This window comes from Ascaphus truei, chromosome 7 (genome assembly GCF_040206685.1).
Source record: "Ascaphus truei isolate aAscTru1 chromosome 7, aAscTru1.hap1, whole genome shotgun sequence".
Taxonomy (NCBI): domain Eukaryota; kingdom Metazoa; phylum Chordata; class Amphibia; order Anura; family Ascaphidae; genus Ascaphus; species Ascaphus truei.
Window position 1 is genome coordinate 91,084,141 of NC_134489.1, and position 144,179 is coordinate 91,228,319.

At 40.8% G+C, this 144,179-nt stretch overlaps 1 long non-coding RNA gene across 1 annotated transcript; it reads left to right on the forward strand.

Moving 5' to 3' along the window:
* The first annotated feature begins 19,100 nt into the window (after nt 1-19,100).
* On the forward strand, nt 19,101-89,371 carry LOC142498570 (uncharacterized). Its single transcript, XR_012802483.1, has 5 exons — nt 19,101-19,525; nt 68,212-68,349; nt 75,854-76,011; nt 85,695-86,275; nt 88,001-89,371. It is a non-coding gene; the product is annotated as an uncharacterized LOC142498570 (long non-coding RNA).
* The last annotated feature ends 54,808 nt before the right edge of the window (nt 89,372-144,179 follow it).

Genomic DNA, 144,179 nt, shown 5'->3' on the forward strand with positions numbered 1-144,179 from the left:
AGTGCCCCTGAAGTGCAACAGCCCACACTTAGTGCTACTGAAGTGCCACAGCCCACACCCAGTGCCACAGAACTGCCACAGGCCAGTACAGGCCAGTACAAGTCGTACAGTTAAGGCCAGAGTACTTGGAAGAGGGAAAAGGCAAACACAACAGCCATCAAGCAGGCCTGTGACTCGCTCTCAAAAGGATAAACAAAAATAAATAATCACATTCACTAAATTTGTTGGTGTCCTGGTTTTGTTTACTGCAGACTATTTCATGCATAGTGTATGTATGATCATGTACAGATGCTTGATAACATTCAAGTATGTCCTTATACACATGAATGTTTAGAAATGCTCACTGACTGAATGAAGGCATATTTGATAACATATGAATATGTATTAATAATCAGTTGATTAATGGTACAACATTATTACACACTTGGCATGTTAATGGAAGATGACATTCACTTAGCTCTTGTTCAAGATGAGATGTATGAGGGTTATTTTGGTAATGTAGATAGTCATTTCATGCTAATATTATTGACATACAACTTTAAGTATGTACCCATATAACAGCATACATTTTTATGTAATGTTTTCTGGTGTCTTAACTCTGTAAGACATTACTTACCTTAATCTTCTTTCATAGTTCATAATGTTGGCATGTGATCATGTAGGATTTTTGGTTACAATAACAGATCTGTAAGTGTGTATGAATATATATGTAGTCTCTCTGTATCTCTATCTATATATGTATATACACACACACACACACACACACACAGTGTGTGTGTGTGTGTGTGTGTGTGTGTGTGTGTGTGTGTGTGTGTGTGTGTGTGTGTGTGTGTGTGTGTGTGTGTGTGTGTGTGTGTGTGTGTGTGTGTGTGTGCGTGTGTGTGTGTGTGTGTGTGTGTATATATCTGCCACTGTTGTCAGCAAACAGGCCTTGTGTTAATGAGATATAAAGGTTAGGACACTTGCTAACATTATGGTATCAGTATGATTGATCCCCTAATTCACTCAGCTGTATTTAACTTTGAATATGATTACAAGGCCTACTTACACACATCAATGCCTTTAGTTTAATACTCTATATATAATATATATATAATCAGAATGAACAGTACAGGCCTTCATGGCTGCAAAGAGGCCTTGTTTGCTGTTAAATACAACTTCTACACAGCTGACTCAATTAGGCCCTCAAACATACTCACCCAGTAATGTTATAAACTGTAATGAACTGTTAAGATAATTACAACAAGGCCTGTTTGCACACAAGGCCTTCAATGTAGCAAGATATATATATATATATATATATATATATATATATATATATATAAACAAAAAAGTGTGGCGCCAAAAAATAATAATATAACTGTGATGTAAAAAATTAGATATAACTATAATTAATGAATAAAGAATTGTGTAAAGTGAATAATGTTTGAAAATATTAATATATCTCTTAAACTAATGTGACCTTAGTGCATACTATTATAACACAACCAGTAAAAGTAAACAAAACAGTGCATAAACGTGCTAGCAAAAAGAAAAAAAGAAAAACACAAAAATCAAAAAACTCCAACCAGTCCTTCCATAATTAGTCCATGATGATAAGGTTTCTGATGTTGAAAGGGGTCTTTAGGCTGCTCTCACACGGGGTAAACCAACTCCACAGATATCTATAGATAGAAAAAGAGAGAGAGCGCACGCCCCATAGCATAATACTGTATAAAATTTATTAAAACAAGGAAAGGGGATGGGGGGTGGGGGGGGGGTAGGAATCGCACTCACAAGATGCAAGTAGTTAAAAGGCAATTTGTGATTATATCACCACCATCCGGTTCTGGATACTGCAACACGTCTCCGTGGACTCCTTCAGGGCTGCCAGACACGATCACCAGGGACCAGATGTTAAAAGGCTCCGTTCGCTGTCTGTATAGAGTCCAAAACTCCAGCTCGCATTTCCAATGGCCGCCAATCGCATTCCCGCGCTTGGTGTAGGCTGCTGCGCGTGCGCGGCGTCGTCGTGATGACGTAATCGCGCTCTCAGTACCTTGTTTTAATAAATTTTATACATTATTATGCTATGGGGCGTGCGCTCTCTCTCTTTTTCTGTCTATATATATATATATATATATATATATATATATATTATATATATATATATATATATATATATATTATATATATATATATATATATATATATATATATATATATATATATATATATATATATATATATATATATATATATATATAGCAACGGTAAATATTACTGTATGTTCATTTGCATGTCTTATATATACACACACACAGAAATATATATATATATATATATATATATATATATATATATATATACACACACATTATATATATATATATATATATATATATATATATATATATATATATATATATATATATATATATATATATATATATATATATATATATATATATATATATATATATATATACACACACAATATATAGTTATTTATATATAAATATATATAAATATATATCAACATATATATTTATCTAATTATATATATATATTTATTTATATATATATCTATATCTATGTATATATCAAGAGAGACAAACAGAGAGAGTCAAAGAGATTGAGAAACAGAGAGAGAGAAAAACAGAAAAAGAGACAAAGAGAGAGATGTTTGTGTATGGTTAAATCTAGCTAAGTGTAAGCAGAAATCTGTTCATCATAGCACTGTAGATGATTTCACACACATTGTTATTGTAATTAAAAGAGTCAAGTTGTTTTGCACATGTTGATTGCCTAAGCCGAAAGTAAAGTTTCGATTCCTGTGAAAAGAGTGTATCTTAGACAAAGAATTTCAGCCAATTATTGTAACAAATTTCTTATGGGAGAAAACCTAGGCGTATAACTGTTAGGTTGTATTATAACCTTGGAACAAACCGCAAAGATAACATGTAACTATTCACACATTCAGCAGACATCCGTATGCGTTCAACTTAGACACTGTACACTTGAAGAGAGAAGAAATGGCAGAAGCTTCCACATTGCCCAGCCATCCACGTAAATCAAACAAATTTTTGATTTATGAAGCAATCGAATCAACGCCAGAGAAAAGGGCAACCGTGGGGCAAATCTATGACTTGATCCAAAAGAAATATCCATACTACCAAGAACCTGACAAACAACAAAATTTTAAAACTTCTGTATGATTCACTTTATCTGCAAATGAATGTTTTGAGCGTGTCCATGATCGGCTAGATCAATATATGGATGCTGGCATGTTGCGCCCTCATTTAAACTTACCATGGAACATGGAACATATCTTCTGTTAAATAGCATATTATTGCCTAATACCAGTTACACTGAAGCCGCACCGACTGTCGCGTCTGCTGATATACCTGCACCCTCGATTCATCAAGACCAGATGCAAGATGGACATAACTACTATGATATGTATCAAAACGTATATGGGCAATACCAATGTGGATGTGAAAACAACCAACAACTGTACGTACCTCCGGACGTCTTGTTTGAAGAAGCCACTGCAGATCCATATGACACCCTCATGGAGATGTGTGTGATTCAGGAGTCAACGGTTGCCTCAACCATGGATGATACTGTTGTGCCTTCCTGGAGTGAATTGTTGCAGCCAAATCAGTTTTGACTTCTACAAGAATGGTAAATACAAATTTCGTTATGCCTTTACTCAAATTATATATGTGTACATTAATAATATACACCATTTGTTAGCCAAATGAGTGGATACAGCTTAACATTGCAGACAGCCTTACATGTAGCGTGCACAAAGACATTATTTCCTATAACAATATACTACATGACAAACCATTAGTACACATTGGTGACGGAGTCCTAAATCATAGATTATTATCGCTTTTAAAGTATCATTTCAACATGTTACACTAACTGTAACACACACACACTGTTTAGCATTCAACATATAAAAACAAAGTGTCGCCCACATATGACGTGGAAACGTGGTCATGTCCCAAGGCGTCCTTAAAAATGTTACCGATGCAAGCCCCACCCCCAACCGACATGCACGCGTGAAACAGTATTGGCTGTACCCGTAGCTTATTGTTACGGTCAGTGCAGTGTGTCATGTGCGCGCGTTGGTGGGGCGGTGCTTGCACAGCGCTGGAGGCCAATGTTCATTCAGTGGGAGGGGTGTTTGCGTGCATTTCACGGTGCCTTAACATGACGTCACACGTATTTTATTCGCTCATTGGCTGATCGTCCGTTTTTGCCGTGGGCACACGTCCGTTTACAAAGTTTAGATATGTACGTGTGTAGAAGTGAATTTGTTTCGCTTCCATATCATAATTTTCAGCCATGATATGCGTAATGCTAGCAGCGCCATGGACGGACATGTATTGAATGCCCAGCGTACACATAATTTTGCGTATGCGCTAAGACTTAGTCCACACATTTGTGACGTGCGCGCGCAACAGACGTTGTGCACGCACATTATTATGTATACAAGCACCGGAACAAACATATCAGTAGTAATGCCAGTAACGCCATTTGAAAAATGAGACAGTTCTGCATCTGTAGTTTTATCCTTGCAGTTTAAACATATACGTAACTTATGCGTGAATATCCATAATCATACAGAGATGTGTTAAGCGTTGTCATGCTGAGACATAGATAAATGTGCCATCTTTGAACATCATGTGTTTGCTGTATTTCACAGATGTCGATGATGAATACATGGGACCAATGTATGATTTCAGATGGCCAATCGTTATATTAGGTGATTGTGACGACTAGCGAACAACTATTATAATAAATATGTAACAATGCTTTCAATGATTGGTGCGCAGATTAACAATCACTACATAATGTTATCCTATTGTGCAAATATTTACTATGCACTTAATTATCATAATGATGTTGCTAAGCACTGAAGTTAGAACTTATTTTGATTTTTTTTCTTTTCTACTAACATTATATGTATTGCCATGTGATATATGCAACCAACATTATCACTCAGCAAACACATTAATCTACTATATATTATGTTTTGATTAATTGTTTAATTGTTTTATGTGTTAATTGTTTTAATAAATTTGCTCCATTATATTTATCCATTTTTGTCCCTGGGTAATGCACTATTGCAGTGTTTTTTGTATGTTTTTTTTTTTCTTGAGGTAACTGTCTAAGAAAAGAACTTCATCCACGACCACATCCATATCCTTACCTCAGCACCACAGGAGGTTCTTTCCATCCATATATCTACTTCTGGTTGGGAGAGACCAGAACAACCTTTGGGCAGCTCCAGGACAATCTTTTGTACATTCGTATCACAGGTTTTTAATTGTCACATGTATTAATTTGATTTCTTTTGTCAGACGAGCGCTATATTGAACTCAATATATCACCTACTATATATTATAATCTCACGTGTGACTTATCAAAGAATGTAAATGCTACATAACTCATAGATATTGTATCTGAACGTACACAATAACAACAGGGAGGTGATAGAAACTGTTTAGCCGTGTGAATGTTATATTATCACCTAAGTTGTAGTGATAACTTAACATGCATGAGCTAATGAATGTTAGGTACAGATCAGTAAACCATTAACATTTGTGTGTACATTTAATTCACACGAGTAACTATAGTTTAGTGTTATTAGTAAACGTTCTACACATATATAGCCGATGATAAAAGCAACATTATTATGTTGGTTTATATTATTTCTGGTCGAAATACATGCATCACACAAAAACTTCAACACACACACACTATGTTGCTGAAATGTGTGCGTATGCAAATGTCCACTTCATTTATGTTCATATGTTGACAGTAGTTATAAAGGATCATGATCATTATGAATAACTAACGTGAATTAAATAAAAAATGTATTAACTACATTGTCATTGTGTTGAATGATTTAGGAAAAGTTGAGAATCCAAAGAACTATACTTTGGAATGGTGTTAACATTTTGACAAATGTTAGATGAACGTCAAATCAACACACATCTTTGACTTATACATACACATGTGACAATGTAGTTATCAAAATGAAGATGAAGTGAGAGAAGAACTAATCACATGCATTGCAATGTTAATGATGTTTAACACATTTGGGTCTTTTTATACAAACATGCATTGAGTGTTAACATCGCTCATGTGCATGAATGGATGTTGTTACGTTGCCAAAATTACATGTTATGTAATGTACGTAATGATTTGAAAAAAACTGCACAATAACCACCAAATGTAGATAAACGCACGGACACAATACAGAAACGACATGTTTCAATTGTCACATCTTCTTCATTACGTTCTGTTTATACATCCTGTAACTATAACTGTATCGAGGTTTGCACATCATATGACAGATGTGAATTCAAATACATACCATGAGCAGTCCTTGGAGTGATATACCTTGAAAAAGAAAACATGAATGAATATAAATCATTGTCATGACATGTTCATTAAGGTAAGCAACATACAGAAGTGACAATTTTGTATGTGATATGAAACAAAATCTAGAATACGTCAAATATGATCTTAAATACACAATAGTCTACACATCATTGTGACACACATGTCACACTCCAAAAGAAAAATTGTATGTAACCATACTGCACTAGCTATTGGCTATCAACATAGTAGGTTTATTGTGTATGCATAACCAAAAGGAGCATGTACAGAAAATATAGATTTAGTACACATTATTTCCTCACGTACACACAACACCTTTCAGTGGTAAGAAGTATAATACAACCTGTTGATGAATGACATACCGGTGCCACATGCACACAGCAGAGAAGAGAAAGGTGTGAGAACCATATTCATCTGTTTCCTAAGTGAATGGTATTTGGACACATGTGTTTATCATTACAATGAATTAATACATCTATGTAGTACTATGAACATATATGTATTTGCTTACATGAAAAATATGTGTTTATGACATTCCAACGTGTCTCCACACCACTGGCTGTTTGCTCAGTGTCAGCTGGTAAATTTACGGGATGCTCCTCCTCCAAGCCCTGACGTATGTCGGTTTCTAAATTATTGCGGAGTGCCAGATTGTGCAAAATGCAACATGCAATTATAATATCTGACATTTTAACAGGCTTATATTGAAGTGCCCCTCCAGTTCTATCTAAACACCTGAATCTTGTCTTCAGAAGCCCAAATGTCCTCTCTATGACAGATCGTGTAGATATATGGGCAACATTGTACCTCTCCTCTGCTTCACATTGAGGGTTTGTCACAGGGGTCAACAGCCACGGCCTAATTCCGTATCCTGAGTCACCTATAATCCATCGTGCACAAATATGATACAATTAGTGTTAACATTATTGCATTCAACAGTTCATAGAAAAAATAGAGTTGTTTGTTAACACATCATAATATGTACTCAGCCATCAGCCAACCAGGTCTAAAATAGCCTTCTTCGAAAACATGGAAGACTGATGAGTTTCTCAGGATAGAGGAATCGTGACTGGAACCAGGGAATTTGGCTACCACATGCATAATCTTCATCGTGGCATCGCATACCACCTGTACATTCAGGGAATGGTAGTGCTTACGGTTGTGGTAAGCATGCTCACTCTGACTAGGCGGATCAAAGCAACATGGGTGCAATCTATTGCACCCATCACACATAGTATCCCGGCTATGGTATAAAAGCCATTCCTCACTTCCAGCCACTCTGTGTGCTCTGTAGGAAAATGAATATAATTCCAAGCGCGTCTATTCAGTGCACATAGAAACTGGGTAAAGGCACGTGAGAATGTAGATTGCGAGACCCTGCCCACTATGCCCACAGTTGTCTGGAATGACGCGAAGCAAGATAATGTAATGAGCACAGCATTTTAACAAGCCCAGGCACTGCACAACCTCTGGCTGTCACAAAATCTAAACCTCCCCGTATCTCTTCAAAAGAGCTAAGATTGCTGCTGAACTCAAACGATAGCGACTTATAATCTCCTCCTCACTCATCCCATATAACATGTTTCTCTCCCTGTACAAACGAGGACTAGGCACAACTTCTCTCCTCTCTCTTCTCCTCTCATCTCCTTGCCCTCTCCCTCATCCTCTCCCTCTCCGCATCCCTGTCCCTGTCCCTGTCTCTGTCCCTTTCTTGGCCTGTGACATCCTGACCCTCAGCTAGCCTCTCCTCCAATAGAATCTTCCTCCGTCTCATAAACATTTGCATCATTTTCAGGTTTGTAGCTGTCAATGCGCAGGTAATTAGCCTCCTTTAAATAGCTATGTGATGATGTCAAGTGACTTGATGAAGTGCATGGTGTTACATTAACATACCCAAGTAGTTAACTCCAAACGGGTATCCAGTACGAATTAAACGGATTATTTATGTGTGTTCACCAGGCAATCATGATATTTGACAATGATGTAACGTTAAGCTTTGTACAACCATTTATTCGCAAGTATTTATGGAATGTGTAATGCATGTTCCACTTCTGAATGCAACACTCAGTCATCTCATTAGGATACAACCATGACATTGACGTGGAAAAAGTATGTTGCAACATGTCTAATTTGGCATGTTATTGTCACATGTTCACATGAACTAATTGTAAAGTGCATATGCATAATTTAATGCCATCAGGATACTTGCTATTGATTATGTTTCAATCGTGTAAAAATGAGTAACTATTATAGATGTGTGTATAACTTAGCATGAAGTGATTCTAATGCATCGTGTACAATGTAAACATGCAATGTTATTGAGTGTCCAATTGCGGACGTCATCAAAAGAGGGAGGTCACAAAGTACATGTAAACATGAAAACAAACAGCTACATTTACATTTGATCATGCGTTACACATTCAAAGCATTCTCTAATGTATACCAACATTACTATACGCTGGATCTGTTAGATGTGTGAAATCTGTTACATCATATAATAAATTGAAGCACACTAAGTAACATGTTTCATATTATGTGACCTGTTCCTTTAAGAGTTTACTATAGGAGTTTCCCTTGACACATCATAACATTAAGACTAATGTGCCACGCAAATCATCATAACATTGAAATGTACAATGTTCTGCCAATAATAAACGTAAGCGCTGACACGATGAAGTGAATGACATCGACACTGTAATGCCAATCACATTTTTATTATGAGCAATAGAACGTAAACACTCTTATAATGCTATAAGTCCCCGCTCCATTGACTCCATTGATGTAGAGATGAGCTTTTTTTTCTAAGTGCCGTCCCGGCAACCTTGCCGATACTTCTTCCCTCCAACTTGCCAACTTTAGTTGGCGGGACAAATTACCGATGAAATCTCCATTTTTGAGTGCCGATCAGCAACGATAAGCTGATCTGGGCTACTTGAATACAGCCGATTTCAAAAAGTGCCAAAAAGTGCCGATAAGTGGGTTATCGGCAGCCGCATGCCGATAAATTTTTATCGGTAAGAAAAAATGCCGATTTTGACCACTTATCGGCGCTTACTGAATCTCAAATCCAATTTTGGCGGGAAAATGCCAATAAAAGCCGTATCGGCGCTTACTGCATGAGGCCCAGAGACCCTAAATGTGAAGATAATTCAGAAGCTTTAGTCAACGCAAAGAAATATAGAATAGAGAGTAGTATGCTGGGTATTATTACCCAAAGAGACAGACATTTAAAAAAAAAAAGGGACCCGTGTGTTTTTCACCTTGGACGATTCTAAGTTGGAGTGTTTTAGCATTTTCAAATAGCGCTACAGAAAATAAGTGGACATGAAAGCCCCTATAGTACTTAATAAATGGTGCCATTCCAAAAGAAACCTTCCAGCGCTGGACGATATCTGTTGGCCCATTCACTGGAAGGTGTTTTATGGAGTTCTGTTCTATTTTGGAATTCTGGGCTCTCACATACACAATTTTATTAATTTCAACTCTTGTTATTATTAGAGATGGACGAACCAGTCCAAATACGTTTCCCAAAATTTCCCATATTTTATTTTTATGAAATCCGTCCCTCCACCCAAATCCGTCAGCGGATTGAGCATTAAAAAAAATCTGTGTGAATTAATACACATCTCTCAATCCAGGTGGATTTGAAAGAATTAATCCATGGATTCCAAAACCCATGTCAGATTGTTAAAAATTCCCACATACTGTAAATTAATTGACAGAGAGAGATATCCCCCGTGGATTAATCCACGTCTGGATTTTTAACAATCCGACCACAGATTTTCAGATTTCTCTCTAAAATAAAAGCCAAAACTGCGGATTTGCCTTTTTGAGACAAATTCGAAGAAATTCTTAGACCAAAGAACCGGCCAATCCGAGGTGGATCAAAATTCGCAATAAAAATCATCCCTTCAGGCGCATGCGCGACGGCAACGGAGATGGCAGCATACTGCACCGACACACTTTATTCGAGCAAATACCCAGTATGTACCTGGCAGATACCTGGAATGCGCCGCTCCTCACCTCTGACAAGCCCCGTTGTGTTTGCCTTCCCAGCCTGGGTTCATGCCTGGCTGACGGGCGGCTGATCTGTTAAATGATAATGATTAGGATTTAATAGGCTGCAATGCTTCGCGTGTCTACCAGATGGCATAAATTCATGAATTGTAATGCAGTATATATATATATACTGTGCAGTATTGCAGCCAGCGGGAATAAAATGCTTCAATCCCTGCCTGGAAAATACCTCAATGCACTCGGGCAGAAAACAGTCACAAACCTCAATACACCCGGGTATACCCGAATTTGTGGGACTAGCCGAGCTCGAATAAAGTGTGTCGCCAGTGTAGGAATCTAGCTCCGTGCCGCGCGACACATAAAACAACTTAAAAACACCCAAATAATAAAGATCTTTACAATAATCAGTGCCAGCAGCCTGTCTGAGCATCCCAGGATGGCACCGAAGAAACCGGGGGCGCAGAAAAAAACGAAAACGGTTGATGTAAGGAATTACTTTGGCGGCGCTAGCACAAGCGGGAGCAGGGAGGAAATGGCGCCAACTTCAAACCCCGGCACAGATAATGAAATGGAAGGTGAGGACGACTCCCCCAGCGACCAAGCACTATTACCAGTCAGAAGGTGCGATTTTGAGAGGTTATATAATGACCTTAAATCGCTCCTGCAAGCGGACATAAAAGAAATTAAACGGGATGTGGGGAAACTGGGCACCAGAACTGATGACTTGGAACGGAAGGTGGACCAGACCATAAAGGCAGTACAAAGGACTGACAAAAAATAGGGGGACTTACAGAAACAAATCGACGAGCTGCGGGAGAGACAGGAAGATGCTGAGAACCGGGATAGAAGGAACAATCTACGGATCCGGGGAGTCTCAGAGGGGATAGAGGATTGCAATGACTATGTCACCCGCTGGATTGAGACCCTTCTCCCCGACCTAAACAAGGAGGCCCGGGCAATGGACAGATGCCACAGAGCCCTCCGGGCTCGTCCAGTACATAACGAGCAGCCCAGAGACATTATAATTAGGTTACACTACTTCACCACGAAGGAAGCTATCCTACGACTGACGAGGCCCCTGCCATCTGTGGACTTTGAGGGGAACAGGATGCTGATCTTCCAAGATCTATCCCCAGCCACGCTTCTCAGGCGCCGCGGCCTGTTCCCCATTACAAGGGCCCTCAGAGAGCAGAATGTGCGGTACAGGTGGACCTTTCCGTTCGGGTTGCAGGTAACCAGGAACGGGAGGGCACTCCACATAAAAGACCCCGCAGACGGTCCGGAATTCTTAAGCAAACTGGGCCTCAAAGGTGCTCCGGCACCCCCAACGGAGGAGGCAGAAGTGCTGGAGCCGGAGTGGAGTGGAGGGCCTGGATCCCCTCGGACAAAAGGGAAGCGCTGAAATATGGCACCGGTCCTCCCACACTAGCTCACAGTTGCGCAGTTTTAAAGTTATCATGCTGTTACAAACTATCTAGCCCCACTGCTTGTTATCTACCTGCCCACTGGGCACACTAACCGGAGGGGTGGGTAAACCGGCCATTCATCAGCCTAATGTCGCCCAGTTTTGCCTCTGACCCGGACGGGTCATACAGACGCGCCCTCACCAAATGGCATGGCCAGGGGGGAAGCAAGAAGATCACATCCGCCCTGGAATGGGGGGTGACCGACCCAGGGTAAACGGATGGGCAGCTCAATCCCTGCAAAAAGTAAACGGACTTACCTCCATTCAGCAAAAGATGGCGCTGAGGCCGGAGCATGGTGAGTTCCAGCGTGAGACGCAGACGGCAGCGGCTCTCCTAAGGCGGGAAGAAGCAGCGCGCCACACCTCCTCCTCATGGCGGAGCACTCCTCAAAATGGCGTCCGGTCAAAGGAAACAGGAAACCAGCTGACAGCCGAGGGCGGATGCACAGCGACGGGCGCCATCTTGGAGGTGGCAAAGGAATCAGATGACGTCATCAGACAGAGACGCACCGCACCGGAAGGCGCGAAAGATCTGCAGAATGCCGCGGAAGTCTCCCACTCGGAACAGGAGGGAAGATACGATATATGGGACTTGAAGGCCTTGGGAAAGGGGGTACATTAAGTGGAGAGCCAACTAGATTGTAGAAGAAGGGAGCTTCAGATATAGTAATAACAGGAGGTAGCCGAGAGGGGCTCAGGGAAGTAGGTTTTAGACTAGATATGGGAGCAAGGAAGGCTAAAATAATAGGAAGGAGAAAAAAGAGGGCGTACGTAAGTAAGCGAGGGGGAAAGGCAGAGTGAGGGAATATAAGAGTGAGAATTAAAAATAAAGGTATCAGAGATAGAGAAGAGAGCAAGAGTTGGGGGGCGGAGAGGTCGCAGGGGAGGAGAATGAGGATGTGCAGGCTAGGGAAAGTTGGAAGCAGGTGGGGGGAAGTAAGCAGATAGGAGAGAGGTAGCATGGGTAGAGCGAAGCAGGGTTAAGTATAGTAAGCTGGGAATCTGAAGAACATGGTTGGTGACTCGGAGAGAGAGGCAAGGGGCAACAGGATAGAGAATTGATTCTTAAAAGTTGGATTGGCAAACACAGTCACATTAGGCCAAGTTGTGCAGTTAACAAGTTAGGGGATATATCCCCATTTACCATTTAGGGTGTATGAGATGCGCGGACACGGGGTGGGAACCGGCTGGTCTACCCCGAAGTCGGCATAAGCCTCAAGCAGGGGGTGATGGGGGGGGGTCTCCCAGAACCACCTAAAGACCTTCGGAGAGAGGGAGGGGGGCAGGGTCCGGGACTCGCCAGGTCCTCAATCCGAAAGGCAGTGATGCGGGAAGTAGGTCAGGGAAGGCCTGGTTCCGGTATCAGTTACATGTGTATAACCGTTTATATGTTTGAGTGTTTTGATTTGTATGTATCCTCTCCTAATGTTTTTTCCCTTTGTACCACTCTCCCTTTTCGCGTACCCTACCCACCCATCAAGAGGCAGATGAGGAGACGCTCCGCAAAGAGAGTTGCTGAAACTGAAATCCATGCACCTCCCAGAGGGCCCCGAAGGGCGCAAGAAGTCAACGACAGAATCAGGTCATCAATAAAACACTATGAGTAATGAGGTCAGATGCATATCTCACAATGTGAAGGGGTTCAACGGCCCAGCAAAACGCAAGCTGGCCTTGCGGGACTACAAACGTCTCAGGGCCGATATACTGTTTCTCCAGGAAACGCATTTCTCTAGAGATAGTTACCCCAAATTCTGGGACAAAGATTTCAGAGTAGTACACATGGCATCCGCACAAGTTAAAAAAAGAGGGGTTGCAATAGCTATACATAACAGGTTAGATTTTCTAGTTGAGAAGAAGGTTGTAGATAGAGAGGGCAGATTCTTAATCTTAGTGGGGTCACTACAAGGAAACCCGCTTACGTTAGCATCGGTCTATGCACCTTGCGAAGCCTCGGCGGATTTCTTCTCCCTCTTCTTTAGAAAGCTCCACAGGGAGGCTAAGGGAAAGATGATAATAGCAGGTGACCTAAACAGGACCCTAAATCCCAAATTAGACAGATACACGTCTACGGATGCCCCCCCTAAGATGGACATTCGGCAAATCACACAGGGGTTAAAAGATTGCCAATTAGTAGACATATGGCGGGAACAACACCCCAGAAGTAGAGACTACACCTTTTTCTCTCACCCCCACAACCGATACAGCCGGCTGGACTACTTCCTTGTATCCAATAGATTGGTTCCGGTGGTCTCCCACTCAGGGATCCACGATATTTCGTGGTCCGACCACGCACCCATTGAGCTGCGGTGCTCACTAGATCTGCGGGCCAGACCTGGAGCAAATTGGAGGCTTAATGAATTATTTCTCAAAATCCCAGACATACAGAGAGAGATAGGAGACAGAATCACAGACTTCTTTGCTGAGAACGTAGGGAGTGTCTCGTCCAACACTACCCTGTGGGAGGCCCATAAGGCAACGCTCAGAGGATCCCTCATGTGCCTGGCTGCTAGGCGCAGCAGGGATCAAGAGAAGCAAATCAAGGTCCTACAGGACAAGCTGGCGTCCCTATCAAAGGCGCATAAACTATATAGAAACGCGGACACGCTGCGAGCATTAGCAGATATCAAAAAGCAATTGAACATCAAACTAGCCTCCCAGGCAGAAAAGGAGATGAGCTGGTCCAGGCGTAGGTACTTTGAAAAGGCGAACAGACCAGACACCCTATTGGCAAACAAACTGAGAAACAAAATCCCTAATTACCATATACAAACTATACGCACACAAGGGGGAGACCTCACTTCCAATCCTGAGCGGATCGTGGCGGAATTCAAAAACTACTACGAGACACTGTACGATGGAGGTAAGGTCATACACAATCAAAAGACGAGGGATAATCTAGGGGAATTCTTAAAAGAAGCCAAATTGCCGACACTGAGCAGGGTGGAGAAAGAAGCGTTACAGTCGGACTTCTCTTTAGAAGAGTTAACGGAAGTTGTAAAGTCACTTAAACCGGCCAAGGCGCCCGGGCCAGATGGCTTCTCCAACTTATACTATAAAAAATATTTGAAAAAATTAGCCCCACACCTATTGAAGCTCTTTAACTCTATACTACATGGGGCCTCATTCCCAGCCCAGATGCTGCAGGCGTCAATCTCCCTGATCCATAAACCTGGCAAGGACCCGGCAGACTGCAAGAGCTACCGGCCCATCTCATTGATTAACACGGATATCAAAATTTTCTCCAAATTACTAGCCAATAGAGTGGGTACCGTCCTGCCCAGGTTAGTTCATCCGGATCAGGTCGGGTTTATCGGAGGAAGGCAAGCGGCAGACAATACCAGACGGATAATAGATCTGATAGATTTGGCACAGAAACAAAACATCCAGTCAATGGTATTAAGTCTGGACGCTGAAAAAGCCTTCGATAGAATAGATTGGCCCTATCTGAGGAAGACGCTTGGAGCATTCGGCTTTGAGGGACGCCTCTTGGAGGCCATTATGGCACTCTACGAGGGGCCAGCGGCAAGGGTACGGCATCAGGGTTTCTCCTCCGAGCAATTCCTAATTAAGAGCGGCACGCGCCAGGGATGCCCGTTGTCCCCCTTGTTGTTCGCCCTATGCGTGGAACCCTTGGCAGCACATATCAGAAACAACCCGGATATTACGGGACTAACTGTAAAAGGGCAACCACGCAAAGTGGCGCTCTACGCAGATGATGTGATCCTGACATTGTCACAACCTCTCACCTCCCTGCCCAACGTCTTCTCAATTCTGGGGACCTTTAGACAAATTTCAGGGTTCAAAATTAATCAGGCCAAATCGGAAGCCCTCAATATAAATTTACCCAAACAAGTAGAAAAATTAATCGCTCTAAATTTCAATTTTAAGTGGCAACCCTCTATGATCAAATATTTAGGGGTATACATCACAAAAGAATATAAGGCTTTGTACAAAGCTAACTATCCCAGGTTGTTTCGGACTCTTCGTGAGGATATCGGGAAATGGGCGGAGTGCAGTATCTCGTGGATAGGCCGCATACACAGTGTTAAGATGAATCTCCTGCCACGGGTGCTGTACCTTTTCCAGGCCCTCCCGATCCCCCTGGTAAGAGAAGATATCCTCTCGCTACAGTCCCTGATAACAAAATTTATCTGGAATAGGTAAAACCCGAGAATTAATAGAGCAATCTTGAGGAGGCCGACCTTGAGAGGAGGGTTGGGGGTGCCGTGTCTGTTCGCCTACTACAAAGCAGCGCAACTGAGCCAGATTGTGCAGTGGCACACAGACCCGAATCTTCGCCGGTGGGTAGCATTAGAAAAAGAATGTTGCTCACCAATAGATATTAAGAATCTAATTTGGCTGCCCTGTAAGAGTCGGGCCGTAATGCAGACACCTCTGCAGACCATGGCTAGCTCCTTGAAGGTCTGGGACGCAGTTAAGCTCAAATGCCATCTCACGTCCCTACACTCTCTAATGACCCCTATCTGGGGGAACCCAAACTTTGCTCCAGGGATGGATAGTACGATCTTTTCAAAATGGATCCAAGCAGGATATCTCCGTCTGAAAGATCTGGAGGGCAGACTACACATAAAAACATTTGATCATATTAGAGAAGAGAAAAATTTGCCTAACACGGAATTTTTTAGATACCTCCAGATCAGGGCCTTCTACAATGAAGCCCCTATTCAGCCTCGGAGAACAAATTTTGAGCAGCTCTGTTCAAGAGATACGGACACAAGGGGACTAACGTCTAGAATGTACAGGGAAGTGGTATGCCCGGAGACGGACGATCAACCCAGACTTTCATACATGAGACAGTGGGAGGCAGACCTAGGTGGGACTTTAGAGGACGAAGACTGGGACAGGATCCTGCAGGTGGCGGCCAAAAGCTCCATCTGTACCACATTAAAGGAGAATGCATATAAGGACCTGATGAGGTGGTATTATACGCCCGCTAAATTATCTAAATTTGTCAAAGGCTACTCCCCGCTCTGCCCCAAACAGTGCGGGGAGAGAGCGGACCTGTTTCATATGCTGTGGTCTTGCGCAAAGATAACCCCCATTTGGGAGGAAATTAAGGATTGGCTCCAAAGACTATTGGATGTGGAGATCCCCTTAGACCCGTGGCTATTCCTATTAGGCAGACGAGTCGAGGGGCTTTCAAATGCCACACATAAATTAATAGCACATCTGGCCACTGCCACCAGATGCGAGATCGCAGCAGTATGGAAACAAACAGAGATTCCAATTCTCCCGAAGATTAGAAACAGAATTTGGTTTGTGTGCCGGATGGAACAGTTGACGAGTCTGGTCAACGACACCGGCTCAAATTTTCTAAAAGTCTGGGAGCCTTGGTTGGCACAGACAGACATCCCGGGAATAGATATCACCACAATTCTGCAATGATTACCGGTAAATGCATTCTCCGGTAATGAACGGGATCCTTGACAGCTTAGTGACCGTAGGCCCAGAGCAGGTGCGAGACCCAGGCCATGGGAGATATATGGAGGTGAGGGCGACCGGGGGGGTCTCAGGGGGCGCAAAAGAAGCATAGTACGCGGAAGCCCACCTGACAGCGGCAGTTTGGATCGTTCACGGAGCATCCCCCCCTCCTCCTCTCCCTTCCCCAGCCCTCCCTTCCCCCCCCTCCCTGCCCCAGTATCCATTGGGCATGTCTTCCCCCCCTGTTCGTCTTGTGAGTCTAGTTCGTCAAAATTTTGGAAGGTTTGTATAAAACAAAAATGAAAGCTTTTATTATGGTGATATATTTGGAGATAATGGAGAGTGTTACCATGTAAGATGTATTTCACCCAATAAAACCAAAGTTATAAAAAAAAAAAAATCATCCCTTCTCTAGTTGTTATTACTTCACTATAGTGCAGAAAGTGATAATTGAACTCTGTTTCCAAAACTACCAATACAAAGGGCATAACTATATTTGTACATAAATTTATGATACAGCAGGAGCACACATAATTATTGGAAAGATAACATTAATGTTGACAACTGCTTACAGACGATCGTCTGAAATGAAAACTCTTGCATGTTAAATCAACACAACATTGTGATTGTATTGTATGTTCAGTGAATATAGCACAACAATGGCAGAGTTATTGCAATATTTGCATTCTGCATGTTATACTGCATGAAGCAAAACAATGTACATACAGTACACCAAATCCTATCCCCAAACATTTGGTTCTCACTGTGAAGAAGATAATTTAACTTTCCCAAGGTCAAATGGGGCATGTGTTAGTCGTGGTCCATGATCTTCCATTACAAAGGCCTCCATTCTCAGATCTGTTTTGTTCATTGTGTGTAGCTAGTTGCTGTTGTACAGGAAATCTCTCTTGTATGTGTCATTTAATCATCCATATTGATTGGATTTCAAATGGATGTAGGGCTTTGGTAGAGCCTTAGATTATACAGTAAGTATTCTTTGCAGTTTTTTGTTAACCAATCCCATATCAATGCACCTTTGTGCAATATCACTTTCGCAATCAATACCTGCACAAATGACCTCAGGAAAAAAAGATTTTGCTTTTAAGGCTCCTTTCTAACATAGATTAAACATCTCTATTAGAAAAATGTTGATTTCCTGTTTACTGTGATCTGCACAATATATGAATGTCTACAAATGACTAAACACTTTCATTATATAGTTTGTATATTTTATCTAGTCTGTTTCAGGGGTTTCCTATACATGCATATACTGTAAGTCAGGGGGTTCTCAACTCCAGTCCTCAAGACCGCCTAACAGGTCAGGTTTTCAGGATATGCCTGCTTCAGCACAGGTGGCGCAATATATCAAAGACAGACACTGATTGACCCAACTGTGCTGACGCAGGGATATCCTGAAAACCTTATTGGTTAGGGGTATTGAGGACTTGAGTTGAGAACCTCTGCTGTAAGGGTTTAAATAAAAGGCATAAACTAAAGGCTTGTATATTTGTTAAGGGCAAAAATACTCTGGTACAGTATTATACTTGTATAGGCCCCGTATCCCTCAGGGGATTGTCACATGCTGCGGCTTAGTCAATAGGGTGGCTGCATTTGCAATTAAGGCCTTTTCAGTGCAAGGGAGCCTGCGCTGGCAGTTTTGAATAGTTCTGAATAGAGACAGTTAAGGCTGCAGTTACATGTTGCTAGGCAACCAGTGAAGCTGTGAGAGATGACAGTTTAGACAGCTTTTAAAAAAGAGTTCGGAGTTGGAGCTGGGAGCTGGGGGAGTTAGGGTGTGTGTGCAGGGAGCAGTAGCCCCTAGCACTAGGCCTAGTTACCCCCAGAGGTCCCAGATAAGTTACCATTCCCCAGTTTGTGGTTGCTTCAGGGACAGGCCCTACGTAAGGAGATCTGCCCCTTTAGCTATTTGGTTAAGTTAGAAGCCACTCAGTAGTGCGCAGCCTGATTACTGGGTCTGGGCTCAGACCCCCCAGAGTTATATAGAGACTATCTTCTCGGAGGCCCTGCAAAGCAGTGACTGCGGCCGGTTGCAGATGGATCCCCATCAAAGTACAGACGGTGCGGAGCTGCAGTGATATTATCCACGCTGGAAGTCACCCCACGCGTAGGAGGACATCACGTCGGATCAGGCGGATCCACTTCAGTGTATAGCGGTACCCGTGGCTGGAGCCCAGGCAGGTATCTATAAAGAGTGCACCAACACGTCCAGGGATAGCGCTATCTCCATCACATGTGGGTGGGGTTTGGACATAAGGTACTTTGGGGAATACATATGTTGATGTGTGCACCCAGTGCACGTCCATGTGTGTGTATACACATTATTCTGTGTGGTACAGGTACCGAAGTTATTATTAGTAGTTACAATAGTAAACAGTTATTAGCATGCACTGTGTGCATGTTTTATTATTGTGGTTCCTGTAAGAGGACCATCCCACTCAGGTGGGAACCCTTACAGGTGGAGGCGCTGTGTACGACGAATCAGGTAACCCCAGGCTCCCAGTGGTGGAGGTTCAGGTCTTCTGTGAGCCTATCAGGTAACGCACCACACTAGGTAACATAAGTGTAGATTTCCCCACATGGTCCCTATCTGCGATAGGGTGGGGGGAAAAGTGTTACACTTGCAAGTATTAAAACATTCTTGCAGGCCTTCTAAATGCGTAAGATAAGCTTATAAAAATGTACAATTCTGCACTTTGTGGAGGGGAAGGGTGTCATTAAGCTGTAATGATGCCAAACAGGGCACTCTCGCACAAAAACTCCCATTGAAGTCTGTTGGAGTTGCTGTGTGATGGTGTCCAAATCGGCACTATTGCAGATTAAAGAATAACCTCTGTATGTGTTGAAATAAGAGGGTTTTTCATTGTAATAGCTACTATTATTAAAACTAAAGGGTGAGGCGTACCAAAAGGACACTATAGTTCTACCTTAAATGTGACATATGTTTGGATCCAGCAAATGTTTATAAGTTGCCAGAACCCTGTTGGTTTTATCATGATATCACAAATTATTTTAAATTCTGTTCTTGAATTAACTGATGTATGTTTATCTTTATTTATATAGCGCCAACAGTGTACTCAGCGCCTGACAAAGACAATACAGTACAGAGAATTGTAATAATATAAGAAGCGCAGCAGAGTAAGACAATAGGAAAGGAAATCCCTGCCCTGATTAGCTTACAATCTAAGTGGTATGTTGGGGGACAGCATGTGAGGGAATAAGTGCAGTAGGTGGAAGTGCTTGGCCACAATAGTTGGTAGGAGTGACTGTAGGAGTGGGAAAGTAGTCATGAGTTCAGGCTATTAAGATGCTTCTTTACAGAGATGAGTTTTAAGGCTGGTCGGTGTTAAATTAGATGAGTCCAGGATTAGGAGAGATATCAAAAAGGGATACGTGTGTCAAGAACACACGACAAAAGATCCCCACTAAGGCGCACCGCAGGCCTGAGTTGAATTAAATCCTGGTCCTATGGTGCGCTAGACATACAACATAAATATTTTATTTAAATCCTAATAAAATGTTAGAAAACCCAGAAGCTCTTAGTTTCTCCAGTGTAACATGAAATCAAGTCCAATCAAATAAGGTCAAATACGGCAGAAAGAGTATCTGTGACTCTTCTTATATTCCCTCTTGCTAGTTGTATTGCCTCTTAGGAAATTCCTGGGTGAGGTATTAATATACCTTTATAGACACCTTATGTTGATAAGAGGCAATACATCAATGGCTAAGTTTGTATATAAATATACCTGCTATATCCCTCTGCTATAGCAGGTATTAATACCATTAATACCTCACCCAGGAATTTCCTAAGAGGCAATACAACTAGCAAGAGGGAATATAAGAAGAGTCACAGATACTCTTTCTGCCGTATTTGACCTTATTTGATTGGACTTGTTTTCATGTTACACTGGAGAAACTAAGAGCTTCTGGGTTTTTTAACATTTTATTAGGATTTAAATAAAATATTTATGTTATATGTCTAGCGCACCATAGGACCAGGATTTAATTCAACTCAGGCCTGCGGTGCGCCTTAGTGGGGATCTTTTGTCGTGTGTTCTTGACACACGTATCCCTTTTTGTCTATGGTCTTATCCCTGGCAGCACGCGACCTACACCACTCACTGGTATAAGAGTTTTGAGCGAGGTCACTCATTCAATTTCATTAGGAGAGATATCTACAGCGGCAAGAAGGAGTAGAGAGAGGAGGTGAGTAGAGTATTTGTGGGGGTGCTTTTTATTGAGGGCGTAAAGGTTGTTGGGAAAGAGGTATGTAAATAGTGGTGCAGTGTATGGGCACAAGCATAGGTGGAGGGAAGGAGAGATGAAGAAATAGCTAGAAGAGAGTGGGGAAGTTGGAGAGAACAGAAACGTTTACAAAGGAGTGAGGAAACCGCAAACAGAAAAAGCAATAGGGAGGGCATAATGAGATTCAGGAGGAGAAACGTAGGAGGAGAGAGTTTCCAGGTATTGGAGGGCCAGAAGAGTAGGAATTGAAAGAGTGGGTGTATAAATCAGGCCTGGGAGGGCAGTGTAGCACTGAAGGTTAAACTGCAACCTAGAAAGTTAGTCTTTAGAATAATACATATTCAGAGCAGCTGATCTAATTTTACACACTGTTTAGTGGACCCACATGACAGTTCAAACCAGCTCTGTTTTTAACGTGTATTTCACAGCTGTACGTCACTCGTAGAAGGTATCAAAATATGTAAGAAATCTCATGAGTAAGGCCTGGATACATTTGAACTTTGTTAAATTGGTGATAATACTCTGTGTTATGACAAAAAAAAACAATAATCCAAGATATCTTTTTCTGATTTAGCTCTGTATTAATTAGCATATCCCTGGGAGTCTCTCTCTCTTACATCAATGAATAATTATCCTTGAGGTCAATTAAAAAGTATTACAACTTTCAATGATTCTGCCCTTCTCCAGGACCAAAATATATACCACAACTCTGCATTTTAGGTAACCAGCAAATGAATCAGAAATGCCTATTTCAGTTCACAGTATATCTTCTCTCCTCACTCACTCCATGTAGCTGTTATCTATTGGTCACATATGGCTGCCTTCCAGATTCTTGATAACTTGGTTCCCATTTTCTCTTTTTTAACCCTTGGCTTTAATTTTGGAAGATTTTAACATCGCCATTGATAATCCTGACACCTCATCACCTCTGTCTAACTTCATACTTTGGTTTCTCTCAATGGACCAGCTGCCACCCACACAGGAATATGCCCTGGATCTTGTGTTCTCTCGTCCTTGCTCCATTTCTGATTTTTCTACTATAACTTACTCTTTCCTTTCTCTGATCACCACATTTTTTCTTGTAGCCTTTCAGGTTTTCAGGATATCCCTGCTTCAGCACAGGTGGGTCAATCCTGTTTGGCACTGAGTATGGGGGGCACGTGTGGTTGGCACTGCTGTGAAGAGATCTAAATGTGTATGATGATTCTAAAGTAAGCCCCATCATCATGGCATTTTCCCCCTGAGTTAATTAAGTAAAGTAACCAAATATATCAGATGAATATAATTTATTCTACGTTACTTCCATTCCTTTTTATATAAAGGGTGGAATAATTATTACCTTCAGTAAATATGGTGTACTATTAATTAGTGCACGTGCTGACATGGGTTAACACCATGGTTAAAATGCTAATGCTGCTTAATGATTCAGTGCCTTAAACTGTGATTCAATTCTAGAGAAAACATAAGAAAAAGGTAATTTCCACTAAAATCCATAGAGATATCTTCTATTTAAATTATATCATTCACAGCTGTGAATTCCACTCCATAAAGCACGGAGGAAATACAGCTACAGCTGCAGCAGGTGCACACCAGCAGGTGCACTAGCATCTTAGCCCTGCCCTCTTTTGCAAGCAGCTAATTCGGTTTCAATGGCGGCTGCTCCCGCTGGCACGTTGCGTGTCCCACAGCAATGCACCAATGGGAGCAATAACGGCTGCTACATGTGTATGTGCTTCAGTTGATTGCATGATCAAAATCAAATGTAATCGGTCAAAGGTTTTTTTGGTGACTTTTCACTGAAATTCAATTGGAATTGTAGATCAACAATGCCCAAAAATGCATGATTCCCATTTCTCAGCAATTCTTCTGCACATACCTCAAATGATAATGAAAATGTACAAATTGTAGAACTATACAATCCTGTCATCAGAAATCTTTTAAACTTATATTTATTTATACAAGCACATACAACCCTGGCTGTTGGTGAACTCCTTATCACCTGCAATAGGATATGTAGGTTTGGATTAAACAATTAGCATGTATTGGCAATTCTTTACTGAAATCCATTAATCATTATAATTTGCCTCAACTTTGAATCAAATTACAGGTGGATGGCAGAGTCTTTGTCTTCGTGTTTTTTAATAACCAATTTGTGCTGATTGATCCATCTTTCCCATGAATTAAAATATGAATTAGGAATCGGATTTATGAGAGATATGTTCTACCCTTCACAACAGATGACAACATCATCAGCATAAACAACCAACTTTCTGACTACAACTAGAAAACAACGCAAGCATCAATCTTAAACAAACATACAAAGTGTGTGCGTTCCTTACATTGTTTGGTAATAAATATTGCAAAAAATATAGATTAAGTAAATAATGCCTTAGGGAAGCTTAAAAATAACCTGTGGAAGATAACCTTTATACTCACACTATGTGGAATTTGCAAGGGGATAATTTGTTTACCTGCTAGAGGTTAATTGGGCCCAAGGGAAAAGACGTGTTAATTGCATCCAAAATCAAGATTGAAAATGAAGTTCTTCTGTAAAAATATAAATGTTATCCATGGGAGACAGAAAATAGAAAACATTGGGCCAGATGCATTAAGCTCCGTTAGCCTATTTAACCTAACGTGCATGTGACAATGTATAATTCTACATTCTTACCTAAACTGGCAATCATTTGGTGCTCCTGTTATAAAGCTGTAAAAATCATGATAGTGTGCCTAACAGAATGGCTGCTTCAGTCAGTGTAACACAGCAGCTATAATATATCCTGATAGTACTAAGGTAACATTATCTATTGTTATAGTTTACAGCTGAAACTGATGGGAACATTGGCAACACATGATCACACACAGGAAAGAGTTGCAAGGATCTTGCACTGCTGGGGAGGTGGCTAAAATCTTCTACAGAAATCAAAGGATGATCAGTATATTAAATAACTCATTAACATGTCATTAAGAGTTGAATAAGAATAATAAAAAACAGTCACTATTATCTAATACTACAAAACTGATTAAAAAAAAAAAGCTTGTAAGATTTCCTATGTTCTGTTGCTTTAATCATAACGACTATCCACTAAAGCAAATAATGTAACGCTAACCCAGTGTTACTCTTTAAATAACATATAGTTATTTTTTTCCCCCGGCCACTAGAGCTAACGATATGCAAAATAGATGTCCCCCTAACATTGCATATAAGAGAGACACCTATTTTAGGTATGTCCCAAGTGCTATTTATATCCCCTGAAACTTTCCTTCAAACAACTCATGGAGATACACATACTAAAAAAAAAGAGTACACCTGGGAGATATGCTAATAGGATATGCAAAGTTATTGTAATGACTCCTCTCCTCCTCTCCAGTAAACCCCATATTTAAGGGTCCGGACAGAGCTAACGCCAACTTTAGGTCAAACATAAATTAACGTCAAATTATTTAAAACAACCTCAAGGTTGTGCTACATTAACCTAACATTAACCCTATGCTAATGAGTAAAATGATAGCCATTGTTCTTGCATATGTTTCGCTTAGTGCATATTACCTATTTAGAGAACCTGACGTTGTCTGCCCTGAATTATCGGAGCTTAATGCATCTGGTCCATAGTGATTAAAAATAGATTATACATCATTTAACATGAAAGGTGCTTTACCAGTTTCTAAAAGTAAGCTTTCTGCCATATGAAGCCATACTACAAATGACTGCCCACTTTCACCCACCTACAGTAAAGCAGCTTTTCCTTTGAGAATTGTGTTGGGCCCAGCTTATATCCTTTTTTTATAACACTGTGTTGGGCCCAGCTTATATCTGTTTTTATAACACTGAGTTGGGCCCACCTTATATCCTTTTTATAACACTGTGTTGGGCCCAGTTTATATCCTTTTTTATAACACTGTGTTGGGCGCAGTTTATATCCTTTTAATAACTGAGTTGGGCCCAGCTTATATCCTTGTTATAACACTGTGTTGGGCCCAGCTTATATCCTTGTTATAACACTGTGTTAGGCCCAATTTATATCCTTGTTATAACACTGTGTTAGGCCCAGCTTATATCCTTGTTATAACACTGTGTTGGGCCCAGCTTATATCCTTGTTATAACACTGTGTTAGGCCCAGCTTATATCCTTGTTATAACACTGTGTTAGGCCCAATTTATATCCTTGTTATAACACTGTGTTAGGCCCAATTTATATCCTTGTTATAACACTGTGTTAGGCCCATCTTATATCCTTGTTATAACACTGTGTTGGGCCCAGCTTATATCCTTGTTATAACACTGTGTTAGGCCCAATTTATATCCTTGTTATAACACTGTGTTAGGCCCAGCTTTGATATAAACAGGTTTAACACTTTATTGATCCCCACTTTTGTAACTTTTGACCACAACTACTCATTCCAAAATGAACTGCATTCAATCCACTCTATCTGAGCACTGTGTACTGTGGAAAATAACCTGTTTAGAGGGACAAACAAAATCAACATTTTAGACATTATGACAGTTTACAGATTGTAGCTGTTTTCATTTCTATTTTTGTTTTTTTAAATATGTTCATTTCCACCAGAAGTTACATTGTTTACAGCGAGTATACTAGGACCCTTTGAGATACAGATAATTTGGTATAGGGCTTAACAGAAAAAGGGTGCATTATAGAAAAATATTGTTTTAATATGGTACACAATAAAAATGGGCCAATGACATAAATATAGTATTTTAAGAAATATGGAAATCATAATAATCATACATAGTTTTGGTTAAAAAGTAATTGAGTTTAAAAGCATAATTCTTTGCGTTGTGTAAATATATATCTACTGTACAAAAGAATGAGTTCTTTTTTAATTGGACACATAGAATGTGTGTTAAAGTCAAGCTTTTAAAAGTATTTTTAAATGCTCAGGTCACATCTCAGGTCAAGCAGTACTGGTAATTCGTCAACCTTACTCAAGACAAATCAGTACTGCCAGACCTGAAGATGAGAGCACTGCTCTCAAAGACTTATCTTTAAAATATATTGTGTTCCTTTAAATAAAAAAGTATCATATACTATTAAAGTACTGATTCATATTTGCACAATTGGACTGCTACAGAACCTATTTACACAAGAGTAACCAAATAGTAATATGTACTGTGTTCTTAGCACGTGTTATGTATAAATTTAGTTCAATCCTTTGGTATTGTCTTACTCCATAATAATAATAATAATAATAATAATAATAATAATAATAATAATAATAATAATAGTAGTAGTAGTAGTATGAAAATAATCTGTTCCTTAAAACTACAATGTTATTGTATTTTTTTGTTTGAAAAATATAAATAAACACAATAACATACATGTAACTTTGCTTAAAATAAAAAAATTAAGGTTGTGTAAAAATATGTACAGGCATACCCCGGTTTAAGTACACTCACTTTAAGTACACTCGCGAGTAAGTACATCTCGCTCAATAGGCAAACGGCAGCTCACGCATGCGCCAGTAAGCACGTCCTGAACAGCAATACCGGCTCCCTACCTGTACCGAAGGTGTGCACAAGCGGGGAGACTATAGAGCCTGTTACAAATGCCTTATTTACATCAGTTATGCACGTATATGACGATTGCAGTACAGTACATGCATCGATAAGTGGGAAAAAGGTAGTGCTTCACTTTAAGTACATTTTCGCTTTACATACATGCTCCGGTCCCATTGCGTACGTTAATGTGGGGTATGCCTGTATACTGTATTTCCCATAAACAGTATTCCAAGGTATCAAGTCACTGTGGCATTTTTACTTTGATTGTTTTAAGGCTGCACTCTTACTGTAGAAACTGAAGAATTACTATATATCATATTCATTGTACTATTAATGAATATTATTCAACTATTAGTATACTGCACTCAGTGCTTTAAGTTCAGCGGAAGAGCTTTCCCCGGATCTGATTTCCTGCATACTACCTTTGCTTGTTAGTTTTAAATTGATATTCAAAAATGTTTTTTTTCCAGGGAATCAGCTGGTGGCCATTTCCCTGTCTGCTCAGGGCTAAGTTAAATGCTTTCCTACTAAAGTGCACCTGCAACAAGTTAAAACATGTTTCACATACGTTGAGATAGAGAAACAAGCTACAGTACTTATATACCTCTCCAAACATACTTTACATCAGGGGTGCGCAAACTGGGGGAGGGGAGCGCGGCGGTTATAGAGGCCCCGCTGTCAGCAAGGCCTCTGTAAACTTACCCGGCTTCAGTCATGCATCTCCATGGCAACATGGCGTTAAGTGATGCCCATTGCCATGGATACGTGACGTCAGATGATGCCGCGGGTTACGTGATGTGACGTCACATGACCCTGCAGCATCATTTGTCGCCACATTAGAGGTAAGGTGGGGAACGACCCAGGAGGAGAGAAGCAGGGGGGGCGCAGCGCAGGAAGTTAGCGCACCCCTGATTCACAAAGGAGAGATATCTGTGCACAAAAGAAACACACCTGAGATACCTACCCTATGAGCGCTTTTATTGGAATGTTTTATTCAGTGACAACATGTGTGTAATAATGTTTTTGCTATTACTATTATATTTTACATGAAATCACTTTTGAAGATCTCATGACATCATCGCTCCTTTATTTTGTGTGCAAACACCACCATTGAGAAATATCTTGATCCCTGCAACACATGAACAATAATTAAGGATTACGAATCATCACTATTGTGATCAAAGCTGTAACCAAAGAGAGAGGAATGTGAGTGCACACTCAGGAGAGTTCAAACTATATTTTATTCTATAAAAAAAACATACTGCACTATATTTCTTCCTTTTGTATATCCATCTAATATGTGACAACTTATGAAAACATTGGGAGAGTGCTACGGATAGAAGTATGACCTGGAAACCGCCTAAAAAAAATCAAAAGAAATACATTGGGAGAAACTAACAAGCAGTTAATTGAAAAGGAGAATCTCACTGCACAGTAAAAGTGTACTATTTTTAAGAGATAAGTGAGTTTGTGGGGATGGGGGAGAAATCAGTGGCCCCAAAACTCCACCATTTTGGAACAATCTGAACCATGGCTCAGCCCGATGTGCCCAAGGCTGACGCAGTGATAAGGCAGGACCTTGTTTTGGCTTCCGGGTCAGACACGATAAATGCCATGAGATTGCTTATTGTTGTTGCATTTCCCTCCCTAAGGGTGCACCTTTCTCTCCTCACTCCCATTTTAGAGTGGAGAGGGGTGAGGGAGGTTGTGTTAGGGGACCAACTTACTGTAGCAAGCTGGGAGGGAAAGAGGAGGGTGTCAACTGAGCTTGCCTGGTTAAATATACATGAAATCAATCAAATATAATCAACTAAAAATAGAAGAGCACACAGAGACAACTCTCAGTGTATACGATTTAGAAGCCCCTGAGGAAGTGAGGGATCTTTATGAAACACGTAGGGTGATGTGTTGATTGTGAAAATCCCAAGCGGCCATCTTGGTAGTGACGTCAACACTAAAGGAGGAACTGAGGTGCAGGCCATTGGAGAAGGGAGTGCAGGCTCCAGAGTAATACTCAGACATGCAGTTCAAGCGCACACGGTGGGATCCAAGAGGTCTATAAGGTGTTTCTAGCTATACAGTACCTGATCGGGTTATGTGTGTTTACTGCAGTAAGCACAAATGTGAATGCAATTGTTTATCATTTTTATTTTATTTTTGTGGAATTAAATCATATACGCTATGAGAGTTATCTCTGTGTGTGCTTCTATTTTTAGTCAAAGTGGGTTTACAAAAAGTTGGGGATATCTCTCTGAAGAAAGCAGCACCAGGATTTCTCCTATACCTATGATTGTTCCTCATTGAGACTGGACTTTTTTTTAATGATAGATATTACTTTTTATAATATCCTTTATGTCAGGACTTTATTCTCTGGGTTGTCCTATATGTCTCTATACCTGACTCGCCATAAAAAAAATACAGAATGTATTGACTCGGCTCACAATAGTTGCCTGTTACCCACTTGCTTATATGCACCTCTATCTACAGCTTGCACCCAGGCAGGTTTATTTACCTTGGCGGAGTGTCACTATAATCTCTACTCTGTTATAGTTACTCTGTTATAGAAACAGATACAATAGATAAATAACTACTATAGACAGATAGATACTGTAAATAGATACTTGAGATAGAAACTATGGATAGTAACCATGGATAGTGTGGATAGTATGGATAGTAACCATATACTGTGCTGAACTTGAGTATACTGTACGTACTAAATATATATACAGTATATATCAATTCTTAAATCCGTTTGATCCATTAATATTCATTGGATCATATGTTGCAAGAGACCACAGTGTAATTACAATTTTGATATATTGTATGTACATTTATGCTTTATTCAGCCATAATCCAAAACTAGAACCAAAACACAGTAAAACAATCTCAACTTCTTTGGTTTAGTTTGTTTCTTAAAATAACTGTGAGTGCTTAGAAATGGGTAATTTGGCCATTTTTAGACATTCACCTCATAATCTTGTTTTAGCACACCTTTGAAGCAGTAGAAGTTCAAAGACTTTAATGTAAAGACTTTTGCTTTGCCTGTTGCTATGACTCATTTAAAGTAATTGGTCTTATCTGATGTCGTTTTTGAACTGAGGAAGTAGTGCTTTATTACCACAATCAGATACAGGTTTTCAGCCAAGGAAGTGGAGTTTTCCTCACAGATGCACTGTAGATGTCTGGTTGATAAAGCGGAAAACAGACAGATGTGACTATGCCATGCAGATGAGATGTGATGAAGGAAACAATCACAATAGCAACCCAGGAAATTATCTTAGGGTCCTAAAGCACTTTTCCAAAGACATGTTCATATTAACATGGGAAAAATAGTTATAAAATAAATAAAATGCTAAATAATGCAGATTTTTCCTCAGCTTCACAGACCCATTTTTTAGTACGGTTTTGCAAAAATTAAAAGAAAAACGAAAATGTGTAAGTGAAATACCCATCAATGAAATATCTACTTACAGAAAGCAGAAGGAAAGTTATGATGTTGGGGGAATGGGGGGGGACTAATCTTTGATGGGGATAACCCAGTTTAAGACCAGTGCAAACTCACTGAGACCTTGTATAAGTCCTTTTATTTTCCTCTGCCTCAAGCACTGAGTTAGATTGTAGGGACTCTATGTACAGTACTAAAGGCAAAATGTAGGCGTAATATTTCTGTTGTGTTTTATTGCAGCTTTTGCTCAGCTATACCTGCGCCAAGCTGTCTATGTATATATCTCTCAGAACCAGCGTGCTAAGGGTTAACATTTGTTATACTGTACTATGTGGAACGTCAACTCCACCCACTGGAATGTTAATGAGCCAGGAAGACAAAGGACTTTGAATCCACAGCTGCATTCAATCTGAACACCTTCAGTATACATCTGCCTTTGGCACAGCTTAAGGCCGCGCTTGTAGCGATGGCGACCGACGCATCAAAACAAATGCATTGTCGCCGTCGTCTGGGCTTATAGTGCATGCGACGGCGACAAAGCGACGGAGCGACAGTTCTACCAAAAATTTGGTAGTCACTGATATTTGATTTTTTCGTCGATGGTCTCCCCTTGCTTCCAATAAGGCGGTTCTCCGTCCCTCTGCCCTCCCCCTTTCCTGACATCACTGGCGTTGTAGTTTGGCCTTTCTTAAAAACTACGTTGGGGGCATTCAGGTTCGGGGGAGAATTTTAAAGGCAATCACAGCACTGTATACCATCCCGACAGCAAAGGTAATACATCAGGGCTTTCCTTCTAATCTCTTCCAAATCAAAAGTGGTACTCAAGGGATGCCCGCTTTCACCACTGCTGTTCACCTTATGCATGGAACCACTGGCAGCGCAGATCAGAAAACCCCCAGACATGGTGGGCTTACAAATTAAGGACCAAACACACAAGATTGCTTTATATGCGGACGACATCCTGCTGATGTTATCAAAACCTCTCACCTCTCTGCCTAACCTGTTTAGCCAAATAGGCAAATTTAATAGACTTTTGGGTTTTAAAATCAATCAATCCAAATTGGAGGCCTTAAATGTGAACCTACCCAAAGAGGTGGAAAAGCTGATTTCCTTAAATTTCAACTTCAATTGGCAACCTAAGGCTATTAAATACTTGGGGATTCACATTACTAATAATTACAAGGCACTGTATGGAGCGAACTATCCCAAATTGTTACAAACCCTAAAAGGAGATCTTGGGCGTTTGTCATCCTACAGTGTGTTTTGACCGGGTAGAATACGCTATGTTAAAATGAATCTTCTCCCTCGCCTCCTTTATTTGTTTCAAACCCTGCCAATACCTGTGGCTCTGAGGGATCTTCACTTGGTCCAGAAGCTGATATCTAAATTTCTGTGATAAGGTAAAACCCAGAGTATTAGGGGTAGAATACTTAAGAGACCAACGGTAGGTGGTGGGCTAGTGGTAGCTTGCTTGCTGTCATACTACAAAGCAGCCCAATTATGCCAAATTTCACAGTGGCACACAGACCCAACTGTTAAGAGGTGGGTGGCACTGGAGAATCAGATGTGCGCACCATTAGTTATACAGAATCTGATGTGGTGTCCTAAAAGGATGCTTTATTCCATACTCGAGCCGCTTTCCTCAATCACCTGGCAGTTTGGGAGGCGTCCAAATTGAGATGTTCCATAACTTAAAAAAAAATCATTAATGTCCCCATTACTAAATAACGTTGACTTTGCTCCTGGCCTGAAATATGGTCACAAAAAGGTTATGGCAGACTTCAGGATCTGGAGGGTAGGATTGGAATTCAATCTTTCAAGCAAATTAAGTCTGACAAAGACATCCCCAACTCAGAATTTTTTAGGTAAAATGCAGCACCAGTATCCGATTACTTACCTGGGTAAAAATTAAGGCATCTCACAGTAAAGGCCTCAACATTTCTGTGAGATTCCTAATGGCCCATCTTTGTTGAATGGGACTGCAGGGACCCCAAGCAGTGTTAATTCGATGGGCCATTAGGAATCTCGCTGAAATGTTGAGGCATGTTGAGGCATTTACAGTGAGATTGCCCCAGATTTTCCAAGGCAATTGATCTAATACTGGTGGCTGCATCTGTACCTACAGATTAGGGCCTTCTATAACAATATTTTGGCCTTGTGAGCCCTCCATCTTTTCACACCCTTGTGAGCCACCTTCTCTATTCTCCCCGTGTATTTCTCTCACTCTCCCGCCTCCACTATTACTTAATAACCCCCTTCTCATTCAATCCCTCTCATTCAATCCCGCTTACTCTATCCCTACCCCCTATGCCTCACACTTACTCCCCACTCCCCAAATGGCTTCCGCACTTCACCCCCCCTGATACCTATAAAATTCCCCTCCCACAATACCCACACAATCCCCCCTCAATAATTACCCCCCTTCCCACACAAAAATGCAACACACACAAAATGCAACACACACACAAAATGCAATATGCACGCAAAATGCAACACACACTTACCTTGCTGGTGGTCTGAGGCCGCCGGGCCCTCTGCTCTCCCATACTCCTGTGGGCCTCTCTCCCACGCCGGGCCTCTCCCCAGCTGCATGCCTGCCTCTCTCCCACGTCAGGACTCTCCCACCTGTGCGCCCCAGAAGCTGGGCCAGCTTCCAGTGCGCACGGGCGAAAGAGATGGGAGAGAGGCAGGAGGCCCGCAGAAGCTGGGGAGAACCAGGACCCAGCAGCCGACGCAGAAGTTGGGCAGAGCTCCCCGCTGCTGCCGTGTCAACTGTCCCGGCTCTCCCCCCCGTCTGCGACCTTGCCTGTGTGGGATAAGACAAGGTAGTGTAGAAAGCCAGTGCATCAGAAAAAACAAGTCCTGTTTGGCATAATAAACTGAGGTTTAGGATAAACTCCTTCAATGTCAGCATATAAAGCATAACGAAGCCCTAATAGGGTTAGGGGACTAGTACCTAATGCCAGCGGCACCATAAATAAATAGTACAGACCAACGTCCCATATATCAGAGAAAAAAGGGGTACAGCAACCCACAAACTGAACTCACTCAGTTTCTCCTGGAGTATCCAATCTCAGAATCTTCATAGGCGTGCAATCTCCCAGGTGATGGCAGGAACAAGTAGAAAAATAAGGCAGTGCACTGCCCAAAGTAACAGAAGGAGGCTCACGGTTTTTAGCAACAAAAAATAGATTTATTACATAAAAGTAAACAAAAGGGTCCCCCCTAGGCCGCAGCAGGGGCCCACCAACTAGTTTCAGGCAAAAATGCCCTTTATCAAGGTGTTGGTGGACCCCTGCTGCGGCCTAAGGGGGACCCTTTTGTCCACTTTTTATGTAATAAATCTATTTTTTGTTACTAAAAACCGTTAGCCTCCTTCTGTTACTTTGGGCAGTGCACTGCCTTATTGTTCTACTTGTTCCTGTGTGGGATAAGAGACTATACATACCCTACTTATTTTAGCCTGCAGCCTAGCCATCTCCTGCAACAGAGAGAAGTTCCTAGAGATGGCACACTACCTGTATTTCCAGAATGTCTTGCAGAAAACTACCTCCTTACCTCCTTACATTCATGTCACTGGACAACACCAAACATTGTAGCAGATGTAAATGCTATTGACAGTCCTATGTACACTCCTGCTGTGTTGAAACCCCTGCTTGTTTAACACTCACACTTAGAAAACCAGCTGCACTAGGTAAAAACAGATGTTCTACAGGCAGAGTGAGCTTGGAATACCTTTTTAAGTATTGCACACAGACCAACCAAAGGAAAACAAGCAGACCAATAAGGGGAGGGCAATGTGTAATTAGCTCAACTTTACCACACCCTTATTTATCACACATACAGTAAGAGGGAGAAAAAAAGTATTGCACCAATAACTTGTTCTCAATAACATCTTATGAAAAGAGAACCAATACTCCATATTTATCACACATTAAAAAAGAAGGTAAATCCAATTATTAAATATATATTTTTAAGTAAAATAAATTGGGAAGGGATTGCTTCTATGATATTTGGATAATTTTTATAATATGAGCAATGCAAATATAGGACAACAAAAGCTACAGTATGAATGTCTCAATACAAACTCTTTATAGTAACTAACTAATTGTATATCTGCAGGGTACATGATATGTAATAGGTTAATTGAGAAATAAAATTAATATATTCTTCTCTGTCAAACATCATCTCAAAACATTTTAAATAATATGTTATAGATATGTTGTAGATACTTTGTTTAGCAAAAATGTATCATGTCATTGAGTCAACTGTCATACATTTTCTTCCACCTACTGTACTTACTGTACTTTTTTCACCATGGAGAAAAGCATAAGAAACCTACCTAAGAAGTGGATGAACCGATTTCACATTCCAATGGGCAAGTTTTTTTTTTTTTTTTACCTGTGCACCAACATTACATTGTAAACTCTTAAGGGCAAGTACTGTTTAATACAGTGCTACATACAGTCAGTGCTATATACAAATAGTATTGTTGTTATTATTCAACTCATAGACTTGTTTTCAGGATGGTAAAAGAGGCTGGTCTGCCTCTGACTTGCTCCTGGATTGTACAGAACACTATGTGAAGAGCTCAGCGAATATAGGCACTGATTCTAAAAACACTGACACTGAAGCATGGACGTCTGGTTCAAATCCTGGGTTCAGCTCCTTGTGTTCTTGGGCAAGGCATTCCATCTCCCAGTGCCTCAGGCACCAAACAAAGATTGTAAACTCGTTGGAGCAGGGACTCTGCCTGAGTATCGGGCACTATTGTATATTGTAATTGTGAAGCACTTTGAGTCCCACTGGGAGAAAAGAGCTATATGAAATCAAGCAATTATTATTTAACATTTTGAGAAATTAAGAGCGTTTAGTATAAAAAAAGGAATTGGTGTTTTTTGACTGCTGTTATAGATACAAGAGGTTGAGGAAAATAAGAAGCATGCTCAAAAGAGCTAAAGGATTGATGAACTATGGAACAGCAGGGAATTGCTCAGGAAACATGTTCCACACTTTTGTCTTGCAATTCCCATAACAAATGTTCCCACTTTTTTTTTTCCTTCGGAATTCCCACAACTTGACAATTATTGTTTCCTGAGAAAGACCTATGAGTTCTCAGCAAGAAAAAATAACACTGAACTTTTTTTCCCAAATTCAACTGTTTCCAGATGGGCTTTATAAATCTATGGGGATCAATAAAAAATGACCTTTCTAATAAGAATCCACTTATACTTTTATTTCTGATACATACATACAAATTAACCTATTGCACTGCCCTTAAATGTCTTTTTTAACAAATCAATCTTGCAATCCTCTTTTTCCTATATCACATGCAAATGTCTCTATTCACTATTTAAAAGCCTTTCTGTGCTTCCACTAAAATAGACACACAATCCATTGTACAATATTTTTTACTGGGCTGCGGGATATCTAAAGTATATGCTGTTCTTTTCAAAAATGGAATCATCTTGCACAGATGTAGTTGTATACTTGTTATGCCAAGATGAGACAGATGTGGTTCTATTCACTCTGGGACAGGTGCGGAGGAAGGAGAGATAAAACATTTGTAGAAAGTATAAGCAAATGCCTCGCTGTTGTTAGATAAATAAGCATTCTGCCAAAAAAATGTTTGTGCTTATTTTTTTCCAAGAAGGTTTATTTTAGGCTAAATGTAGTTCATTTTGATTCAGGAAATCTTCACTAAAAAAATGTGGTAAAATGTACAAATTCAATCATGTATCCATGAGGGCTGGAGGTGGAGATATTTTTGTACTTACTGTATAGCTTATTTTAAAGAGTTGTGTAAAGCCAGGATGCAAAGATCCGTGTGTTTCCGATTCCCCCTACCCTGCTTCCGATGCGGGGGAGCTGTCAGTTAGTTGGCCGAAGCTCCGCTCGATCGGGGGTGGTGGAGGCCATTTTGGTAATCGCGCATGCGCAGTGCGGTGGCCATTTTACGACGGCTCCGCAGACGCGGGATTACAAGTCCCAGAATCCCTAGAGGGCGGGACTGTACAGCCAATGGGATGTGAGCAACAGAATATCCTCCATGCGTGGAAAGCCCGCAAGGCAATCTGGGCAGAAAGGCAAAGAAGAAGGTATAGTCCAGGGAGCAGTGCTTCCTGGCCTAGGCCTAGAGCTTGCCCATAGGCCCCAGTTAGGCCCTGAGCCATAGTAGTGGAGTGTTGTAGGGAAGGCCCCAGATAGGGACTCTTCCCCTTATTGTTATTCCTGCACCAGTGACCGGACGGCCTTGCGGTGCGCTGCAGCCGGGGACCAGGTCACAGGATTCAGAGACATTGTGGGAGACCCTCTGGCTGGAGCTCACATGGCAAGGAAGATCCGACCCCTTAGGAGAGAGGGGATTTGTGTTGATGGCCCGCTGCATGGGACCTGCTCCAACTCACTATGCCAAGCAGCACCTGGGTATTGGAGTACCAAGGCAAGTACCCAATGTGCACCTATATTCACATCCGCACCTACATCCAAAGTGGGTAGCGCTACCTCACACTTAGGTGGGAATTGCTGGGACAGGACACCAGGGGTATTTATGCCATAGCACCCTCAGTTCTGTGGGGTAACCACCACATGTTGGGTCATTGGGTGCATAATGTGGGTACAGTTATTGCGTTATTGTATGTGTTAGTATGTGTATACAGTGAACCTTAGTTATATATATTGTGTGGTCTATTATTCTTTACTGTGTATTGGTTCCTGTCAGGGGTTATCCCACCAACGCTGGGATCTCTCATAGGTGGAGGCGCTGCACGCAAAGAGAAAGAGCCCACCCCAGGCTCCCAGAGGTGGAGGCTTAGGCTGGGGCCATGGTACTGCAGACCGTGCAGACGCTGAGTGAACAGACTGCCTTAAGGCAGTGTTCGCGTCCATGTGGCGTGCGGGCGTCTGCGCGTGGAAGCGGGAGGGGGCACGCGTTGAGCAACAAATCAGTTCAAACTGATTTCTTGGTGTGACAAGCCGGTAACGTGAGAGGATCGCCCAATGAGGGCAAACCAGCTCTGTGACGTCACTGGCACGCCCTAGACACGCCCACGGACGGCGCGCGTACCATGGCCAAAAAATCACCCGCTTCAAACGGGTAACGTCACGGCCGTGCACGCCTTCGCATGGGCAAAGGCACTATGGACCTGGCCCTAGGCCTACTGTGAGCAGACAGGTACAGCAGCATGCATAGTTACCCGTGTAGTTCCCTTAGGCATAGGGAAAGGGGGCTACACTTGTAAAAATCTATGAAATTCCACTTTGCTGTTAAAAATGTTTAGAGTAGTGTGGCTCTGACTGGGACAACAAGGATCTTAATATTGGTCAAACTTATGACTTGCAGTAAGGATCAGTTCCTGATTTTGACAATTCTTGGCACCTTAAACGACTTTTCCTCCATTCTTTATAAGCTTTATGCCAGCATTTCTCTTGCATCATGCTGGCATTTATGGGCCATTTAGGGGATGGCCTTTAGGGGCCTAGTCTAGTAGCTTCAACAGTTTTGAGCACTTGTCGAGCGAGTTTGCATGTGTACCTCAGATTAAGCGTCATATAACGCGAAACGTATGTCCATGCGTCAGTGTGCCTGAACCTAGGGCTTGATACATAGTAGCAACCACTCCGTCTGGTGGTTAGACAACGATTCACTGGTTGTCTACTTTGATACTTTTATTACCAACTACAATATTGTAAGGCATCGGGGAGCGCGTCCTCCGCTGCGCATTCCCTCCTTACCTTCTGCCTCGCGCAACCCCACTGTCCCTAAAGCGCACATGCGCTCAAGAAGGAGCTTTGTTGACATTGAGGAGTCTGTCTCCACCCCCGGCTACGGCACACACCAGCGTCGCATGGCGCGCACACATGACGCGTGTGCACCCCTTCCCAGCTGTGTGTCAACTATTCTCATCACGCCCACCTGTCTCTTGTGGTGCACTCCTCCTATCCTTGCCTCCACTGAGGCCGCACCTCCAACAGGTGGGAGAAGCTAGAAAAGGCTGTAACTCCAACAGCCCCTGAGGAAGTAGAGTGACATCTACGAAACGCGTAGGGCTAGTGGCACTGCCACTGTTTGATTGACTTTGGACTTATATGGTCGTTTGGCTTTGGAGCCCTGCTTTTCATTCTGCCTGCCAGCTGTCCCTTTAAGACTACGGGTACTATCGCGCGCGGGCGCGCAGAGACTTCCCGTTGTTCCGGAGGAGGAAGTGAGGCGTGTGTCTACACGCGGTGCAGAGCTGTGGACCCCGCACACCAGCCTCCACGGCCGGAGATGTTCCGGTTACCATCATAAGGGACTGACTGGAGTTCGAGCCGCAGTGGAGCAGAGATCACACCCGGCAGGGAGATCATCTCTATCTAGGACTTGTTCCTACCATGTGAGTTTAAGCCTTGCTGTCTGTAAGTAGGGCTCCAATTTTTGTGTTCCAGATGACCTGCGGTCCTCAGTTTTGGCATAGTTCTTTTTAATAAATAGTTGTTTTAATTGTCGCTAGGATTCTTAATTGTCTGTGTATATTAGTTCAATACTGTTCACCCTACAGTGTTGCGCTATGATCTTTGTTTGTTTGTGTTTATTTCTTTGCATGGTCTGTCAAGCAAGTGTGCGGATCCCTTGAGGAATACAGGACATTCCATAGACAATTTGGCGCCAGGTTTTTTTCTTTATTTTGTACTGCATGTCAGCTAACAACATTATTATTTTACCTTTTAATAAAAAAAAATTAGATCATTACATTTAGACAGATGTAGGCAGAATTTATGTTCCTGCTGCTGGCGGAACCTGTGTAACCCTGACTGTGACATCCCCCAGTAGTGGGAAATCTCTCAGTGGGGAAACCATTTAGAACAGACCCAAACCCCCGCCCCCCCCCCCCCTCCCCAGCAGGTAGCTGCGACTTTTACTGTCTCTGAAGTTGCTGCATTTTGCTTCTTTTCCTGCAGCCGCAGGGACAGTAAATGGAGCTAACTTCTGTACATATTGTTTTTATTAAAACAAACTAAAGCTGGAACACTCTACTTTCTACCAGTAAAACTTTTCTACAACACAGCACAGATATATTCCTTCTTTAAGCAAAATTCTCTTGACACATTTAAATGTGGCTATAGCTATTATTACAGGGTATATATTGCCTCTACTTTCACTTAAGCATATTACAGAATATAGTATCTTGTACTTAACGACTAACTTGCATATGAAAGTGCGCATAATGTCTCATAAACCCTTAAAATGGCTTCAGTTTAAGAGACCTTTTTTCCTTTGCCCCTTCAGGGAATATTCTAAATGAAGTACTATAGCACTCTAGTCTAAGGGAAAAAAATCACACACTAGCAGAAAATTTTAATATAAATTGAACACATTAAAAATTAATTTTGCATGACCACTTTGCATTGCTGTGCCAATATACAGTATATTTAGGATAAAAGTCTCTTTGTTGTTTAAAATAAAATGATGATGACTTCTTTCCCTATTTTATCTGCCTATAATTATTTTCATTAATCAGAAATTGGAACCTTCCAAAAGGCACACTGAAATTATACTTTTATCTATGTTATCCTTAGGGAAAGTGGAGCCAAAACGTGTAACTCTACATTCTGAGGATAAAAGTTTGACAATTGCCTTTAAAATATTGAAGTCGTGTTTTTCTATGCATGTTCCATTTTCACACAAGATAAAAAATATACAACAGTGAAAAGGATCCACAAACCAATTGATTTGCTACAGTATTCCTTATATTTTGTGTTTTTGATACCTAGCAGACCATGAGACTTGTGTTTTAAAAGCCTCAAACAAAAACAAAAAGACAGAGCACACGGGGGTATGTATCAAAATATACTTTATGAATATAAACAATACCATCCGAGATCAGTTATGGGAGCAAAACTGGAAGCAGGATCAAATAGAAGCGCCTCTACAATACGCTACGCATTTCACACATATAGTGCTTCAATAAGGAATTAATTACAGAGATATACTAAGGGCGCTTAGTATATACACAACTTGTGAGCCAATAAAATCACTAAACAAAAGATGTTGCCGACATTATTACATCTGCTGACGCGGTCCCACAAGTGAAATAGCATGTGTCCTTTAGAGAGAGAGAAACCTGATTTAGTAGAGTCTCAAGTTGTGTGTGTGTATACTGTATATATATTGTGACAGAAACCAGGGGATGGTAATAAATTCCATATATAGGGCTCCCAGGATACTGAACAGTTTCTATCCTGTTTGGCCTGGGAATGCAGCCTCATAATACATGCACTCCATCCCACAGTTTGGCAAGTGCTGGAACTGACTGATGAGGGATCCAGCCCAGAGTTTGTCTGCTGCCTGATTTCTGTCACCTGTCCTGCTAATTAGAAATCAGGTATTTAAGACTGATTTCCTGGTTCCTCTTCCCTCTCCCCAAGAGCCTGAAGGCAGGAAGTCTGCTGGAAGCAGAGAGGGGAAAAGCCTCTCCCCAAATAGGTTAAATCATTCTGCGCTTTTTGTCTAAATCTGCAAAGTTCCTTATTTTGTTGTTGGAAGTGGAAAAGCCACTTCAACCCTGAGTCAGGGAAAACCTAAGTTAAGTTATTGCTCATGTGAGCAGGTTTTTGTTTTGCTTGTGTTTCTGTTGTATGCACTGTGGCAGTCTCAGTGCCTGGAACTGAATAAACCAGGCATAGCCTGTTTAAAGGAACAGCACGTGACGCCTCGTCATTTAACCTACCCTAAAAGACCGTGTTCTAACAGTCCCGGACAGATGGCAGAGCCCCGGAGTAACCCGTTTGTCACATATGGTGGAGAATGCGGGCAGAACACTAAAAGGTCTGCGGGCTAAAGAACTTTAAAAAGAAAAAAAAAAGAAAAAAGATAAAAAAAAGAAAAAAGATTTTGTCTCTCCAAACAAGATGGAAGACGTGGTGAGTGCGCTTGTACGCAACGTCGCTGCCCAGAAAGACGTGAATGAAACCCAGCAACAGCTGTTAATAGCCCAGCAAGAGACTAATGCAAACCAGCAACAGACGAATGCAGCCCTGCAAGAGGCGAATGCTGGTCTGCAAAACGTGAATGCAACCCACCAATAGCTGCTAATTGCCCAGCAAGAGATTAATGCAAACCAGCAACAGGCGAATGCAAACCAGCAAGAGACAAACCGCTTGCTGAGAGAGGAGCAACAACGGTTCACCCAGGGCTTACAGCAGGAACTCGAGATCCTGAGAGGGACTATCATTAAGACTCCACTGGCAGAGGCAGCCCCAGTCCCGAAAATGACAAGTGCAAGCCACTACCTTCAGAAGATGGGGCCCTCGGATGATGTTGAAACCTATCTTCTCACGTTTGAATGCATGGCACAGAGAGAGGGATGGCCAGAAGCTGAGTGGGCCAATCTAATCGCACCCTTCTTAAGCGGCGAACCCCAGAAGGCTTACTTTGATCTAGAGCCAGCCGAAGCTAACGTCTATGCAAAATTGAAGTTCGAGATCCTCGCCCGCCTCGGCGTAACCACGGCTGTTCGTGCCCAAAGGTTCCACGCATGGTCCTTCACGTTGGATAAAGCCACCCGAAGCCAGATGTATGACCTCATCCACCTCGCTCGGAAGTGGCTACAACCCGAGATCAACTCAGCAAGCCACATCGTGGATCGGTTGGTCATGGACCAGTTCTTGAGGAAACTTCCCTCTGCCCTACGCCGTTGGGTCAGTCAGAGTGACCCCCACAACGCAGACGAGCTGGTGGCCCTCGTAGAAAGGTACAATGCAGCAGAAGTGCACCCACAACCCATAGTCATGGAGCATCCCCACTACCCAAGGTTCCAGGACTGTTCCAGAGACGGTAAAAGAGTACCAGGGTTAAGGGGGGCTGAAGAACGATGACCCCCTTCACACAGCACCAGCAATAGTGGCTCGCACACTAAGGGCAACAGCCAACATGGGGAGCTGAAAAAGGGCTCTATGTGGGACACAGACTATGTACCTAAATGTGTAAATTGTTATGAGAGGGGCCAAACCGCGAAAGTCTGCCCACTAAATGCTGAACCAATGCAATGCAACAGCGTTGAACCTTTTTCGCTGTGGTCCCAATGTATGGGCCCTAGCCCAGAGGACCCCTTGAATAACCACCTGTGGGCATTTTTAAAGGTAAATGGTAAGAGGGTTCGGGCACTTCTTGACTCTGGGAGTATGGTCACACTAGTGTCCGAATACCTGTTGCCCATTGAGAAAAAACAGGTAAACAGTTCTCAAAGAGTTAAAGGGAAAGGGCAGTGGGAACAGCGCTATTGCTAAAATTACAAAAATTAGTGTCAATTAAACAACTAATAAATATATATATACTCCTAAAATATTAGGCAAAGGCTGCCAGGAACAATGGGTGACACAAACCAAAAAAAAAAAACACAATTAATAAAAATAAACCGTCGCCAAAAGAAATGATCTGACCAAATGTAGTCCAATTCAAAGGGTTGGGATGAGTTCCATGGAAGTGTCCTCAATGCAATCTCAAACAAACAAACATATAAGACCACAACATAAAAGAGAAGAAAAAAAGAGAAAAAAGATCATAGTGCAACTAAATACAAACAACAGATCACTGATATAGTGTACAAATATAAACAGTAATTTAATATATAATTAAAAAATACACATAAAAACAACAAACACTTGCTTGTTGGGCAGGGAACACACTAATAAAGTGATGGCATCCAGAAGGGCTAAAACTGAAACCCTACTTACAGCAATGCTAAATGGTATAAGCCTGTATAGCAATCACACGACCCTCGGATCTCGCGATACCACGTGACGTCACCGCTGTGGGCCGGGACAAGGGAGGTCCGCGTGACTGTCCCAGTGAGGCCTCGGCGGTTTTGAGCTCTGGTGCTCCTCCATCTATGAGCCTGCACGTCGGAGGACTAGTGAGGTAGCTGGCGGTGTGATATCACGGGAGAGGCGCTTCCCTGCGGTGCAGCAGCACTTTGACGGTGTGGTGAATTCCCCTTTCTCTACCCAGGCCACGGAGGGTCGTGTGATTGCTATACAGGCTTATACCATTCAGCATTGCTGTAAATAGGGTTTCAGTTTTAGCCCTACTGGATGCCATCACTTTATTAGTGTGTTCCCTGCCCAACAAGCAAGTGTTTGTTGTTTTTATGTGTATTTTTTAATTATATATTAAATTACTGTTTATATTTGTACACTATATCAGTGATCTGTTGTTTGTATTTAGTTGCACTATGATCTTTTTTCTCTTTTTTTCTTCTCTTTTATGTTGTGGTCTTATATGTTTGTTTGTTTGAGATTGCATTGAGGACACTTCCATGGAACTCATCCCAACCCTTTGAATTGGACTACATTTGGTCAGTTCACAAAGAGTGGCAATTTATTGTATACATGGGGATAATCACGAATATTCCACTGTTGATGTTCTTATTGAAACAGAGTTTGGTTCTTTAGATTTCAAAGTGGGTATAGTACCCAAACTGGCACATGTTGTGTTAATAGGGACCGACTTTCCCCATTTTCTAAAAATGTGGCCCTCCTCTCAGAATAGCGCCCAGAGTTCAATAGCGGACCATAATGAAGTAACAGAAGAAACAAATCCTTTCCCTTTTTCAGAAATAGAGGTTGACAAGGGCTCAAATAAGAAGGGGAAAGAGGATGAGTGCTGTAAAATCCCCTTCCCCATGGCTACCTTGGTAGGGAATACCCCAAATCAAGATGTTGAACAGGCACTTACCACACCAGAACAGGATAAGACCTTCGCTGACCTAGAGGTCAGTCCTGGGAGTTTTAAGAAGGCCCAGTGGGAAGACCCGACATTAGCAGAAAAAAGGGGGAGTATACGGGACCAGAATAGTACTCCTGGCCAACCAGATAGGTCACTTGCCTACTCCTACATCGAGGTAGAGAATGACCTAGTATATCGGGTTGATAAAAGGAAATCAATTATAACTAAACAACTGTTGGTACCACGGACATTCCGTAATGTAGTATTACACCTCCCACATAGTCACCCATTGGGGGGACACTTAGGGGTGGAAAAGACAAAAGAAAAGATTCTCCGAAGCTTCTATTGGCCTGGGGTTCTGGCAGAAATTACAAATTATTGCTCCTCATGCCCAGAATGTCAGATCACCGCCCCGTTCAAAACGTATCGTAGCCCATTGGTACCCCTTCCCATAATAGGTGTACCATTTGACCGGATTGCTATTGATCTAGTAGGACCCCTAATAAAGTCTGCTAGGGGACATCAGCATATATTGGTAATATTAGATTATGCCACCCGATATCCGGAGGCAGTTCCCCTACGTAGCACCTCTGCTAAAAACATAGCAAAAGAGTTAATAGTTCTGTTTACCTGGGTCGGAATTCCTAAAGAGATCTTAACTGACCAGGGAACACCATTTATGTCCCAAGTAACAAAAGAGCTATGTAAACTCCTAAAAATCAAGCATCTCAGAACCTCAGTCTATCATCCACAAACAGATGGTTTAGTGGAACGGTTCAATAAAACCTTAAAGAGCATGTTACGCCGGGCGGTCGATAAGGATGGGAAAAACTGGGATTGTTTGTTACCATACCTGTTATTTGCCATTAGGGAAGTTCCCCAATCATCCGGTTCAATAAAACCTTAAAGAGCATGTTACGCCGGGCGGTCGATAAGGATGGGAAAAACTGGGATTGTTTGTTACCATACCTGTTATTTGCCATTAGGGAAGTTCCCCAATCATCCACAGGCTTCTCCCCGTTTGAATTATTGTATGGCCGACAGCCAAGGGGCTTACTGGATATAGCCAAAGAGACTTGGGAACACGAGGTTACCCCTTACAGAAGTTTAATAGAGCATGTTGCCCAGATGCAGGACCGCATAGCTGCAGTCCTACCTATAGTGAGGAAACACATGGAAAAAGCTCAAGAGGCACAGAGGAATACGTATAATAAGGGTGCTAGGGTCAGAATTTTTTTTCCAGGCGATCAGGTTCTAGTTCTGGTTCCCACCGTAGAGAGTAAATTCCTTGCTACGTGGCATGGACCATATGATGTCTTGGAAAGAGTGGGAGAAGTAAATTATAAGGTGAGACAGCCAGGTAGGAGGAAACCTGAGCAAATTTACCATATAAACCTACTTAAGCCCTGGAAAGATAGAGAGGTCTTGTTAACCCTAGTACCCCCAGGTCCATCAGAGAATCGAGAAACTGACCCAGAGGTTAGCATAGCTGAAACCCTGTCCGTTCATCAGAAACGAGAGGTCCAGAATTTAGTGAGAAGAAACAAAGAAGTCTTCTCTACACAGCCAGGTAGAACTAGCGTAATTGAACATAACCTAGTCTCTGAACCGGGGGTCCGAGTTAACCTTAAACCGTACCGAATCCCAGAGGCCAAAAGATAGGCTATAAGTTTAGAGGTTAAAAAATGCTAAAACTAGGCGTAATTGAGGAATCCCAAAGTGGGTGGAACAGCCCTATAGTTTTAGTCCCAAAGCCAGACGGTACAACAAGGTTTTGCAATGACTACCGTAAACTAAACGCTGTGTCAAAATTTGATACTTATCCTATGCCAAGGGTTGATGAACTGGTAGAGAGACTGGGCAAAGCCGATATCTCACGACCCTAGACCTAACAAAAGGGTACTGGCAGGTTCCCCTCACAGAAAGGGCAAAAGAAAAGACAGCCTTCTCAACCCCAGACGGCCTCTTTCAGTATAGGGTGCTGCCTTTTGGCTTACATGGTGCCGCCTACCTGGATGATGTGGTAATCCATAGTGAAGATTGGCAATCCCACCTTCCAAAAGTCCAAGCTGTGCTTGACGCAGTTCGGTCTGCTGGACTAACTGCTAACCCTGCTAAATGCACTATTGGTCTGGGGTATTCTATTGGCAGATGTTTACTCAAACCCCAAACACTCAAAGTAGAGGCGATACCAAATTGGCCAAGGCCAGTTACAAAAAAACAAGTAAGGACCTTTTTGGGATTAATTGGTTACTATAGGTTTATTCCCAATTTAGCAACTAAGGCAACCCCACTAACCGGCCTCACAAAAGCAAGAGGGCCGCTAATGGTAAAGTGGTCCCCCGAAACCGAACAGGCCTTTAGAAGCCTGAAAGAAGCTCTCTGTGCCCAACCAGTGTTGGTCACACCTGACTTCTCTAAAGAGTTTTTAGTCCAAACCGACGCATCTGAGGTAGGGCTGGGGGCTGTACTCTCCCAGGTGTCTCAAGGTGAGGAGCACCCCATCCTTTATTTAAGTAGGAAACTAAATCCCCAGGAGAAAAATTACTCCATAGTCGAGAAAGAGTGTCTCGCGGTAAAGTGGGCTGTAGAGACGCTCAAATACTATCTGTTGGGGAGAAAATTCCGGTTGGTCACGATCATGCACCCCTCACCTGGATGTGTCAAAACAGAGAGAAGAATGCTAGAGTGACCAGGTGGTTCCTAAGCCTACAACCCTTTAAATTTTCTGTGGAACACAGGTCAGGGCACAAACATGGCAATGCTGACGGGTTAACGGATCGGGCTGACGCTGGGCTGTTTTAAACTGTATCGTGAGTGTTATTTTACTGTTTTTGCACTATAATAAATGTTACCTGCTTACTCACCGAGTTCGGCCCATTTTTTCTTATTTGGGCACCTGGGAGAGAAGCAACTCACATACTGCCTCCATTGGGAGGGTGAGATAGCCAACCTATCTACCGTTTCTGGCAGTACTCCCTGCGGGAAAGACTACACAATAGACTTTATGAGCCAGTTACATTACCCTATTAACCCCTGATCAACAGCAGGCTATCCAAGCATATAGAAGCCCGCTAGTCACCCATATCTATCACACATATTTATTCTACTTACCCCCAAGTCGAATTATACGCTCTATAGTTCCAGTCTTGTATATACACAATTAATATTAACACTATCACACATTTTATCTCCAACAGCATTGTCGCTTTGCACACAAACTGTTCAACAACCACACAATTTTAATTTTTTTTAAAAAATTAATTTTTTTTTAACTCTTCATTGTTCTGTTTGCCTACTCAAAACACTAATTCCGTGTTTCCCATTGTTTTATCTCAATCTCTGAGCAAAATCCCGTGCGCTGACCAACCCTCCATTTCCACTAATGCTGACGGGTTGTCAAGGATGCACTCCCTAATATCCATGGTCGCTCATCCCTCGAGGTCTGAGCTGGGGGGGAGGATATGTGACAGAAACCAGGGGATGGTAATAAATTCCATATATAGGGCTCCCAGGATACTGAACAGTTTCTATCCTGTTTGGCCTGGGAGTGCAGCCTCATAATACATGCACTCCATCCCACAGTTTGGCAAGTGCTGGAACTGAGGGATGAGGGATCCAGCCCAGAGTTTGTCTGCTGCCTGATTTCTGTCACCTGTCCTGCTAATTAGAAATCAGGTATTTAAGACTAATTTCCTGGTTCCTCTTCCCTCTCCCCAAGAGCCTAGAGGCAGGAAGTCTGCTGGAAGCAGCGAGGGGAAAATCCTCTCCCCAAACAGGTTAAATCATTCTGTTCTTTTTTTCTAAATCTGCAAAGTTCCTTATTTTGTTGTTGGAAGTGGAAAAGCCACTCCAACCCTGAGTCAGGGAAAACCTAAGTTAATTTATTGCTCAGATGAGCAGGTTTTTGTTTTGCTTGTGTTTCTGTTGTATGCACTGTGGCAGTCTCAGTGCCTGGGACTGAATAAACCAGGCATAGCCTGTTTAAAGGAACAGCACGTGATGCCTCGTCATTTAACCTACCCTAAAAGCCCGTGTTCTAACAGTCCCGGACAGACGGCGGAGCCCCGGAGTAAGCCGTTTGTCACAATATATATATATATTACAAACAAAAAATTGACTGCACTCAACAGGTACTCGAGATCTGAATATAGTAGTGATATTAAACAATCTTGATTAGCAAAAATGATCGACTAAACATAAATTGATGGTAATTCAATAGCTGAATTAATACTGGTATTTACTATACAAGCTTATAATAAGTGGGTGTAATGGTGGACCATAATAAATAAACCTAAAATTGTTAAGAACCCTAAATCACTGTTGCAATTATTAAAATGTATTATTGTGGTAAAAAGCAAATTTAACTCAAATGAAAATTAAAAATGAATAGAAAAGATATATACAGTATATATTAATGAAAAAAATGAAAAAAAATAAAAATAAAAAGCAAAAATGGAAAAAAGGGCTCAAAAATAGGATCTGGCAGCTCTCCACAAGGACCAACGACCTCCCCAGAATCTGCGAACAACAAGAAAAGAAAGCGCCCGATCCTAGTGCAACATAAAAAATACACTTTTAATAAAAAGATTAGGTCCAACAAAGATGCACTCACAAACAAACAATAAATAAAAGCCTGTAATGAGTATACTCATTCGCCTCCATGTATTGCTCTGGCTCCCTTGGTGTGCTGCTCTCCCTTGGATGAGGTGTCAGCTACTCCGGTAATCTCCACTGGATACAGGAACAGCAAATGTCTCTGGATCCCTGACCCGGAAGTACAACAGGTCACGCGGCCGGACTGGATACCAGAATAGTAAGTATGTACCCCCGTAGTTCGGTAGGCCGGTATGGTGCTAAATCTAGGCAATAGAACAAGGTGGCAAACGGGCTGCAAACAAGTATATCAATAAAATCTTATTGATATACTTGTTTGCAGCCCGTTTGCCACCTTGTTCTATTGCCTAGATTTAGCACCATACCGGCCTACCGAACTACGGGGGTACATACTTACTATTCTGGTATCCAGTCCGGCCGCGTGACCTGTCTGCAACCCCGCCTTTCCCCATTATCACCCAGCATACAGCACATCCACTGCAGCAAGGGATTCTGGGAAATGACATGCAAATGAGCACACAGTGTCACTTTTTGCCTCAATAACCGTTTTTAACATGGTTCCCTATAGGCTTAAGCTTGCTGCATGGTCACAGCTTTGAGCACAGCCAGGGTTAATGTGCATACCCAGAAAACCACCCACAGACAGCTGTTTCGACCTTGATGGGTCTCATCAGTGTGGGGTTGATTTTACTGGGAATGCAAGAGAGGCTATGGGATAGGCTAAACCATAATACTGAGTTAAGTTATGGTGAGTAAAAAAAGTGACAAAAACCCTCCACAGGAAAGCAAATATGCAAATATAGCTGTATGCTCATCTGCATGTCTTAGGCAGGTCTGCAACCCCACCTTTCCCCATTATCACCCAGCATACAGCACTTCCACTGCAGCAAGGGATTCTGGGAAATGACATGCAAATTAGCACACAGTGTCACTTTTTGCCTCAATAACCATTTTTAACATGGTTCCCTATAGGCTTAAGCTATATATATATATATATATATATATATATATATATATATATATATATATATACAGAACAGATGTCCAGTGCACTCATAATAGATGTTGAAAAATACTTAGCTTCCAGATAGGTGCATGCAGTAGGGCCAGGATCACCATCCAGCCCCAGATATTATACTGCAAAAGAAAGTCAGCAGCACTCACAAAGGTAATGTATCAAAGGTATACATTTATTTCATCTAACGGAAACAAAAACTAAAATATGCCCATATTTGAGTTTTTGTATTAGCTAGATGAAATAAATGTATACCTTTTGATACATCACCTTTGTGAGTTCTTTGGACTTTCTTTTGATTATATAGTTATATATAGATCCCCTCAAACCTCCCTTCAAATAACATTGGGAGAGACACCTGTGATGAAACCGGGATATATGCTAATGAGATATGTAAATATATAGATATTTAATTGTCGCACCCAACATCTCCTAAAATATTTCCACACGACTGATATCGAAAAGTCTAAGACCCCTTGTGTGTCAGGCCCAACATGATCAGCACCAACCCAACCTTTGCTATTCTGGGCAGCAGCTATTAACTAAACCAGATGCTGGAAAGCTCTACGATCACAGCATACTTTTTAACTTTTCTGCTCTCACCTGTAGCCCCCTCCACCTGGCTTCCTTTAAAGCAGACCACGTGCACTTCATGTGAACGCCATTTCCAGATCAATGTTCCTTTTGCACAAAAGGAGCACACCTGAGATACCTGGGAGTAGAGATGGGTCAATTTTTTGGGGTGGATTTGGATACGCAGCGGTTCAGCCAGTTACTTTGGTCGATGGATTTCAGTGGATCAATCTCAAAAAGGGCGATTCGCATTTTGCGGATTTATTATTGTTATTGGCAATACACCCCGCGGATTCCGCAATCCATTGACGGACCTTTAGAATCCTATTTGTGGGTTCAGCAACCCATTAGCAAATTCTTTAAAATCCGCCATCAGGTTGCTGAATCCCGGACTGGATTCTACAATTCTACGATTCTACAAGCTGTATCCAATTATGGATTTTGATGAATCCATGCGGATTAAAACCGACCAAAATCCATCTGTGGATTTGACACTGTGAAACAGATTTTTTGAGTAAAATGCGAGAAAATCCGGGAAACAGATTTAGGGCGGATTTGCTCATCTCTACTGTACCAGGGAGATACCACTTGAGACTCTTCTACAGTAAATTACGTCTGTCTCATCTCATGCTCTGGAGGGAGCTATCACCACCTTCAGGTCGTTCAGCTTCAAAACAAACTATAATCTGCGCAGATTGGCTTTTGAACTGTGCGGTTTGTCACTTTTTATGGACACGATTTAAACAATGCGATGTGTAATACAGAATACGGGCAGTTGTCAAATTTTATTCCGGGACATCTTAGCATGCGAATTTACAAGGACAAACTCGCAGCTACTAGAATAGATCCAAATTGCCGCTTCTCCCACTAGCGCCTTGTTTATATCCCACTCTTGCTTTCTGTTTTGGTCCCATAGTCACGGAAGGTGATGTGAATGCAATTGTTTGGGCATTTATTATTATATTATTCTGTACTTTATTGTAAATTCAGATATTTTTTTTGTTATAAAAAATATTTTGATTGATTCTCTTTATTTATTTATTTATTTATTTATTTAGTGCCCTTTGTCTATTTGTTTCAGTTTGAGACTTCTATTGCTCCTATAAAGGCGCGGGATTGTCTCAGTCAAGAGGAGCTGAAAAAGGAGGTCAGCGCCGACACCCGTTAATTAGAGCTTCTTGTGCAGTGGGTTTTATTCCAATTTTCTTGAGCTTTTAAAGCACCATTCTACATATTCGGTACCCAATGGGAACATTAACAAATTAAAGTACTTTTTCCACGATAAAAATGAATCCAACATTTTTTAGGTTCTATACAAATTATGCTCATATCTTTCATGGAGCAAAAGAATGATACATTGGAAAAAAGAAAATAGTCCAAATATTTTTCATAACTTTATTTGGCAAAGAACAAGATATGCTTATGTGTGAAGATGGTTTACATGTAAAAATACACCTTTTTTTCTCAGATTTCAGAAAGTTTGAAAATTTGCCAATACTTCTAATTAACTTTCTGGGTCAATAATTGGAGTGAAACTGTCCAGTTTTGCCATTCAAACTGTATTAGTTGTTTTTCTGTGTCAAACAATCACTTCCCTGTTTTTTTATTTCTTGCACTGTATTTTATTATTTGTCTGTCCATTTTTTGGAATACAGTATTTGCTCTATATCCCTCTACTTATACGGTGAAACTGCAGCGATATCTCATTGCTTACAGTATTTTATTTGGGATCACATGGAATATTTCCTAAGATGTACTCTTCACTGGAAGGTGTTTTATGGAATAGCACCACTTGGGAAATATGGGCCAAATGCCTGCGCAGTAAGTGTTTTACCTTCGTTTACATACCACTTCAACTTTTGTATTATTTTTGGGTCTATTTTCTATCAGCTGTCTCTTGTTAAATCTCAAATGTTGCTCAAATTGCCAATTGTAGTGCTACCTTCTTAACCAGATACATCTAAGACTGCGCTTATAGTGCCGGCGACGGCGACAATGCATTTGTTTTGACGCAACGTTGCGTTGCTGTCGCCGTCGCGTGCGCTTACTGTAAGCGCAATGTGACGGCGCTACGGCTTGGTCGCGATCGCTGGAAGTATCTCTATTTGATTTTTCCAGCGACCGTCACCTGACGTCGCCGTCGTGTCGCCGTGTCGCCGTCGCCGTCACTATAAGTGTAGCCTAAAGGTTTTGATCAGTATTGTATTGCTGCTTTAATGTCAAATTCTGCTTTTCAGACATTCATGTACACAGAGTTCTGTTATATATACTCCTTGAGTTTATTTGTGTGATTGTCTTCAATTATACAGGGAAGAAGTCCCATGATAGGCATCAGTTACATGATGGCATTGATATACTGTACGTCTTGTTCCACTAGAGAGAATACTCTGACATGTTAAAGTTGTTCTATAACTTTGACATGAGCAGCCTGCTAGCAATGCAATGTGCCAGTAGAGAGGTGTGTACATCTCACAGTGGGATTTCCAACATTATTAAATGTATGTCCAATGTGCTACATACAGCACTTAAACTGGATAATGGGAATAGAATTAAGCTATAATTCAAAGAAAATATTTTAGTAATTCATTTTATCATGTCCATTGAACTCTAATTCACTCCCATTTGCAATCCGCAAAATCTTTAATAACAATTAAGGGGGCAGTGTCTGAGGTGCTGGTCATAGAACGGGCGGTGTATGATAGTCACTTGTGATCCCGTGTCCAGTAGTGCCGCCGCATAGATCCCTTCCAGTAACACCCGTACTATAGCTGCGGGCGTCAGCAGGGACATCGGTGTCTCCCGAAGGGGTCTCCGGGCCCGACTCGGCAGTTTGTACTAGGCATACTATCGACCGGGCTGGGTTTCTTCTATCGGGCGGTTTTTCTTCTGGAGGGTCCTCCCTCTCCGGACAGTTGTAGGAGACGTGGCCCTTCTTACCGCAGTTGTAGCAAACTATGTTGCGGCGTTCTGAACGATCCTTGTATGTGGATAATGACTTCTCCGGGGCACGACTCTCCCTGGCGGGCAGCTTGGGGATCGTTTCCTCCTCTGCGACGGTAGATCGCTTACCCTTTGGGGTCGAGGGAACCACGGGATCACTCTTGGGGGTAGTTTTAGGTTTCTTTGATTCATGAAAATGTCGCTGCACTTCATGCTCTCTGATGTAATCCATTAGTTCTCCGTATTTGGGGGGGTACTACCGCGACCGGTGCGGCCCGCATCATTATAGCTATGTTGTGATCAGGCAACGACCCCTTGAGTTTCTGTTTGAGTCGGTAGCGGTCCGCTTCGGCCGCAGAAATGATATGCTTGTCTAGGAGGGTGCACAGGGACAGCTGTAGATCGCACACGAAGGCAGATAAATCTTGTCCTTCCCGTTGTCGAAGGGCTTTGAACTGAGCCAATAGCTCATCCTCATCGTCTTTTCGGGCAAAGGATTTAATTAGCATTTCCACTAGTTCCTGGGCCGTAACTTCTCCTTCCACGCTTCGGTGCGCTCACACTAGCCGAGCGGCGGGGCCTCGGAAGCATTCGACCGGCCTCTGTCTTTTGCTGGCTTCAGAACACGACCACTCCGCTATGGCTGGAAGCGTATGGTCCCTCCATGCCTCGATCCCTTCTTCTCCCGTAGGCGTCGGCAGAATCCCAGAAAAGGCCTTGAGTTTCCAGTAGTTCTGTGCTTGGGTCGAAATGGTTACAGCTTCTACTAATTGGGAGGCTATCATGTTCACGGAAAGATTTCCACTAAAGGTCTGACTACTGGTCCCAGTCCCTACGCTAGGCATGATTGGGGCCCCGCCAGGCTGTCTATCAGGGGTAGGTGGGTTGGGTGAACTTCGTGCCCAGCTGGCGACACCTCCTAACCCGCTTGGGGTGAAAGAGACCTTAGGGGGGTCTACCCTGTGAGGCGTACAGGTCACTCGTTGGCTCGGGTGTAGTCCAGTACTGGTGGACGTGTCTTCGGGAGCCTGGGTGTCAGGGTAGATCATGCGGCAGTCCTCTGCGGAGGGCTCAGGTAGGTTTAATACATGGGGGACCGTCTCTAAGCATATGTCACTCATGGTGACCAGGAGATAGGTGATCCCCCGGCCGTCAGCATCCAGTTTATAATCTATCACCCGGGCGGTGGCTAACCCCGGGCACTTCCTTACTTGCATGCTCACTGCGGATAATTTCGTATCAATTTCTACTCCCGTCACTGCAAGCGCGCGTCTTGCGGATACTCGGTGCGCTAAGGCCCAGGCATGGACGTCCGGCGGTAACGGCATGGACATGATGGCGGTTTAAGTTGGACAATTTAAAAAAAATTAGACAGGGCACCCCAGGTCAGAGATCTCAGCAGCGCCTCCAAATGTAACGGGTATTCCCCCACCCAATCGCAGATATAGTATGGGGTGCAAGGGGACATACAAGGTTACCATAGGTGTGTGTGGTGCATTACCTGTTGGCTCACAGGAGGGCTGAGCTTCCGCCACAGGGAACCTGGGACAATTACAATACTATGGACAACCACTTACAATAGGTGCAGCGCCTCCACCTGCGATGGCTCCCACCAGAGGGGGAGTGGTTCCTCGCAGGACAATCAATAACCACACACAACGGAATTGATAATGACTAATACATTTACTAACATGCATAGAAGACATATAACATCAACACATAACAACAGGTGTCCCTTGCTAAGGGCAGCCTGACTACAGCGTCTCGCTGGACGCTAACCTATGCGTCTCGGCGGACGCTAACCTTATGCGTCACGGCGGGCGCTAACCTTATGCGTCACGGCGGATGCTAACCTTATGCGTCACGGCGGACACTAACCTTCCAAAGAGTGATCCCACCCCGTGTCCAGTAACCCCAACCCAATGTCTCGCACTCCCAATCCTATATCAATGTGTGTGTGTGTGTGACTGCGCAGCCACTATGTCTGGTGATAGGCCTTGTTGGTGCACGTGAATTTGTGGGTTACCTGCCCTGGCTCCAGCCACGGGTGCTGCTATACCACTGGGGTTGAGTCGCCGGGATATCCTCCTACGCGTGGGGTGAATTCCGGCGTGGATAATATCACCGCAGCTCTGTACCTTGGCTAGGTTCTGTCTGCTGCCAGCAGGCGTCAGTCACTGCTAGCTTGGTCTCCGTGGAGATAGTCCAGCTCCCTTTTAGCAACAATCAATATGCTTGAATCAATAACTAATAAATAGATAATTTGGCAGAGTCCCTAACCTAGGGCCTGTCCCTACAATACTCAGCAAGGATGACTCAGGGCTATCTGGGGCCTAGGGGATTGCTGGCCTAGTGCAGAGAGTCACTGACTCCTGCACCCTACCTCCTTCCCCTAGCTGCTCCATCCACCATCTGCCAATGTGCTCTCTGCCGGCGAAATGTATCAATCACCTCTCCAGGGGGATTCTTCAGCCCTGTTGGCTCCATGGCGTCACGTGGGGCGCTGCTGGGGCTCATGGGACTGGTATTCCTCTTCGAGAGCCTTCCCTGGTAGGCTAGGGCTTCGCGGGCTTTTCCGTCCCCTTCACGCGCATGCGTGATCTCCCTGGGGTCCTCCCGGCGATCCTACGCCCTGCGCATGCGCAACGCATCTTACAATGGCGGCGCCCTGCTCCGCGAACCGCCGAGACCGCAGCAAAGGGATCGCGGCCTTAACTACAGCCCGATCGCGTCCCCGGAAACCGGCCCGCTCACGTCCCCGGCAACCGGCCCGCTCGCGTCCCCGGCAACCGGCCCGAACGCGTCCCTGGCAACCGGCTCAGTTTTAATATACAACAATCAACCTTCTGCCAAGACAAACCATTTTCAAAGGCATGCGGATGGAAAAGTGAATTCCTATTTTATGAATTGCTGCTTTAATTGTGTTTACCCTTACACTATATACATTTGATCTACTATACAAAACGTGGATGATGTCTAAGGTAAATCACAGGGTATTCTATATTTGAAATGAAACATCATCTAAGTTTTAATATTAGATTTATGTTTTTATATTCTCATCATGTGAAAGTACTGTACATACAGTATAAAGATGTTGCCTTCATTAAAAGTTATAACACTGGCAACCTTTCCTGCCGATTTAGGTTTAAAATAAATAAATAAACATAAAGGATCTTTGTTAATTATGTACCTTTAACTACGTGTTGGTAAATTTTTTAATCGGGACAAATAAATGTAATTTCTACAGAAATATTATTTTCTTTCCAGGGAGCAGGGAATAATAGAATGATTTACAAACACAAGCTGAAAGTAAATTATAGTGTAATCACATGTCCCCTGAGCCAAGTCAGAATCATAAGGAAAAAATGCAACAAGTTTCATATTCCCAACAGCAAAGGTTGACAGAAAAATATGGTGTTATTTTTGTATGAGAATAAGTAATTGTATGTTGTGTTTTCCCATGAGAAATGAGAAACCTTAAAAGGAATTTGAGCGTATTGAAAGCACACATCAGAGTGATTTGTTTGGTACAACTTAGGCCCAGATTCACTAAGATCTATTAGCCTATTTAACATGACTTTAACCTAAGTTAATTCCCCTTTAATCATAATGCTGTAGTCACTAAAGCAATTAAAGTGACCAGGATTTACCCCTCTTAAACGCATGGTGATATAACTAACGGACATTATTTTAAATGATATGCAAAATGAGCTTATTAAAGCCTAAATTATATTCATCCCATATTCGCTATGCCCCTTTAAGGTTAATGCCAGGAAATAACATGACATCATTTGAAGATAACGCAGTGTTGTCCTAAAATAACATGATGTTGACCCTATGCTAATGACCTTACTTACGTCTGTTGTTTTTGCATAGAGTTACTTTAGTGAATAAGGAAAGCAATGTCCATTGTTGTTTTAGCCAAAATCACGTTATTTGCTCTGAATTAGCAGAGTTTAGGTAATCTGGGCCTTAGTTTTAAAACCTAAGCATTGTATAGCCACTCAGTATTGAAAGGCTAATCTACAAGAGCAATGTAGTAGCAAAGGAGGGAGAGGGAGCATGTGTATGATACCTTTTATTGGACCAACAAGTAGTGGATATTTTACAAGCCTTTCAAACCTCTCATGGTCCTTCATCGGGTATGGCATAAATATAGAAACAAAATATAATATACAGTATTTGTGCAAGAGCAATAGTCGAAAGCGAATGTCACTTCTCAGATATCAACAGGAATCACTGGGGGGCGACAAATCAGCCACACCAGTGCTATAGAGATGCATGCACACTACATTTATGACAAGTAAAAGGTAGATTCAAAGGTATCCTCTGACTTTTGTCCAGGGTTAGGGCCAAAACTACTGTAACTTTGATTTGGAACGAGTAATCAAAAATGGCTGTTTGCTTATGACAACAGTATAAACCTGCTGTCAGAACAATATTGTATCTGTAACCCTTGTTCCCCCTCCCCCCCCCCCAGACACAGGTGCTATATTTAGGGTGTGTGAGGGCTGGTTACATGTGCTCGAGTGGTGCATACCTGCCGGTAACAGGAGGGCATGAGCTTCCCGCGATGTTGTTGGGGAGACAGGACCAGGCTTCTGGGGTAGTTGCCTCATTCTTTTAGTGGTGGTGCAGCGCCTCCATCTTCTATACCTTCCCAGGAGTATGTGGTAGGACCCGTAAAGAAGAATAGACCCTTGGTCCCAGGGTGGATGCTCCAGAATCACACAACAGTCTTTAGTAAGATCAGCAATGTCTCTCTTTATTGTATCTAGATGACACACAGCAGCCTTGCAGCATACAGCCGCAACAACAACTGCAATAGCAGTAGCAGCACACACAGAGATCCCAAGGTGTACAGCCTTTCTCCTCTCCTCTCCTTTCCTCCAAGAGGTACTCCACAGGATATTCTGTGAGGGGCCTCAATACCCCAGTGCCCACCTCAGAGGGTCCCCTCTGGGCGGGGGTAGATCCTCCCCATCACCCCCTCATCAGGGTGAGGGGCATTGTTTCCACCGGGGCTCTGCTCACTCGCTGACTATCATAGGCCAGAGTCCTCTTAGTATCTCTCCTGCTCCCAGGAGAGAGCTCGCCCTACTCCGCTCTCTTCCAACTCCCAGGACAGACTCGGATAGACTCCAAAGTAGACTAACTGTCACTTACAGGAATGGGCTGCTAAATAGTCTCAGCCCCACCCCTCATGATGTCAGCAGGACCTCCCCTCTGTCTCATGCCTGCAGCAGAGTCAGGGGCCTGCATCTATCACTCAGGGCAGGGCTTGAAGGGGGGAAAACCCATGATTACTACTGGTGCCTGCCCTTAACAGGACTTACCTCAGTAGGAGAAAGATATGTATAGCCTGTGCTGTTTACAGGGGGCTACATATCTTTCATGAGGCCCAAGTAAGAGGAAGAGGATAACAGGTTGGGATTCTATGGGCAGAGGGGAAATTGCCCTACACGAGTGTAGTCCTTTCACAAAATGTTTATGAAAGAAACACTGAATAATAATGTGCAAATTTGTGCTGTTCTTCTGCCCTTCACAATATTTGCTATACATCATAAAAAAAACTAATGACATTGACACAATTTCAAGACCTCATTCATGTCACAGGTATGTGAGCAAATTCTGTAACAAATGTTAAAATAATCCAAAGCGTACACAATCTCAAGCAGGTACAAATAGCAATGGAATTACTGAATTACTGCACACAGTATAAAAGAGAAAACAGAGAAATATATACACAATTTGCAAAGCCTCAAAGATCCCAGTTTCCAAGCTAAATTGAACTGTCTTTTTTAAAAACAAAATGTAATGTCCTTCCATGTAAGTATTTGCCATACTTACAATTTGCCATCTTAAAATTGCATTCACATTAAAATTGCAGATAGTGGAAATGGGATAATCAACTTACAATTCCATGTGCACTATTAAAATAAGATAAATGTATTGTACATTAATAATATGTGGCAGTAAAAAAATGAAACACAGGAAATATTGTATAATTGGGGTGATATTTTAACATACAAATCTTTTGTTGTATTTATTGATTAAGGAAACACAAGCTTGGGACTGGTCTCCAAACAACCTTTCCAGACTGGAGCTAAAATGATTGGCAATGGACAGTATATGACTCGATATTCCAAAATATTGGGCGCAGCAAATTAAGGTTTATTCCAACCTCACTTGCTGAACGGGTATAAATGACAATGTGGGTTCAATCCAATGTCCTGAGCACATGAGGGGACCCAGAAATATCATAAAAATCCTACTTTGATCTGTTGTCCCTACTGCTGGTTATATGGAAAACTAACAGATTTAATTAACTGCCTGACCAGAGCAGCTGTTACCTCGTATAAAACCCTGAACATTGATGCCTGGCTTTCTGCAGTTGCTATTTCATGTGCCAGTGGCATAAGACTGATGGTGTGTTTATGCAAAATTGCACAGCATGGACCCTCTTGCAATAGGCTCAACGTAAGATCTTCTCTCTGTTCTTCATGGGGCATAATAAAGTATCGTCCCAAGTTATTTAATGATATCCTGGCTCAAACCAATCAGCAAGAAGTACTCCAAAATGTGATATTATACACCAATTGTTTGATTACTTATCCTTCTTTACAAGTGTAGCACACTTTCCTTATGACTAAGGGAACTACACGTGCTGATATACCTGTTCGCTCACATGAGGCCTAAGCCTCCACCACTGGGAGCCTGGGGTGAGCTCTTTCTCCTCTTGTACAGCGCCTCGACCTTTGAGGGATCCCAGCGTTGGCGGGATAACCCCTCAAAATTAACCAATAACAATAATAAGTGATACACACACAGATAAATACTAAGGATTACTGACACACGCACATATAATAACAATCACAATGCCCCCAAAGCAATACCCACACAAAACCCAACACCAAGAGTGAGCCCCCCAAAGTACTGAGGGTGCCATGGGCACCTTTGGAGGAGTGTTCTATGTGTCTGCACATGTTTTGTTATGTAGTTTAATAAATTGTTTTTAATTTTTGGGGGCTGGTGAGTTTTCTCCTTTTTTCTTTCTGGACTGGCAGTCACCTCAATCTATTTTTGTGGTCCACACGAGCAGGCCCACCCAGATGTGTGGTAGCGCTACCCCCCCCCCCCTGGGTATAATGAAGATGTCGGTTAGCAGAGCCGCATCTGATGTCCCACGACGTGGGGTCTACCAAATCCCCTCTCACCTTACAGGTGTGATCCGCCTCATGGGGGAGCTCCAGCAGGAGTGTCTCTCGTATTGTCTATAATGTGGCCTGTGGCCTGGTCCCAGACCACAGGCTGCAGGCCACAGGTCACCGTGTGGCATCTGTCCGACGGCGCAGTAACTTGGGTAGAAATCTATAAGAGGGAGGGTTCCTATCTAGGCCCTTCCCCACAACACTTTTCTTAGTAGGGATCGGGGCCTAACTGGGGCCTACGGGGCAAGTCTAGGCCTAATCCAGGGAAGCACTACTCCCTGGACACTACCACAGTACAGCTGGTCTCAGCTTTTTTTGGGAGGTTAGTGGCCCCTCCCCCCAATGGTTTAAGCTCGCCCCTCCCCACTTTACAAGTTCGCAAGTCAGTTTCATTTTACTGGGTTCCACCAGATCCAATGCTGATCATTCTTAGCGTAATTATAGAGGTAAATAAGAATTTTAACTCAGGGAGTTTAGGACCTGCTAATGGTCATGCCTTGAAGTGGCTAGCAGGCATAAGACGCTTTGGCCAAAGGGTTGAACTAAATTACCCTTTTTCAAGAGAATATATAGGTATTGCAGTGTGTATTTTTGTCACATTGGAAATAGTTTGGGCATCTTTTTTGTTTTTTGTTGTATACATTTAGCCACGCCCACTAGCACTCCATTTGACACTTATATACACATATATATATATATGTATAGGCGGGGTTGCAGACCTGCCTAAGACATGCAGATGAGCATACAGTTGTATTTACATTTGCATATTTGCTTTGCTGTGGAGGGCTTTTGTCACTTTTTTTACTCACCATAACTTAACTCAGTATATATATATATATATATATATATACGATATTTTTGTTCAACCCCTTGAATTAAAGCTGAAAGTCTGCACTTCTATTGCATCTATATACACACACAGTTAGGTCCGAAAATAATTGGACACTGACACAATTTTCATCATTTTGGCTCTGTACGCCATCACAATGGATTTGAAATGAAACAACCGAGATGCAATAGAAGTGCAGACTTTCAGCTTTAATTCAAAGGGTTGAACAAAAATATCGTATGAAACGTTTAGGAATTGCAACCATTTTCATACACAGTCCCCTTATTTCAGGGGCTCAAATGTAATTGGACAAATTAACGCAATCATAAATAATTTTTTTATTTTTAATACTTTGTCGAGAATTCTTTGCAGGCATTGACTGCTTGAAGTCTGGAATGCATGGACATCACCAAACGTTGAGTTTCCTCCTTTGTGATGCTTTGCCAGACCTTTAATGCAGCTGTCTTCAGTTATTGTTTGTTCGTGGGTCTTTCTGCCTTAAGTTTTGTCTTCAGCACGGGAAATGCATGCTCGATCGGGTTGAGATCAGGTGATTTACTTGGCCATTGCAGAATATTCCACTTCTTTGCCTTAAAAAACTCCTTGGTTGGTTTCGCAGTATGTTTTGGGTCATTGTCCATCTGTAAAGTGAAGCGCCGTCCAATCTACTTCGCTGAATTTGGCTGAATCTGAGCAGACAATATATCCCTATACACTTCAGAATTCATCCGCCTGCTTCTGTTTTCTGTCACATCATCAATAAACATGCCATCACAGTGCCTCCACTGTGTTTTACAGATTATGTGGTAAGCTTCGGATCATGAGCCGTTCCAAGCCTTCTCCATACTTTTTTCTTCCCATCATTCTGTTACAGGTTGATCTTAGTTTCATCTGTCCAAATAATGCTGTTCCAAAACTGGGCTGGCTTTTTTAGATATTGTTTGGCAAAGTCTAGTCTGGCCTTTCTATTCTTGAGGTTTATGAATGGTTTGCACCTTGTGGTAAACCCTCTGTATTTGCTCTCGTGAAGTCTTCTCTTTATGGTAAACTTGGATAATGATAAGCCTGCCTCCTGGAGAGTGTTCTTCACCTGGCTGGATGTTGTAAAGGGGTTTTTCTTTAAAATGGAAAGGATCCTACAATCACCCACCACTGTTGTCTTCCGTGGACGTCCAGGCCTTTTTGTGTTGCAGAGCTCACCAGTGCGTTCTTTTTTTCTCAGAATGTACCAAACTGTTGATTTGGCTACTCCTAATGTTCCTGCTATCTCTCTGATGGGTTTTCTTTTTTTTGCAGCCTAAGGATGCCCTGTTTCACTTGCATTGAGAGCTCCTTTGACTGCATGTTGTGGGTTCACAGCAACAGCTTCCAAATGCGAATGCCACACCTGGAATCAACTCCAGACCTTTTACCTGCTTAATTGATGCTGAAATAACGAAGGAATAGCCCACACCTGTCCATGAAACAGCTTCTGAGTCAATTGTCCAATTACCTTTCGTCCCTTGAAAAAGAGGGGGCTACATATTAAAGAGATGTAATTCCTAAACCCTTCCTCCAATTTGGATGTGAATACCCTCAAACTAAAGCTGATAGACTGCACTTTAAGCCCATTATTTAACTGTAACTTGAATTTATTTTGGTACACAGCCGAAATAACAAAACTTGAATCAGTGTCCAATTATTTCCGGACCTAACTATATATATGATGTGGTAATGTTGGGGTTTCTCAGAGCTTGTTGGGTATCTGTGTGTTTATTAAATATGCATTATAATATATTTATAGTAGAGAAACAAAGAAAAAGTTATACTTTAGCAATAACACATAGAAAAAAGTCTTAACATTTAGCATTAAGGTGAGGGAAGAACAAAAAAGAAGAGATACTGGATGAATTGTAGTGTTACTGTTTGTGATGGAAAAGGGCATAATGGGGTTTTATAATGGGGTTTTATTGAGGTGGGGTTATGAGCAGCTCAGTTTTTTGATATAGTGAGTTTAACGCTTCTACCAGGATGTGATGGCTATGAGACAGTTAGAGACCTAGGGCTAATTTGCAGATATATTTTTCTGTATTGATATATGTTGTGTGTGTTGTTGTGTGTCATCTTCATAAAGGTGATACTTATAATCAAATAGATTAATAAGGTCACCAAGGGAGAGTGTGAAAGAGAAGAGAGAGCTTCCAGAACTGAGCCTTGAGTTACACCAACAGATAGATCAACAGAGGAAAACTAGGAGTTAGCATAGATACACAAAAGGAATGATAGCGGTAGAACAATAACCAGGAGATGGTTATCCCAAACACCAAAAACGTGGAGAGTGTGAAAGAGAAGTGGGTGATAACAGTATTAAAAGCCACATACAGATCGAGTAGAATGACAATGTACTGTAGTAATGTCCTCAAGATTTAGCAATGTGGAGGTCATTGCTATCTTAGGTAGCACACCTAATGTTCCTTTAGATTTCCAAATATTATAGTGTACTGTATATTACCAACATTGTGGTGTATATGACCAATATCAATGTACTGTATATATTACTTTTAGGTTACCAAATATCATCTCAACAGGAATTTTCCTTAAAGTTGCCGGTGGTTATGATGAGTAAAAGGTGACAAAAACCTTCCACTACAGAAGTCACACTGTTACATTGCAGCCAGAAAACAGACATGAATGGCTTCATGCATCTTACATACTGTATAGAATAGATGTAGCCAAACATACAGTCCCTGGAGCTGCGGAGAAAAACACAACAGTAAAAGCTTTTTTTTTCTGCAGTGCATTCTGTGCTATGGATGTCTGAGACAGCGACACCTTTTTACGCAGAATACAAAATGAAAAATAAAATTTAAAAAAACACAGAAATAGTGCACCAAAGACAATCTAAATTCTCAGGAACACGTGACTGATTTATTAGGTAACATGTATGCAGCCAATAACATTGTACACATTTGTAAGATACATTTTTTTAATTGTGCACAGGAAACAGGTAAAAGCACCATCAATAGATTGTGTTACAGATCACATTAGCGTTATCTAAAAGTTGCTGCTTTTCTTTAGACACAAGCATTATACCAGGCTGTGGAAGATGCTATTCACAGTAGCAGTAATGGGCTCTATGGCCGCCAGCACAAACCATTTAAAACTTAGGGGCTCCTGGTGATTCTGCTAGTTTGTTTTGGTCGTGTTGCTATCCTGCAAGACATTTTCAAGAGAGTTGTTTTCATATTCTCCGTAAATATCATGGTGTAATCTATTTCACATGAGACACTTTCTGTTATATTGATCCTTAAAAGTCTTTGTTGCCCAATGATGAATTGTTTTGTAACCTTATATCCACAAAATACTTTAATCAAATTCACATTGTGCATATTTGAAAATCAAATGTTGTTTCACATTGTTAATAGAGATGGGAGAATTGTTTTGACCAGTCTGATATTGTGGATAGGCAATATGTGATTTGAGACAGGACTCCAGGTCAGGTCAGATACAGGTCAGGTACCAACGCAGGTACAGATAGATAAGGTTGTGCTATTAGCATAGCGATGATAGTTGAAGCCAAAAGGTGATAGTGAGGTCACCCAGCAAATGTATATACAGAAAGAAGAGTGAATGACCTAAAACAGAGACTTGAGTCGACCCAAAATATAGATCCATTGAGGTAGAGGAGGACACAGAAGAAGCAGTGAGAGAGGTAGGAGGAAAACGAGGAGATGGAAGTGCCACGGATGTCAAGAGAGTGATTAATGTGCAGGAGAGATGGTCAACATCTTTGAAAGCATAGGAAAAAGTAAGGAAGAATTAGAAAGGAGTGGTTTCCTTGAGATTTGGCAATATGGAGGTTATTAGGTGCTTTGGTAAATGTGGTTTCCGTTGAGTATGTTATGGAGAAACTTAATTTGAAGGAGTCTAGTAGGTTATGGGAGATAATAAAATCAAGTATGCGTAAAGAAAAAAGGCAATAGGACAATAGTTAAAAAGAGAGATACAGTATAGTACAGGGTCTTATTCTTGAGAATATGTCTAAGAATAGCATGCAGAACAGACCCAGAGTAAAGAGATGAGATCAATATATGAGTGAGGATGGTGCAGTGAGAGGTTTAAGGAGATGGGAGTGGATGGGGTCAAGGACATATACTTAAATCAATTGAAAAAATACTAATTTGTCAACATATATGTATGCTATTGATTGGCTTTGGTTTTATATTGAATACATTTTATAACACAACTGGCTCATTCACCAAATGGTGCTAAAAAACGGATTTAGTTCATGATATCACTTATAATAACTCACTAGATGCTACCCTTTAAAGCTTATTTCCATGATAACATACACTATTTTAAATTAAATATCTGTCCTATCTATATGTCCTACTGTATTCAAAACTGTTTTATCTACAAATAATAACTAAATAATAGTGCAGGCATTAGATATTCAGCTGGTATTCATTGAACAGTATTATCCATAAAGCCCAATGTTTGAATTCTCACTGATATGCTTTGCTACAAGTTAGAATCATGTCAATCCTAATGGATCAGTCCCACTTAGAAAGTCGTACTGCATTTATAAAACAGTACCATTTAACTTGTTCTAACATTTATGTTTTATATTCAATGATTACTTACATCTAACAAATATTCTCAAAAGCTTACAAACAGCAAGCTTTCCTGTGCCTCACAGAAAGTATACAATACACATTTAATCATTCATATGGGCTGCAAAAAAATGTGATTCTAAGAACAACAAATACAAACAAATGATTAATACATGTGGATCTTTACAAAACTAGACTGCAGGCTAGAGCTGACACTTGGGATCCATGTACTAATTAGTGATAAACAACACAGAGAACCACCGCAAGCTCATTTTAGGAACCTCAGGGCCCCCACAAAATATATATGTATATAAGTGTGAAAATGGAGAGCTATTGAGCGTTGCAAATGTATACAACAAGCAACAAAGAAGCCCAATGCTACATCCAATATGACAAAAATACACAGTAAAATACTTATATACTGTATTCTCTTGAAAACTCACCCCTCCCCACTTCCCAAGTCAGCAGGTCTTTTTCATTTTACTGGATATAGATCCAATGTTGGTCTTTCTCCCTCCTAATAGAGGTAAATGAGAATTGTAATCCTAATAGAGGTATATTAGTATTTTATCTGGTAGTGTTAGGACCAGTGAACTGGGTCTGCCTTGTCATGGCTCACAGGCTTACAATGCTTTGGCCAAAGGGTTAAACTAAATGACAATTTGTCAAGAGAATATATTAGTATTTTACTGTGTATTTTTTTCATATTGGATGTAGCATTGGGCTTCTCTGTTACTAATCAGTGATCCCAATATCTTGTATCTGCAGCCCAAGTCAATCTTACAGAAAACACATTCATTCAACACTCTTCAGCATCACCAGTTAATACACACCTCATTCTCACGCCAAATCAGAATCACTGCATAATTCATTTAATAGAAGAATGCTTTTTCTTTTCTGTTTGCATACTGTAGACAGTCAAGTATTTCCGTCTTTTTTTTATAGAGGGTTGTTTTCCTAAATTTTCAGTTGTAGGAGGAGGCTTCTTCTGCCCTTAAGTGCTATGGTGTAAAACAATCTGCTGTGTCATTTTAAAGTACTACAGCCTTGGCCCCTTTTATTCTCCAACATCTCCGATTTTTTTCGGGGATTTTTTCCGAATGCTACGCACTTCACCGCACTTCACCGCGTTCATGCCGCATTCACACAGCATTCATGTTGCATATATATTCAATATTACGAGCGCTAAAATACCGGAATATATTCCGGAAAAAAAAAATACTGCATCTGCCCGCGGTTATCAGAGTTGTGCCGATACGGCCGCATTAGGATAAAGGCGGCCGCAGCTGTATAATAAATTTTTACATTAAAATGCTCTCCAGTATTTATCTGCCATTCATGTCCTCAGCAATTACTGCCTTTTACTAAAGTGTTAATGTAGCAAAAATTTGTCACAATCAGTGAGGTGGATGTGGGCAAATTGTATCAATCCTAGTCATGTTGATAGCTCAATAATTCCTTTAACTAATCCAAAACATTTATTCTACACATTTTAAAAGATGATCAGCTTTCTAAAAGAACACGTGTAGTGTCAAAACTTGATTCCTATGATGCTGGAAAAGACTGTAATGATTACATACAGTATTCACTGAACACTACTGGGTCAATTCAATTGTTTTGTGGATGTTTCAGATGCCCAAAACTCCCATACAGGCTTTACTATAATACACTTGTGTTTTATTAATCTGCATTGTGTAGTAAGTAGATTTAATATTGTAGTAGAATATGGGAGATACATAAAATCTTTATATGATTAATATAGATGTGAAGAATGCTTAAAGCAACCATCCGGTGCTCAAAGGTAATATAGAGGCTTTTTATTAACGACAATCTTCCATGATTGAAGAACAACAAACTGTCCTTGAGAGTCCCAAAAAATGTGATAGCAGTAATCATTACTATAAATATACGCAAAGGAAAGACACAAAAATGTACCCAGGAACCTTTGTTATTTAGGGATATAGATGGGCAAATGTTGGGGGGCGGACCTGGATCCACAGCGGATTGGCCGGTTCCTTTGATCCGCGGATTTCAGAGGCTCAGTCTTCAAAGGGGGCGATTTGTGTTTTGCTAATTTTTTATTATTATTGACAATACACTGCATGGATTCTGCAATCCGTTGACGGATTTAGAAGAATCCGCCAATGATTATGGCATTCCCTTCATTCTCTCTGCAGGGACACTCCGGTGGGCAACAAACTGTGCGGTAAAGTTACAACAATAATTAGAATGGCGAAAAATGCTGCGCAACCAAACAAAGGGAAGTGGATTCCAGTTGAAAAAGAAGAATTTATTTGCTCATGGTACAAAAGGAGGTACAGGCAATTCTCCTATGCGTTTCACGCTGCTAGCCCTTTATCAAGACCCTATGTGCCTTACTAACTACCTCCCTGTACCTCTCTTGCCTTTTACCCCCAAACCAGTAGAACATCTCGTATTCTCCCGTATGATCAACTACTGTATCTCAATTCCCATTCCCTCCTGGACCCTTTACAATCAGGCTTCCATACAGATCTCTCAATGGAAACTATGCTCCAATGATTTACATGAATCAAAATCACAAGCTCATTTTTCCCTACTTCTCTTACTCGTTCTCTCTGCTGCCTGCAATACTGTTGGTTCACTCTCTTCTCCTTCATATTCTAAACTATCTTGGTATTCGCAACCAAGCTCTATCCTGGCTCTCGTCACACCTCTCCCATCGTACATTCTGGTCCCTGTTGCTACATCTCCCATTGATCTGTCTGTTAGTGTACGTCATGGCTCTGTCCTGGGGTGTCTTCCAATCTCTCTCTACACACTATCACTTTGTGACCTAATCCACTCTTTTGACTTTAGGTATTATCTCTATACAGATATTGCTCCTACTATACCAACCATTGTGCCCAATGACTACCATCTACTACACGTATTCCCTCACCTGCTGTCTCTGTAAGTCTCCCAACATACCGCTTAGATTGTAAGCTCTTTGGGGCAGGGATTTCCTTCCCTATTGTCTGATTTTGTTTGATACATTTATTGTATTAAAATTACATGTACTGTATTGTCTATTTTGTAATGCACTGAGTACACTGTGGGCGCTATATAAATAAAGATACATAAAGATACACATACATACATGCATATATTGTGACACATTTACTGGATAAGGAATTTTAAACTTCCAAGAGCCCCAATCAAATGGAAAGTGAAGACTAATGGAAAGTCAAGGAAATGAGAGCGCGGAGTTGGAGGTAGTATTACAACAAAGAAAAAAATGTTACAGCTGCTGGGATAATAACAGGTGGGACAATCCCAAAGTCCTTATTACAGCATCAACTAAAATATGGTTCAGAGCACAATGTACTGTGTGGAGGTCAGCTGCAAGCTGTGAGGCTTCATTGAAAAAGTATGGTTTGAAAGCTTCCTGGCTGATGTGTGGGGATGGTGAAATCCAAAGCATTCATGCACCCAAGGGAAGTAGTAGAAATAAGATGACTGGTAAGATAGATGGAATTTGGGGGAAAGAAGTCATTTATTTTTTTCGCTACATTCTTATTTTTTGCTCTATTCTACGAAAGGGTTTGCCTTTAGGAGAGAATAATTACACTTTTCGGTCAGTGGAAATTTCATTGACATATTTCTGTTGCTACTTCATTACAACATAATTTAGCTTTGCACCTGTTTTGTTGAACGGTAACACCACCAGGATACTAAATCAGTGGTGTGCAGAATATTATATGATGTAGATGTTTACTTGTATCACTGCAGTCAGACATACACACACAATTTTACTTTGCACTTATAGTTACATTTCTACTTTACAGTTTGCAATTCTTATAGCAGTTTACATTGAAATTGAAAGTGTGGCTTTGCCTTGTGTCACTAGCCAGAAAATGCAAGCCTTCATTTGATAGAATTTTAGTGCAGGGGCTTGAAGGGATTGGATTTGCCACCCTCCCTCTATGTCTTGATTAACTGGATCTCTAATAAGAATAGTGCAATGTTTACCATGGACGTGTGCCTGAATTGCTATGTTCTTAATGTGAATAAGAAGCAAAATGTGGCACACTGTGAGTGCTAATTTGCATGTCATTACCAAAAACCATTTGCTACAGTGAAAGCACGGTATGCTGTGCAGTTATGGGGTAAAACAGGTTTGTGGACCTGTATCAGACACGTGAACATGCTCATAAGAGTTTTTTATCATTGCTATGCTCTGACACATATCCCTCAGAAGTGTAGCTGTGGGCCATGGCTATATATACTGGCAACTAGTTCAAGGTGTGAGTAGGATCTTGGCCAGTCTATCTGCCGATTTTTTTACTACAGTATATGATACCAAAGTTGCTAGGATTGGAATACAAAACTAGGTTTGGATCATTATTAGAGATGGGCGAAACCGCCCAAATCCGTTTCCCAGATTTTCTCGCATTTTCAACCCAAAATCCGTTTCACAGTGTAAAATGCGCAAACGGATTTGGTCGGGTTTTAATCCATGCGGTTCATCAAAAACCGCCACCAGATACAACCCGTGGACGGATTTGTAGAATCCAATCCGCAGATTCAGCAATCAGTTGGTGGATTCTTAATAATGCGCCAACGGCTTCTCCAATTTGTATTATAAGAAATATGTTAAAATTCTAGCCCCACATATGCTAAAATTGTTTAATGGTGTACTGGAGGGGGCCTCCTTTCCGGCACAGATGCTCCAGGCGTCCATCTCGGTGATCCACAAACCTGGAAAGGACCCGGCAGACTGTAAGAGCTACCGGCCCATTTCACTGATTAATTCGGATATCAAAATCTATTCTAAACTTATAGCGAACAGGGTGGGTAGTGTCCTTCCCAGGTTAATCCACACGGATCAGGTAGGGTTTATAGGAGGAAGGCAAGCGGCAGACAACACTAGAAGAATCATAAACCTGATTGATCTAGCCCAAAAGAAAAATATACATTCTATGGTGTTGAGTCTGGACGCGGAGAAAGCCTTCGACAGAATAGACTGGCCCTACTTAACGGAAATGCTGGGGCATTTCTCTTTGGGGGACGCCTTCTGTGGGCCATCATGGCGCTGTATGAGGGTCCAACGGTGAGGGTGAGGCACCAGGGTTTTCCCTCTGAGCAATTCCACATAAAAAGTGGAACGAGACAGGGATGCCCGCTGTCGCCGTTGCTGTTTGTCCTTTGTATAGAGCCCTTGGCGACGCACATACGTAATAGCCCCGACATAACGGGAATCTCAGAGGGAGAGCAAGAGTATAAGGCCGCTCTATATGCGGACGATGTTATCCTAACATTATCTAAACCGCTCACGTCCCTTCCTAATGTATTTGAAATTCTGAACAAATTTAACCATATTTCTGGCTTTAAGATTAATCAGTCTAAATCAGAAGCCCTCAATATAAATCTTCCCAAAGAAGTCGAAAAACTGATTGATCTCAACTTTAATTTCAAATGGCAACCCTCCGCTATCAAATATTTAGGGGTATATCTTACAAGGGACTACAAAACCTTATACAAAGCAAATTTTCCCAGGTTCATAAAGACGTTGAGGGAGGATCTTAGAGTATGGGCAAAGGCGGGCATCTCATGGATTGGAAGGATACACTGCGTGAAGATGAATCTCCTTCCAAGGATGTTATATCTTTTCCAGAGCCTACCTATACCATTGGTCCATTCTGACATCCTCTCCCTTCAGTCAGCAATAATGAAATTCATTTGGAATAAGAAAAACCCAAGGATTGCTAAGGGAATACTGACGAGACCCACGTCAAGAGGAGGGCTAGCGGTACCATGTTTGTTCGCCTACTACAAAGCGGCCCAATTGGCCCAAATTCTTCAATGGCACACAGACCCAAGCCTTAGGAGATGGGTAGAGTTGGAGAAAAAATGTTGTGCACCGATTGATATCCAGAAGCTGATCTGGCTGCCCAAGAGAAGGGCGCGTCAGATCGGCACACCGCTACAGACCATTGCCAACTCTATTCGATTGTGTGGAGGACACTAAATTTCGTTGTAATTTAACCACAAAGGCATCACTCATGACGCCAATCATCGGCAACCCAGATTTCGCTCCGGGCCTGAATAGTAAAAACATGAATTATTGGATACAAGCAGGCATTACCCGACTTCATGATCTGGAGGGCAGAATACATATACAATCATTTGAGCAAATTAAATCTGCAAAGAATATTCCAAATACAGAATTTTTTAGGTACCTCCAGATCAGGGATTTCTACAATAAAACCCCAGTTAGACCAAAACGCACTAATTTTGAGCAGCTGTGTTCCAGAGGGACGGACACAAGGGGACTCACATCTAGGATGTACGGGGAGGTGGTCTGTCCGAAAACGACAAGCGAGACCCGGTTGCACTACATTCGCCAGTGGGAGACAGACTTAGGGGAGACATTAGAGGACGAGGAATGGGAGCAGATCACACAAGCAGCAGCTAAAAGCTCCATCTGTACCACACTAAATGAGAACGCGTATAAGGTCCTGATGCGGTGGTACTACACCCCAACTAGATTAGCTAAATTTGTTAAGGGCTACTCCCCGCTCTGCCCGAAACAGTGTGGGGAGGTGGCCGACCTGCAACACATGCTGTGGTCCTGCACAAAAGTGGTCCCGATTTGGGAACAGATTAGAGACTGGTTACAGCGGATTCTCGGTTGGGAGATCCCCCTGGACCCGTGGTTGTTCCTGCTGGGCAGACGGATCCAGGGTATGCCAAATGCGACGCATAAATTAATCGCGCATTTTGCAATAGCCACTAGATGCGAGATTGCAGCACTATGGAAGCAGCCAGTAATCCCAATTATCCCCAAGATTCGGAATCGGATTTGGCACGTTTGCCGGATGGAACAATTAACGAGTTTAGTTAATGACACCGGCACAAACTTTCTAAAGGTCTGGTCACCCCGGCTGGCACAGACGGATATCCCTGGGGTGGACGCCACCGCAATCCTGCTATAATAGTTACGGACGCGTTCTCCTTTGGAGGTCAGAGACCAGACGACAAATAGTGACGAACAGGTAGGTGACAGCCCCCTGGGTAGTAACCCAATGCGCCATTTCTATAGAATTAATGCGATAAACTAGAGAGGGAAGCAACATAACAAAAAGGGATATCTACAAGGAAAAGAAGCTGGAAAGCGACTACAAGTCGACAGGAATACCTCGAGAAGACCCCACCCCCCCCTCCTTCCTCCCCTGCCCGTTGTCTGGTTTGTCTTGTTTGTCCTATACACTGGCGACACACTTTATTTGAGCTCGGCTAGTCCCACGAATTCGGGTATACCCGGGTGTATTGAGGTTTGTGACTGTTTTCTGCCCGAGTGCATTGGGTTATTTTCCAGGCAGGGATTGAAGCATTTTATTCCCGCTGGCTGCAATACTGCACAGTATATATATATATACTGCATTACAATTCATGAATTTATGCCATCTGGTAGACACGCGAAGCATTGCAGCCTATTAAATCCTAATCATTATCATTTAACAGATCAGCCGCCCGTCAGCCAGGCATGAACCCAGGCTGGGAAGGCAAACGTAACGGGGCTTGTCAGAGGTGAGGAGCGGCGCATTCCAGGTATCTGCCAGGTACATACTGGGTATTTGCTCGAATAAAGTGTGTCGGTGCAGTATGTATGATCTCTGTTTCATACTGGAGAAGTTATGATAACCGCATGTTTGAGTAAAAAAAAAATTATTGGGGAGTTGTACTACAATGGGATGTGATATAATGTCAAAATTTGTGACCCCAATAAAGAAAATTTGAAGTGGAAAAAAATAATGCGCCAACGAATTGCTGAATCTGCTGAGTGGATCTGACTACGGGTTGCGGAATCCGTGGAGTATATTGTTAATAAGAATTAAAAATCCGAGAATACGAGAGGAAGAATGGTCATGGTCACAGTTCCGGCATCAGGGTTGGAGAGAGGGAGAGAGAGAATGATCGTGGTCACAGTTCTGTGGTAAGGGCTGGAGAGAGGCAGTGAAGTCCCGAGACAGGCAGGGGTCTGATGCAAGCGAGGCAAGCGAAACAGCAACCACAGGTTCCAATAGGAGACAAGGTAGGGAGAACCTTGCACTGGAAAGGAGAGAGGAGAATAGAAGGCTTATAAAGGGTAAGGACATCACCTGAAACAGATGCTGATGTCCTGCCTCGGCAGCCATGTTGGTACAGGCAGTGAGGTCAAGCAACATTCATGTTGGAAATCCTCACAGCGTACTATTGAATTTGTGTGCATACGTGGTATATGCCAACTGAATGAAATACAGATGCATTCCATTCAATTACTGCGCATGCGCACTCTTTACCTACAACATGTACTGTAGTAGCTCCCTCCCCTGGCTTCCTTTAAAAGCAGACCACTTCCACTTCCTGGTTGACAGTTTAATGTTCCTTGTGGAGCATACCAGAGATACCTGTGAGATATGCTAATGGCTAGATTCGCCTCACGTGTGAGCAGTGCCGCTCAAAAGTATGATGTGACAGTGATGCTACCCATCTATACTAGTTTAGCTCACACTGCTCAAGCTGCTGCCTTGAAAAGCGGTGCTTGTGGGTTCTAGTCCTGTTGGGCCTGACACCAGTACACCATTCCAGTCATTAGGTTGGTACTTATGCTTATCCCCTCTATGTAGTTGGTATGGAAATCCTTTTAGGAAGTGTGGGACGGGATTTAAATATACTTTACATAGCCATTAGCATATCTCCCAGGCAGGTACCTCCGGTGAGCTCCTTTTTCAGCACAGGCATCTCTCTCTAATTTATTTTGAGGGACGTTTGAGGGGATATACACACGCACACGCAGACAGTAGTAAATTGAAAGGCTCCCTTTTGTAAAAAAAATCCATGAAATTCTGGGAAATGGCTTTGGACTGGTTTCGCTCATCTCTCATTAGCATTCCCTGTGCAAGTGAATGGGTTACATTTAACATACTGCAAGACATTCTGAACATACCAAATCAAGACAATTTGTTCTCATGCTCAATAATATCCTGTATGAAGTAAAATTAATTAGTCATCAAATCTGAATTGTAGAACAGTGCTAAGCCATTGAGAAACAGTGTTATAGAGGATACTGAAAGTGTTCCTTTACATCATGTTCAATTATTTTGTTTCCTGTCTTATTAACTTTAGACCAAAATATTCTTGCAATCGTAGTAAAGCGCTCTCCTTATTTCATTAACTAGTGCACAACTGCCTGGTCAGTAACAAACACGTTTTGGGCAAGTAAGTGTTCCATTTGTAAAAGTTTGCAAAATGAAGCCCGCCACTTTATTTAAAAATGTAAGTATTTGACAAACATCAAACACTTAATTGCCAATGCTCGTGTATTTATACAGTATTTGACTTTTCAATATATAAAAAAAACTGCCAACCCTTAAACATCCTGGTTTATGTTTATTATGCTTTTTCAAAGCACTTCAAAAATTAATAATTCAATGTTCTAATATCAACTGTCATTTTAGCTACGATAGAATTAATAATTCATTAGAGTGTTATCAAGCAAATGGTGCTGTCTTTTTTTTTAGTGCATTTAAAGTCTCAACTGTCTAGTTTTCGTGTTTCAAATTAGGATCAGGAGGGTTTTTTATGACTTAAGTTTAAACTTGTCTTAATTGCAGACATTTCTCATTGCAGAATTATTGTTAATGTGCAATGTCATAAAATAAATCATGTTTTTTAAATGCACTTTCTAACTAGTTATCTACAAAATCTGATCATCTTAGTCATTCAAATGTAGGACTTACTAAGTAATTAATTAATATCTTCTGCAAAATAATTGATGCCTGATAAGTTAACATGTAATTATTATTTGTTTCATAGTTATATGCAGCACTTTACTACAGATGATCTCAGGGCTCTTTAAAATAAACGCAGCTTGACTTCTGTTCTGCGGGACCATGGCTACATGTTTTTCCGCTCTCCTGGATATTAAACTCTACATCAAACCTGCAGCACTGAGATCACAGAGCTATGGAAAGGTACTTTTTTTTTGCTGCAGTCTCTGAACATGAGTTGGGTTTTGGCTGTAAATCCAATGCAATTTAAGAATGAAAGAACAGCACTAAACACCTTGGCTTCTTCACTAACCTACAGCAACACCTTCAACATTTGCCTTAACTCGTCCTTTGGCAGAATGTTGTCAAACATTGTTTCCTGCAGAAAATATTTCCCCATGACTGATTAACCCCCGAGACCAGAAATGTATTGCTCTAAGACAGGGTTGGACAATTCCCGTCCTCAATGGCCACCAACAGGTCAGGTTTTTAGGATATCCCTGCTTCAGCACAGGTGGCTCAATCAGTGCCTCAGTCAAATACTGAGCCACTGATTGGGCCACGAACTCAGGGAAGGGCTGGGGAGGGGGAAGGGAAGGAATATACCCTCGCAACTGCTGGAAGATAAATCTGTGGTGCTACAATCAGGGGTAGATAATGAACAAATACTAGTAGAGAAAAAGAACCCCAACGGAGAGCACTCAACAGTGCACAAAAACAGTGAAGGAGGTAGTGTAGGATGCAATGTGTAGATTGAGTAAATTAACATATCATTTATTGGAGTCTTAACTCAATTAAAATAAAGCGGACACTAAGTACCAGGGTGATATGTGCTAGTAGGCCAAAAAAGCGCAGCGAAAATAAAAGGCACCAGACTCGTGTGTTAAGTGTTGGCTCTACCCTTGATCATATATGCAGGGTAAAGTCAGGTGTTATGAACAACCACAGGTATCTGCGTAATAAGTGTATAGATAACAGATAGAACCCCTATCTACTTAGTTACATGAACCAAGTTAGTATATACCACAGTGGGTTAATGTAGGGATGAGCAGATCACTGCTTAAGTCCCTGAGTGGTGCTTCTTGTGTCAAGACGCCATAGTGGTATAATATCACACACACTCGCTATAAACTCCCCCCACGTCAGTCTCCTGTGGGGGGTGGGGGGGATAGTATATAATAATGGCAGAAAAAGGATTGCTGCAGACCTGTGAATAGAGAAAATGTAGATCACAAGTAGTGTCTACTAACACTTGAAAAAAATAAAAAACAACACGAGGTACTGGTAGCATAAAAATGGCAGTAACCGCGACCAAATTGTAACAAACATACACACTTCTGCTGATGCCTGGTGTGTCACAGGTCTCCGCGGTTTCTGCCTATTCAAGTCAATATCGAGCTAATGCTCACATGTAACTCTCTGTAAGAGAGTGTTACTCTGGGTCAGGACACGCTCCGATCACGAGCGTTGGTCCCGCCCCCTTGACGCCACTGATTGGGCCACCTGTGCTAAAGCAGGGATATCCTGAAAACCTGATCTGTTGGTGGCCCTTGAGGACTGAAGTTGCCCACCCCTGCTTTAAGACCTGTTAACAACTAACCCATTGAAGAGGTGATGCTGATCTAAATAAATAAACAGTTAATTCTTATGAATACTAATGATGAAACTTGCTACAGAGAACAACTACTGTACATACCTTGTATGATTTGACTTTTCAGATATTTAGGTGTGTAACCCTCCCTACTCAGCTCTTAGGGAGTTTACATCAGTTCTGCATCGTTGGCAACTCAGAAGGTATTACCTTAATCGGGGTGCAGGCTTCGTGGAGGCTGGGCGTTACTAAGCAATGATGGGAACTTTATTCATTCGAACAGCAGCTTTATTATCTTTTAGACAGTCTCATATTTATTATACATAGTGTATAAATTGTATTAATTAGATTGTAAGCTCTTTAGTGCAGGGACTCCATTTCCTAAATGTCACTTTATGTCTGAAGCGCTTCTCCCCATTATGTGTTATTTGTATTATTTGTTATTTATATGATTACGTCACGTGTATTACTGCTGTTACGCTCTATGTATATTAATGGCACTATATGAATAAAGATATACTGTACATACATACATACAGGCGGTCCTCGTTTTACGACGAATGGCTTATCCGACGCTAGTCAATGCATCCCTATGTCCCGTTTTACGACGCCCGAACAGCTTATCCGACACTCTTACGACGCTTTCAAAAATTGCAACAATTGCCCAATCAGAAGGCTGCAGGTTAGGAAAATCATTCTGAACAGTCTGTGTGAAGGTTTAGTGGTGTATTTTAAGCCCTAACCATGTCTGATAAAAGCAAAAGGCAGAGCGCTGTTACTCCACAAAGGATTAGAAAATCTATTACTTTGGAGACCAAACAAAACATAATAAAGCGCTCTGAGAAAGGAGAGACAAACACAGAAATTGGACGTGCCTTGGATATACCTCGCACTACTATTGTGACAATAATAAAAGACAAGGCAAGAATCTTGGAACAGATCAAGGGCTCAGCACCTATGCAAGGTACAACAATAAGGCAACGTGTTGGGCATATTGCTGAGGTAGAAAAACTTCTCATCCTATGGCTGGAAGATCAATCCCAGCGTCATGTGCCTATTAGTTTAGCCTTAATTCAGGCCAAGGCTTTGAGTCTCTATGAGGACATTAAGCACCAGCATGGAGAAGGGTCCACTGAGGAAACGTTCACTGCAAGTAAGGGCTGGTTTATGCGGTTTAACGTGAGGGCAAACTTGCATAACATTAAAGTGACCGGTGAAGCTGCTAGTGCTGATGAGGAGGCAGCTAAAATCTTCCCTGTTACATTGGCTAAAATTATAAAGGACGGTGGCTATTGCGCACGTCAAGTGTTCAATGTTGATGAGAGTGGGCTCTACTGGAAGAAAATGCCCAGTAGAAGCTACATTACAAAAGAGGAAAAATCTATGCCTGGGTTTAAAGTTGCAAAGGACAAGCTTACTCTTCTGCTTGGATTAAATGCTGCAGGTGATTTCAAGCTAAAACCTTTGCTTGTTTATCATGCAGAAAACCGTAGGGCATTCAAGGGTTATGCAAAGAGCACACTTCCAGTGATTTGGAAGTCCAACCGTAAGGCATGGGTAACAGGGAGCCTTTTTGAGGACTGGTTCCAGCATCAATTTATCCCAGCTGTGCAATTATATTGCATAAACCAGAACCTTGATTTTAAAGCATTGCTGCTCCTGGACAATGCTCCTGGCCATCCTGTGTACCTGGATGATCATCATCCAAACGTCATGGTGGTGTTCATGCCCCCCAACACCACCTCATTGATACTGCCGATGGACCAGGGGGTTATCGCTTCCATCAAGGCCTACTATCTCAGGCGAACATTTGCCCAGGCCATCAGAGCAACTGATGTGGAAGGAGGTCCAACCTTAAAAGAATTTTGGAAGGGTTCCAACATTCTCCATGCAGTAAGAAACATCGGAGAGGCATGGAATGAGGTGAAACAATCCAATTTATTGGAGTTTGGCGTAATTTGTGCCCTGATTTTGTGTCTGATGTCCAAGGCCTTACAGAGACTGTTGCAGAGGTCACAGAAACTGTTGTGCAAATGGCCACAGATCTCAACTTGGAGGTGGAAACCGAGGATATTGAGGAGTTGCTCGCCTCACATTCTAACGAGTTGAGCAATGAAGACCTGATGCAATTAGAAGAGCAAAAAATTGCTGAAGAGGAGGCCCACCAATCTGCTGATGTGGCACAGCAACAGCCACGTAAATCATTGTCAACCAAAATGTTGGCTGTGGCATTCAAGCACATTGATAGCGCACTGGCCATATTTGAGGACAATGACCCTAACATTGAACGGAGTTCAACAGTCAGTCGTGGGGTGTCTAACCAAATCAGCTGCTATAGAGAGATCTACATGCAGAAAAGGAAAGAATCTGTCCAGACTTCAATGAAGTGATTCTTCAAGAGGCCGAAACCTTCAAGTCCACCTACATCACCTCCAAAAAGTCCGTTGTCTGTTGAAGATCCCCCCCCCCAATCATCTTCCTCCAATAATTGATGTTTTTTTTTTTTGCTCATGTACATTTCTGTACAGAATATAGCATAGTTTTATTTTTATAGTTTTATTTTACAGTTCTGGAATCATTAAATATAATGTTTACATCATAATCTATGTGTGTGCTGCATATCTTATTGCTTGAGTAACATTTTCTGTGTTTTTAGCATCAAAAATGCCTTCAGGAACGGAACATTTGATTTAAACAGTGTTCCTATGGGAAAACGGGTTTCGCTTTACGACGCTTCACTATCCGACGCCATTTTGAGTAACGCATTGCGTCGGATAACCGAGGACCGCCTGTACTGCATCTTGTATAGCCAATTGAATGTCCTTTCACGCTAGTGTTTGTATGGGAGCCCTATTTTCAGCATAGGCTGTCTCTCTGTGAACCTTTAGAGTAGTACAGTACCATTTCTGTCTGACACTATCTAAACAGGGTACTCAACAATAAAAGGGAATTCTTACCCTATCCTAAACATAGGAACTTATATACACTATAGACAGTGAGATCTTAATGGAACCCCTTAAGACCCTAGTAATCCCAAGGTGGGGGGAGTTGTTACACTTTCCCCTAACGTAAATAGACGTTGTCCCCAACATCCTGTAAATATGTCATGGATACATTTGAATATAAAATGGTATACATCCCAGTACATAATACATAATGACAGGACCATACATTTCTCTCAATGTATATACTGGCAGTAACAGTACTGTGAACATCCGGACACAGGACTCAGTACATTTCAAATAACAATTGCGCAGACATTTTTGTAACCATATGTACTGCTATACCTACACCATACTGTATACATGCTGAGCATATGGCAGTTACCTCACTGTTTAGAACACACAGGCTACGACTTATAGCTTCTCTTATAAGTCTAACATGGCAGTGTACACTTAAGCGCGATTCTTACTGTACACAGCTCACTGTGTTGGCCAGACACGTCTCTTGTGTCGACCACTCATAAAACATTGATTATGGGACTCTCTAGGGCAGACTACTCACATTCATCTGTTCTCACCCTTAGACATTTTTGTTGTTATACAGCATTCATTACGAGTAGAGCTAAGGTACTCTGCTGTTTGACTCCTCTAACCCCTCCATTAACAGCATATCAATATATCCCATACAGTATTAGCATTAGTCATTACTAAATGAAAAAATAAGTTGCATTGTGCTCTAAACAAAAAATCTCAGCAAACATAGGTGGTATGTATGAATGTATAGCGGATTACCCCTCCAGAGAAAGCAAAAATAAGGCTGGAATATAAGGTTGCACCCATGTACCTGTTGGATGTGTAAATGGAAAATAAAGTCCCACATGCAATGAGGTAAGGACAATATACACCTGCCGGTGTCCAGCGTTAGTACAGCATCATGGTATAAACATGGGGCGACAAACAGATTCCTTGCAGCCACTTAGGAAAAGGAGAGTGAAGAAAGCTCAATATAGAGTATTACTCACACAATTGTAGAGCCTGGTATGTCACAACTCCTGGGGTGTACCGTGCCTCCGTTGTAGTAGATGAACAGGAACAAAGAGAGAGAAAAAACGAAGCACTGGTTCCACTAAAGCAAAAGTTAACACAGAGGTGCGTTCCCACAATAAAAGTTTAATGGATCAGAAGTACAAAAACAGAACACCTACGCGTTTCGGGCTTATGGCCCTTTCTCAAGGTGAATAGAAATACATAAAGGACGCAGGACGTGACGCGGGACGTGTGACATCAGTGCGCTCAAGCCATAACAATAAAATAAACTTTATTTAAACAAAAAGATAAACAAAATGAACAATCCTAAATATGAATGAAAAAACACAATCTATACATAAAAACTATATTAAAAACAAATGTACACAAATAGAATGTATTAGTCTCATGAACAGAGGTGTGTTGATGCTTCATTCATAGATTACTTGAATTCTATATCTCTTCAAACTTTATTTAAACAGAAAGTATATGCAAAATGAACAATCCTAAGTATGAATGAAACTACACGATCTAGACATAAAGCTAAATTAAAAACAAATGTACACAAATAGAATGTATTAATCTCATGAGCAGAGATGTATTAATGCTTCAATCATAGATTACGCAAATTCTATATCTGTTAAAAACCCACAGTTTTAAAGTTCAATCTGTGAAGTATATATCAGCCTAGCACATTCAGTATATATATATATATATATATATATATATATATATATACAGACTACAATATATAGTAATGGTACAATTTATGCAACAAATGCAAGAAAAAGTACCCCTTGTATAACGATGTTTGATGTCTAGGGTGAATAGAACTTTGCCATCATTCACCATACAGTGTATTTAAGTCATTTATTAATTGTAATAAATGGATATCATATTTTAATACTGCATGGGTGTTGGCAAAGTATGGAACAATCCATATTAAGCTTGGTATGTGGACTTATTGATTGAAAAACTCATTGACAATTGGCGTATTGAATTCAAGACAATTCAACTCGGCATAAATACAGTGCTATATTCTGGTTTAAACACCAATTAAAGTTCTATTAGATATATATATTTCGCTGTTTGATGATAACTGTATGTATATATATATATAGCAAAGGTTGAGCCAAACACATTCATGAGCTCAGGTAAGAAATTATGTGTATTAAATGTTCCCTGTATTAGTGGAGGAAAAATCAGATTTTGATGACATGTACTTACAAGATTTGCATTTTAAACATTTAAAACATCCCTTTGGCAAGTTAGAGACCAGTTTCTTAGTTGTGAACAAACATTGGGCTGTACTAGCTGCTGATCCTGTCTTACAAAATGTTTACAATGAGGGTCCCAAATTTGTGTACAAAAGAGGAAAAACAATCTCTAATTATGTTTCACCAAGTTTGTTCACAACTAAGAAACTGGTCTCTAACTTGCCAAAGGGATGTTTTAAATGTTTAAAATGCAAATCTTGTAAGTACATGTCATCAAAATCTGATTTTTCCTCCACTAATACAGGGGACATTTATAATATCAAATCGTTCATAAATTGCAATACCACATATGTAATTTACCTACTCAAATGTGGTTGCGGCAAACAATATATAGGCCGAACAATAAGAGCCCTCAAAGTTCGTATACTCGAACACTTACGTCTAATTATAAAAAAAGATGTCAACCACCCTGTCTCATTTCATTTTACCAATTGCAGTATGGGTAAAATAAATAACTTTTCATATACAGGTATAGAGCACATACCATGTCCCATTAGAGGTGGGGATAGAAATGGCATTCTAGACAGGAGAGAATTATTTTGGATCTTTACTTTAAATACACGTATTTCAAATGGCCTCAATTCCGATTGGGATTTGGGACCACTCCTGCTCTAGATAGGGTCATTTAATAAGAACTTTATATTTAAAATTGATCATATTTGTCTATGCCTATTTTTCTACCCCCTGTCTCATGGGAACGATATCTGCCATTTCAATACACATAATTTCTTACCTGAGCTCATGAATGTGTTTGGCTCAACCTTTGCTATATATATATATATATATATATATATATATATATATATATATATATATATATATATATATATATATATATATATACATACAGTTATCATCAAACAGCGAAATATATATATCTAATAGAACTTTAATTGGTGTTTAAACCAGAATATAGCACTGTATTTATGCCGAGTTGAATTGTCTTGAATTCAATACGCCAATTGTCAATGAGTTTTTCAATCAATAAGTCCACATACCAAGCTTAATATGGATTGTTCCATACTTTGCCAACACCCATGCAGTATTAAAATACGATATCCATTTATTACAATTAATAAATTACTTAAATACACTGTATGGTGAATGATGGCAATGTTCTATTCACCCTAGACATCAAACATCGTTATACAAAAGGTACTTTTTCTTGCATTTGTTGCATAAATTGTACCATTACTATATATTGTAGTCTGTATATATATATGCATGTCATTTCCCAGAATCCCTTGCTGCAGTGGAAGTGCTGTATGCTGTGTGACAATGGGGAAAGACAGGGTTGCAGACCTGTCTAAGACATGCAAATGAACATACAGTAATATTTACAGTTGCTATATATATATATATATATATATATATATATATATATATATATATATATATACTGAATGTGCTAGGCTGATATATACTTCACAGATTGAACTTTAAAACTGTGGGTTTTTAACAGATATAGAATTTGCGTAATCTATGAATGAAGCATTAATACATCTCTGCTCATGAGATTAATACATTCTATTTGTGTACATTTGTTTTTAATTTAGCTTTATGTCTAGATCGTGTAGTTTCATTCATACTTAGGATTGTTCATTTTGCATATACTTTCTGTTTAAATAAAGTTTGAAGAGATATAGAATTCAAGTAATCTATGAATGAAGCATCAACACACCTCTGTTCATGAGACTAATACATTCTATTTGTGTACATTTGTTTTTAATATAGTTTTTATGTATAGATTGTGTTTTTTCATTCATATTTAGGATTGTTCTTTTTGTTTAAATAAAGTTTATTTTATTGTTATGGCTTGAGCGCACTGACGTCACACGTCCCGCATCACGTCCTGCGTCATCCTCCCCGTTGAACCAGGAAGTGGCGGGGGATTGGTCACGCCAGCGCCGAGTTAAGGTATTTAAATGCTCCGGTTTATGTATTTCTATTCACCTTGAGAAAGGGCCATAAGCCCGAAACGCGTAGGTGTTCTGTTTTTGTACTTCTGATCCATTAAACTTTTATTGTGGGAACGCACCTCTGTGTTAACTTTTGCTTTAGTGGAACCAGTGCTTCGTTTTTTCTCTCTCTTTGTTCTTAGTAATTACTAAACCTGGTGAAGGCATAAAATATGGCATGGTTAGCAATATGATATATTTATTGCAAAACATATACACAACTGTAGACCACATTAATGCGATAACAGGACAGAAACATATACTATAACTTGGGTTCAACATGTGCAATGTATGATAGGGTGCTCTATTGGGTCCAAAAGGAGGATCGGGAATAGCGAATTACCCAGGCTACGACATATACACATCTGACCCATAACGGATCAGAAACCACATCCAGCGGATGGAATCGCTATGCCCTCTTGTAATGGTCCAGGTTAAGTTTTGAAACCACATTTTCCTCCCAGTCCTTATTAGGAGTGGGCTGGACTGGGTTACCTTTCAGATCAGGGACTTCTACTGAGTGAACCCTTTTATGCCCATTTTCATCTACATATTCCACCCAGTCTATATAGACGCTCCTACCTATTTGCCATATACATGTCAGCTGATCGACTCTTTCCTGGCGCTACGCAAGAGCATAGTGCCCGTGCTGCCGGATATAGGCCTGAACCTTGTTCTCTATCCAGTCATTTTCTAAAAAGCGCATCATATTCTCAGTGATATAAGGATAATTGTGTCCCCAAAAGTCTCGTAGCCAGTCTCGGACCACACAATCCGCATGGCTAAGTAGTGTCAAGAGCTTGGAAAATGGAGCACCTGGCAGAACCCATACTAATCATTCTATCTTAGGCAGTGGGGCAATGGTCATGTCTCACAATGCATCTTCGCTGAAATAGAATCTATCCTCTGTAGCCTCAAGCTGTTTACGGTAGATCTCATCCTCTTCCTCCACGGTCTACTGTCCCCTTTCCCACCAAGTATCCACCTTACCTCGGTGAAACTGGCCGTGCAGGACATATTGACGTATGGGACACAACTGGCAACGATATCCATACTGTCAGTTGATAACGGGGTTTGTCAATCTCCATTTCAGGAACTGAACTACAGGGGCTCATGACCAGGCACTGCTGCAGCGACAGGGCATGCTTCCAATCGTAAAGCCAGGAGATGCACCTTTCCAGTTATTCAAAGCGATCTCACCTCCACGGGTGATCCGATCGCTACAGGCAAAGAAGGTCCTTCGCAATTGAGACACCCTGATGTCGCCTTGTGGGTGAAGCTGTTTTGGCAGCTCAGAGCCTGGGAGGGGTGAGGTAATCTCTGTTTCATTGATCACTTCTTCAATGATGACCTCATGTGTAGGCATCCCCTGGAACAGGTCCTCTAGTGACAGTAGGATCACATTGCTACAGTATGTGCATGAGCAAATATAATGTTCATGTTATTAATGTTATAGTATTTTATATCTTATGCTTATGTTATTCATTGTTGGTAAAGTTATATATATTGATCACTCTATCTCCACATTTGTGTTTATTGTGTTAACATACAGTTTTCTTGGGAGGGATTATCCCAGTTCTAAGGCTGAGCCCCTTCCAGGTGGCGACATCTCCGGACTCATTACTCTAATCTCTCATTCAGTGGAGTCTCAGGATCAGTCCTAATTACCAACAGGTGAGCGCCAGATACATCTATTCCAGCCACCGCGGGAATACCCAGGAAAGTGGTACTGCATAAACATAGGAACATATACACTACGAGAGATGAGTGAGATCCCTCTTCTTCAACTCCTCCTCAGGTCCGAATGATGGGGAAGTGGCGTTACTCTGTGTTGGCCCACACATTTAACCCTTTAGGGCCTAAGTAATTCCAAAGGGGGGTTCAATGTGAAATCACTCCAAGTAGTGGACTTTGTGGCTTTCTTCTCTATGCTGCTATGTTATATGTTCTTCAGCTCTCTGTTTTCCATCTGTCCCTTCCTGTGGTGTTATTGATGACCCTGCCTGTGGGAGGGACTATTTAACAACAGCAGCAGGAAGTAAACAGTGTGATTTTAATGGATTTTTTCTCTGAGACAGAATATCTTTGGAAGTGATGTATCGCCACACACCACTATTTTCATCTCTGTCCCATTCATTTGAATGCTGAGAAGCAACTTTAAAGCATACTCAACATGGCACACAGATCATGGCACACAGTGATAACCAGAAGCCTACCCTTCTAGACCAAGCACCCTAGCACCAAACACCCTAGCTGAGTTCTGGGCTTACCACTTACCACTTTATTGTACTTTGTTGAAACAGGACAGCATTTTAGCTTTAGCAGGTCTGGATAATGAACACTATTGGGTACTCAAAACATTTGCAGCTTATTGTATAAATAACTTATTGATTCGTTTAAAATAGTGCCTAAATAAATACGAGGAATTTACTTTTTGAGGCTTCTGCCAGATGTAGCTTTAAATGCTGGCACCTTTTAAAATGAATTAGTAAAGTTTATAGTTGGTTAATTATCGCTTACTGACATATACATTGCATTATTTAGAAAGTTTTATGAAAGTTAGGCTGTCTGTGTCATTAAACAAAAGAGTATTTAAATAGGGCACACAGCCACAAAAGTGCACTCTTGGGTTTTTAATACAGCCATTTTTGCAGATGTCTGTGAAAATGTCTTGGCAATCTAGGGGAAATAGTGCATTTAAGATAATGTTTGTGAGTTCATGAGCAATGTAAACTTTTGCAAAAAGTGTCGCAAAAACGACAGACTTCTGAGAAAACTGAAAAATGCAAATTTGAAGACATTCACACAACGTTAGAAACAAACACATTTTAGTCATCAATGAGGCAGATATGGTCAGAAAGAAGATTAGAAAGCCCAAATAATTCAGGTAAAATGTCAAATTAAATCCTCTCATGCTTAAACATTTGTGTAGCATGACAAGCATCAATGTATATCCTGTTTACCAAGATTGTTTATTTTGAATTACTAATGGCAATGGTTCATACAATATGTACCATGAGACTGCACAGGTGGACTTTCGGCATTGGCCAATAGTAAAATGACATATTCTTATATTATACATATAAGGCTTTTCAATTAATTCAATAATAACGCTAGCAAAATATATTACAATGTGACACAACATATCATACTTTAATGGAAGCAATGAAGGTCATATATGTACAAAGATTTTCAAGGAGAATACTGTACACGAGACTGCAATTTACTGTCCTATCAAAGCTAGAAGTGTAGACTAAACATAACTTTTATATTTAGAGAAACTGAATTAAAACATGCAATTGATCATTTTAATGGCAACTGCATCAGCTGAATTTCACTTTTAATGGTGTAAGATATTATGCTATTTTGAAGCTAAGCTGTTGTGTAATGTGATTCCAGCTCTGCAGAAGAATGACTACGATGTCTATCATGAGCCAACAAACGTCACACTTCCCAATCTACAGTAAATCGCTTTTTTTTTTTTTTACAAATCTGTAGGATGTCAGTAGTGAAGACTTATCCAATCCTAAAAAACACAAACTCAAGTTACAATGATCCAATATAATGTCTCATATGAAAGTGTCAATATGTTGAAAATCAATGCAAGTGACTCAATCTTAATGATTAAAGTAAATATCTTAATAGAATTGGAATTAAGTAATATGTCATATTGTAAAAAATGGGCGTTTTTATCAATGCCTGACTGTTTCTTATCATGTACTTCAAGATCAATCGACATGTACTAACATTTTATGAACTTACCTAAATATATTTGTTATTTAATAACTGTCTCATCAACTATTGTGTGAGCAACTATTGTGTAACCTCAGAAGATAATATCAAATATGTTCTGAAGATGGGCAAAATGTGTAATGATATGGTTCTATACTATAGGCTGTGCTATGTATTAGTGTTCCCAACAAGTCTATTTATTATGACAAACACTTATTTTAAAAAAAAGCTTATTTATAAACTTCAGCCGCTTTATCAGTATGGCGGATTATTATACATCTTAAACCCGTTTAACTTAATAACTTTCAAGTCTTTAATATACCCAAAGGTGCCTTTAATCACAGCCAATGCATCAACGTAAAAAGATCTTAAAGCTGCAGTTCAGGCTCCTGTTTTTGTTTTGTTTTTAAAATTTTTTTTTAACTTCAATAGTTTAATGTGGGCAATCTCTACTTACCTAAAAACACTGCATAGCTGCCGGTCAATTCGTTCTCCATCTATTGATCGGCAAAGTTTGGCGACATCTTTAAATATGGGGAATGTAAATCGTTGCTATAGGAACAAGCATGCTTGTTAAAATAGAATACAAGAAAATTGGTCTTTCAAAGTTGTTGTTTTTTAAAACAGAAAATGCTAAAAGTATTTTTTCTAACTACAGAACTGATTTATTAAAAAAAACACACATGCAGGATATTGCATGAACTGCAGCTTTAATAAATAGGAGTGCAAGTGTCATAGAAAAATAGACATTGCTTGGTGACAAGAGGCAATTTAAATGGGCAATCCCAGCGAGCGAATTTTTCTGCAAATATTTCTTTTAACCGGGGCATCCCTGGAGCTGAACCCCATTCATTTCAGCTATGGGGACCCCCTGTTTCCAGAGACCCTTACTTCCAAAGAGGGAGCCGTATCTCTGCTTTTTAAAGCTTCCGCGGTAGGTGGGCCAATAGGAAGCCTGCAAAGCATCGACGTTTTGAAAAGCGGCTATCACGTGATCCCTGCTACATGCACCCCCTATAGAGGTCAGTATCTCCGGAAGTAGGGGGTCCCTGGAGCTGAAATTAATGGGGTTCAGTTCCAGAGACCCCCCCCCCCCCCCCCCCGCTTCAATGCTGTGTTAAACAGTTTGCAAAAATAATTGCCCATCTGGATTGCCTCTTTAAAAGACAGACCCATTTTAGGAAATTAAATATAAGGCTGAAGATGAGTGATTGTGATGTTGACAAACACAGCTAAGGTATATTAATAATTTGATGAGCACATGACAAAAAAATTAAGTTCACATCATTTGGGGTCTTCTTTGTATCTCTCCTTATACTGCATGCATTTGCATCGTGTGTGGATAGGAAGTGCATTACTCTGTTGAAGTAATTTACAAAAGCAGCACACACAAAAAGACTGTATCCAGTTTGACAATGTCCCCAGATCCTACAAACATCTATGTTTAAATTGTTCATTTATATTAATGTGCTCACAAGTGGCATTTTATTTGCTGTTAATTTATACCAGCAGATGAGCTCAGATAGTGTGCTTTATGAGCAGGTACATTGCGGGCTACTGTACATGTTTTATAAGGCATTTCTAAAAGTGATCACATAGGAATACAGTAGCAAGCCAGTGTCTCCGTGTGCCAATGTATAACACCAATTTTAATGTGTTCTGCTGTGTCTGTTTCAACATCGTTTTCTCAAAGAAAAAAAATGACTCTACTGCAGTTGGTAAGCTCAGAGGCAGCATCTGGATGTTGTGTGAGGCGCTCATATGTAAATGATATGTAATATTGAACTACACGCATACACCACTTTTGTGCGCCATCAATGTGTCAAAATTGTCAGTCAATTTTTCCTTGGCGTAAAAAATAAAACAAATGAAAATAGACGCAAACATTTCTTCGTGCATCCATATCTGTGAACCTAGCTGCTCTGTTGACGCTTCATCAGTCAAAAGTGTTTCCCATGAAAGAACTGTGCCTTTAAATAATAGTAAGCTAGAGAATAAAGAACATGAACATATCTGGATATACTTTAGATACGAAGATAAAGAACACAAATATAGAGACTTAAAAATATATACAGTATATCGTATTTGTGTGCAAATACAGCTGTAGGCCGACTTAATGCCCCCAACGTCGTGGACACGCAAGCAAAGGTCAGTGGTACTGGGGACAGTGTTTGCCGCGATCGCGTTGGGGGGGTTCATGCTTCTCAATGGGACCACCCGCAACGTTAATCATTTGGTACCGCGGTCATGTGACCATGAAAGGCGGTGGCGGCTGCGGCAACGAAGGCATTACGTTTTGCTACATCTGTAGCTATTAAATATCTTTTAAATTACATTTTCTTAAGATTGGCGACCCAATTATGTACATATATTTTAACATGACATACTCCAAACAAATAAAACATGCCAAATGTAAGAACATTAATAGTGACATACTTATTATGTGATAATGATTTCTTTTATTGAAATGCACTCTTTCAATGGAAGCTATGAATAGTCCCAAAACGTTATATTTATTCATTTGTTTCTTTGAATATTTCTATTATTAAAATGAATATAATTTAAATATTATATTGTTAATAATAAACAGTGTATACACGTATCCCATTCTCAAAAGTATTCATCCTTTCATTTAACATAAACTAGAAGTGGAAACACGTTTAAATAAAAAAATTTTAATACATGTAATTGTTTGAAGTCTCCACATGAGAAGTATAAAAAAAAAGGCACATTTTTATCACTCTTACAAAGACAGTGAAAGGGGCAACATGCAAAAAAAATCTGAGTAGAAAAAAATATCTGTGTAAACTGGAAGCGAACCTTCATTAATTAACCTTATTAGTGCATTACTGTAAATGAATGCCAAAAAGGCTTCTAATTTGCATTAAGATAGATTTTTCAGGTTGGCTGCATGATTTAATTAAAGAAAAAATTAAGAATCATTAAACAAGTTGCTCTACCTTGCAATAACAGAATTCATATCTGATTCAGGTTAACGAAAACACAGATGGTGACTGAGTAACTGTTGAGATGCTGTAAAAGAATGAGAATGATCCCATTAGTTCCCTGAAATGTAAGGGAATTTGGAAATTAGTATGCAGATACGTTGTACAGCGCTAGACAGCTTGGTCTTCTTTGATCATCACTGATTATAGTTTGTTTGGGTTGGCAAGAATGAACTTAATACATGAAAAATTATAACACATTTGGAATCTGTTCAAGGTTAAAATAGGTGTGCATGCGTGCCATTAAAAAAGGCAAATATATAAATGCAAGCAAACGTCAATCACAAAAAAACTGGCAACATGTTTCAAGAATGTCAGTTCACAAGAAAGGTGTCAACAGAATTGAAAGTCGACATATATTACATTTAGTCATCTGTTATTTATTATATCACCAAGATTTTACATGCTTACCAAGAGTTAAAAAAGAATGTATAGTTTTGCAATGCCAGCCTTCCTGGCAGTTAGTTGGGAATAAACTGAAAAGTATGGGTTGTAAAATACTTTCTTCTTTAGCCAAAAAAAATCATATTTTTCTCATGATGGATATTGCATTTTAGATGTAAGTAATATTGATTTTGTGTGTGGCATTGCACACATCACATTTTCAAATAGGACAAAAATTCAAAATGACCACTAAAGAGGTGTTGCAAAGTCTTTTCGTATTTAACAGCTATTATTATTCGAGATAATTTTCATAGCTATATTATTCTTTCTTTATTATCGCTATATCTGGCCGTATATATATTTTACTGGGTCATTAGTTTACTAACTTTAACTATGTTGGCAAACTTATAGGAAATCCCGTTGTTCAAATGTTGCATTGAAACATTATATTTATAAGGTTAAAACAAATAATCAGTTGAATTGATAATATGAGTATCATGAAAATGGCACCATGAGGTTACGACAATAAGAGGACTGAAAAACATTTGTCATCAAGCAAAGATTGATAAAGAAATTACGGGCACCTTAAATATGTATATGTATGTATATCACATCATATTTCCTTATTAGATATCAAAAGCCTTGCAAAATTATTTGATGGAATATAAATAAAAGGGCAAAATATATAGGTACTGTATCCCATAATCACCAGCCAACCAGCAAATCCCAAGCATACTGTATGATTTCTTCTCATATTAGAAAATGATGCATTTTTTTATTAGTTTGGTGAACAGGAACTTACCTTTGTTAAACTCTAATGTAATCATCTGCTTAACATGTGTATGCCATTTGCTGTTTGTGGTGCCAGGAAAAAAAAGATTAAAAGAACAGGGGATAATTATAAGACATTAAAAAAATATATATCTACAGTTATACAAAGCTTGCAATTGCTTCCAATATACATACATCAAGGTGGAATTCCAAAGCCTAACAGCCTAAAGGACTAGTTCCTAAAACAAACATTGATTTCTTTACGTGTGAACAGGAGCTCTTTGTTCTCGCAAGTTTTGGGAGATGTTTGCACCATGCATATCCTTCTATAGTGTTGGCACAATCTAAAACTATGTTCAGCTTTTACAATAACTTGCACTTGGAAGATGCTGGTCATAGTGTTGCCTTGTGTGATTCCATCACCATCACCATCATCTTCTTCTTCTTCTTATTATTATTATTATTATTATTATTATTTATGATTATTGCTACACTATGCCCAAGTTTTTATGGTCAATCATCAGTAACAAAAAATGTTAAACCAAATTAAAATGTAATTAGCAGTGAGTTAGAGGAAGAAGAATGCAAGTACTCCAATGGTCTTTGATGAAGAAACAATGTGTCTATTCAAGCAGGATCGATGCTTAGGTTCACTATGGAACTGTTGTCTTGACAAGCATCGATCCCACTTCAGTAAACACCTTATTTCTTCACCAATGACCATTAGAGTGCCTGGATTCTTCTTCCTTTACTACACACAAGTTCCCTTCCTGGCTACTTGATCATGTATGCACCAATGGCACTCATGCTATAACATGAGTGCTCCTAAATCCTGAAAATCAGCAGTGAGTTGCAATCATTTATATGCTGACAAATGAAGCATGTTCCATTGACAACACTAGAGAATCATAGTCCTAAGTCAATTTGGCAGGATGGGTGTCTTGATCAACGTGGATGACCCCACCTGTGCTTAGGTGTTAGGGAAGGTTTCATTAGCTGATTTGCCAGGAGTGTTGTGGATTGGAATCAGGTACATGCCACCATTTCCTGCTTTTGTGAGGCTTTGCTGTTCAATGATACCTGAAATCTACTTGGTAGTCCCTAGTGTGTATATGTTTTCTGTAATGGGAAAAAATTAGTTACAGTGAAGAGGAACAAACCATTTAACAGCTGTCAATTTATGAAGTGACTAGAACTACGCATGCACATGCGTGGGATGTAACACAAGTCAACCATTAATGATACGGATTTAAGAGAAAGTATGATATAATAGGGATTAAGCACCTGTTTTTAATTGTAAACTTTACAGTAATTGATAAGACTTTATAAGATTTATAAGACTTGTGGAGGGGGCATTTGGAAAAGAACAGCCTGGAAATTGGAGCATGGAGACTAAAATGCTTTTAGCAAAATATTGGAATTTTATTATTACAAATTCAAAAAAATATGTTCACTTTTCTGGAAAGTTTAACATGACCATGTAGCAAAAACATTGTAAGAAATAGAGAGAGTTCAATATGGCTGGATATATATATGACCACAAAAGACACAGCGCAACAGAACTGAATGGTAAATGGTGTTTAATAAAATACACACACATATACATCCCTGATGAAGCACGTTCGTGCGAAACGCGTTGAGGTCGGCACTACTGTTTGAATTGTCTTAATGCAGGCATCTGCGCATCGGGATCGTGAGCAGTACTTGCTGAGAGCTGGGTGCTGACTCCAACTTAACCAAATGGAGATTTATTAAAAATGATGCAAACTAGGGACAGTTTTCATCTGGTCAATTCAATTCTGGGGCAGGCTGTCCAGGGGTATAGTCTTTAGGGTGTTTGCGGTACCGCCAAGTGGAAACTTATACCACGGTCGGAAATTGGGGGTCTTCCCAATGGGTGAGGCAGGGCCACCCACCTCGGGGCACCTCTAATTTGGATACACACCATGCACGCTTTCCAACTTCAGTGCCAGAGGTGCTAGAAGATCACTAAAAGTGGGTACATGACCTGACGGCTGCTGGGTCCTGCTTCCCTCTAGTTTTTCCTAATTAAAGTAACACAGACAGTGATATTTATAGCCTAGCCTAAAAATACTCCCTCTAGCTAAGACCTGTATCATACTGACAAGGAACTATACTGTACCTTTGCATTAAGGAATTAAGACAAAAAATTCAAGCGCAAATACCATTTTGATTAATTGAATTAAACAGAGTGAACACACTGGTGAGAGTGAAAATTAAATGTATACAGTTCTCAGGATAGGTGCCGCTCCTGTAGTGGACTCAATACATGTCCATGAATGGTTGTAGAGACAGAGGGTCAGGAGCACACTCACATCCAGGGGTATATAAAAAGGGAAAAGAACATACAGTACACATATAGTGCAACAAAGTTTTTGATAGTAGCGTGCTAATAAATTATATGAAATGTACTCACATTCTCTGTGAGCGATAAGGATCCCATAGATAGAAAAATAGAGGACACAGAAGAATAGTACATATAGCTTTATAACAGGAATATATTAGAAGGCCTTTACCCCTGAGGAAGCTCTGATTAGAGGGAAACGCATAGGGTGGACATCATGAACTATAGACGGATTGCCAAGCCTTGGTGAACTCTGGTGAATTCTCTGCAAAATAATAAATTCTTCCTTTCCTGAAATTCCACTGTGGACAGCTGCCACGGGTGGGTCTCCAGCGAAGGAGGGAGTGCTGACTTCCACCATTGCCTGACCCAGGGTGGTCCCACTGCATGACTGCAACCTATGTTTGTGAGTTTATTACTTTTTAATTTATTCCTGTTATAAAGCTATCTGCACTATTCTTCTGTGTCCTCTATTTTTCATGTATATGGAATCCTCCACCCCTTGTTTGTCTACATGGTTATATCCTGACGGACACCACTACTGAATCAACATATGAGGTGGTCACTCTTGATAACCACAAATCCCTTACCGCTCACGGAAAATGTGAGTGAATTTCATATAATTTATTAGAACACTACTATCAAAAACTTTGTTGCACTATATGTGTATGTTCTTTTAATTTTTGTATATACCCCTGGATGTGATTGCGCTCCTGACCCTCTGGGGGCGATTCACTAAGCAGTGAGATTGTGCGCGCGAGTATGACATTTTGACTCGCACGAAACAAACTGAAGCCAAACGTGGGATTCACTAAGAAGTGAAGCCCATTTTGGTACGTGCGATCAAAAACATGCCTGATTGTGCAAACTGTTTTTCCCCCTGCTATCGTGCTCTGAATTCTACAGCACGATAGATGATAGAAAAAAAAAGCAGCCTACGCTCCAGACGCTGCGTCTCCATGCACGGCTGGTTAAAATGGCGACGCGTCACCGAAGACCGGGTAGGAGAAGCTGCAGAGGCCTTGCGCGGTCCGTCCCAGCATTTAATTTGATTGCCCTGGGGGAGAGCACGGGACCTCTGTAACCGCCGCACCCTGATGAGTCCCGAAAGGTTGAAACAGCTGTCTGTGAGTAGGTTTTACCGGCTATGCACTTCTTTAACTGTACTAAATATATGAGTTATACAGCAGTCACATGCTTATAGGGGTCCATGTTAAAATGGACATGAAGAAAAACGTGACACTGTGTGCTTTTTTGCATGTCATTTCCCAGAATCCCCAGCTGCAGTGGAAGCATTAAATGCTAAGAGATAATGGGGGAAAGCAGGGTTGCAGACCTGTCTAAGACGTGCATGTGCTTACAAGTGATATTTTTATTTACTTCCCACTTACATAAAGACATTTCATCTGTTAAACTACTTCTCTTCTCAGTAGTTGACATCACTAACATCTGGAGGTACAGCAAAATTAAAACAAAATTATATGCACAAAAAAGAGGAGAAAAGAAATATATGTGAATAAATGACATCTTGAGGTCTTGGTCAGTGTGTTGTTTAATGCTTATGTACAGTCACGGAACATTGGAGATAACTTATAGGAACATACTGGATTTACAAAATAATGGACACAATTACCAGGCTAACATCTATACACTATGGCACTAGTTATAATCTCCATGTTGGCTGGTAGGTATAATATGATTCATTGCATGGTAATATGTTTCCAACTCCTCCTGCAACTAATGGAATACCATACTCTTTCAATAATGTGTAATGAGAAGGGTCATTTGAATTAGTGTAATGATGGAGAATCCATGGATTAGTGATCATAAAATATACATTGCATGCTTGTCATTAGGTAATCTCCTTTTAAAACACACACATATATATATATATATATATATATATATATATATATAGCCCCTTTTCCCTATGACTAAGGGAACTACGCGTGCTGAATATACCTGTTACTCACAGGAGGCCTAAGCCTCCGCCGCTGGGAGCCTTGGGTGAGCCCTTTCTTTTCTCGGGTACAGCACCTCCACCTATGATGGCGGGATAACCTCTCACAGGAAACAATACAGTAAAGAATAATACACACAGGTATATAACTGTATTTACTGTAACACACTATAACAATACAATAACAACAACAATTACATATATCACACCAATGCAGCAACGCAATGTGATAACCCAATGTCCCCCACAGTACAGAGGGTGTCCTGGGCATCTGTAACCCGATGTTCGTAGAGCAGGCCCACCCACAATGTGAGGTAGCGCTACACCCTTGTGTTGTGGTGGTGCATGGTGGGTACCTTCCTGGCTATGACCAGGGTATGGTGGAGATCCGGGGTTAACAGAGCCGCCTCATGGGGTAGCTCCAGCAGAAGTGTCTCTCTTAATGTCTATAGCACCCTGGGCCTGGGCCTGGTCCTAGGCCTCAGGGCACCGTGTGGCTGTCCGCCCGATGGCTCGGTTACTGTAGCTGCAATGCTAAGGGGAGAGTCTTTACCTAGGGCCTTCCCTGCAGCACTTAACTGTTTGGAGGGATCGGGGCCTAACTGGGGCCTTGGGACAGAGTCCTGGCCTCTCTGCCACCTCCCTCAGAACTGGCGCGCGCAGTCTGTTTCACGCCAAAACCTCTCCTCTTGCTCCTAAAGGATTCTGGGACTTATAGTCCCTTGTGGAGCTATTTTAAGATGGCGGCCGCAACTCACTCACTATCTACCTTGCGCACGGCACTACTATGCAAATCTGCGAAATTCAAGATGGCGGCCCTCTCCTACAGGTCTGCTGCGGAGCTCTGGCGGCTCCAATCAGCCTCTCTGCAGCCTTCCCCTCCTCTGCACCGGAGGTAAGAGGGGACTCGACTATATAATATATATATAATTTTTTTGTTCATACTGTAATTTTTAGAACAAAAAGCTCAGGAGCAATATTTAAATTAGTAAAAATTCTGTATTTTAAGTGAATCCTTCCAATGGCTGTTCATCTATTTACTGTATGTGAGGGTGGAGCCTTCCTGAAAGGTAGGCCTGTTTTAAATTATTTTAAATCTAAAGCAGATCAGATAACTTACATTTGGAGTCTTTCTCTTGTAAAGCTTCAACAAAGTCTTCCATTTACAAGGAAGTTTCCAACGTGTGTCTCCCATTCTCAACTTTCATACACAGCTTAGTGGACTGTTATCATTATATACAAGTTCAAATATTAAACAATAATGAAACATTTGAATTAACTGAATGCTAAGAGAATACAAGTAAATTGAGCAAGAATGAGAGTAACGCCCAACATTCAAGTAAAATACTTCGCTGTGCAGTTGTAAATAATTGATTGATTACTATTCCATCACAGATTTCTAGCATATTCTGGTGCAAATAATATGCTCAGGACATACTTGAAAACGAGAGGTAGCTCTCAATTAGTGTTGGCCCGGGCCCTACTTTAAAGAAAAAACGGGTAACGGGTAACGGGTACCCGGCCAAAATCAAATGATTTACCCGGCTGGTTACTCGGTTAACCAGTTGGCACTTACCTGTGGGTGGAGTTAGACGGCGGCAACATCTAGGCATCTCAGCAGAGGTGCGGTGGCAGCATGAGCAGTGTGTGTTCAGCCGGCGCGGGAGCTGCAGGACTCCAGTTGGCTGTCCAATAGGAACGCTTCTGCTCCTGCTCCGGTCACATGGTTCCCCAGCTCACACTGCTATGGAGTCCTGCAGCTCCCGCGCCAGCTGAACACACACTGCTGATGCTGCCACTGCCACAGGACCTCTGCTGACATGCCTAGATGTCGCCGCGGGCTTCCTCACAGGTCTTCCTCGCCTTCTGTCGCTGACAGCAGGTAAGTAATGATGTTTTTTTCAGCTACCCTGACATCAGTTGCCGGGTTCGGGTAATTTCCGGGTAGCTGAAAATCCGCCGGGTAACGCCGGGTACTGGGTAATTCCGGGTACTCGGTACATCACTACTCTCAATGTATGACTTCCTGGTAAAACATTTTATATATAAATACCGATGAGTTTAACAGGCAACAACAACGTAACCAGAAAGCAGTCAGAGATCTTACCCAACCAGAGGAGAAGCTTAACTGTTCTGCAGCAAATTTATAATGTTGCAAAGCCTAGTTTGCTATTTCCAATCTCTTGTTAAACATTCCCACTGTATCATCCATCACTATTTCCAGAAGTTTTCACTTTGTATTTCAGCTCCAGTCTGTGAAAGAGAGAAACAGGAAGTAACCAGAGCAAGGTGATTTACTGATTTCATGGAGGCGTTTTCTTTGCTCTATTTCGTCTAGGAATATATATTTAGTACAAGATGACTTGGAAGGTTTCATAATAAGAAACAGCCACACCCTGGAATATTTTTGGATAAAATGATATGTTAAAAAAACACATAAATATTCCAAGAATGGAGACCACCAAATATTGAAAGAAATCAAACAATTTGTGAGAGCAACAGTTGAAACAAGAGAGTTTAACCCCTTCAGGTTAAAATACTCACAATTGGTCATTGCATACAAATTTCGGCCTCTTTCCCCTGCATACAACCAAGTGATCCACTCCCATGCTTTCCCAGAAAGTAGACTTTGAACTGATTTATCATTTAAGGAGACTGGGGATATGATTATAGTGACCCAATAATTATTTGTTGTGTGGAGAAATGTAACTCTACTTTCCTTTACTGCTTTTTGAGAATCCTTTTTGCTATGTCTCACATAACAAGAACAATGTCCAAAAGGATCCAGTGCTCAGACACAACATAAAGCTCTATGCCAAATGTATGAATGAATAACATAAAGTCCAGAACCTCCTTTCAAAAAGATACATGTTGTGCACAAAGAATAACTGTCTTATGGGTCAGATAGTGCCTAATGGTGTCTAAAAAAGATCACCAGCAATGAAAACAATGGCACAATAAACATCTCCCATATTGTAATGTTTGAAGAGTATAACACATAGCTCAAGGCGGTATCAAAGGGGGTAACTCACGTATATTCCAGAGTTCTCATTATCCATCCTTGTATTCCACCTGGAGATCCTTTGGTGGCAGAATCCGCTGTCATAGAGATCAATGATACAGAGGGCTAGGGCTGCAGAGTACTACCAGTATGCAGCAGAATATGAACAAATGATCTAGAGGGGACTCCCATAACAAATTGTTTATTGTATTACATGTGACCACAGGAGAGGTAAAAGAACGCACCTACAGTACGCGTTTCACACACAAAGCTACCCTTCTTTTCTTTGTCTCATTTAGGGCCAGAGTCACTAAGCCCTGTTAGGCTATTTGTCATGATGTAAACCTAAATTAATGTTACGTTAACAGTAACGCTGCATTCACTAAACTGAATAACGTAATGTTAACAGAATTTTACTCCTGTTACTACCCCCGGAGCACTATATGAGTTTAACTCCTATGTTAATGTCTTGCCCCCTAAGCATGTTCTGCTATTTAAAAATAAATCTGAATTGTATCAATTTCTAATGTCTGAAGTTACTGTACATGGTAATCTTTACATTGCACTGGACTCCAGGTAGACTCCATTTTAACATCCCACACACTTCATATTTTACATTCTTTGGAAAGCGTTGGAAAGGGCAAGATGTTAAAAAAATAAAAATAAAAAAAACAAGGACTGCTGCAGAGCATGAATGATAACAGTTTGAGAAAATCATATGCAAATAAGCCATTATTATAAGCATACAGTATCCTATGCACCAAAGATTAAAGCTTGGAAATAACATTATATTTAAGTCATGCTGTACCTAAAAGAGTCATTGGGTGTGATTTATAACAAACTGAATACCTAGAATAGTACATCATAGTTCCAAAAATGACATTTTCTGCACTTGTTAAATATATTAACCCCTTTGTAGTCCAAGTGGCCACCTGGCCATGGGCAATCCATGGCTAACTGGTCACTAAGGGCCACTAGGTAGTTAATATATACTTCCCACTAGTCTAGCTAGTCCCCTTGAATTTCAAGGAGACCGGTATAGTATTACTGACTGATATGGTAAGTAAAGGGTAAAAAAGGGGTTAACCCCCCTCCCTCCGTTGCATATATCACTCACCTTCCTTACTCCAGTTCCGCCTTACCCCTAACAACCCCCACCTCATTTACAGCAGGGATATATAGCACTGTTAGCCACAGCTATCTAATATGCAAGTAAATCATGGTACAAATAAATAAAAACATAGAAATGCAGCCTACATTTAGCATACCACAACAATATTAAAGTATACAATACAAAAATATAAGTATGTATAAAATGGTAATTAACCCCTTGAGTGCCAGGGAGGCTACCTAGGCTCTCTATGAGACCTGAGAGGTTAATAAGGGATGGAAAAAACTTACCCCTTCCAAGACATGGGCCTCCATGATCTTCAGGGCCAGTGACCACCCAGAATCGGATTGCTTGATTTAACACATAGTTCCTCACTAACCACATTACATGGCAGGACCATGAGGATGGGGTATCCGTTTATGAAGGCTGAAGACAAAGAAGAGGAAAAAATACCTTTTGAGGATTATTATTCAATCAACGGAGGAACAATGGCTTCAATCAAGATTAAAGATTGGTCTGCAAAGGACGAGGATGGCATCAAATAGGATTTAGGCCATGGATCCATGGATTATTTGTTACTTTGACAGGGAAGGAGGGGTGTAGTGGGGCTTTTTTTAAATGGATTTCAGCCATTGTGCCATAAATTACTTTTGACTTTATTTATTTATTGTTGCGCCATCAAACCAATGGAATTTTTAGGTCTTTTGTATGGTTTCTTGGGACAGGTGTATTCTTATGGTTGGGTCATTAGGTCAAGGGTTATCTTGATGAATGCATTCTGGGGGTCATATTAATATGGGGGAGGGGGGTTATACAGGTATTTGTGCTATGACTTACAGCTAATTGGGTCGTTCCTATAGATGATAGGTGGGTTGTTAGATGTGCTAGGTTGGACTGTGGGTGGGTGATGGAGGTAAGAGCACAGGGGAGGGTGGTTAGCACCTCTGGGCTGAGGGTGATGTGGGGGTTAACCCCTTGTTTAGCATAGTGATTAATAAAACCTTGCCAAACAATACCTTACTGGTATTCAAAGGGCAATTATGTTAGTGAACTGAATATATTAATACCTTTCTAGCACTGTATTTAGCTGCCCAAGGCTAGTTGGCCACTTGGATTAATATATTAAATATATGATAAAAGTGAATTTAATTAAATCTTATCATCTATTCTTGGTTTTCTCTCATATTTTAGGGAATGGTTGGGAGAAATACTAAGGCTTTAGTAACATCGCGCTATTGCAGGAAGAAAAGGTGTTATTCTGAAATAATATGACATTAGGACAACAGCAGTGTGAATAAGTATGGATGCTATTTTATCATATAATTATGTAAGTGAAGAGGTTATTAAGAAAAGGTCATATTATGTTCCATGATTTATCTGAGCTATCTGAACCATACACAAATGTCTGTGTTACAATTGCATATATGTTTATACTGCAAGTCACATGTTTCAATTTGTACTTAGGTAAATCATAAATAAAGTAGTGCATTTTATTAGAATATTTGCATGAGAAAAAAGGTAGTGGAACATGGGAATTCAGGGTTTTGTTTGTTTGTCCTCAATGTAAGAAAATTGCCACTTCTCCTGTCCCACTCCAAGCAAACATTCTTGGACATGTCTCTGGTAATATGCACATTACTGGCTCCACATTATTCATTACACCATTTGCAAATATTTAAAGGCCGAGGAATGTCTTGTTTGGCAATATATGCAACGTGGGTAGTAGGGGCACTAAAAGAATGTACAAGAAAACATTAAATGTGCTAATGACATACATACCAACCTACAATTCTGATGAATAATTGGAATTGTTAAAGGGTGTGAAAACTGTAATGATAAGTGATTTCTTTGCTAAATAACTCAAATAAATTGTATTGTACCTGAACCTGCTACTATGCAAAAATTATTTACATTTCAATAGGGGTCTTATATATTTTATATGGGTTTACATTTTATCCGGGAACTAAATATTTTGTAATAGCTAAAATTCAGATCAGACAATTTATTAGCAGCCTAAAATATATTTATTTTACACTCCCTGCAAACCTACCAATAGCAACTTAAGTATTGGATAAGTACACTGTTATGTGTTCAAATTTAGCTACTTACAATTATCATAATGACATCTGAAGGATGCCAAAATGTCTGTCTATACAACAATTCCTGTACACATTGAAAATCCAGTATAATGTCTGTAAGAAAATGCTACCACTTTTAAACAACTTGTTCTAAAGAAACTGAATTATTCATGCCTAAAATTGCACAGCATTAGAACACCTGTTTTCAATCATGTAGAATGTAAAATCACTCATTACCCCACAAGAGGCTCTACATCTCAAGCAATCAAATGGCATTGAAATAGGAAAACAGGTGTCTGGCAGGTGGATCTACACAGATGTTTAGGGTTCACATGCCTTAAATGTACAGGTGTGCTGTTACTGTTTTCAACCATATAATTACTATTTAATGTGCAATATGTATTCCACATGAAGTTTAGTTTAAAGTTTTGCTACCCTCATTTCCTTTCCCTAGTTTACATCTGTATGTTGCCTAGTGTAGCCCCCTTTCCCTATGCCTATGGGACTACGCGGGTGACTACGCGGGCTGCTGTACCTGTTGCTCACAGGAGTCCTACGCCTCTGCCTCTGGGAGCCTGGGGTGAGCTCTTTCTCCCAGCGTTGGCAGGATAATCCCTCACAGAAACCAATCACAGTAATGAATAATACACACACAAGGTATATAACTAAGGTTTACTGAACACACATGCAATGGCAATAATAACTGTACTCTCAGTGTATACTCAATGACACAACACATGGTGGTTCCCCCATAGTACAGAGGGTGCAGTGGCACCAATACCCTTGGTGTCCTTCCCAGCAAGTCCCACCTAAATGAGGTAGCGCTACCCCTTTGAACCGTTGGTGCATATGTATACCTTCCTGGGCACTCCTGTATGAAGGTACAGCTGTCGGATAAGGAACAGTCAGATCCCACGCAAGAGGGCCTCCGACACCAGTCCCCTCATTCCATAAAGTTCCTGATCCGCCTCGTGGGGTGAGCTCCAGCTGGAGTGTCTCACCTAAATGTATATGGTCCTGTGGTCGGTCCTAAACCGCAGAGCACTGCGTGGGCGTCCTGTCACCGATGCCTCAGCACTACCGGATACTAAAGGGGAAGAGTCCCTATCTGGGGCCTTCCCTACAATACTGATCTGTGGTGGCTCAGGGCCTAGCTGGGGCCTAAGGGGTATGGCCTGGGCCTAGTCCAGGAGCCACTTGCTCCCTGGACACTACCTGCTCCGTTGCTAACTCCCACACCACTGACTCGCGGGCTCTAGTCCCGCGGAGGATATCCTCTTCCTCTCTTCCTGTTCAGGGCCTTCGCGCATGCACATTCTACTCGCAGCGCCACACTCAAAATGGCCACTGCATTGGCCAGGTCCTGCGCAATGCAATGTAGCCTGCGGTTTCACCTGCAAGATGGGCGCCGCACTCGTCGTGCCTTGTGCATGCGTTGAATCCCGCGCATGTGCGATATCTCTGCAAATGCCCGCCAGTTGCACGGGAGCCTCGGAGCGGTTCCCCAACCCAGTGGCAGGGTAAGGGGATCCCGCTACACATGTTTTATACGGTTTCTGCTAGTTATATCTTTAATGTTTTGCCACTTTACGACACAGTGAGTGTATTGTGTACTGCATCCAATAGAGCCAGGGTACCCAACTCCAGTCCTCAAGAGCGATCAGCTGGTCATGTGTTTAGGACATCGCTGCTTCAGCACAGGTGGTTCAATCAGTGGCAAAGACTGCACCACCTGTGAAGCAGGGATATCCTTGAAAACCTGACCGGTTGGTAGCTCTTGAGGACTGGATTTGGCTATCCCTGCAATACAGCTTCTTTTTCAGTAATTCTATTAAAGACTTGTTTGTAATATATCCACAATTGTTGACTTGAAATGGTTAACAGGGGAATATTTACATACAATACAGTTTGATACATTGTATAAGTGCAAGAAAGCAAGTTATAACATTCTCTTCACCAAACCGGTTATCACCTTTGGGGAAAAAATACTGTATATGTTAATTAAATCTGAAAGATGGCATACATAAGGTAATAAAGTTATCATTTAGGCTATAGATAACATATCATAATATTATACTACCTGCAGATATGTGTAATATCAGCTCTGATGCTATGATCAGCTCTGATGCTATATATATATACTTAGATATGAAATAAATGTTATATATAGATGTAATGGTGTTTCCCCCACCCTATGGGAGATCCCCCTGTTACCAGGTGTTTGGTGCATGCTACCTATTGGCGCACAAAATGCTGAGTGGTCCGCCAATGGTTGTGGGGACTTCTGGACAGGCTTCTGGGGTACATACGCAACATTTATCTCTGGTGACACAGTGCCTCCATCTGCTGCAGGCTCCAAATGTTTGAAGGCAATCACCTACAGAAGATACGTACTCCACTCCCCCCAGAAATATTGCACACCAGGCAGGAGTTATAGATAAAGGGAACCAGTTTATTCCTCTGCATACACAGTATCACACAGGCTGCTGATGAATACAGCTCAATGCAGGTCTCAATCATTGGATGGTCCCTTGACCTCCACTCCGGGACAAGGGCACCCGAAACAGTCATTACTCTTCCCTTCTCCTCTAGCAGGGACAGGGGAAGGGTAGTCACTCACTCTCCCCCAAGGGGAAGAGTAACTGGGAATGCCAATGCACAGGCAATCCTATGTGTCACCTGTCTCTCTGTGGTAGAGATACCTGCCTACATCTGGTGATGCAGCCCCTTCATTACAATGGGAGGAAGGTACAAGGTCTGAACCCAGGATTGTCCCACCTCCTCCTATATCACTCAAGGGAGCTGCTTCTGTGGGGAAAACCCATGATTGGTCCTGTCACTGCCTGCACTGTTACCAGGGCTTACATGACAGGGAGGGCAGACTGGTAGCCAAACCAGCCATAGCTACATAGATATATAAATACATCTACAGTACATATTTAAATGATTATATACAATACATATATTGTAATAGATTGTAAGCTCTTCAGGGCAGGGACTCATTTTCCTAAGTGTCACTTTTATGCCTGAAGCACTTCTTGCCATTATGTGTTTGTAGCCCCCTTTCCCCGGGTCTAGGGTGACTATGTGTGGTGCGCTGTTAGCTGTAGGCTCACTGCTGCAGGGAGCCTGGGGTGTACCTGGTTCGTTTGGTGACAGTGCCTCCACCTGTGAGGGATCCTAACAATGTTGGATAACCCCATCAATGCTGGATAACCCAATACAAGAAATGCACACACTTGTATAGATAATAGGTTTTACTGACCACATATATGATTATACCACAACATGTTGTCCTCAAACGGCCGTAATCCCACAGTGCTCCCAACCACCTTGTCCACACCCTGGTGAGCTTTACCCCAAAGTACTGAAGTGCCCTGGGCACATAACCACCCGGTGTCCACTGGAACCAACACACCCAATGGGTGTGTCAGCGCTGCCCACAGCAAGTGTTATAGTTGGTGCACATGTAGATGATGTGATACCTGCCGGGTGATCCAACACCCGGACGCACCGACTGAGGGCATGGGTCCATCCGGTCCCACGCCGTAAGCGATGGCATCCACCTTCACGTGGGGTGGTATTCAGCTGGAGGGTCCCATCGTAATAGTCTCTATATGTGATGGTGGTCTGGTCTCAGACCACAGGCCTCAACTGCTGCGCTGCGTCCTGCTGTGTCCCTGACACTGATCAGCTAATGGGGAAGTGTCCTTGTCTAAGGGGCCTGTCCCTGTAGCAGCCACAATCTGACAGGGGAACCGGGGCCTAGCTGGGGCCTAATATGGTGCCTCTGGCCTAGTGCAGTGGTCACAGACACCCTGCACCTACATCCTTATCCTTCAGTGTCCCAGCTCCGACTGGCATGGTCCCTGGCGCGCCAAATGTATCAACTGTCTGAAGCCCTGTGCCATGTGGTCCATAGCCCCTGGGCATTCTGGGGCATGTTGTTCCCCTGCGTACCTGCGCCTGTAATGGCTACTGCTCTATTCGGGCTCTGCACATGCCCAATCCCTCTGGTAATGGCCGCTGCACTTGGAGCCTATCTGCGCATGCGCAAGCCTTTAGTGTGCATGCGCGCGCTTTCCAACATGACGGCACCCTGTAGCAGGGGCCGCCGCAGACCTCCGGCGATGCTGTCGCCTCTCCCGACTGCCGCAACACCCCCGCACCTGCCGGATGCCCCGGCTCACCTCCCCAATCTCTGCTGCCGGTCGCAACTGCAGCAGGAGGTAAGGGGACCCAGGTGGGACCTGGCCACATGTAATTTTTTGTCATTTATATGATTGTCACATGTATTACTACTGTGATGCTCTATGTACATTAATGGTGCTCTATAAATAAAGGTATACAGTACATACATATATACATACTCACATACTATGCAGCAATCTTTAAAAAGAAACTGGTGTATTTTACAGTATTTTAAATGGCATTCATAGGATTAAATAGCATAGACCACCTGAGGACGCAAAAACAGGATTGTATTATTAGTGAATTAATAATAATAATAATTTGGTCCCTGCAGGGAGCTTAACATCCATAAATAAATAAATTATATATATATATATATATATATATATATATATATATACATATATATATATATATATATATATATATATATATATATATATATATATATACATATATATATATATATAAACATATATATATATACATATATATATATATATATATATATATATATATATATATATATATATATATATATATATATATATATATATATATATATATATATATATACACATTTACACACACACACGCACACACATATATATACATATATACACACATACACACATATATATATATATATATATCATTGTTTAATATTTAAAGCCATGCACTTTCCTTGCTCTTGGTACTCCTGTCACCCTCTGTACCTAGCACCGCTTTCTTGTCAGTGACAGCATCTTCTTGATGAGCAGGTCAGTGTTTGGCCCAGGCGGCTCCCCTTTCAGTCTGACAGCTGCATATCCCAGGTGGTCTGACATTTGAGATGGAGGCTGCAGATGAGATTGAAGGTGTTTTAAGGGAGAAGTAGGTTGTGAATAACATGAATCCCTCATCCAGATGGAATCACTCATCAGACAACCTGAGATGCTCTATTACTGTCCTTATGTCGTCCAGGTCTCCATAGGCCGTACTCTATTGATTTATTAGAAATCTGCTTTTTCAGCCTTGGTTGCTTCCCACAGACACCACTGACGGATTCTACCTCATTTTACTGCTCGCTTATGCCAGTCCCAAATTCAACAACCCTAGAACCATTAAACAGCAAAGAAAACATTTTTCGTGATAATCTCTGGCTTTCTGCAGTGTTGTATTAGACGTCTTGCATAGCACATGATTTCACAAGATATATACATGCAAAGTACTAAATACTGTGATATTATATCCTCAACATAACCATAATTACCAGATAGGAGAACAGTGTTCTAAGACTTGCCTTGACACTTTTTTTCCCCCTTAAGCACAAAGATGTAGAAGAATTATTTTATTGCTTTAGCACTGAAAACAGTTGTTAGCATATTTTATTTATAGTTAGATCTTTAAGGCACTATAGTAATATAGCAAAATATCAGTTATTTTATCAGACTTGGTGAATTTAATGAACCTGAAGGTGTGTGTTATTTTAGCACTAGCTGCAGCTCCCGTGAAAACCCAGTGGTGCTAAAATCTGTAAACCTGTCACTGCTTTAGTAATAATAACCTTGATAAAAGCATCTTCGTTTAACTTACTTTGGCTTTTTTCAGGAAGCCTGTTTTTCTCGTTCCAGAACGATGTTTCAGCTCGTCCATGTGCTGTAAGTTTGTGGCTCATCTGGTTATGCTTTATTTTCACAACATGTGTTGGTGCAGTTTGGAAACAACTTGTCTGTCTGTGAGACTCACTTACTTACAGTATGTTTACTACAGTATGCATTAAAACAGGGGGTGCTTAACTGCAGTCCTCAAGACCTCCAGACAGGTCAGGTTTTCAGGATACCCCTGCTTCAGCACAGGTGGGTCAATCAGTCACTGCTTCAGCACAGGTGGCTCAATCAGTGGCTCAGTCAAAAACCGAGCCTCTGATTGAGCCACCTGTGCTGAAGCTGGGATATCCTGAAAACCTGACCTGTTAGGGGGAGGGGAGGTGGGGCTGCTTGATGACTGGAGTTGAGCACCCCTGCATTAAAATATAACAAAAACTCTCACCAGCAGTAAAGGAATACCCATGCATGTCGAAAATCAAAACTACTGTATGCCCCATACTCAGAGGACTTTTGTAGTATGGAGACATTTATAGATTTGCTTGTTTTGCTATGAAACTGCTAAAGACAAAATTGTGGGAGTTATTATAATGAGCATTATTAATTACAAATCCCATTACATTGTGTTACTATAGGGATAAACGTGTCTCTTTTCATCATTTTGGGGAAGTGTACATTATGGCGTTTGGTTTGTAATATATGAAGGGATGACTTTACTATCTACTAATTCTGTATGATTGAATAAGGAAAGATTTGAAATGACAGCAGAAATAGAGGGCTTAATACTTTTGAATGTTTCTGTTTCCCGTATGTTTTAAAAAAATGTTTGATGGAATGATGTTTAAATGTTAAAGTTGGCAGAAAATTGTCCAAAAAAAAAAAAACAAGAACAACATAGCTGTGTTCAAATGATTGTTTATTTTATTACATACATGTGGTTCATATTCAATGATCATTCAAGAATGTTTATCATAGTACTGAAATATGACACAAACATCTACCATGTCAAAAGAATAACCAAATGTGTCCATAAAAAGAAAATACAAGTGATAATAAAATCTGCCCTATCTCTAAAACTCCCATCCTCCCATAACTTGATATGGGTTTCCCAAGGGATCTACATTTTTATATTGGGCAAATGTTTTGCACTTAGGAAAACCTCTTGTCAAACTACGATTATACAAGGCACAGCATGGAATAACATGTATGCATACATTTAGGATATGCTTGCAGCAGCACAGGTGGCTTAATTATTGGCTCAATCGATTGAGCCATCTGTGCTGAAGCAGGGATATCCTGAAAACCTGCCCTATTATTAGCTCTTGAGGACTGGAGATGGCTATCCCTGGTATATACAATACATGCTGTGCTGGTTCCAAGTGGTTACAGAGAAACAGGAACCTGTGATCGTTTTCATTCCAATTACAGTCACATATTTAGTCACAAACAGTAAACATTTGTGAGTTAAATCAATGGGCTTTTGTCTTTTAGTAAAGCTAACAGATTCTTTTTAATTCAATACGCAGCCTATTCTGGTTTCCAGTTAAGGCCTATTCAATATGGTGAGAAACAGTGTACCAAACACTTGAATGCAATTTAATGCACTGTTAACTCTGACCTACCCTTTGTTATTATCTCTAAAACATCTATGTTAAATGCCTTTCAATAAACTCACATTATTGGTATTTTGGGTCAAATTTGCTAATTAATCGTGAGTGGTAAAATGGTGAAAACCACCTGATTGCATTTCCACTTAATAATATAAAACATCTCTAGTTACATTGATAAATTCCGCCCATTGTGTTAAACCCTTCTACATCCTCACCAAGACAAGTTCCAGTTAATAAAGCGATTGCTGAACCATAATATGGCCTGTGAGACTCATCTTGTAATCAGTACACTGCAACACAGAATACCATTACAGAAATACGTCTGGTGAAATGAAGCCTGTTACAAGAACCACAATTTTACACCACAAATGCAAGCTATAACTTCACAGTCATTAAACATTGTTAGGCCCATTATGTCTTATTTGTATATTTCCATCTATATGTGCTCACGTTGTTTCTGCAGGCCTCCCAACATATCGCGTAGCCTGCAAACGCTTTGGGGTTGGCACTCATTCATCCATGTCTGGTGTTTTGATGGCCATATTGATTCATTGTATTCTATTTTCTGTATACTATTTCACCAAAGTACTATATTTATGGATGACGATGTATCAATAAAATACATATACACAAATATGAACAGAAGATTAGTAGCTGTGATAATTTTCTGCTTAAGCTTTTTTGATTGTTTATTTATTTATTCAAATCATACAGTTTCACTCCTATGATCTCAATTGTTCAGGACAATACAAATGTGAAGACAAAAATGATCCATACACTTACAATTTCATTCAATAATTAATTACTTCTCTAATCAATGTGTTAATTTAATTACTTAATATACGCTATACTACAGCATCTACAACATGTATTCTGAATATACAGTCTTTTCTTTTAAAGCAGTGGAGAAACAGCTACAGATGTAGCTAACGCTATTGCAGCAGGGCACACACAACGCAACAGTGGGAGAAGCGGCCATTGTTTTGAATCAGCCACGCGTGTGAAGGTGCCAAGCTATCATGCAGTTTCACTCAAGAGAGCGTGCCACGGGTTGCAATAACATTGGTTACATCTGGATTTCTTTGTAATAAAACATGGTTGGCATTTATTTTGAAAGTAATGTAGACACTACTAGGTTGTTAACATATTAATCTTGTTTTCAGTGTCCACACACTTACAATGTTTCATCAGGCACTCTGTAAAATATCTCAGTTGCATCAAGATGGCATGAAGGTCTATTACAGAGATAATAAAACAGTACTTGGTTTAGAACAGTGGCACTCACTACAAGAGTTGCAATTAGGTCCAGATACACCTCAAAATATGATGTACTTGTGCTATTAATGAAGGACAAAACAGGGGAACTTGACAGGCAGATACAGTGTATGTATAGTAGCTGCTAAGTTGAACACCCGATGATATCATCTTGTTATATTATACTACAGTATGTACAATGCACGTTCATGACAAAATGATGTCCTGTTCAACAATTGTACATTCAGATATGTTCTTGGTAATATTTTAGGAAATAATCGATCTGGGGTTATCAGCATTGTAACGATGCAATGGTGTTTATTAATATTAAATAAATATTAGTGGAAACACTTTATTAAACTGTAATATGTTTTGGATGGTAATAGTGATTTTGTTTCTAAAATGTATATATGTCATCATACATTTATTAGACTAATTAGAGCATGCTCACAAAATTCATTTTACATGTTCAATTAAGAAATGTTCATGCTACATATCTGTATGATAGCTCTTGATGTTCAAAGAGTAAAAACTGGTAATTGGACATGGAAAATTATTATTTTTACGGATTTATAACTTTCAAATGCATTGTATACCTTTGTAAAAATGCAACACATGGGAAAACGCCATTTGTGACTCGTAAGAAGTGTCAACTTTTAATGAAAGAAAGAAGGTTAGCAGTACTTATATGTAATGTGTCCTTTGGGGTGTGTTGAAATCATGCAGGTTCTACTCAGAGCAAATTTAGCTAAATGGCACATGCAAAAGATCATGAGAGGGCTAAAAACTAATTAATCTCTATAAAACGGTAAGTGAGATAGGTGAGATGGCTTGAAATCTGATTATGTTATAGCATTTAGAAATGTACAATGCAGCATGTATTTTTCATGTTGATTTTAACCACCTGATCCCTTAATGGTTATGTGTACCTAGGAAAACAAATTACCTCTGCATGTGCCAAGAATTGTTAAGCTTCTACCATTATTCTTTAAGGGAGATATCATTTTAGGCTTAAACAAAGTGACAACATTAGTGTGTGCTAGATGATAAGAAAGAGATCATGTCTGAAAACATCAGGATGTTCAAATAGTAATACTTGGTTATGAAAATAACTTTGGGAACTCTTCTCTAATATTCCTGAAAAATTATTGTCATACAGAACTTTTAGACTGGAATAAACCTAGTCTAACCGTCACGAGAGAACAGCACATATATACAATAACCGGGCCAGATTGAACAAGACTAGGATATAGTAAACTGAATGAGTTTATTTCCTATGAGCAGAACAGACAATACATCAAGCAAATAACATTACAGAAATATTTACACTTACTGAGGTTGGACAAGGAGATATTCAGCCGAATAGCAGCTCCTTAGTTGTTATAGGTCACAACAAGCACGACAAAACGACAGCAACAAGCAACCAACACAGGAATAAGGGGTGCATGCAACTATATAGACGTAGACCCCCATTCCTACCATGGCAGTTCAGTTATTGGTGAAGACAAATCTTGACCCAACCACAGGTTGCCAGGTAACGCAAAAAGCTGGGATTACCCAGCCCCTCATTAATACAACCCTCCCCTGTGGCTACTTGGCCAGCCCATTTATAAAAAAAACTATGACATGATGCCTTCGTTGCCATCCTGTCAAGCAATAATGCTTATGGGGCAGGGGTCTTTCATGTAGGGTGTCACTTTTGACAGGTGAAATGGTTATCACCTAGTTGTGGGACCTGGCTGCATATGCAATGAAGCCTTTGAAGTGGCCTCCTTTGATTGTACAATTACATATCAAAGGGGCCATTTGGCGAGCCTCCAAACTTATATCCAAAGTTATAGCAAAAACAGTGATAACATAACTATTTCTCCCATATTTTAAATCAGATTAACAATATCTATGCAACCTGTGTTCGTTGCATTGGAAAGCATATCCAAATTTCTGCCTTGTAGCACAAACACATACAGCGATATGTTTCTATGGGGTTTACATTATGACAAATACACAGTTAACCCTCTCTCCATGTTAATACATAACATAGCAATTAATTCTACTGAAGCAGGGGGATGCAGATCAATATATACACAATATGGTTAAGCCTTTCCCTCCTGACATGATTTCTACACATACAGGAATATAACACAGACTGCTGGGGGAATAAAGCTCAGACCTGGGGCAATTCTGCTGAAGCAGGGGGATGCAGATCAACATATACACAGATCCCATTAAACCCTCATACCCCGATCATGACACTACCTAACAATCATACCTCAAAAGTACAGTATTAAACTTGATGAAAAGGCTTCATATATGTGAAAAGAATGAACATAAATGTTATTACTTACACACTGTCTGGCATTCACAGTTTTGTTTTTCATGTTAAAGTTTCTCTTCATTGGTAAATAAAAATAACACTATTCCCAATTTCTCTTCAGTTAATGTAGTGCAATTATTTATGATTATTCTACATGCAACATATCTCGTGTATGTGTGTGTGTATGTATGTGTATATATACACTACCGACACACTTTATTGAAGTGTGGTCGGTACCGCAAGCCGGGAAATCTCCCGGCTTGCTAGTGGCCGCCCCTCGGCGTGCCGCGCGTCATAGACGCGCGGTCACGCGTCATCGGGAGCGTGCGCCCCCTGCACGCGTGTCCAGGGGCTCCCCGAGGGAGCCCTGGTGTCCCGCGATCGCGGGACAGCGGCAGGGGGTTCCGGGGGACCCGGCGGACCCGGCAGCGGTAGGGAGAGCGCCCCGATCGGAGGGCGCTCTTCCGCTGCTTCGGCGTGCGCCCGTCACACTCGGGCGCGCGCCAGGCTACTGCTGCGGCACAGAACGGGCAAATGCTCGAATAAACTGTGCCGCAGCAGTATATACCTGTATATATATATATATATATATATATATATATATATATATATATATATATATATATATATATATATATAATCAAAAAATAAATAGATGATACAGTTCTGTGGCTAACGAAATGCTTTTATTTGTGCGAGCTTTCGAGATACACTGATCTCTTCTTCCGGCGATGTTACAATGAATGATGCAAGCAAAAGGTTGTTATATGTATACAGTACATAATCAAAGGTAATCTTAGAACACCGAAAGAAAGACGGTTGCATGAATACAAATTTATGCAACTGTTTGGGACACTTAGCGGTGGCCTAAACCAAGACCGCTGTTTCATGAATCACTACTGACACAAGAGAACTCTCTTCCCATGAGTGCTAAAGGCCATGTCTATACATACTGCGCTATATGATTGCATACACAGCTGTCTCTTATACATACAAATACTCTATGTAATTCCATCTCTATATACCAATAGGGACAACATAGTATCTACACACACTTTTAGTAATGCAACACCCTCTTACATTTCCACACCTACCCACACCATTGGTATACACTCCCACTCCACACATACCTTTTGTAAAGCGCCTTGGGCACTTTTTAGATGTATATTTACATATATACATACACATACATACACACACACTCATACATCACTAAGATTCAGGGACTATTTAACACCTCAAGTCATAAATCGCATACTGCACAGAGGGGAGGGATAGGTTTCAGTCACAGATAGAATTCCAAGATGCACTGTTTTTAAGTTAAACCTTGCTTCCTTTATTCATTGTATTACCGCCGGAAGAAGAGATCAGTGTATCTCGAAAGCTCGCACAAATAAAAGCATTTCGTTAGCCACAGAACGGTATTGTCTATTTATTTTTGATTATTAAGCTTGGCTAACTCGGCACAGATATATATATATATATATATATATATATATATATATATATATATATATATAGCCATGCTGTAAAATGGCTAACAGTCATCTCTCCTGCTGACAGTAAGGCCTGGAAGTTGTGGGCATGCCAGCAGTAATTATGGAGGTTTGCCCTCACACCCTGGTGAGGTGCCCAATGTATGGATGGGAGTGGTCACATGCTCTGAATCCATGGTTAGTGATGTCAGAGTTGTGCCAGCCCCCAGAGGATACATAAGGCACAGCACTGTGCAAAAGTTAGTGTTAGCTGAGTTGTTGCTGAGTTATAGAGGAGGAGTTGAGAAGCTGTTGGAAGGACAGTGTATGGAACTGTGACCAGGGACCTGGTCACAGGGAAGATATCCCTACGGGGATAGGGAATCCACCAATTAAGGGAAGAGATACCTTTTAAAGGGAAGTACGGTGAACAATGGAAGGCTAAGAGAATCCATTGTGACGGGCAGCTGGCCCACCGTACATCAATAAAGATGACTCTGTTCAAATATACCCTTGTGTGTAAGTGTGGAGTGATTACACAGAGGAGTGCACCACAGAGGAGTTCCTCACCAGGACCATCCACAAGCGGACGCTGGGATCCTGATGAGGTGGAGGCGCTGCACTGGATATAGGTAGGACTCAAGCACACTACCTCAACTGCCTGTCTGGGTTGGCATTCCCCACACAACATCATGCAGGAGACTCAGGAGTCCTGTTGCCAACAGGTGCACCACCAGACACTACACTGTAATGGGGACTGGTTAGACCACCGGGGCCAAGGTGAGATTGGGTGGGTCAGGCTAGGCCAGAAAATCCGTTACATATATATATATATATAGATATATATATATATAGATATAGATATATCTATATATATATATATATCTATATCTATATATATATATCTATATCTATATATATATATATATATATATATATATATACACACACACACACACACACACACACACACACACACACACACTGTACACACACACTGTACACACACACTGTACACACACTGTACACACACACACACAAAAACACACAAATATACACTTGCTAAACTCAGCTTGAATCGTGCATCTCTTGTATCACATAGTTATACTGGTAATGACATGACCTTCTAGCTTACACTTTATGGAGCACAACAAAAGCATTGCACACTGTAAGTGGGAAAGATTAAAAGTGTAAGACGCCCGTAGGAAACTATCAATGCCAGACTTAAATGAACCCTCAAGCTAATTCTTTTTTTTTCTTTTTCTTAAATCATTCATAAAAAAAAATGTTATCTATCAATTTTCCTTGAATAATTCATAGTAAGCACAAGGGTATTACAATAAATTATACATGTGTGAGAATCATTAGCACCCAGCTACTCAGTTTACAATTGGATACCTTGCAGTTATCATAAGGGCTGAAACATTAAGACCTGCGTGTAAGATTATTGGAAGGTGAATGAAAATCTCCGTCCAAAACACAAAGGGAACAAATGTTTGGGAAAAGCAGGAACATTTTTTGAACAAGTAATTTAGGCATGAAAATGATTTACTGTCTTAATAAATGTCTAGCTACATTTCGACCTGAAAGGTCTTGGGGTTTTAGCTTTAACAACCAAGTAATGGTGACATGTAGAGTAAAAGCTCTGCTTATGTGTCATCACAGCTTGCCAAGTCAGACGACTGTTTAGAGTGATGGTGGAGTAAAAGAAAAGAAAAAAAGAAAAAGAAAAAGTTAAGTGGTTTTCTGGTAGATCAGGGTTTATTTATGTGGTTTAAAATTGGGCCAACATGAAGTTCATCATTGTATCTATGGCTGTAGTACATATAGGAGACATGAAATAGAAAGCCCGTCTAGCTGTAGGATTACTGTTGAATTGTACTATCAATTAGGAGATGGGTGAATTGTTGGGGTGTATTTGGATCCACAGCCGATCGGCCAGTTCTTCTTGGTCCGGGAAATGGACTTGGGCTGATTCGCCCATCTCTACTATTAACCACTGTTGTTTATTAACAGAAGTATGTTCTGTGACTGTTATATACAGTACATACATGTGTTTAATATATTACTGTATTAAATGTATTGCTACTGTATAGTATCTTACTTCCTGTATCCATTCAAGACAGTTTTATGCCACATTATTGTCAGTAGGGATACATCACATTCAGTGCCAAACTCAAATGCATATACAAGCAAGGCAATATTTAGAAATTCACCAAAAAAAAAAGAAACTTGATAGAATTTACTGTACATAGAATTTTAAAATTACAAGATCCCAGAAAATATTTACAAATGTACACATCAGTATATCATCTGTGTTCAATACCTTGCTTTCTTTTTATCAAGCGTTCATTCTAGAATATGAAAGAATGGATTTGCTTTACAGTACATCAGAACTTAGACTGTAACGGATTGCTTTTCATTGAACAATTGAATCATTTGCTAATCAAATTGTATTTGCTTGGACATCACAAAACCTTCTATTGAAAGACAAATTAATAATCACGATCGATCTACATATACAATAAGATAAGTATTATATTCTTAATCCAGGATCGTGTAGATAGGTAGAGCACAGCCCAACGACATCCAAGGCAGAACCGAGAAAATCAGAAAAAATCCAAGGCAAACTCCAGAATAAACAGATCAATTTATTGGTAAGCTAATGCCTAGACAAGAATCTCACGAACGCACCTACGCGTTTCGTGCAAAGGGCACTTATATCAGTGCACCAACATTGTGTTAGTCAAGTGGACATCGTTAGGTGCATACCCATTACAGTTGGTTATAATATTCATTCATGGACGTCGCATGACTATCTGGACACTTATTCCCTTATTCATTGTGATTTAACCATGGACTATTTGAGCACTACATTCTACTGTCCAATTATATTCTTAATCCAAAGTACAAACGTTGCAAAATAGTGGTTCTATGCAGGCACAACATACTTTGATAATTTGTGATGCAAATTACAATTATGTCAACTGCCCAGACAACATTTTTTATTGCAAAAACTTTTACCTCCAGCAATTTGTAAGCCAAGTGGACTTGATGTAAGTGCTTTTAATATATCCTACAATAAAACTATGTATCTCTTTAAGGCAATTAAATTTGATAATATATTTGGTTTAATTGAATTTCATGTGAAAGACACATCAGTCATATCATAATTGAAAAAAAACTTAGATCGCAAAGTGGAATTTGGATACCTTTGTGTGGTGCCTGACAATGATACCTTAATAGTATAGGTCGTAAGAACTTCTTACATAAACATTTTTTAACTATTTAGTGCATTGTGCTCCTTGAGAACATAACCGGATTGCTGCCAGGGAAACAGTAGAGATGAGGTCATGAACCATGGGAAATTGGCCCTTTTTGAGTAGTGATAAAAGCCACAGCTGAGTCAGAGTTTGCAAGCTACAGGTACACGCCAAGCATTAAGTCAATGTGCATTCCCATTTCGCTGAACATGCTAATTTATAAAATTTGAAAAATAGCTCTATAGTAATAACTAGAGATGGGCGAATCCGCTCAAATCTGTTGCCCGGATTTTCGCTGATATTAACTCCAAAATCCATTTCGCAGTGTACAATCCTCAAACTGATTTGGACGATTTCAATCTGTGCGGTTTTATCAATAACCGCCATTGGATACAATGCGTGGACGAATTTGTAGAATCCAATCCGCGGATTCAGTAATCTGTTGGCGGATTCTTGAGAAACCGCAGATTGGATTCTGCAAATCCATCCACGGGTTGTGTCATCCGTGGAGTGTATTGGTAATAATAAAAAATAAAAATCAGCAAAGCGCGAATTGCCCATTTTGACATTGATCTTCTGAAATTCGTGGACCAAAGTAACCGGCCGATCCACTTAAGATCCAAATTCGCCCCCAAAAATGAGCCCTTCTCTAGTCATAACCCATCTTAACACCCACTGGGGAAGCATACATTGGTCAGCTCAAAGAAGGGTGTTAAGATGGGACATCTGCCCATGTCTTTTACCTTACTTGTTTCCTTATCAATAAAGGGTACTGCGCCATATTGGTTGGTTTGTGTGTTTCTCCAATCTCTTTTCAGTGTGCTGCCATTTCCTTCAAGGAGTATTGAAAACCCTCTAAGAGGAGATAACAAAGACCCCCTGGAGTGCTCCCTATCTAAAGGACCAACGGATTGCTTGACATTAATATAATTCCATATGAATGGAATATTATTTGGGGTTAGGCAAAGCGCAATGGAATATTCTTGCTTTTATTTTTTTCCCTTATATACTGTACTATGCTTACCTATCATGCAAAAGCATGACCTTGCTTGGGTAAAACTCTTTACAGAACAGCATTGTTAGGTCTTTAGAACAATACCATTACTTTTATTGTCTCCTAGGTTCACATTGTCATTAACACTCAATGCAGAAGTACTTGACCTCAGTTACAGTAGGTCTAGCTGAGTATATATTATAAGCAATGCAAGTACCACTGGCATGCTGTCAGCATTAGTACCCCGACAAGTTAACCTGATGCTTAGATGAACTATTTCAGTTCTCTGGATGCCTCACTCAACCCTGTTAACAGTATTGGGTAGCTCATTTTAGGGTGTGTTCTGCATGTCATGATGGTGGCTCTTTATTATTTACATTAATGGAAATATATATTTCAAGAAGGAAACTAATAACTGTTTTCCTAACTAGACAAATACATTTATTCCAGCATATATGTGCAGGATTGAAAATTGTCCTGCTGCTAACCTTTAATTAACCTATTCCTTATTTGCAGCTTAAACTAATAGTTGTATACCCTATTATATATGCTTTCTGCATATGCTTTCTGCATTTGCTTTCTTGCCAATATTAGGTTCCTTGTGTTTTTAATGCAATTAGTTGCAGATATTTAACTTTGTCTATTTATTTTCTCTACATAAATGGATGCAAGCTCATAAGCAAAGATAATTATAACTAATGTTATCATAGGAAACTACCCAGACAGACACCATATTTATGATTATTATTATTATTATTAATAATAATAATAATATTAACAATAGACATAAATATAAACATGACAAAGGATGAACTTAAAATCATTAAATATGCAAATAATAACATGTTATATATAAATAAAAACTATTTAAAAATAGTGTTAGAGAATTAAAATTGTAGTTATCATATAAATAATATATTCTAGTTAATTATTACTGTACAGTAAGAGTCTAAAAATGATTTACACATGATACATGCAGTACAGTATGTCTGACAAATATAATAATAATTTTGAATACACCATCGCCCAATGCATGTATTGTACGTTGGTACTGCTGCTGGCAAGACTGAAGTAACACTGTTTTTTGTGAGATGGCATATTGCTATAACTTTGTACAGCTCAACCCCGTTATAACACGATCCGTTACAATGCGAATCCGCTTATAACGCGATACAAGCGTGGCTCCCAATGTTTGTATTTATGAATACTTTACAACACGATTATTGGTATCTTAAATAGTTTATTTTACAATGCATAAAATTGTACATTATTTCTAACGCGATACGCTTATAGCGTGATGTGATTGTTTGGACCCCAAGCACAGCGTTATAAGGAGGTTGAGCTGTACTTGTTTCGCACAGAGCTAAAGTGTGTGTCTTTAATCATCCAAGCAATGCCTGTTAGGAGGACACCCTCAGGTCCACAGCACCTGGCCGGGACCTAAGACAGCCTCCTTCAAAGCCCTTCAACAGTCCTGCAAATACCCACCTGGGTAAAAAGTTACCAGTCCGCACCTCTCCAATGCTTATTCCATTTGACCTCTCAAATTTGATTCGCCGGTGCCACTAGCAGCGCAATCTCCGATCGCACAAACAGCCATTAGAAATGCTACCAAATACTGCACCGCACCCTGTTGCATTCCATTCATCTGATCCACTGTCCGTATATGGCCCAGATCATTTGTCCCAATATGCAGTATCAAAATATCTGGAGCTGCCCTCCTTTGGGTTTTTTCTGCAAAATTATTGAAAAATCATTGAAAGTGCATTCACCCAACACAATCCCTGCTGCCCCAACCATGAGATTCTCCACCTATTCCCCCAAAAACCCAATAGCTTCCCATACGGCCCTCACTTCTTGACCCAATGAGCATAAGAGTCACCACAGATTCATGCACACACCGAACGACCCTCTAAAACCACAATGAAAATAATAACAACCTGCACCAATTCTTCATACAACCAAACTTAATCAACCAAACACATCCTAAAATAACTGCTAAACTGGCCCGACTTCCATCTCCCAATCTTCTTTATATTCTCCTCCCCCAGCCCCAAATGGGGTCCTCCATTGTTGCACCGATCCGAAAAGAGTGAGAGTCCAAACTGGGATCCAGCTTTTGCCACTCTCAAACAGCTCTTGAAAACACTGACAAACAGATAACTCGTTAGCGGATCACCCCTTTCATGAAACAGCAATGGGGACCACTATGGTCAACGAACTACTAAACAGTCTGCCACCAGCCTTACTGGGCACATAACACACCCTTCGAACTTTAACCCATACTTCTTTTCCTCTCTGGTCAGTCATGGACCTCCAAATTAAAAATGTATCACACCCTCCCCAACCAAGATGTTCTCTGCTCTCAGATGCCCTGGCAGGTACGCCATTGGAGTAACGCACTAGCTGGATCTGATCTGGTTATCGTGTCCACCTGCTCCCATGCGCTGTCTGACATCAATCTGTATATAGTACATACTTTTATTACGACTACAGTCCGCCTCATTTTGGGTCACTGTACCCTCTACCAAGTAAGGGATAGTTCTATGTGGGCTTCCCACCCAGTCACCCTTATCTACCCTGTTTCCCTGTTTAAAGCGGTATACTGTTTGAGGACTGAATCACTGGGATTCACCCAGTTTTATAGATTTGATGTGTTTACTTTGGGATAGCAGGATATAACGCCGGCCGTTGTTACAAAGATCAGCTACGACCTGATCACCTGTTCTCATGGCCCCTGCATTGCCTAACTCATTAGCTAGTGTTTAGTATATATTATTATTATGACTGCAGCCACTCCTGTCATTTGGGTCATTGTACCCCCTAGCCAAGCAGGCTAGCGCGATTATCTTTTAGAGCACTTACTGGTATTTCTCCAGCAGCTAATTTTCACTGGTTATTGTATGCCTCTATTAGAAACAAGCACACTGTGCAACCATTTACTAGTTTTTTTTTTCTGTTCTCACTTTCTTTTCTTCAGTCTGGTCCATATTATTTTAATGCATATCAATTAAATGGATATTTTAACTCATCAATTATGCAATACACTCAGGACCAGTACAACTGTTTTTAATCTGTTAATACTTATGTGACACTCTATTAGTAAGGTTACTTCCCAAACACAGATATTGAGTGCATGTTATAGGGCCTTTATCCGGTAGTATCTTTGCTCCATCGGTGCTTTCTTTTCATTGTCCCCTAATTATTTGCCCTAGTGCAACCTGTCTGTTTGCTGACCCCCTGGTCACTTAAGGTAGAGCGTGTTCCTCCTTCATCTGTTCCCACCCGAAACATCACAAAAACATAGAGGGACAGTTAGCCATGGTCATTTCAGCCCTGAGATAGGTGTTATGGTTTTTAGCGTTAGGATTAGGGGTTAAGGTTTTAAGGGTAACAGGTTAAGGAAGAGAAAGGGTAATCACAAGATAAAACACCTAATAAATAACCTACTCTCTCCCTCACGTTCCTCCACCCCCCCCCTGTCCCACCACCACCACCTCTCCTAACCCCTTCACCTTCAGCGCCCCCTCGGAGCAGAAGTCAACACCCATCCAACACCTTTTATGGATTTATAAAAAGCTCAGCATTGTCATCTGGTTAAAATAATTTGTCATCCACAAAAAACCAGTACACAATATACTGTACCTTTAATAGTTCCAGCATTCAACACTAATGGTTTTCATTTTGTAAAATACAAAAAGGAAATCATTAGCATGCATTTAATCCCACACATTAGTTTGCAATGAACTGCACTTCAACGAAAATTGTTATAAAAGATTAGATTTTTATGTACCAAAGTATATTGTACATCATTCTGTTTACAAATTGCAACCTCCATAGCATATTAAAAAGTCGGAAAGCCATAACTTCACATACAAATATTTTAAATAAAATGTGACCTGTGGCGAAGTATTCAAAGGTAATGAAATTTGACTGGTGAGTTCTACTGTTCAAAAATACCCTCTGGCCAACAGAAAACATTTGGACGCGGGGTGTATAAAAATTATACTGCAGTATTTAAGTAGAAATGGTAACATTCAGCATACAGTATAAACAACCAAAATATATTGTTTGCATTATACATAAACTACTATAAAGCTACCAAGCTACTATAAAAGGCTTAGGAGTCAGACTTGTCTTTTAATAAAATAAAAAAATTAACCCTATAAATACTGTACACTGCGGAGTCCTTCAGCCAACTGATTTGTGCAAATCCTATTAATACTGTGTAAAAACAATACAGTAATACAAAAAAAATTAAAATGATAAGAGTTAGACATCTGTTCAGACACAATGGTTCAGTATGAAACATACACATTTTCCTGCTTTGTTGAATGACATTTCAAGACTTGCTAACTTCCTTAAATGTGTCTGTTGTGATCATACACGTATATATGTTTTTGCTAACTTAAACTTACTGCTTTCTTGAGAATTGCCATAATAATATTTTTTCTTATGTATACAGCACCAACGTAAGCAGCACTATCCACAGAACGTTGCATGCACAATGGGTTGGATTCATCAAGCTGCGGTAAGTTAAAAATGTGTTATTATCGGCCAAAAAAAGTGTCTTATTTTTATTGTGCAATACATCAAAGTTGCATGGCCAAAAATAAAGCACTTTTTATCAGATCTGTTAAAAGTGTCGGATCCGAGAGAAAAGAGACCAAATACCACATATTTGGGTAGAAACTGCCATACATCAAGTTCCGGTATTTATCAGAATGGGATGAATGGCAGAAATAGTGCAAATAATGTATTACCTAATGAAGGTTGGCGTAAGCCCTGTCTTTCCTAATATACTGCCCATTATATACATAGACAAGATAAGGTAAACCCATCTGAAATATTACTTTTAATGTATTACAGTACATATTAACCTGTTAGTAGGTCACGGGCCAACTAGTCATGGGTTTCCATGACTAGCTCAGCAGAAAGGGCTACAAAGGGGTTAATATAGTTGTAACCCCTTCTAAAATGCATGCAGCACTAATACACGCTGCCCTATGCGAGACTCCTCTCCAATGTGGTCTCAACATGTGACTAATGATTGGAATGGCATCAGCCAATGACAATGGACTTGAGAATGGAGGGACTAAGGTGGAGAGCAGTCTTTAAGAGGCACTGGTGAAGCACGCTGAGAGGAGAAGGGAATGCAGGTCGACTCCACAAGTGGAGCCCAGCAGAGCATCCATTGGGTCACAGTAGCGGGCACCGTCAGAGAGGGATCCTCAACGGAAGCCAGGTAAAGGGTACCGATTTGTGAAGTACAGGCCTGCTACGTAAATACACAAATACAAATTCAGAGCTCCAACAGTGTGCTGGCACTTTCACACAGGCATGTATACTTAGGATCGGGTGGTATCAGAGAGAGACATGGACACACACTTGCGCAGTGCTTTGTGGGGATTCTTTATGTTATTATGTATTACATTTGCATTGAATGAGGATTATATGGTTTATTTTGGTATGTAATAATAATAATTGTATTGAATAAAATTGTCTTATAAATACCTTTATACTATAAACATTACTGTAGTCTGCCTCCCTTTGTCTGACTTATGCCCACAAGTGGGGTAACGTATATAGTAGGAGGATTCAGGTCTCAGCAGTAGGTGCTAGTCTGAGGTAAAATAGAGGGGTTTCATAAACAAAACTACACTACCTCCACCTTAGTGACAATGCGTCACTAGCCAATAAGATGGCAACAGGGTTAGGTAGTGTGTTTTTTAAATGTATTAAACCCTTTGGAGCCTGTGGTGTACATTGGTAACCACAGGCATTAAGCGGGTTCATGCTATTGCTAGCATAAGCTTCTGTAATAATAGATATTAGAGAAGTCTATGATAGAAATATGATCGCAATGTTGGGCAATTATGGCCGAATATCTCACCCAGTAAATTACTACTGCAACATTGGTAAATGCCCACTTAAAATTGCGATAATAACCGCAGTTTGATGTAAGGGAGTTTGATGTATCCTGCCTAATGAGTCACAGCCCTATAGAGTTTTTATGGTGAGGCACAGGTAGATAAAATTACTTATCTAAGTGTAACACTGTGACAGGGCTGCTTGTAGTATTGTGGAAGTTAAATGCATGTTTGCTTTTTGGCATCAAGTGCACCACCTTTCTTTCTTTCTGTTTTGCTGGGCCCAGCTATTTTTTTTGTTTCCTTTATCTGAAACTTTACTAACTTTTAATGTGGTGTCCTGAGGTCAGTCAGTATAATGCAGGTATGGTTAATGTTAAACACAGTTTGATGTTACACAGCCATAGGCAGTCTCTGTTAAAAAGGAAAAGGGCGTTTCCTTCCTGCATACCATCCAGGGTAGATTATACCATGGTATAGGGGGGGGGGGGATTAAAGTAAGTGATACTGAATGTCATTTATTTTGCAGAGTAAATACATGCATGGGATGTTTGTGATAGGTTCTGTTTTTTGGGGCAAATACATAGAAAATTGTATGTTGTGTGAAGTATATTATGTTAGCTAATTGTGTAAGTTTTGGGAGACAACTCCCCTGTGTGGTTTACTTTATTTGGTTTTGTCCTAATTAACCAGTAATAAAAGGGAGGGGGTGTCTTTTCCTGGTGTCTTCTGCACGCCTTGTTGCTGTTATGTGATATGAGGTTGTTGCCTTCTGCACGCCTTGTTGCTGCTATGTGATATGAGGTTGTTCCCTTCTGCACTCCTTGTTGCTGCTATGTGATATGAGGTAGTCTCTTTCTGCACTCCTTATTGCTGTTATGTGGATACATGGTATCTGTTGTTCGTGCAGCTCCTTACCTGCAGGGCCCCTGCCATAGACAGGGCTTCATCCCCGCAGGAATCTCCATATTACAAGAAGGACTCTAGAGTGCCAGTGGTAGTCCAAAAGATTTATTGACACAACAGATACAACTCACATCTCTCATCTCGTCTCTTCTGCGTGGGTTCCAGCCCTGGGGTATCATCCTTCCCCTGGGCAGGATAGGACTAGGCATCTTCACTCCTTGGATCAGATCATGAAATACCAACAATGGTAAAATCCTCTCTCCCTCCTCTGACTAGTCATCCCAATGGCTTGTGGGCCCCAGGCTAGTCTTAGCACCCTCATTCCACGAGGCATATGGAGAACACTACCATCCCCCCTTAAGGGATCAGGCAGAACAGCCATACACCCGCCTTGGCTAGGGCTGGACAGAACCACTAGAACACAGCACAGAGTTCTGACAGAAACAGCAATTTGATGGACACCCACATTTTTTATACAGGGGGTGGGACCATGCCACTCTGCACCATTGATTGGTCAGAATAAAAACTGCAGCAAGACCCTCCTCCTGTCATGTGGTCCCAGCTGCTACAAGCCCAGACATGAGCCTGTAAGTTGCTACAATCATGTTGCATACAGTAGGAGGGATGTGACTCCAATGGTTTTCAGGCTAGCACCTGGAAACTGCAACAAACTAACGTACCATGGATGAGGTTCATATGTTAGGCAATGTGAGAAGGGATTAACCCTAAAACAGCTTGCGGTTCCCAGGATTTATGGTACTAGGGAACAGAAATATATAGCCAGGGGCCACATGGCTACATATGTCACAAGGAAAGCTTATGCTATGATTTGGAACCGTGTTGAGCCCACTTCACATGCAGGGACTTTACCACTGAGCTATGCTGTTCCTTCAGCCCTATGCGGTAGGTACTGTATGTGTGACTGGCAGAGAAGAGCAAATGTGCTTTGCAAAATCTTTTCGAAAATGTTTCTTACATTTAGCATTGCTGCGTAAATCTTGCACAACGTCAAAATGTTTTCCAATTTTGCCAGAATTTCACCAGAATTTAAAATGTTGCAAACATTGCAGTATACAAAGGGTCATGTGACCTCAGTTTAGTGTCATGTGACTTGCACATCCCTTTTAATTCTTGTCTTTTTTTTTAGAAATGTGTAAAAAAAAAAAAAAAAAAGGGGGCAAATTTCACCTGGTTTGCTAACTTTATTGAAATTATCGCACACAACTAGTGACATCCTCTGCGGCCTACTAGCCAACCATGTTCATGTATATTTGAAACAACATCAATGGTCATCTCTGCAATGAACTGTGTGTGTCTACATTGCTGCTACATGTATCAACACATACAAAGTAGAGGGATATTATTTTAATGTATTTATGCTTTATAGCACAAGGCCTTCCTTGTTATCACCATTTGTATAACTGTTATTTTGCTTTGCACATAAATTCCCAAGTTTATTCCATAATACATTTCAGGAAAAAAAACGGTTTGCATAAGAAAGTAAGATAACAAATGTGTGGGTACAAAATGCTTATTTGAAAAGTTATTGGGTGGCTGTGAATCAACCTTCAAAATGATCGTTCTGCCGTTACAATGATGCTGAGTCATTTGTATCAATGCATCAATGTATCAGTCACTGCATCTCCTGCTTTTTTATTCCTGTTTCCTGTGTCAATAAAATAAATCTGCCTGGTGTGGTGTTGTGAAGCTATATCTAGCTGACAAATCTATGACAGATCTTGATTACAAAGTTTCTTGCAATTCAGACAGACAGACAGATGCTAACAAGAGTCATAAGAAATTTCTGATTGATTCATCCATAGCAAGGAAGATGGTTCATATGAATGGTACATAGAGCGGATATGCTCCCCCTTTAAACACATATTGAAGGTATTGATACTTAATAAGCTTTATATTTCAGTATATTATTCATTAATACACAAGTAATTATTAATTAATATTGTTATAGCAATCAGCAAGTTAATGCAATAAATATCAGTAGTAAATAATTATGTCATAATAAATCCCCAATGACTACCCCATATACAGTAGTAGGGTGATTAGATGACTCCAGATCATTAATGACAAACTGTTTCAGTAATTGGTTTACAGCTCTCATTTTCTCAAAGAGCCATGTGTATATTCTCCTAGGAAAATATCTAATGGAGTGGGAGATATAAAAAGGGAATAGCTGAGCTTTTTGCTGGTAATCTGGAGCCATCTATTCATCCTAAAACATTCAGCTAAGTAGCTAATTGATGTGGATGATTGGAATGCAATAACATGTGCACTTGTCATATGATAGGCAAACAAAACAAATATGTATTAAATAGCTATAGCTAGGACGTATTGATTGACTTGACTTCCTCAACTGAGTGGAGAGGTTGCTTCCATGTTATAATTTGTATCTCTATGTGTAACCTTAACAAAGACACTTCCATGTGATGAAGCTAGACAAGCTAGAACACATTTCTATACCATAGGATCTGCTCAGGGGATAACTACTAAACAAATGCATGGCCAGTGAGCATGCCCAGACCATTAAAATGAATTGACATGTAAATGCTGACAGGAAAAAGAGCAAAAGTGAGCTTGCTAAATTACTGCTCAGTCAGGCACCAGCAATTCCTGTGTGCCCACTGACCATCTTTTGAGCAAAATCTACAGAAAAAAGATATACTTTATGAGACAACCAAACAAACACTATGAACTGACTGTCATGTTAGTAATACACCTACCCATAAATCATGGGGATTTTAATCATACCTGCCACCACAGCCTGCTTGTACTCTGAGATATTGTTTTCCTTTTGCTCCCTCCTTCACTCCCTTTCAATTATCTGGAAGCTGTTTTCATATGTTTATTTATCTAAAGTTCACATATGATATGCAAGCACAAATTCTCTCTAGGGGACTAAGACAAACCAGATCATACAGGGATGCGATGAAGCATAGTTGCTAATAATGTGGATGCATATACGCAGCCTAAAAAAAACTAGGATGGACTAGGATGACAAGAGAAAGGGAGGACAGTAAGTAATTAGTGTATGTACTTTAATGCAAATAAATAATACAAAAGAGATTGTTACAAGAATTGCAAATAGTGGGCAAGAACATCTAAGAGAAAACTTAAAAAGTCTCACTTGAAAGTGACTGTTCTTTGACTTGTTCGGGTGCAAGTTTCAAGAAAATAGAAGTGGCTTCCATAGTGCAGATCAATTTAATTAGAGAGGGGCAAACCAATCCAAATTTGTCTCCAGGAATTTCCCGGATTTTTAAAAACAAATCAATCCCACCTATCAAAATCCGGTCGCATATTGGATATTTAAAAATCTGAACGGATTCCTCCAAATACGCCATTGGATACAATCCAGGTGGATTTTTAAGAATCTGCACTCAGCTTCAATATTGAATCCGAAATCTGCACCGCAGATTAGATTGTTAAAAATATGCTCTCTCTCTTTCTCTCCCCCTCGGATTGAATCAGAGTGCAGATTTTTAACCATGCGACTGTGGATTATTAAACACATCATTATCAGTGATAGAAAAAAAAACTGAAAAGGCCCTTTTTGGGACTGATTTGAGGAAATTTGTGGACTAAAAGAACCCGCTGATCTGAGGCGGATCCAAATCTGATAAAATATTTCACCCATCTCTAGTTTTTATTATAATCAAGATAAAGTATGTGTGATGAATACTCAGCAATAGAATTATAGCATAGGGGCTCCTGTCACTACTCTGCTGTGTCTTGCCAGCTCCTCCTGTCTGGGAGCAATTTCTTGGCAACTAGCTTTACCTTCTGCATCCAGCATCTCATCTGTGTCTTTCTGGGATTCCTTCTGGTTTGACTATGGTTGGTTTAGAAGGGCACTGGGCCTCATAATGCATTTTGCTGTTCCTTACCACATCATCAAGGGTCGATGGACTGCGTCTAACAGCGCATATGCAAAGGACAATATTAATCAAGTGCTAATTAACCGGTAAATGGGGTAATGATAAATAAATGCAAATCACTGGATAGATTACTCACAGGTAATCTTAGAACACCGAGAAGAGTGTGTGAATTCAAATTTATGCAACTGTTCGGGACATTTAGCGGTGGCCTAAACCGAGACCGCTGTTCCATGGTCACTACTGACACAAGAGAACTCTCTTCCCATGAGTGCTTTAGGCCATGTCTTTACATAATGCGCTATATGATTGCGCACACAGCTGTCTCCAGGTGTTTATAACATTGACCTAACTCAAGTTTAATTTCAAGGGGGAAATGTGTTAAGGTTCCATTGGTGTCCTCACTGGTATAGTTATTATATTATTTATTATATTATAGTATTATTTTGTTATGCAATTTATTAGCTAGGAGGCAATTCAACTTGTTCCCTTTGTCATAAAATAATTGCTTTGTCCATAAAAGTGATTTTTCAGTTTTTATCTAAGTGTAAAGCCATGTCTTACCCCATAAATCTGAGATCTAACATCAGTTGAGGAGTAAGCGTAGTGTTTAGAGAGGTAATTTGCTGTTCTCTAAGTCTTTTTCTATAGGCTGCCGAGCTTATTAAAGTACCCGTAATAACAGCTAAGTGTGCAAGACAGAGGACATCACGAGAAGGTCCTGAAGGTTTATTTACCTCAAAGTAAAAATCGATGGCTGTTTTAATTGAGTCTCTTATCTCTGGGATGACCAGTAATTGGTCATTTAAGTGCCAGTTTTAATGTTTCCTTTCATGGTTCAGGTCTTTGAAATCAACAACCACAGTAGCATGGTCAAACCATGTTATGTTTTCAATATATATATATACTGTATATATTTATTTTTTATTTTTTATAAATAAATTTAGCGAAGCATGAGCTCCAACGACAAAATATATTCTAGTATATTAATCTTCTGGGGGGAAATAAAAATGTGCAGTTTCTAGAGAAATAGTAAGGTTAATATGTAAACTAAAACATTCCACCTCAGTAATTAAGTAGTGTCCTAAAAGCATTGCGGGATTCCTGAGCCATTCACATCTGAGTCAGAGGTCTCGCGAGGAGCGTTCTTTCTGAGTGTGGAACTTTTATTTTTTCGAGGCCTGTTTGAGTTCTGCAGCATCCTTACCAGTTCTGACATTTCGTGTGTTTCGGGTTCTCAGTTTGTACGTTGTTTGGGCTTTTAGAATGCAATCCACACATGGAGCCTGCACAATAGGTGGCATTGAATGGCATTGCACTTACACCCCCTAACAGCATAATTTTAATGACATCAAAAGTAATTTTATGATTTTTATTATTTGAAATTTATTTATGAAATGTATTATTTATTATATTATCATCTAAGAGCGCTGGGGAATGACAGAGGCTCAGGAAGGAAGATAATGAAAGCAGGGTTTAATCAGAGCAGAGACAAGTAATCCGAGGTCATACACAGTCAAAGCAATGTAACTTGAGGGTTAAGGCAAGTTCAAAGTTCAGAGCGATCTGAGGTCATACACAGGTAATCAATATAGTTAGAGCGATCAGGCAACAGGCAGAGTCCAAGCCAATCCAAGGCCATTCACAGGTAATCAATATAGTTAGAGGGGCTAGGAAAAATACAGAGTTAAGTGCAATCCAAGGTCATTCACAGAGAAGCAGGCAGTACATTTTTATCTAGAGACTTTTATCTAGAGGGGCGTGAACTATATAGAGAAAGTGTTGCAACGCAAGGATTGTGCAACTTCCTGATCCTAAATAGGGCTATATAGGAAATGGGTGAGTCCTAGATCGCAATGCGTCTGGGAGTTATAGTTTTCCTGCGTCTCTAGCCTGGTGGACAACTGTAACATTGCAGTCAGAATAAGCTCCCATGAGGCAGGATTTCTTTGTACTACAAATCCTTGTCAAGCATCGACTAACCGATTTTACAGAGGCTATTTTCTGTTCATATTCTTTTGTTATATTATAAAGCATACTGTATATACTGTACATATTGTATACTTTCCATCCAATGGCAGTGGGTTGCCATGGTTACCCCCAGAACAAGCTTCTTGAAACACGTTGGGATTGGATCAGTGATACACCATCAACTGATCTAACACGCGGGGTGACCCTGGGGCTGTGCCGTCAGATGCCACTAACGTTGGAATATTGGTACAGCACTTGGATCACAGAAGATGTTTTTGCTGCGAGAGGCTGTGTTTTTGTTGGACGATGCAGCAGACTTTTAAAATGTGCAATTAAATGCGGTCCCTCATTTCTTGAAATGGTAAGGAACCACGAAATGCATTGGGGGTTCACTGACACTCTTGACAACGCGTATTAAATTTGGTAGAAACCTCTGAGTGACACTGAGATGCTGGACACAGAAGATACGTCCATTGGCTAAGCTCCAGCTCCAGGAATAAGATGCTGGTCAGACACAGAGTTATGCACAATGATGGATGATTTATTAATGTTTGGCACGGCCACCTTTTGACTGGAAAAGTTATACCAGAAGCACTTGCTGATGGTTTAAACAAGGTTTACACATATTGTACTTTTGCATTTTATTTAAGGAAGAGAATATTGGTTATTGGTTATTTACAATACAAAAAAAGTTACTGTACATCTAATTCTAACATTGAAGACAAAAGTTACCTCTTCTATATCAGCACTATGCAATGGGTTGCTGGCATTTTTTGACCACGCCTTTAAAAATGCAGACCAAGCAATATCCTACATATCTGTTTTTTTTTTTTTTAATAAATCAGTTCTGTACTATGAGAAAATACTTGTAGCATTTTCTTTTTTAAACATCTCTGAATGACATTTTTAATGTATTATAATATAACAAGCATTTTTTTATTTCTATGGTAACCATTTACAAAGTCACATCCCCTTCCTGTTCTGAAACAGGCTCTGGCACACCCCCTTTTAAGCCCTGCCCTCTCTTTAGCAGTGCAACATTTGTATCTAGTGACTGCCTGGTCACATGATTATTCCCATAGAACTTTGCATCTTTGATCATCTTCTACTGCACTGACAGCCATTCAGTGAACCCCTGAGACGAATCTCCACTGATCGATCAAAGGAGAACAGATCAATCGGCATCTTAGCTAATTACTTATTATTGTGTGAATTGTATGTATACACATATTACAGGGAAAAATAAATAAAATGTAAAAAAAAAAAAAAAACAGCAGCTTGGACTGCTGCTTTAAGACATATATTTTAGACAATCACAATCCCAGAAAAAATATTTACCTTATAACCGACTTGAATGGGCAATGAGTTGTCTTCCAACGCCTGATAGTATCTTATAGAATAGCCCCACCTAGCAAATATGGACCTTTCTGACCTAATATTTCTAACGTCTAAGTCATTTAACTACTAGTATTAACTTAAAACGTATACTCAAGTCAAAGCACAAATAATAAAAGTATGGCATTTCTAATTCTAAAATGTGTATTATTTGAAGCAGAAAATGTTGTGTACCTGCCAAGTTGAGCTTGTTGATCTCCTGCAATTATCCCTTTTGTATTAAACTCGACAGTTAACCAAATCTTGACTTTTCTTTTTTTTTTTAGCTTATTTTTGCTTCACACAATTCGTTTAGTTTTTGTGCATGTTTTCGGTGCTTAGCAAACTCATGTGAATGGATATCCTCCACAGAAAGATAAGCATTGAAACTGGCGTGCTCTGAATGACTGGCAATGTAATCCATTCTTATTTTTTCTCAGGAGATGTTGGCATGCCATTGTCTGAACAATTTATCCTGTTGCTATTTCTTGTCAAACTGCTACTCGTTGTCGAAGCAAAACTGATTGGTTAGGGGTTTTTTTTTTGCATTGAATATTGAAGCAGTGTATAAATATCAAGGAGGAAATAACTGTAAAATCTTAGTACACCTCACAAAACGCTCTTTACCTGTAGCATTATAGAAAATACAAACTCCCCCAGCACTGTCTCTGACCAGTAGTTGTATATGGCTAATATAATAAAAGTTAGGGAAAGACGAAAACATTGTTGAGACAGCTTTGTGGCTTAACACATGAATGATCTAATTGTCATCTATGCATTTTAAGTCCATTTTTATAATACAGTAGCTTGCTGTATTAAAAAGTATTCACATTAGACTCTATCATCACTGAATGCAGTGTTTAAACCTGCCAACTCTACACTTTTTCTAACTTGGAAAAAATGTGGTATTTAGCACAAGAACCTTGTTTTTTCAGACCTTACCTTGTTTAGCCCATATCTTGCAGCAAGAAAGAAGTCACAGTGACTGATAAACGCACTTGAAATAAAGTTCACAGTGACATATTTTCCAGGCCTTTTATCAGCAAACAATGACAATATTCATAAACACAGTGGCAAGCAGTTTCAGTGTGAACTTAATATTTACACTGATGTCTCTCTACGTAAGCCAGAGGTCCCCAACTCCAGTCCTCAAGGACCACTAACAGTGCAGCTTTTACCGATACCACTGCTAGAGCACAGGTGGTTCAGTCAAAATGATTGGGTTATCTGTGCTAATGAGAGGCTATCCTTAAATCCTGCACTGTTAGCGGTCCCTGAGGACTGGAGTTGGGGACCTCTGACCTGAGGGATATCTTTGTCAACGGTAGGTGGAAACCATTGACCACTGGATACCAAAGCAAGACAAATGCTATAATACATGTACTTAGAGTTTAATGTTCTGATAAAAGCTCCATTCTCGGCTATTATTATTTACATAAGGTACAGATTATATGGGTTCTTTATTGACTTTTGAGAGATGTTATTTGCAGTGCCCTGGAAAGGCTATTGACCGATGTCCCAACATTCAGGATGAGCATTGGCTTAATTATACACACTTTATAAGAGCCAGCTTACACACAATTAACCCCTTACATGTAGTGTCAGTTTGTATGCTTTTGTAATTTTAATTTAGAATCTATAATATAAAGAACATCACATAATACGATATATGTATGTTGTAACTAATATTGGAAATGTAAAACATACAGGATACCTGCAAGCTCATATTAAACCCCCAAATTAACCACAACAAATATATAAGCATATAAGTGTCACAGAGGACTGCTACTGAGCATGGCAATATATATTTAAAACCAGAGACAGAACATGAAACACAGACAGAGCTCAGTGCACATCCAGTGAAACTTATACACGGTACAGTGCCTAAATATATATGTATAGATATCTATTAAATAAAATGGTCTTTTAGTTTAACATTTTGGCCAAAGTGTTGTAAGCCCCTGAGCCACTACACGGCAGACCACATCTCAAGGGTCCCTAACACTAATATAAATTCTTAATAACCTGTGTATTACTAGGAAGAATGATACTACTTAAATGCATCTTTCTATATAATGGATTATTGCTTGTAGGCCTAAAAAGCATCCTCCAGCAATCTTCAATTTATTTAATTAAACGTTTCAAGGAAGTCCTTGTTCATCTACTAAACCATGTAAGTAAAATGTAATTCAGAGGTTTCATTCCAGCAAATGAATGGTTAGATTAATAAGATAAGGCCTCGTCCAGTGTAGAAGAGAACGCACAGGCGCTCGGGCGCCGTGATGTCAGGCACTCATGTTGATAGGGTGATTCCTGGCAAGCTAGTTGCGCGTGTAGGGGGGCGTGCCAGGGGGCATGCCTGTGATATCACATGAGCAGTTTGCCCTCATTGCCTGAACTGGGCATGTGACCCGATATACAAATACAAATATATTTGTCTTGGCAAGCATCGCAGCATGGACCCTACTATGTACTTTTATGGTTTTGATCACGCGCTCACGAGCAAGCTCTCAGCCTGCACTGGGGAGCTGTAAAATGTAGCAATTAGAACAATTGATCAGGAGTGGCCTACTCCTGTCCTCAAGGGCCACCAACTGGTTTGGTTTTAAGGGTATCCCTGCTTCAGGACTGGTGGCTCAATCGGTGCCTCAGTCAACAATTGAGCAACCTGTGCTGAAGCAGGGATATCCTTAAAACCTGATCTGTTGGTGGCCCTCGAGGACAGGAGTTGGCCACTCCTGCAGTAGATTGATTATTTTCACAAGATCATTTGCTGCAGCTAAATTGACTACAATAACATTTCTATTTGAATTTCTATTGTTCTATTGCATTCAATTGTTACCTCATTTAAGTAATTGTATTTACAGTAACATACCTGTCCTCACATTTGCTTTCTCTTATCAACTGTCTTTCTCAAATCACTCGTCTCTCTCTATGAAATTCTGCTTCTAACTGGTGGCTTCGGCAGCTCAGTCTCCAGATAAACAGGTGACAAAATACTGAAACAGAATAATTACACATTTTTAAGTCAAATTGACAAACTATTTTTGTACACGGCTAGAGACATTATTGGAGATCTCTGCTACTACAGTATCAGAAATTGAGAATTTGAGTCTTTAAATGCCCATGTATTCTGAAGAACAACCGCGTGAAGTCGGTTAAAAATTGCACTTGCAAGTCATAGACCAACTCTATATAGGCACATTGGGTTATTATATTATCTCTGATCTCAAAATGTGCTGAAAGAAAGGCAACTTCCTGATGACAATTTATCAGCCCCAAATAACTTTTTTAGTGAGTTGAGACAGGATAAAGAATTAGCAGTAACATAATATTTAGCACAACCCTGTGATGATACTTGATGATAAGCAGATACAATTGCCATGGGAAAATCATTTCTAGTAATTGTTCTGGAAAAGTACTAGTAATTGCCATAAATGCATGTTGGTCACTAAGAGTGGAAAACGATACAATTACTGCTGTTCCACATAATTTATATTCCTCTAAAATACTTGGTTAGTCTGCCATCATCTGCAAATACTAATCTTCAATTGCTAGGGGTGATAGATCTCAGTTATCATACTCTGAAACTTTTCCATTCACCAGAAATTGAACTTTTTAAAAGTTCGCAAGCAGTAGAAGTATCCACAGCCTGAAACATGGGGGTTTCTTCTCTCCTCTCCTGCACAAGCCATATTTCATGGAAGATTCTGGTTAGATTCTTCCCTGGCAAAATTCACAATGATACAGTTCGATCAAAACTGGCAAATTTTGCTTTGACTTTGTCAATTTCACCCAAACGTTTTATGTAAAAAAAAGTTTTAGCAAAGTTTTTCCAAATTTTTTAGAGTTTGAACCAAACAAAGTAAATTTGGGAAAGTTCACCTTCTCTTACATAATACCCAATCTGATGAACGTATTACATATTAATCTGCTCTTGATATATTGTACAAAAAAAGAGAACAAGTGAATCCTGATCTTTTATTTAACACAAAAAGAGAACATATACTTTGGAGTTAAACCACTTAACAGACACTAGACTGTCAATAAATTGCTAGATTTAAACTCCAAAAGGCAGTTTTTACTTCCACTTTACTTCAGCAAATGTTTATGAATTACCCGAGATTAGTCTTAAATGCAACAATGTAACTGCAAAGACCAGGTTCCATGAGCTGCAGCCCCACCCCTCCCTATGAATGAAATATATACACACTGTCTCTTTGTGTAAACAAGATTAAATTATATCAACAACCAATGACCTTACCAGGCTCCCCTTCAGTGATCTTGAGCCCACAGCATTGCCACAGCTCATGATCCCCACTGCTGCCAGAACTGCGGACCAGCAGGTGTATTACTGATAATGGGAAAAAATTCCCAAACCAAATAGCCCTGAAGGGGCATGACCCACGGCATATCAACCGGTACAATACAACACTAAATAATGTGGCTCCCGTCTGGCAAGCCAACTCCACCAAGCTGAGTCAAATCACATACACTTTAACATATATTACATAATTGATTATTTTCTACTTAAAATTCACCATTTTCGATGTTTATTTATATCTATTTGTTATGCAAAAGAGTAATAACAGACAACAAAAAAGAGGTAGCGATAGACTGCTTCGCTTGTGGTTAGAGGCATTCCCCACATGACCACCCCTTCAAAGGAATTTGTTTAACACCATCTATTCATGCAAATATTCATCCGTGAATTGAATATAACCAAAATCCTTGAAAATAATTTGCTGGACGAAATTTGACACATTTGCCAACCTCTACGCTTGACATCGTGTCAGGAAACGCCCTGCCCTAGTTTCTTAAATCTCCCTCTCTGTGTTCCTTTCTCTGTCCACCAGGTATGCTGCTGTTTCTGTCTGCTCTGGATTTCTCTCTGTCTGTCTCCTCTTGGTGCTCCTGTCCTTCTTCTGTGTCTGTCTTTATAGGTTCCTGTTTCCTGTATTTCCTGGCCTTTATTTTGTGATCCTGACTCCTTCTGTTTTTGTCTTGATCTTATCTGACCTGTTCCCTGTAATCCTGATTACATATTAAAGGCCCTTGCCTATGATCTTGCATGTCTCTGTTTGTTTCCTGCTCCCTGCTCCGTGGCCTCATTTCCTGCTCCCTGGTCTCATTTCCTGCTCCCTGGTCTTGGTTCCTGCTCCCTGGTCTCAGTTCCTGCCTTCCTGCTGTTTCCCCTGGGAATCAGAGGTGGTTTTCTCTGAGGAACTAGAATACCTAACCACCTTTGTGGAAATTTGGCTGCGCTTTATTGATGACGTGCTGATACTGTGGCGCGGGACTGAGGCCTTGTTGAAACGCTTCATTGAAATTCTCAACAAAAATGATCTCAACCTTCGCCTGACTCTTGAATATAGCCCTAAACAAATTTGCTTCCTAGACCTACTGATCACAAAGGATGACAACGGCAATCTTGAAACGAGTATATATCGTAAACAAACAGCAACAAACAGCATACTCTTAGCCAGCAGTCATCACCCCAAATCACTCATTAGGGGGATACCGGTGGGGCAGTTTCTTCGCCTAAGAAGAAACTGCAGCAAGGATGAAGACTTCGAGGAAAAGGCGAGGGACATGAAGGAGAGGTTCACTGAAAGGGGATACAGTCAGACAACAATTAAAAGAGCATACAAATGGGCAAGGCACAAAGCCAGATCAGAACTGGTTATGGACAAAAGAACGCAGCCAGAACAAAGAACAGTTAGATTCATAGGCACCTTCAACAAACAATGGAGGGTGGCTAGGGAAATCTTACAAAAACACTGGCATATACTCAGGGCGGATGAAGACCTATGCGACTCAATACCAGCTTTTCCAGCAATGGTCAGCAGACGGGCCAAAAATCTGAGAGACCATCTGGTCCATAGCCACTACAATGTGGCAACCCCAAGGGCCACCTGGCTACCACCACGCATAAACGGCAACTACCACTGCCAAAGGTGCAAGGCCTGTCAGTATATGACAGTTTCTAAAACCTTCAGTAATTATAACAACAGGAAGCATTTTGACATACGCAAATTCATTAATTGCAATACATTGGGAGTGATTTACATGGGAACATGCAAATGTGGGAAAAAGTACGTGGGCAAAACCCGCCGTCCCCTAAAAACACGGATACTTGAACATGTAGGCTCTATCCGGAACAAACTAGACACTCCAGTTGCCAATCATGCCAACAGGTGCCAACCAGGGGATCTCAAAGCCATGAGCTTTATGGGGATAGACCAATTTTCTCCAGGAATTAGACGCGGGGATTGGGACAACAAACTATTAAAGATCGAGTCCAGGTGGATTTATACCTTGGGAACACTAAGCCCACTTGGACTAAATGAGGGGTTTGTGTTTAGCCCTTTCATATAATTCCCATATGCCCTATGTCTAGCCCCCCCCCCCCCTCTCCCCTGTATCAGCCATCAATCATCAGAATAAATCTCATACATTCAATGAAACAACGACACGGTGTGCTTACATTACTCTATTTTTCATTTTATTTAATCAATGGAATACAGTGTATTAGCATTAAAGGTACTATCTAGATTCATAGATATACCCTTACTATTAGTGATCAACCATCACTTTCAACCATGAATATTAAAGCTTACAACACTAATCCCCTAGCCTATGTGAGTAGTTACAACAGCAACACATCACATATATAAACAGTATTGCAGCCATAGTTATTCAGCCCAATGTAATGTTGTAATTGAATAGACACTATTGCAACAAATTAGTGGGCACTCTGAATCTGGCATTAAGGCAGTTACAAGTATGCAGGCCACACACAGTGCACTAATGGTAGTGGGATATCAAATCCGCCATGCAGCAGCAATGAAGGGGTTAAGTGAGGAAACAGGCAATTCCATCTTGGCTATATAAACATACCTATACACGCAGGGACCTCCCCCTACGTGCCCTGAAGAAGCGTTCACTACGTGAAACGCGCGCGTCGGCATTTTCTCTCCTGCACACGCGGGAAACCGGTTGATTTGAAACACAACAGCTGATGGATATTGATCCGCGTTGTCAGACTTGCGGTTTCCCCCGGCGTGTATGTTCTCTTAGGATCGCGCTGTGTCACTGTACCGCGGGATCCTACTACCTCACAGGGTCTATTCACTAACAGACAGGCAGGTCCTCGAGCATATCAGCGCTGATATAACCAAGATCAGCGCTGATATAGGGGACCATGCGACTCACAGATAGACCGGCCCCCCCCACAAACTGGCATTAGGTGTTTATCTGTCATCAAGGGTTAAACAAGGGGGTTGGGGTGATCTCACAATGCGATTTGCATCCCATCAGTAACCCCACATACACCCGCCTTTTCTACCGGTTGACACTGCTGGCATTTTGGCAGTATACACACAGGATACTAGCAGACTTACTTTTGAGCAGTTTACAGTATTGATACCAGCTTTAGCCACCACAACTATATATGCACCTTATCACCCAGTCCTGGGACTAGTGACTGTGAACATGCAGTAGGTGTATTCATGTGGATTCAAGCATAATGGCTAACGTATGACTGGTAATCACACTGCACCATCAAGCTCATTATTGATGCAGCCTTACTTACCTGACAATATATGTGAGCCCTGTGGATTAAGAGCACACCCATAATCCTACGACATATCAGCAGCACATATGGTGGTCTGCATCAATTACTTTTCTGCAGTCTAGGTATCCATGGTATATCAAATACACACCTGATTAATGCCAACGGAATTATACCTTACCTTTTGTTTGCCTACTAGCCTGCGCTTTAATTCATTTGTGGGCACAAAACTATTCCACAATAGACCTAGCACCTTCAATGTTAGCGATATTATTAAAGCAAGCAGCGCTATTTCAAGCAGGGGCAGATATGGTCTAACCTGTCGCTTACTATGCCATAACACGCCTATATCATTGGTGTGTCACTCGAGTGCGTAATACATGCACTGATACACTGATACTGACATTAACCTTTAAGCGAGTTCCAATAGACCCCTCTCCTATATCTCTTAGGAAGCTATAACAGATAGCACCTTGATCCCGAATATCTATTAGGGATCTTATCACTAAATCTACCCACCTCACCTTGGATGGGTTATGAAGGATACAGTCAAGTGCTGTTATAACACACCGTTTAATTGAGTTTTAACACCCTATTTTTTATTCTTGGTTATCAATAAAGTATTTTAATTTTATAATTCTACATTTGTTGTGACAGAGTGCTGGAAGACTGGGTCCTTTTTCCTCTCATATGATAATATTAGTCTCCATCCAGTCAGCACCTCACTGTGGTTAGCATAAGCTGTGCGGGTTTTTTCTGTGTGTATCCTGCTGTTTCCCCTGCCTGGACCCAGATGATCCTTGCCTGCCACCTGCCACTGAACCCTGTCTGTGACCCCAATAATCCTTATCTGCCACCTGACTCAAACCTCTGCCTGTGACCCTGACCACGCCATCTGCCGCTTGCCTCCGACCTCCCTCTGTTCCAGCCACGAGGTCCTACCCGCTCCAGGAGTCGCCCTCTTGACACACAGGCATGTCATTGTTTTTTTTACCAATGCAATGCCTTATTACACTCTTTGGCATGAAAGGGGAGAGAAGGTTGTTAAACATCCCTTTGGTTTTGCTGAGCTTGTATGGATGCTCACCTTCTTACTTGCTTCAGCAAGTTCTATGTTTTGTTGCTGGAGGTCTTCTGGACTCCTGGCAAAAATAACAATGTCAGCTGACAATTGAAGGCGACTGACATATTCACTCTTGATTTATTCCCAATTCTTCAAGTGTTGCTGTGAAAATCTTTGGTGACATGGTGTCTACCTGTTGCACACACTTGCTTATCCATATCTTTTTGTATCTTCATGAAATCTAATGGTCGATGAGGCATATTTGTAAATACTCATTACTAACTCAAGGTATGTTTCTTTAACACTTTTGTCTTAATGCATTTACAATGTGGAAATTGAACTTCTGTACTAATTCGTTCCAGGTTGTGTCAGCTACCCATCTTTGGAATTCCATGACATACTCAGCAGCTGCACAGTATGCCTATCCTTGTAGAGATTAATCAACATATTGCTTCTGCCATATCATAATGATTAGGGTCAAACACAAGACTCATAGCATCCATGAAGTTGTGTAGGTTCCTTAATAGGGGACTGTCCTTCTCCAGAAGAGGGGATACACAGGAGAGGGCCTCATTCTTTAATAAGGAGACAATCCGTCCTACTTCAGTCACATCTGTAGTATAGATGTTGAGCTGCATCTGAAATTGGAGTCTGCACTGGTTAAGAAATTCTTGGAACTGGAGTTGACCACACCAAATTTCTCTGGGAGGAAGCCAGGCTCCTGGCTTGAGGGGTATGACCAGCTGAAGAGTACGTAAATTTGCAGCTGAGTTTCTGCGTTGATAATCCGAATATGTATGCTCCTCATTTGATCTCACAGCTAAATTCTGCAGCTGAGTTTCAGCATTCCAAAACAGAGTAAATACATTCCCAGTTGGTCTTGGTGATCTGTAACAACATGTGCCAGTGCGGTCACACGCTGAGTCAGAGCAGATCCTGTTCCAGTGGGCTCCATAAAGGGCCTGTTTATTCTGTCATGGGAGTGACTGTGGGGCTGGAGTCCAGTGGCTGGGACAAGCTATCAGGCGCATAGTAATGATCAGTGACAAGCAGTGGTCAGGACTGACAGCAGGAAAATGTTGGTAAGGAACAAAGCAGAGGCCAGTGCTGGCGGTAGACAAAGGTAATCAAGAATGAAGCAGAGGTCAGGGATGGCAGCAGGCAAAGGATGGTCGGGAACAATGCAGAGGTCTGGGCTGGAGATGGGAAAACAAGTTCAGCAACAGGCAGAGATCAGGGCTGGAAACAGACAAGGGAAGAAGGGTCCAAGCAGGATCTGGTAATGGCAAGTAGAAAATAACAGCAATGATCTTGAGTACTGAGAAGAACCACGATAAACTGTCAGCGGGAAGGGATGGGAGGTCTCATATAGGGCTGGCGGTGAGTGAGAGGTTCTGGGCATGAGGTAGTCAGCAGCCTTCAGAGAACTCTCTACAGAAAGCAAGTTGTGTCAGGAAATAGCCCTGACATATTTTCCTAAACCCCCTTCTCTCCCAGTTCCTTTCTCTGTCCACAGGGTGTGCTGCTGTTTTCTGTCTGCTCTGTGGTTCCTCTGTCTGTCTCCTCTTGTTGCTCCTGTCCTCTGTCCTTATAGTTTCCTGTTTCCTTTTCCTCCCTTGTCTTTGTTTTGTGATCTTGACTTCTTCTGTTGGTGCCCTGATCTGACCTGACTTGTTCCCTGTACCTGTAGTCCTGATTACTTATTAAAGGCCCTTGCCTATGATCTGGCTTGTCCCCGTTTGTTCCCTGATCACTGGTCTCAGTCTTACTCCCTAGTCTCAGTTCCTGCTCCCCTGCCCTGCTACTGCCTTCCTGTTGCTGACTCCTGCCTGGCCCC